Source organism: Pseudophryne corroboree, chromosome 9, assembly GCF_028390025.1.
Source record: "Pseudophryne corroboree isolate aPseCor3 chromosome 9, aPseCor3.hap2, whole genome shotgun sequence".
NCBI classification, from domain to species: domain Eukaryota; kingdom Metazoa; phylum Chordata; class Amphibia; order Anura; family Myobatrachidae; genus Pseudophryne; species Pseudophryne corroboree.
Genome location: NC_086452.1, coordinates 322,727,126 through 322,871,304, shown reverse-complemented (window position 1 = coordinate 322,871,304; position 144,179 = coordinate 322,727,126). Strand labels below are relative to the sequence as shown.

The 144,179-nt window shown below is 47.0% G+C and overlaps 1 protein-coding gene across 1 annotated transcript; it reads left to right on the top strand.

Annotated features, from left to right (window-relative positions):
• The first annotated feature begins 30,777 nt into the window (after positions 1-30,777).
• CBX7 (chromobox 7) lies at positions 30,778-117,473 on the top strand. Its single transcript, XM_063940494.1, has 6 exons — positions 30,778-31,720; positions 32,825-32,868; positions 66,333-66,398; positions 111,247-111,313; positions 111,427-111,769; positions 115,618-117,473. Exons 1-6 carry the CDS (start codon positions 31,652-31,654, stop codon positions 115,770-115,772), a joined length of 744 nt encoding a protein of 247 aa, XP_063796564.1. The 5' UTR covers positions 30,778-31,651; the 3' UTR covers positions 115,773-117,473.
• The last annotated feature ends 26,706 nt before the right edge of the window (positions 117,474-144,179 follow it).

Sequence of the window (144,179 nt, the reverse complement as noted above, 5' to 3'; positions counted from 1 at the left end):
ATTTTTTACATTTACAGGTACCCGTGGATTCTAATAGACAAGGAGACCGAGGGGCTCCGTGGGACACTAGGTAAGTATATGTGAGTGTGTTTGTGTGTATGTATGTGTAATTAGTTGTACTGTGTGCATGTATGTAAAAGTTGTACTTTCACAGTGTGTGTGTGTGTGTGTCTTTATTGTAATACTGTATTTCTTTAACAGGTGGAACTACAAGTACCAGCGGGCCCTTTAATGCCCCGCATGCTGGTACTTGTGGTTCTCAAAGTACCAGCATGTGGGGGAGGCTTGCTGGGACCTGTAGTTCCACAGGTAAAAGATAATATTAAATCTTTTTTCTACACATGGGCTATCAGCCTGCCATTTACAGCCCACGGATGGCAGGGACAGCCCCGGGCTTCATCCCCGGCCCTTGGATGCCTGGAGGGGGGGACCTTTTTTGGGGGGGTCCACAGGTCCACACTCCCCCAGGGAACTATGGACAGGGGTGACTAGTAGAGATGAGCGGGTTCGGTTCCTCGGAATCCGAACCCGCCCGAACTTCAGCTTTTTTTACACGGATCCGAGCGACTCGGATCTTCCCGCCTTGCTCGGTTAACCCGAGCGCGCCCGAACGTCATCATGACGCTGTCGGATTCTCGCGAGGCTCGGATTCTATCGCGAGACTCGGATTCTATATAAGGAGCCGCGCGTCGCCGCCATTTTCACACGTGCATTGAGATTGATAGGGAGAGGACGTGGCTGGCGTCCTCTCCATTTAGATTATAAGAGAGAGAGATTTACTGGAGCTTAGGACTAGGAGGAGTACTGTAGAAGTGTAGAGAGTGCAGAGAGTTTACTAGTGAGTGACCACCAGACAGTGCAGTTTATTTAATATATCCGTTCTCTGCCTGAAAAAAGCGATACACACAGTGACTCAGTCACATACCATATCTGTGTGCACTGCTCAGGCTCAGCCCAGTGTGCTGCATCATCTATATAATATATTATATATCTGTCTGACTGCTCAGCTCACACAGCTTATAATTGTGGGGGAGACTGGGGAGCACTGCAGTGCCAGTTATAGGTTATAGCAGGAGCCAGGAGTACATAATATTATATAGTGAGTGACCACCAGACAGTGCAGTTTATTTAATATATCCGTTCTCTGCCTGAAAAAAGCGATACACACAGTGACTCAGTCACATACCATATCTGTGTGCACTGCTCAGGCTCAGCCCAGTGTGCTGCATCATCTATATATATTATATATCTGTCTGACTGCTCAGCTCACACAGCTTATAATTGTGGGGGAGACTGGGGAGCACTGCAGTGCCAGTTATAGGTTATAGCAGGAGCCAGGAGTACATAATATTATATTAAAATTAAACAGTGCACACTTTTGCTGCAGGAGTGCCACTGCCAGTGTGACTGACCAGTGACCTGACCACACTGACCACCAGTATAGTTAGTAGTATACTTATATTGTGATTGCCTGAAAAAGTTAAACACTCGTCGTGTGACTTCACTTGTGTGTTGTTGTTTTTTTTATTCTATAAAAATAAAACTCATTCTGCTGACAAACAGTGTCCAGCAGGTCCGTCATTATATAATATATAATATATACCTGTCCGGCTGCAGTAGTGATATATATATATTTTTTATATCATTTATCATCCAGTCGCAGCAGACACAGTACGGTAGTTCACGGCTGTGGCTACCTCTGTGTCTGCACTCGGCAGGCAGTCCGTCCATAATTGTATACCACCTAACCGTGGTTTTTTTTTCTTCTTTATACATACATACTACTACGACATCTCTTTATCAACCAGTCTATATTAGCAGCAGACACAGTACAGTACGGTAGTTCACGGCTGTGGCTACCTCTGTGTCTGCACTCGGCAGGCAGTCCGTCCATAATTGTATACCACCTAACCTTTTTCTTTGCATCATGTGCTGATTGGGGAGGGTTTTTTGGAAGGGACATCCTGCGTGACACTGCAGTGCCACTCCTAAATGGGCCCGGTGTTTTTGTCGGCCACTAGGGTCGCTAATCTTACTCACACAGTCAGCTACCTCATTGCGCCTCTTTTTTTCTTTGCGTCATGTGCTGTTTGGGGAGGGTTTTTTGGAAGGGACATCCTGCGTGACACTGCAGTGCCACTCCTAGATGGGCCCGGTGTTTGTGTCGGCCACTAGGGTCGCTAATCTTACTCACACAGCTACCTCATTGCGCCTCTTTTTTTCTTTGCGTCATGTGCTGTTTGGGGAGGGTTTTTTGGAAGGGCCATCCTGCGTGACACTGCAGTGCCACTCCTAGATGGGCCCGGTGTTTGTGTCGGCCACTAGGGTCGCTAATCTTACTCACACAGCTACCTCATTGCGCCTCTTTTTTTCTTTGCGTCATGTGCTGTTTGGGGAGGGTTTTTTGGAAGGGACATCCTGCGTGACACTGCAGTGCCACTCCTAGATGGGCCCGGTGTTTGTGTCGGCCACTAGGGTCGCTAATCTTACTCACACAGCTACCTCATTGCGCCTCTTTTTTTCTTTGCGTCATGTGCTGTTTGGGGAGGGTTTTTTGGAAGGGCCATCCTGCGTGACACTGCAGTGCCACTCCTAGATGGGCCCGGTGTTTGTGTCGGCCACTAGGGTCGCTAATCTTACTCACACAGCTACCTCATTGCGCCTCTTTTTTTCTTTGCGTCATGTGCTGTTTGGGGAGGGTTTTTTGGAAGGGACATCCTGCGTGACACTGCAGTGCCACTCCTAGATGGGCCCGGTGTTTGTGTCGGCCACTAGGGTCGCTTATCTTACTCACACAGCGACCTCGGTGCAAATTTTAGGACTAAAAATAATATTGTGAGGTGTGAGGTATTCAGAATAGACTGAAAATGAGTGTAAATTATGGTTTTTGAGGTTAATAATACTTTGGGATCAAAATGACCCCCAAATTCTATGATTTAAGCTGTTTTTTAGTGTTTTTTGAAAAAAACACCCGAATCCAAAACACACCCGAATCCGACAAAAAAAATTCGGTGAGGTTTTGCCAAAACGCGTTCGAACCCAAAACACGGCCGCGGAACCGAACCCAAAACCAAAACACAAAACCCGAAAAATTTCAGGCGCTCATCTCTAGTGACTAGTTGGGGGGGGGGGGGGTAATGCCATGGACGCAGGGACCAGTATAAATGTGTCCCCTGGCTGTGGCATTATCTCCTTGGTAGTGGAGCCCGGTGCTGGTTTAAAAAATACAGGGGACCCCTACATCTTTTGTCCCCCGTATTTTTGGAACCAGGACCGGTCCAAGAGCCCGGTGCTGGTTGTAAAAATAGTGGGAGAACTTACAAAATCCCCCCCCCCCCCCCCCCCGATATTTTAACAACCAGGACCGGCTCAAGGAGCCAGGGGCTGGATATGCTTAGGAGGGGGACCCTACGCAATTTATTTTAAATTTAACTATTTAAATACTGTACACAAAGAGGCCCTGCTTCCATCTGTAATCGGAAAAAACATGCCACGCCTTAATAAATTTACCCCAGTGACGGTGATAAGGTCACCCAGCAGAATCCTGGTAGTCTAGGAGAGAAACATCCTCACTCCAGACTTGCCAAAATCCTTGGGTGTGGTTACCAATGCAGTGTGTTCTCAGGCATTGCAGAATGACCACTCGCCAATGTTAAACAATGTTAAACATGTGCATGCACGGCACATGCACTTATCTTGATTGGTCAAGGGACCCAGATCAGGCTTACTCACTGTGGTATTGTGTCCTGAATGTGGGTATCCCTTTATCGGAGTGGACTGTCTGAAGAACATCTTGTTTGCTGTGAACTGTCCCACTTTTAACAAAGGGACTTGTATTTTTTAAGAAATTTGATGAATAAACATCCCTTAAGATGCCTGCATCTGCCTGTATCCTGGACTACCAGAAAAGCACCAAACACTATTCCATTCGCCAGTTGTTCTGGATTGAGCCCAGTGTCTCCAATCTAAAGGTGGGTACACACTAATAGACATATCTGCAGATCAATTGATCTGTAGATATATCTATGGACGGATCGGTCAGTGTGTTGAGCATACACACTGCCCGATCCGTCGGGGACTGACGTCATGAACTGGGCGGCTGTGTATGCACGCCCACCCAGTTCATCTGTCAATCACCGGCGGCCGCCGCAGCATGTGTACAGGCGGTCGGCCGACCGCCCCGTACACACACAGCGACGCGCCAATATATCGGTAGATATATTGGCCGTCGGCTGTGCTGCGGGGCCGTCGCGATACGTCTGTGAACGACGGAGTTCACAGACGTATCGGCCGTACACACTGGCCCACGGTCCCGTGATATATCGGCCGTTCAGGAGAACGGGCGATATATCGACCAGTGTGTACGGGCCTTAAAACTCTCAGCAGCTCACCAGTAATGACTGGTCCATAGTTAGGGACCAGTGGGAATTAACCAACGCTATCCAGGAAGTGTTGCAACAGCATGTACAACATATCAAAAAGTAGGCAGTTCCAGGTGCTGGTGGTAGGAGCCTTGGAAAAGTGGTTCCAGGTGTCAGTGTAGGTGCCTGGGTTGAACAAACGGTTCCAAGTGCTGATGTGGGAGATTGGTGGTGGCTGCGAGTAACCCGCCTACTACACAGGGGGAGTCAGTAATAAGTGGTTACTGATGGTGAAAGGGAATCCCTAGAAGATGTGGAGTAAGCCAACCCAGGTTACTCAGGGATGAGTCACCACCCTCTAGTCCAGGCATTCCCAACCGCGGTCCTCAAGGCACACCAACAGTGCAGGTTTTCGTGATATCCAGGCTTGAACACAGGTGACTTAATTAGTACCTCAGTTATTTTGATTTAACCATCTGTGCTGAAGCCTGGATATAACTAAAACCTGCACTGTTGGTGTGCCTTGAGGACCGTGGTTGGGAATGCCTGCTCTAGTCCATCAGTGACAACAATCTGTGATCACCTAGCAGAGTGTGGTCTCAGATCACACCACTCATTTCAGAAACATGTATGGCACATTCCAAATGTAACCCTCTGTGTATCTTCAATCAACACCTAATATGCCAATGCAATTGCCATGTACTCTGCTGTGATTACTGCCTTTTTTTTTCTTCTTTCAATTACAATATACTTCTGCATTTTTCTCCTGCCATTAACAGCTTTTGTTTTGTAAAAGTAATAAATATTTGACTGTATTTTTACTAATTACTGTTACATAATTAATTTAAATATTACAATACAAAACAATACACAGACATAAAAAATGTATGCATGGCTGGACAAGTGAGGCGGACCATACATCACTGATGTCACACCAATAGCATATAAATATAGTACACTTTAATTAGAGGAGCATGCACTGGAAGCCAACGTTAGCTGTACATTTCTTTTATCGCTTTTTTGTCAAAAATGTAAGGTGATGAATTCTTTCCCATTAGTCTTGGAGAAAGAGGGGGTAATTCTGAGTTGATCGCAGCAGGAACTTTGGCCCTCATTCCGAGTTGTTCGCTCGTTCTTTTTCATCGCATCGCAGCGATTTTCCGCAAACTGCGCATGCGCAATGTTCGCACTGCGGCTGCGCCATTAAATTTGCTAAGTAGTTTGGTATTTTACTCACGGCATTACGAGGTTTTTTCTTCGTTCTGGTGATCGTTGTGTGATTGACAGGAAGTGGGTGTTTCTGGGCAGAAACTGGCCGTTTTATGAGAGTGTGTGAAAAAACGCTGCCGTTTCTGGGAAAAACGCGGGAGTGGCTGGAGAAACGGGGTAGTGTCTGGGCGAACGCTGGGTGTGTTTGTGACGTCAAACCAGGAACGACAAGCACTGAACTGATCGCAGATGCCGAGTAAGTCTCGAGTTACTCAGAAACTGCACAGAGATGTCTTATCGCAATATTGCGAATCTTTCGTTCGCAATTTTAAGAAGCTAAGATTCACTCCCAGTAGGCGGCGGCTTAGCGTGTGCAAAGCTGCTAAAAGCAGCTTGCGAGCGAACAACTCGGAATGACCCCCTTGGTTTTGCCCAATTGCTAACAAAAATCTTGCTGCGATCAACTTGCAATTACCCCCAAAGTCCCTGCTGCGATCAACTCAGAATTACCCCCATAGGCTTCTTTTACACTCGCTTCATTACTCTTTGTTCCCAGTTGCAAAGCACAACAGAATATGCTGGCGCTGTATCAATAAATGTTCATAAATAATAAGATTTTAAACCTACCGGTAAATCTATTTCTCCTAGTCCGTAGAGGATGCTGGGGACTCCGTAAGGACCATGGGGTATAGACGGGCTCCGCAGGAGATAGGGCACCTAAAAAGAACTTTGACTATGGGTGTGCACTGGCTCCTTCCTCTATGCCCCTCCTCCAGACCTATGTTAGAGAACTGTGTCCAGAGGAGATGGACAATACAAGGAAGGATTTAGCAATCCAAGGGCAAGATTCATACCAGCCCACACGAATCATACCATGTAACCTGGAACATACATAACCAGTTAACAGTATGAACAAAAACAACAGTAACGGTGCAAGACCAATGTCAACTGTAACATAACCCTTATGTAAGCAACAACTATATACAAGTCTTGCAGAGTTTCCGCACTGGGACGGGCGCCCAGCATCCTCTACGGACTAGGAGAAATAGATTTACCGGTAGGTTTAAAATCTTATTTTCTCTTACGTCCTAGAGGATGCTGGGGACTCCGTAAGGACCATGGGGTTTATACCAAAGCATCCAATCGGACGGGAGAGTGAAAATATTCCGTAGGTGCATTCTTGGTCTCACACCAAGACACATACTTTCGCCAGATACGGTGATAATGTTTTATCGTCACCTCCTTCCTAGCCTTTATTAAAGTAGGGATGACCTCTTCCGGAATCCCCTTTTTTGCTAGGATTCGGCGTTCAACCGCCATGCCGTCAAACGTAAGTCTTGAAATACACCGGGCCCTTGCTGCAACAGGTCTTCCCTCAGAGGAAGAGGCCAGGGGTCTCCTGTCAGCATCTCTTGTAGATCCGAGTACCAGGCCCTTCGAGGCCAGTCTGGGACAACGAGTATCGTCTGTACTCTTCTTCGTCTTATGATCCTCAACACTTTCGTGATGAGAGGAAGTGGAGGAAACACGTAGACCGATTTGAACACCAGTGCGTCTACTGCTACTGCCTGAGGGTCCCAAGACCTGGAGCAATACCTCCGAAGTTTTTTGTTGAGGCGTGACGCCATCATGTCTATTTGAGGAGTTCCTCAAAGACGTGTTACGTCTGCAAAGACTTCTTGATGAAGTCCCCACTCTCCTGGATGGAGATCGTGTCTGCTGAGGAAGTCTGCTTCCCAGTTGTACACTCCCGGAATGAAGACAGCCGACAGAGCGCTTACATGATTTTCCGCCCAGCGAAGGATCCTTGTGGCTTCTTGTCCCGCCTTGGCGGTTCACATGAGCCACTGCTGTGACATTGTCTGATTGAATCAGAACCGGAAGGTTTCGAAGAAAACTCTCCGCTTGTCGAAGGCCGTTGTAAATGGCCCTGAGTTCCAACACATTGATGTGTAGACAGGACTCCTGGTCTGACCAAAGACCGTGAAAAGTCTTTCCCTGTGTGACCGCTCCCCATCCTCGGAGGCTCGCGTCCGTGGTAACCAGGATCCAGTCCTGAATCCCGAACCGGCGACCCTCCAGCAGGTGAGCACTTTGCAACCACCACAGGATGGACACTCTGGTTCCTGGGGACAGAGTTATTTTCCGATGTAAGTGCAGATGGGACCCGGACCACTTGTCCAGAAGGTCCCATTGAAAAGTCCTTGCATGGAACCTTCCGAAGGGAATGGCATCGTAGGCCGCCACCATTTTCCCCAGAACTCGAGTGCATTGGTGAACTGACACCCTTTTCGGTTTTAGCAGGTCTCTAACCATGTTCTGGATGTCTTGGGCTTTCTCTATTGGGAGGAAGACCTTCATTTGTTCCGTATGCAGTATCATACCTAGGAACGGTAGTCGAGTTGTCGGAATCAACTGTGACTTCGGTAGATTTAGAATCCAACCGTGTTGCTGGAGCACTCTCAGAGAGAGCGCCACACTGCTCAGCAATTTCTCCCTTGATCTTGCTTTTATCAGGAGATCGTCCAAGTATGGGATAATTGTGACTCCATGCTTGCGCAGGACCACCATCATTTCCGCCATTATCTTGGTGAAAATCCTAGGGGCCGTGGAAAGTCCAAACGGCAACGTCTGAAATTGGTAATGACAATCATGTACAGTGAATCTCAGGTATTCCTGATGGGGGGGCATATATGGGTACATGAAGGTACGCATCCTTTATGTCCAGAGACACCATAAACTCCCCCTCCTCCATGTTGGCTATTATTGCTCTGAGAGATTCCATTTTGAATTTGAATCTTTTTATGTACAGGTTTAGGGATTTCAGATTCAAAATCGGTCTGACCGTACCGTCCGGTTTCGGGACCACAAATAGGGTTGAATAGTAACCTCTTCCCTGCTGGTGCAGGGGAACCTTGATTATCACTTGCTGTATACACAGCGTTTGAATTGCAGCTAACACTACATCCCTTTCCGATGTGGAAGCTGGTAGGGCCGATTTAAAAAATCGGCTCAGGGGCACATCCTTGAATTCCAATTTGTAACCCTGGGAAACTATTTCCAACACCCAGCCTTGTTGAAGGAGGGGTACCTTGATTATCACCTGTTGGAGTACAGCTTGTGAATTGCCGCCAGTACTGCCTCCCCTCGAGGGCAGCAGGCAAGGCTGATTTGAGGTAACGGCGAAGGGGAGTCGCCTCGAACTCCAGCTTGTATCCCATTGATACTACTTGCAGAACCCAGGGATCCACCTGTGAGCGAGCCCACTGGTCGCTGAAGTTCCCGAGACACGCCCCCACCGCACCTGGCTCCACCTGTGGAGCCCCAGCGTCATGCGGTGGACTCAGAGGAAGCGGGGGAAGATTTTTGATCCTGGGAACTGGCTGTCTGGTGCAGCTTTTTCCCTCTTCCCTTGTCTCTGTGCAGAAAGGAAGCGCCTTTGACCCGCTTGCTTTTCTGAAGCCGAAAGGACTGTACCTGATAATACGGTGCTTTCTTAGGCTGTGAGGAAACCTGAGGTAAAAAATTTTCTTTCCCAGCTGTTGCTGTGGATACGAGGTCCCAGCGACTATCCCCAAACAATTCCTCACCCTTATAAGGCAGAATCTTCATGTGCCTTCTAAAGTCAGCATTGCCTGTCCACTGCCGGGTCCCTAATACCCTCCTGGCAGAATGGACATTGCATTAATTCTGGATGCCAGCCGACAAATATCCCTCTGTGCATCCCTCATATATAAGACGACGTCTTTAATATGCTCTATGGTTAGCAAAATAGTATCCCTGTCCTGACAGGGTAATAGACCACGCTGTAGCAGCACTATCCATGCTGAGGCAATTGCAGGTCTCAATATAGTACCTGAGTGTGTATATACAGACTTCAGGATAGCCTCCTGCTTTTTATCAGCAGGCTCCTTCAAAGTGGCCGTATCCTAAGACGGCAGTGCCACCTTTTTTGACAAACGTGTGAGCACCTTATCCACCCTAGGGGATATCTCCCAACGTGACCTATCCTCTGGCTGGAAAGGGTACGCCATCAGTAACTTTTTAGAAATTACCAGTTTCTTATCGGGGGAACCCACGCTTCTTCACACACTTCATTCACTCATCTGATGTGGGAACAAAACACTGGCTGCTTTTTCTCCCCAAACATAAAACCCCTTTTTTTGTGGTACTTGGGTTAATGTCAGAAATGTGTAACACATTTTTCATTGCCGAGATCATGCAACGGATGTACCTAGTGGATTGTGTATATGTCTCAACCTCGTCAACACTGGAGTCAGACTCCGTGTCGACATATGTGTCTGCCATCTGAGGTAGCGGGCGTTTTTGAGCCCCTGATGGCCTGTGAGATGCCTGGGCAGGCGCGGGCTGAGAAGCCGGCTGTCCCACAGCTGTTACGTCATCGAGCCTTTTATGTAAGGAGTTGACACTGTCGGTTAATACCTTCCACCTATCCATCCACTCAGGTGTCGGCCCCACAGGGTGTGACATCACATTTATCGGCATCTGCTCCGCCTCCAAATAAGCCTCCTCCTCAAACATGTCGACACAGCCGTACCGACACACCGCACACACACAGGGAATGCTCTGACTGAGGACAGGACCCCACAAAGCCCTTTGGGGAGACAGAGAGAGAGTATGCCAGCACACACCAGAGCGCTATATATACACAGGGATTAACACTGTAACTGAGTGATTTTCCCAATAGCTGCTTGTATACACAATATTGCGCCTAAATTTAGTGCCCCCCCTCTTTTTTTACCCTATGTAGTCTGGAAACTGCAGGGGAGAGCCTGGGAGCGATCCTTCCAGCGGAGCTGTGAGGGAAAATGGCGCCAGTGTGCTGAGGGAGATAGCCCGCCCCTTTTTCGGCAGACTTCTCCCGCTTTTTTGTAGGTATATCTGGCAGGGGATTTTACACATATATAGTCTCTATGACTATATTATGTGTAGTTTTGCCAGCCAAGGTACTTAATATTGCAGCCCAGGGCGCCCCCCCCCCCCCCCCCAGCGCCCTGCACCCATCAGTGAGTGTGAGGTGTGCATGGGAAGCAATGGCGCACAGCTGCAGTGCTGTGCGCTACCTTGATGAAGACCGAAGTCTTCTGCCGCCGATTTCCAGGACCGTCTTCTTGCTCCTGGCTCTGTAAGGGGGACGGCGGCGCGGCTCCGGGACCGGACGATCGAGGTCGGGCCCTGTGTTCGATCCCTCTGGAGCTAATGGTGTCCAGTAGCCTAAGAAGCCCAAGCTAGCTGCAAGCAGGTAGGTTCGCTTCTTCTCCCCTTAGTCCCTCGTAGCAGTGAGTCTGTTGCCAGCAGATCTCACTGAAAATAAAAAACCTAAATTAAACTTTCTTTTTCTAGGAGCTCAGGAGAGCCCCTAGTGTGCATCCAGCTCAGCCGGGCACAAGATTCTAACTGAGGTCTGGAGGAGGGTCATAGAGGGAGGAGCCAGTGCACACCAGGTAGTCCTAAAGCTTTCTTTAGTTGTGCCCAGTCTCCTGCGGAGCCGCTATTCCCCATGGTCCTTACGGAGTCCCAGCATCCACTTAAGACGTCAGAGAAATTTGATTTACCTGCTGTAGCTGTGGAAACCAGGTCCGTCAGCCCATCCCCAAATAATACATCACCCTTATAGGGTAGTACTTCCATATGTTTTTTGGAATCCGCATCACCCGTCCATTGGCGAGTCCATAAGGATCTTCTCGCTGAGATAGACATGGCATTGGCCCTAGAAGCTAGCAATCCAATGTCCCTTTGAGCATCCCTCATAAATAAGACTGCGTCTTTTATATGGGCTAGAGTTAGGAATATAGTATCCTTATCCATTAGTATCAAATTGATCTGTCAGCTCATCTGTTCAAGCTGCAATTGCGCTACACACCCATGCCGATGCAATCGTCGGTCTTAACACAGCACCCGTATGAGAATAAATACCCTTTAAGGTAGTTTCTTGCCTGCGATCTGCAGGGTCCTTAAGGGCCGCTGTGTCAGGAGACGGTAGCGCCACTTTCTTGGACAAGCGCGTCAGGGCCTTGTCCACAGTGGGGGGTGATTCCCAAATCTCCCTGTCCTGCTTAGGGAAAGGGTATGCCATAAAAATTCTTTTGGGGATCTGCGGTCTCTTATCCGGAGTCTCCCAAGCTTTTCCAAAGAACTCATTTAATTCATGAGATGTGGGGAAATTAATAATCTGTTTATTTTCCTTAAACATGTGTACCCTTGTGTCGGGGACCGAGGGTTCATCCACAATATGCAACACATCCCTTATTGCCACAATCATACACTGAATGGTTTTAGTCACCCTAGGGTGCAATTTTACTTCGTCATAGTCGACACTGGAATCAGAATCCGTGTCGGTAGTAGGGTCTTGTGTTAAGGGACGCTTTTGAGACCCCGACGGGCCCTGTGAGTCGGTCCAATCTGAGGATTGACCGCCAGATGTCCCCCCTAAACCAGCCTTATCAAGCCTTTTATGTAAAGATGCCACACTTGCATGCAACGTATGCCACATGTCCATCCAATCTGGAGTCGGCACAACCGACGGGGACACACCACTCATTTGCTCCACCTCCTCCTTGGAGAAGCCTTCCGCCTCAGACATGTCGACACACACGTACCGACACCCCACACACACAGGGATTAACCTATAAGGAGACAAAACCCCAACCAGGTCCTAAGGAGAGACAGAGAAAGAGTATGCCAGCACACACCAGCGCTTAACAACACTGGAAAAAAAAAAAAGATTTTACTCACCGGTAAATCTATTTCTCGTAGTCCGTAGTGGATGCTGGGAACTCCGAAAGGACCATGGGGAATAGCGGCTCCGCAGGAGACTGGGCACAACTAAAGAAAGCTTTTAGGTCACCTGGTGTGCACTGGCTCCTCCCACTATGACCCTCCTCCAAGCCTCAGTTAGGACACTGTGCCCGGACGAGCTGACATAATAAGGAAGGATTTTGAATCCCGGGTAAGACTCTTACCAGCCACACCAATCACACCGTATAACTCGTGATACTATACCCAGTTTAACAGTATGAAAAAACAACTGAGCCTCTCAACAGATGGCTCAACAATAGCCCTTTAGTTAACAATAACTATGTACAAGTATTGCAGACAATCCGCACTTGGGACGGGCGCCCAGCATCCACTACGGACTACGAGAAATAGATTTACCGGTGAGTAAAATCTTATTTTCTCTGACGTCCTAGTGGATGCTGGGAACTCCGAAAGGACCATGGGGATTATACCAAAGCTCCCAAACGGGCGGGAGAGTGCGGATGACTCTGCAGCACCGAATGAGAGAACTCAAGGTCCTCCTCAGCCAGGGTATCAAATTTGTAGAATTTTGCAAACGTGTTTGCCCCTGACCAAGTAGCAGCTCGGCAAAGTTGTAAAGCCGAGACCCCTCGGGCAGCCGCCCAAGATGAGCCCACCTTCCTTGTGGAATGGGCTTTTACTGATTTAGGATGCGGCAGTCCAGCCGCAGAATGCGCCAGCTGAATTGTGCTACAAATCCAGCGAGCAATAGTCTGCTTAGAAGCAGGAGCACCCAGCTTGTTGGGTGCATACAGGATAAACAGCGAGTCAGTTTTCCTGACTCCAGCCATCCTGGAAACATACATTTTCAAGGCCCTGACTACGTCCAGCAACTTGGAATCCTCCAAGTCCCTAGTAGCCGCAGGCACCACAATAGGTTGGTTCAAGTGAAAAGCTGATACCACCTTAGGGAGAAACTGGGGACGAGTCCTCAATTCCGCCCTATCCATATGGAAAATCAGATAAGGGCTTTTACATGACAAAGCTGCCAATTCTGACACACGCCTGGCTGAAGCCAAGGCCAATAACATGACCACTTTCCACGTGAGATATTTCTCTAACGTCCTAAGTGGATGCTGGGGACTCCGTAAGGACCATGGAGAATAGCGGCTCCGCAGGAGACTGGGCACAAAAGTAAAAGCTTAAGGACTACCTGGTGTGCACTGGCTCCTCCCCCTATGACCCTCCTCCAAGCCCCAGTTAGATTTCTGTGCCCGAACGAGAAGGGTGCACACTAGGTGGCTCTCCTGAGCTGCTTAGTGAAAAGTTTAGTTTTAGGTTTTTTATTTTCAGTGAGACCTGCTGGCAACAGGCTCACTGCACCGAGGGACTAAGGGGAGAAGAAGCGAACTCACCTGCGTGCAGAGTGGATTGGGCTTCTTAGGCTACTGAACATTAGCTCCAGAGGGACGATCACAGGCCCAGCCATGGATGGGTCCCAGAGCCGCGCCGCCGGCCCCCTTACAGAGCCAGAAGACAGAAGAGGTCCGGGAAATCGGCGGCAGAAGACGTCCTGTCTTCAATAAGGTAGCGCACAGCACCGCAGCTGTGCGCCATTGCTCTCAGCACACTTCACACTCCGGTCACTGAGGGTGCAGGGCGCTGGGGGGGGGCGCCCTGAGACGCAATAAAAACACCTTAGATGGCTAAAAATACATCACATATAGCTCCTGGGCTATATGGATGCATTTAACCCCTGCCAGTTTTTCCTTAAAAAAGCGGGAGAAAGGCAGCCGAGAAGGGGGCGGAGCCTATCTCCTCAGCACACAAGCGCCATTTTCCCTCACAGCTCCGTTGGAGGGAAGCTCCCTGACTCTCCCCTGCAGTCCTGCACTACAGAAACAGGGTAAAACAAGAGAGGGGGGGGCACTAAATTTGGCAGATTAATAATACAGCAGCTATATAAGGGAAAAACACTTATATAAGGTTATCCCTGTATATATATAGCGCTCTGGTGTGTGCTGGCAAACTTTCCCTCTGTCTCCCCAAAGGGCTAGTGGGGTCCTGTCCTCTATCAGAGCATTCCCTGTGTGTGTGCTGTGTGTCGGTACGTTGTGTCGACATGTATGAGGAGGAAAATGGTATGGAGGCAGAGCAATTGCCTGTAATAGTGATGTCACCCCCTAGGGAGTCGACACCTGACTGGATGGTCGTATGGAAGGAATTACGTGATAGCGTCAGCACTTTACAAAAGACTGTTGACGACATGAGACAGCCGGAAAAACAGTTAATACCTGTCCAGGCGTCTCAAACACCGTCAGGGGCTCTAAAGCGCCCGTTACCTCAGATGGTCGACACAGACCCAGACACGGACACTGACTCCAGTGTCGACGGTGAGGAAACAAACGTATTTTCCAGTAGGGCCACACGTTACATGATCACGGCAATGAAGGAGGTTTTGAACATTTCTGATACTACAAGTACCACAAAAAAGGGTATTATGTGGGGTGTGAAAAAACTACCCGTAGTTTTTCCTGAATCAGATGAATTAAATGAGGTGTGTGATGAAGCGTGGGTTTCCCCCGATAAAAAACTGCTAATTTCTAAAAAATTATTGGCATTATACCCTTTCCCGCCAGAGGTTAGGGCGCGTTGGGAAACACCCCCTAGGGTAGATAAGGCGCTCACACGCTTATCAAAACAAGTGGCGTTACCGTCTCCGGATACGGCCGCCCTCAAGGAGCCAGCTGATAGAAAGCTGGAAAATATCCTAAAAAGTATATACACACATACTGGTGTTATACTGAGACCAGCAATCGCCTCAGCCTGGATGTGCAGTGCTGGGGTGGCTTGGTCGGATTCCCTGACTGAAAATATTGATACCCTGGACAGGGACAGTATATTATTGACTATAGAGCATTTAAAGGATGCATTTCTATATATGCGAGATGCACAGAGGGATATTTGCACTCTGGCATCAAGAGTAAGTGCGCTGTCCATTTCTGCCAGAAGAGGGTTATGGACGCGACAGTGGTCAGGTGATGCGGACTCCAAACGGCATATGGAAGTATTGCCGTATAAAGGGGAGGAGTTATTTGGGGTCGGTCTATCGGACCTGGTGGCCACGGCAACGGCTGGGAAATCCACCTTTTTACCCCAGGTCACCTCTCAGCAGAAAAAGACACCGTCTTTTCAGGCTCAATCCTTTCGTCCCCATAAGGGCAAGCGGGCAAAAGGCCACTCATATCTGCCCCGGGGCAGAGGAAGGGGAAAAAGACTGCAGCAGGCAGCCTCTTCCCAGGAACAGAAGCCCTCCCCCGCTTCTGCCAAGTCCTCAGCATGACGCTGGGGCCTTACAAGCGGACTCAGGTACGGTGGGGGGTCGTCTCAAGAATTTCAGCGCGCAGTGGGCTCACTCGCAAGTGGACCCCTGGATCCTGCAGGTAGTATCTCAGGGGTACAAATTGGAATTCGAGACGTCTCCCCCTCGCCGGTTCCTGAAGTCTGCTTTACCAACGTCTCCCTCCGACAGGGAGGCGGTATTGGAAGCCATTCACAAGCTGTATTCCCAGCAGGTGATAATCAAGGTACCCCTCCTACAACAGGGAAAGGGGTATTATTCCACGCTGTTTGTGGTACCGAAGCCGGACGGCTCGGTGAGACCTATTTTAAATCTGAAATCCTTGAACACTTACATACAAAGGTTCAAATTCAAGATGGAGTCACTCAGAGCAGTGATAGCGAACCTGGAAGAAGGGGACTATATGGTGTCTCTGGACATCAAGGATGCTTACCTCCATGTCCCAATTTGCCCTTCTCACCAAGGGTACCTCAGGTTTGTGGTACAGAACTGTCACTATCAGTTTCAGACGCTGCCGTTTGGATTGTCCACGGCACCCCGGGTCTTTACCAAGGTAATGGCCGAAATGATGATTCTTCTTCGAAGAAAAGGCGTCTTAATTATCCCTTACTTGGACGATCTCCTGATAAGGGCAAGGTCCAGGGAACAGTTAGAGGTCGGAGTAGCACTATCTCAAGTAGTGCTACGTCAGCACGGGTGGATTCTAAATATTCCAAAATCGCAGCTGATTCCGACGACGCGTCTGCTGTTCCTAGGGATGATTCTGGACACAGTCCAGAAAAAGGTGTTTCTCCCGGAGGAGAAAGCCAGGGAGTTATCCGAGCTAGTCAGGAACCTCCTAAAACCAGGCCAAGTGTCAGTGCATCAATGCACAAGGGTCCTGGGAAAAATGGTGGCTTCTTACGAAGCGATTCCATTCGGCAGATTCCACGCAAGAACTTTTCAGTGGGATCTGCTGGACAAATGGTCCGGATCGCATCTTCAGATGCATCAGCGGATAACCCTGTCTCCAAGGACAAGGGTGTCTCTCCTGTGGTGGTTGCAGAGTGCTCATCTTCTAGAGGGACGCAGATTCGGCATTCAGGACTGGGTCCTGGTTACCACGGATGCCAGCCTGAGAGGCTGGGGAGCAGTCACACAGGAAAGAAATTTCCAGGGCTTGTGGTCAAGCCTGGAGACATCACTTCACATAAATATCCTGGAGCTAAGAGCCATCTACAATGCTCTGAGCCTAGCAAGACCTCTGCTTCAAGGTCAGCCGGACAACATCACGGCAGTCGCCCACGTAAACAGACAGGGCGGCACAAGAAGCAGGAGGGCAATGACAGAAGTTGCAAGGATTCTTCGCTGGGCAGAAAATCATGTGATAGCACTGTCAGCAGTGTTCATTCCGGGTGTGGACAACTGGGAAGCAGACTTCCTCAGCAGACACGACCTCCACCCGGGGGAGTGGGGACTTCACCCAGAAGTCTTCCACATGATTGTGAACCGTTGGGAAAAACCAAAGGTGGACATGATGGCGTCCCGCCTCAACAAAAAAACTAGACAGATATTGCGCCAGGTCAAGGGACCCTCAGGCAATAGCTGTGGACGCTCTGGTAACACCATGGGTGTACCAGTCAGTGTATGTGTTCCCTCCTCTGCCTCTCATACCCAAGGTACTGAGGATCATAAGAAGGAGAGGAGTAAGGACTATACTCGTGGCTCCGGATTGGCCAAGAAGGACTTGGTACCCGGAACTTCAAGAGATGCTCACAGAGGACCCGTGGCCTCTACCTCTAAGAAAGGACCTGCTCCAGCAGGGACCCTGTCTCTTCCAAGACTTACCGCGGCTGCGTTTGACGGCATGGCGGTTGAACGCCGGATCCTGAAGGAAAAAGGCATTCCGGATGAAGTCATCCCTACCCTGATCAAAGCCAGGAAGGATGTAACCGTACAACATTATCACCGTATTTGGCGTAAATATGTTGCGTGGTGCGAGGCCAGGAAGGCCCCTACAGAGGAATTTCAACTGGGTCGTTTCCTGCATTTCCTACAAACAGGACTGTCTATGGGCCTAAAATTAGGGTCCATTAAGGTTCAGATTTCGGCCCTGTCGATTTTCTTCCAAAAAGAACTGGCTTCAGTTCCTGAAGTACAGACGTTTGTCAAGGGGGTACTGCATATACAACCTCCTTTTGTGCCTCCAGTGGCACCTTGGGATCTAAATGTAGTTTTGGGATTCCTAAAATCACATTGGTTTGAACCACTTTCCACTGTGGACTTAAAATATCTCACATGGAAGGTGGTAATGCTGTTAGCCCTGGCTTCAGCCAGGCGTGTCTCAGAATTGGCGGCTTTATCCTATAAAAGCCCTTACCTAATTTTTCATACGGACAGGGCAGAATTGAGGACTCGTCCTCAATTTCTCCCTAAGGTGGTTTTCAGCATTTCACTTGAACCAGCCTATTGTGGTGCCTGCGGCTACTAGGGACTTGGAGGACTCCAAGTTGCTGGACGTAGTTAGGGCCCTGAAAATATATGTTTCCAGGACGGCTGGAGTCAGAAAATCTGACTCGCTATTTATCCTGTATGCACCCAACAAGCTGGGTGCTCCTGCTTCTAAGCAGACTATTGCTCGCTGGATTTGTAAAAAGTACAATTCAGCTTGCACATTCTGTGGCAGGCCTGCCACAGCCAAAATCTGTAAATGCCCATTCCACAAGGAAGGTGGGCTCATCTTGGGCGGCTGCCCGAGGGGTCTCGGCTTTACAACTTTGCCGAGCAGCTACTTGGTCAGGGGCAAACACGTTTGCTAAATTCTACAAATTTGATACCCTGGCTGAGGAGGACCTGGAGTTCTCTCATTCGGTGCTGCAGAGTCATCCGCACTCTCCCGCCCGTTTGGGAGCTTTGGTATAATCCCCATGGTCCTTACGGAGTCCCCAGCATCCACTTAGGACGTTAGAGAAAATAAGAATTTACTTACCGATAATTCTATTTCTCATAGTCCGTAGTGGATGCTGGGCGCCCATCCCAAGTGCGGATTGTCTGCAATACTTGTACATAGTTATTGTTACAAAAATCGGGTTATTATTGTTGTGAGCCATCTTTTCAGAGGCTCCTCTGTTATCATGCTGTTAACTGGGTTCAGATCACAGGTTGTACGGTGTGATTGGTGTGGCTGGTATGAGTCTTACCCGGGATTCAATATCCTTCCTTATTGTGTACGCTCGTCCGGGCACAGTATCCTAACTGAGGCTTGGAGGAGGGTCATAGGGGGAGGAGCCAGTGCACACCAGGTAGTCCTAAAGCTTTTACTTTTGTGCCCAGTCTCCTGCGGAGCCGCTATTCCCCATGGTCCTTACGGAGTCCCCAGCATCCACTACGGACTATGAGAAATAGAATTATCGGTAAGTAAATTCTTATTTTTAGATCCATGGTTTTAAGTGGCTCAAACCAATGTGATTTTAAGAAACTCAACACCACGTTGAGATCCCAAGGTGCCACTGGAGGCACAAACGGGGGCTGAATATGCAGCACTCCTTTCACAAATGTCTGAACTTCAGGTAGTGAAGCTAGTTCTTTCAGGAAGAAAATCGACAGAGCCGAGATCTGTACCTTAATGGAGCCTAATTTCATGCCCATAGTCACCTCTGCTTGTAGGAAATGCAGAAATCGACTTAGTTGAAATTGCTCTGTTGGGGCCTTTTTGGCCTCACACCAAGCAACATATTTCCGCCATATGCGGTGATAATGCTTTGCAGTTACATCTTTCCTGGCTTTAATCAGCGTAGGAATGACCTCCTCCGGAATGCCCTTTTCCTTCGGGATCCGGCGTTCAACCGCCATGCCGTCAAACGCAGCCGCGGTAAGTCTTGGAACAGACAGGGCCCCTGCTGCAGCAGGTCCTGTCTGAGCGGCAGAGGCCATGGGTCCTCTGAGATCATCTCTTGAAGTTCCGGGTACCACGCTCGTCTTGGCCAATCCGGAACCACGAGTATTGTTCTTACTCCTCGTTTTCTTATTATTCTCAGTACCCTTGGTATGAGAGGCAGAGGAGGGAACACATAAACTGACTGGTACACCCACGGTGTCACTAGAGCGTCCACAGCTATCGCCTGAGGGTCCCTTGACCTGGTGCAATATCTCTCTAGTTTTTTGCTGAGGCGGGACGCCATCATGTCCACCTGTGGATGTTCCCATCGATTTACAATCAGCGTGAAGACTTCTGGATGAAGTCCCCACTTTCCCGGGTGGAGGTCGTGCCTGCTGAGAAAGTCTGCTTCCCAGTTGTCCACTCCCGGAATGAACACTGCTGACAGTGCTAGTACGTGATTTTCCGCCCATCGGAGAATCCTTGTGGCTTCTGCCATTGCCATCCTGCTTCTTGTGCCGCCCTGTCGATTTACATGGGCGACTGCCGTGATGTTGTCTGACTGGATCAGTACCGGCTGGTGTAGAAGCAGGGATTTTGCCTGACTTAGGGCATTGTAAATGGCCCTTAGTTCCAGAATATTTATGTGTAGGGAAGTCTCCTGACTCGACCATATTCCTTGGAAGTTTCTTCCCTGTGTGACTGCCCCCCAGCCTCGAAGGCTGGCATCCGTGGTCACCAGGACCCAGTCCTGTATGCCGAATCTGCGGCCCTCTAGAAGATGAGCACTCTGCAGCCACCACAGCAGAGACACCCTGGTTCTTGGAGACAGGGTTATTAGGCGATGCATCTGAAGATGCGATCCGGACCATTGGTCCAACAGGTCCCACTGAAAGATTCTGGCATGGAACCTGCCGAAAGGAATTGCTTCGTAAGAAGCCACCATCTTTCCCAGGACCCGCGTGCAGTGATGCACCGATACCTGTTTCGGTTTCAGAAGGTCTCTGACTAGAGATGACAGCTCCTTGGCTTTCTCCTCCGGGAGAAACACTTTTTTCTGGACTGTATCCAGAATCATACCCAGGAACAGTAGACGTGTCGTCGGAACCAGCTGTGATTTTGGAATATTCAGAATCCAACCGTGCTGGTGTAGCACCTCCTGAGATAGTGCTACTCCCACCAACAACTGCTCCTTGGACCTCGCCTTTATTAGGAGATCGTCCAAGTACGGGATAATTAAAACTCCCTTTCTTCGAAGGAGTATCATAATTTCCGCCATTACTTTGGTAAACACCCTCGGTGCCGTGGAGAGTCCAAACGGCAGCGTCTGGAATTGGTAATGGCAATCCTGTACCACAAATCTGGGTTACTCCTGGTGAGGATAGTAAATGGGGACATGCAGGTAAGCATCCTTGATGTCCAGGGATACCATGTAATCCCCCTCGTCCAGGCTTGCAATAACCGCCCTGAGCGATTCCATCTTGAACTTGAATTTTTTTATGTATGTGTTCAAGGATTTCAAATCTAAAATGGGTCTCACCGAACCGTCCGGTTTCGGTACCACAAACAGTGTGGAATAGTAACCCCGTCCTTGTTGAAGTAGGGGCACCTTGACTATCACCTGCTGGGAATACAGCTTGTGAATTGCCTCTAGCACAGCCTCCCTGCCTGAGGGAGTTGTCGGCAAGGCAGATTTTAGGAACCGGTGGGGTGGAGACGCCTCGAATTCCAGTTTGTACCCTTGAGATACTATTTGCAGGATCCAGGGATCCACCTGTGAGCGAGCCCACTGATCGCTGAAATTTTTGAGGCGGCCCCCCACCGTACCTGGCTCCGCCTGTGGAGCCCCACCGTCATGCGGCGGACTTGGAAGAAGCGGGGGAGGACTTTTGCTCCTGGGAACCTGCTGTTTGTTGCAGCCTTTTTCCCCTACCTCTGCCTCTGGACAGAAAGGACCCGCCTTTTCCACGCCTGTTTTTCTGAGTCCGAAAGGACTGTACCTGATAAAACGGCGCCTTTTTAGGCTGTGAGGGAACATGGGGTAAAAATGCTGACTTCCCAGCAGTTGCTGTGGAAACTAGGTCCGAGAGACCATCCCCGAATAACTCCTCACCCTTATAAGGCAAAACTTCCATGTGCCTTTTTGAATCTGCATCCCCTGTCCACTGGCGAGTCCATAAGCCTCTCCTAGCAGAAATGGACAGTGCACTTATTTTAGATGCCAGCCGGCAGATCTCCCTCTGTGCATCTCTCATGTATAAGACTGAGTCTTTTATATGCTCTATGGTTAGCAGAATAGTGTCCCTGTCTAGGGTGTCAATATTTTCTGACAGGGAATCTGACCACGCAGCGGCAGCACTGCACATCCATGCTGACGCAATAGCTGGTCTAAGTATAATGCCTGAGTGTGTATATACAGACTTCAGGATCGCCTCCTGCTTTCTATCAGCAGGTTCCTTGAGGGCGGCCGTATCCGGAGACGGTAGTGCCACCTTTTTAGACAAACGTGTGAGCGCTTTATCCACCCTAGGTGGTGTCTCCCAACGTGACCTATCCTCTGGCGGGAAAGGGAACGCCATTAGTAACTTCTTAGAGATTACCAATCTTTTATCAGGGAAAGCCCACGCTTCTTCACACACTTCATTTAATTCTTCTGATGGGGGAAAAACTACGGGTAGTTTTTTCTCCCCAAACATAATACCCTTTTTAGTGGTACCTGGGTTTATATCAGAAATTTGTAACACCTCTTTCATTGCTTCAATCATGCAACGAATGGCCTTAGTGGACATTAGACTAGACTCATCGTTGTCGATACTGGTGTCAGTATCCGTGTCGACATCCGCGTCTGCCATCTGAGGTAGCGGGCGTTTTAGAGCCCCCGATGGCCTTTGAGACGCCTGGACAGGCACGAGCTGAGAAGCCGGCTGTCCCGCATTTGGCATGTCGTCAAATTTGTTGTGTAAGGAGTCGACACGTGCACGCAATTCCTTCCATAAGTCCATCCACTCAGGTGTCTGCCCCGCAGGGGGTGACATCCCTTCTATAGGCATCTGCTCCGCCTCCACATCATTATCCTCATCAAACATGTCGACACAGCCGTACCGACACACCGCACACACACAGGGAAAGCTCTAACAGAGGACAGGACCCACAAAAGCCCTTTGGGGAGACAGAGTGAGAGTATGCCCGCACACACCAGAGCGCTATATAATGCAGGGACTAACTGAATTATGTCCCCTATAGCTGCTGTTATATATACTGCGCCTAAATTTAGTGCCCCCCCTCTCTTTTTTACCCTTTTCTGTAGTGTAGACTGCAGGGGAGAGCCAGGGAGCTTCCTTCCAGCGGAGCTGTGAGGGAGGAATGGCGCCAGTGTGCTGAAGGAGATAGCTCCGCCCCTTTTTCGCAGACTATTCTCCCGCTTTTTTATGGATTCTGGCAGGGGTAATTATCACATATATAGCCTCTGGGGCTATATATTGTGGTATTTTTGCCAGCCAAGGTCTTTTTATTGCTGCTCAGGGCGCCCCCCCCTAGCGCCCTGCACCCTCAGTGACCGGAGTGTGAAGTGTGTATGAGGAGCAATGGCGCACAGCTGCAGTGCTGTGCGCTACCTTGGTGAAGACTGATGTCTTCTGCCGCCGATTTTCCGGACCTCTTCTTACTTCTGGCTCTGTAAGGGGGACGGCGGCGCGGCTCCGGGACCGAACACCAAGGCCAGTTCCATGCGGTCGATCCCTCTGGAGCTAATGGTGTCCAGTAGCCTAAGAAGCCCAAGCTAGCTGCAAGCAGGTAGGTTCTCTTCTTCTCCCCTTAGTCCCTCGCTGCAGTGAGCCTGTTGCCAGCAGGTCTCACTGTAAAATAAAAAACCTAATTATATACTTTCTTTCTAGAAGCTCAGGAGAGCCCCTAGTGTGCATCCAACCTCGGCCGGGCACAAAATCTAACTGAGGCTTGGAGGAGGGTCATAGTGGGAGGAGCCAGTGCACACCAGGTGACCTAAAAGCTTTCTTTAGTTGTGCCCAGTCTCCTGCGGAGCCGCTATTCCCCATGGTCCTTTCGGAGTTCCCAGCATCCACTAGGATGTCAGAGAAATATATATATCCAGATAGCGCTTTTTTATATAAATTATGTCAATTCCCACTCACTGCGTCGCCAATGTGCCCCCCTCCTCTTTTTTCCAGCCTGTGTTCAGCAGGGGAGAGACCAGGGAGCCAGCGTTTTCTTTTTCATGCAGCTTCTGTGGAGAAAATGGCGCTGGTTAGTGCCGAGGATCAAGCCCCGCCCACCCGACGGCGGGCTTCGGTCCCAGTGATTTTTCAATAAAATGGCGGGGGATCAGCGATTTACTGCCTCCGCAGTCTAATCACACTGTATTTTTGCCAAAATGTGAGGTTTATTGCTGTTCAGGGCACCCCCCCCTGCGCCCTGCACCCTTCAGTGCTGCTCTGTGTGTGTGTGTGTGTGACTGGGAGCAATGGCGCGCAGCTTACCGCTGCGCGCCTTACCTCATGAAGATCTGATGTCTTCTGCCGCCTAAGATGTCTTCTGTCTTCTCAATCCGCTTCTACCTTCGGCATCTGTGAGGAGGACGGCGGCGCGGCTCCGGGACGAACCCCAGGTGAGACCTGTGTTCCGACTCCCTCTGGAGCTAATGGTGTCCAGTAGCCTTAGAAGCAGTGCCCAACTTGACAAGCCAGCTCTGCTTCTCTCTCCTCGATCCCACGATGCAGGGAGCCTGTTGCCAACAGGACTCCCTGAAAATAAAAAACCTAACAAAATTATTTTTCCACAGAAAACTCTGGGGAGCTCTCTGCAGTGCACCCATTATCCTCTGGGGACAAGATCTAACTGAGGTCTGGAGGAGGGGCATAGAGGGAGGAGCCAGTGCACACCCATAGTCAATGTTCTTTTTAGGTGCCCTATCTCCTGCGGAGCCCGTCTATACCCCATGGTCCTTACGGAGTCCCCAGCATCCTCTAGGACGTAAGAGAAACTTGTTTTATAATTCTTTTGTTCACAATTGTAAAACTCAACGGTATATGCTGGTGCTATATATAAAGGTTAATAGATACGTTCTTTGTTATATATTAACCTTTATAAAGCGCCAGCATATTCTGTAGAGCTTTACAATTTGGAACCAAAAAATATATAAAATGAGTATTAACATTTATTTATATAGTGCCAGCATATTCCGTTGCGCTTTACAACTGTGAACAAAAAAATGTATAAAGTTTTATTTTGGATCAATTTTTTTTTTTACATTTGTTGCTAAAAATAAGAATTTACTTACCGATAATTCTATTTCTCGGAGTCCGTAGTGGATGCTGGGGTTCCTGAAAGGACCATGGGGAATAGCGGCTCCGCAGGAGACAGGGCACAAAAAGTAAAGCTTTCCGATCAGGTGGTGTGCACTGGCTCCTCCCCCTATGACCCTCCTCCAGACTCCAGTTAGGTACTGTGCCCGGACGAGCGTACACAATAAGGGAGGAATTTTGAATCCCGGGTAAGACTCATACCAGCCACACCAATCACACTGTACAACCTGTGATCTGAACCCAGTTAACAGTATGATAACAGCGGAGCCTCTGAAAAGATGGCTCACAACAACAATAACCCGATTTAGTTAGCAATAACTATGTACAAGTATTGCAGATAATCCGCACTTGGGATGGGCGCCCAGCATCCACTACGGACTCCGAGAAATAGAATTATCGGTAAGTAAATTCTTATTTTCTCTATCGTCCTTGTGGATGCTGGGGTTCCTGAAAGGACCATGGGGATTATACCAAAGCTCCCAAACGGGCGGGAGAGTGCGGATGACTCTGCAGCACCGAATGAGAGAACTCCAGGTCCTCTTTTGCCAGGGTATCAAATTTGTAGAATTTTACAAACGTGTTCTCCCCCGACCACGTAGCTGCTCGGCAAAGTTGTAATGCCGAGACCCCTCGGGCAGCCGCCCAAGATGAGCCCACCTTCCTTGTGGAATGGGCCTTAACAGATTTAGACTGTGGCAGGCCTGCCACAGAATGTGCAAGTTGAATTGTGCTACCAATCCCACGAGCAATCGACTGCTTAGAAGCAGAAGCACCCAGCATTGTTGGGTGCATACAGGATAAACAGCAAGTCAGATTTCCTGACTCCAGCCAACCTGGAAACTATATTTTCAGGGCCCTGATAACATCCAGCAACTTGGAGTCCTCCAAGTCCCTAGTAGCCGCAGGTACCACAATAAGCTGGTTCAGGTGAAACGCTGACACCACCTTAAGGAGAAACTGGGGGCGAGTCCGCAGCTTTGCTCTGTCCGAATGGACAATCAGATATGGCTTTGTGAGATAAAGCCGCCAATTCTGACACTCGCCTGGCCGAGGCCAGGACCAACAGCATGGTCATTTTCCATGTGAGATATATCAAATCCACAGATTTGAGTTGTTTAAATCAATGTGATTTTTTAGGAATCCCAAAACTACGTTGAGATCGCCCAGTGCCACTGGAGACATCAAAGGGGCTGTATATGCAGTACTCCCTTAACAACTTCTGGACTTCAGGAACTGAAGCCAATTTCTTTCTGGAAGAAAATCAACAGGCCAAAATTTGAACCTTAATGGACCCAATTTGAGACCCATAGACACTCCTGTTTGCAGGAAATGTAGAAATTAACCTAGTTGAAATTCTTCCGTGGAGCCTTCCTGGACTCACACCCTGGCACATATTTTCACCTAAGTGGTGATAATGTTGTGCGGTCACCTCCTTCCTGGCTCTGACCAGGGTAGGGATGACCTCTTCCGGAATGCCTCTTTCCCTTAGGATCCGGCGTTCACCCGCCTTGGCGTCAACGCAGTTGCGGTAAGTCCCGGAACAGACACGGTTCTTGCCGAATCAAGACCCTTCTTAGTATCTCTTGAAGTTCCGGGAACCAAGTCCTTCTTGGCCAAACCGGAGCCACGAGTATAGTTCTTACTCCTCTCCTTCCTATCATTTTCAATACATTGGGTATGAAAAGCAGAGGATGGAACACATACACCGACTGGTACACCGACGGTGTTACCAGAGCGTCCCAGCTATTGCCTGAGTGTCTCTTGACCTGGCGCTTCAGGTGGGACGCCATCATAACCACCTTTGGTCTTTCCCAACGGTTTACAATCATGTGGAAACTTCCAGATTAAGTTTCCACTTTTCCGGGTGGAATTCATTTATGCTGAGGAAATCTTCCCAGTTGCCCACTCCCGGAATGAACACTGCTGACCATGTTATCACATGATTTTCCGCCCAGCGAAGAATCTGTCATTGCCCTCCTGCTTCTTGTGTCGCCCCGTCTGATAACGTGGGCGACCGCCATGATGATGTCCTACTGGATCAGCACCGGTTGACTTTGAAGCAGGAGTCTTCCTAGGCTCAGAGCATTGTAAATTGCCCTTAGCTCCAGTATATTCATGTGGAGAGAAGTCTCCAGACTTGACCACACTTCCTTGGAAATTTTTTCCCTGTGTGACTACTCCCCAGCCTCTCAGGCTGGTATCCGTGGTCCCCAGAACACAGTCCTGAATGCTGAGTGTGCTGCCCTCTAAAAGATGAGCACTCTGCAGCCCCCACAGAAGAGACACCCTTGTCCTTGGAGACAGGATTATCCGCTGATGCATCTGAAAATGCGATCCGGACCATTCGTCCAGCAAATCCCCTGAGATCTGCCGAATGGAATCGCTTCGTAAGAAGCCACCATTTTTCCCAGGACTCCTGTGCATTGATGCACTGATACTTGGCCTGGTTTTAGGAGGTTTCTGACTAGGTCGAATAACTCCTTGGCTTTTTCCTCCCGGAGGAACACCTTTTTCTGGACTATGCCCAGAATCATTCCTAGGAACAGCAGACGTATCGTCGGAAAACAGCTGCGATTCTTGGAATATTTAGAATCCAGTCGTGCTGTCGTAGAACTACTTTAGATAGTGCTCTTCCGACCTCCAACTGTTCTCTGGAACTTGCCCTTTTCAGGATATCGTCCAAGTAAGGGATAATTTAGATGCCTTTTTTCTTTGAAGAAACATCTTTTCGGCCATTACCTTGGTAAAAGGCCCGGGGTGCCGTGGATAATTCAAACGGCATCGTCTGAAACTGATATTGACAGTTCTGTACCACGAACCAGAGGTACCCTTGTTGAGAAGGGCAAATTTGGACATGGAGGTAATCCTTGATGTCCAGGGACACCATATAGTCCCCTTTTTTCCGGTTCGCTATCACTGCTCTGAGTGACTCCATCTCGATTTGAACCTTTTATGTAAGTGTTCAAAGATTTCAGTTTAGACTATGTCTCACCAAGCCGTCTGGCGTCAGTACCACAATATAGTGTGGAAAAATAATACCCTTTTCCTTGTTGTAGGAGGGGTACTTTGATTATCACCTGCTGGATATACAGCTTGTGAATTGTTTCCAATGCTGCCTCCCTGTCGGAGGGAGCCGTTGGTAAAGCAGACTTCAGAAACCTGCGAGGAGAAGATGTCTCGACTCTCCAATCTGTACCCCTGGGATAATACTTGTACTATCTAGGGGTCAACCTGCGAGTGATCCCACTGCGCGCTGAGACTCTTGAGACTACCCCCCCACCTTGAGTCCGCTTGCATGGCCCCAGCGTCATGCTGAGGACTTGGCAGACGCGGTGGAGGGCTTCTTTTCCTGGGAAGGGGCTGCCTGCTGCAGTCTACTTCCCTTACCTCTATGTCTGGGCAGATATGACTGGCCTTTTGCCTGCATGCCCTCATGGGAAAGGAAGGATTGAGGCTGAAAAGACGGTGTCTTTTTCAGCTGAGATGTAACTTGGGGTAAAAAGGTTGGATTTCCCAGCTGTTGCCGTGGTCCCCAGGTCCGATGGACCGACCCCAACTAACTCCTTCCCTTTATACGGCAATACTTCCATGTGCCGTATGGGATCTGTATCACCTGACCACTGTCGTGTCCATGACATCTTCTGGGTGATATGGACAACGTACTTATCTTGATGCCAGAGAGCAAATATCCCTCTGTGCATCTCACGTACATATATATAGAATGCATCCTATTAAATGCCCTATATGAATAAAATATTTTCAGTCAGGGAATCCGACCAAGCCAACCCAGCACTGCATCTCCAGGCTGATGGCGATCGCTGGTCGCAGTATAACCACCGTATGTGTGTATATACTTTTTAGGATATCTTTCCAGCTTCCTATCAGCTGGCTCCTTGAGGGCGGCCGTATCTGGAGACGGTAACGCCACTTGATAAGCGTGTGAGCGCCTTATCACCCTAAGGGGTGTTTCCCAACGCGCCCTAATTTCTGGCGGGAAAGGGTATAACGCCAATATTTGCTATCGGGGTAACCCCACGCATCATCACACACTTCATTTTATTTTATCTGATTCAGGAAAAACTACAGGTAGTTTTTTCACTCCCACATAATACCCTTTTTTGTGGTACTTGTAGTATTAGAAATATGCAACACCTCCTTCATTGCCCTTAACGTGTGGCCCTAATGAGAAATACGTTTGTTTATTCACCGTCGACACTGGATTCAGTGTCCGTGTCTGTGTCTGTGTCGACCGACTGAGGTAAATGGGCGTTTTTAACGCCCCTGACGGTGTTTCTGAGACGCCTGGACCGGTACTAATAGTTTGTCGGCCGTCTCACGTCGTCAACCGACCTTGCAGCGTGTTGACATTCTCACGTAATTCCCTAAATAAGCCATCCATTCCGGTGTCGACTCCCTAGAGAGTGACATCACCATTACAGGCAATTTCTCCGCCTCCTCACCAACCTCGTCCTCAACATGTCGACACACACGTACCGACACACAGCACACACACCGGGAATGCTCTGACAGAGGACAGGACCCACACTAGCCCTTTGGGGAGACAGAGGGAGAGTTTGCCAGCACACACCAAAACGCTATAATTATATAGGGACAACCTTATATAAGTGTTTTCCCTTATAGCATCTTTATATATCTCAATATCGCCAAAATCAGTGCCCCCCCTCTCTGTTTTAACCCTGTTTCTGTAGTGCAGTGCAGGGGAGAGCCTGGGAGCCTTCTCTCCAGGCTTTCTGTGAGAGAAAATGGCGCTGTGTGCTGAGGAGATAGGCCCCGCCCCTTTTTCGGCGGGCTCGTCTCCCGCTATTTAGTGAATCTTGGCAGGGGTTAAATATCTCCATATAGCCTCTGGGGGCTATATGTGAGGTATTTTTCGCCAAAAAAGGTTTTCATTTGCCTCCCAGGGCGCCCCCCTCCCAGCGCCCTGCACCCTCAGTGACTGCCGTGTGAAGTGTGCTGAGAGGAAAATGGCGCACAGCTGCAGTGCTGTGCGCTACCTTTAGAAGACTGCAGGAGTCTTCAGCCGCCGATTCTGGACCTCTTCTTACTTCAGCATCTGCAAGGGGGCCGGCGGCGCGGCTCCGGTGACCATCCAGGCTGTACCTGTGATCGTCCCTCTGGAGCTGATGTCCAGTAGCCAAGAAGCCAATCCATCCTGCACGCAGGTGAGTTCACTCCTTCTCCCCTAAGTCCCTCGTTGCAGTGATCCTGTTGCCAGCAGGACTCACTGTAAAATAAAAAACCTAAGCTAAACTTTCTCTAAGCAGCTCTTTAGGAGAGCCACCTAGATTGCACCCTTCTCGGCCGGGCACAAAAATCTAACTGGAGTCTGGAGGAGGGTCATAGGGGGAGGAGCCAGTGCACACCACCTGATCGGAAAGCTTTACTTTTTGTGCCCTGTCTCCTGCGGAGCCGCTATTCCCCATGGTCCTTTCAGGAACCCCAGCATCCACAAGGACGATAGAGAAAAATAAGATTTTCATTCATAATATCCTTATTTTCATATTGTGTGAGAAGAGTTTTTATGCTAAAAGTGACTCAACCCACGGTACAGAATGTACTTTCATGACCATGCTGGGACTTAAAGTTCCCCAGCACTGCAGTGGCAGTACCACAGGCTGCCTAACGTAAGGCTGCTTTACACCTGTTCCTTGTCGCACAGAGTAGACATGAGACACAGACATGAGACACAGGGGGGAGCATGCTTATTGTCCACACACACACTGGTGGCACCACTGGCTTTCCAGAATGTATTGTGCTCTCTGGCCATCACCATCTCCTTCTTCGTTCCCTCACCACAGCTATCATTTCACTCACACTAGGCCCCTCCCGCTGAGTGCGGTCACATGCTCAAGTGATGTCATCAAAGGTTTCTTCTCCCACTAGAAACTACTAGTAACTGTCGTTCCCGAGATGATGCTGCTGCTGCTGCTGCTGCGCGCTCCCTGAAAATGTTGCGCAGGTTGTAATGCAAAGAAGGACAGAGAGAGGAAGGAGCAGCAGTGCCAGTGCAGAGAGCTGACCAGTTTAGTCGTCCACTATCTCCGTGCCTCACCCTATGGATCCCAGTCTATAATAACGCCCAGCTAGCACTGCATACAGCACCTACGGCTTTTTTTGGGAAAATTGTGGGAGGGAGGTGTCACATCTGGAGGAGCCTGCAGCAGCAATTTGGCGAGGAGGAGAGAGAAGAGAGGCAGCGCTGGAGGAAGCGGGCATCATTGGCAACATTTACACACTAGCTCTAAACTTTCAATTGCCATTGCAATTTAGCGGGAAGCTAAGTGAAGGAGGCAGGGGTAAGGACGTGTTACCCTAATAGGGCAGATCATTGTAGGGCACCACAGCTCCGCAGACTGCGGGTGGTGACTGATAGCAGGGTAGGAGCTGCACCTTTACCAAAACACACTGGTAGATCTCCAAAATAGAAGGGGGCGTAGGCATCCCATACCTAGAATATCACAAGCAAGATCAGCAAGGACGGGGGCATAGTAGTGGCTGCTTGGTTTGTGGGTATTTGCAAGTAAGAGTAGTGAAGAATTATTTATTCTTAAGAATCAGCTTATTGCAAGAAGTGGCATATTTGCAACCACCTAGACAGCTGTAGTGTGGCACAGCACCATTGGCATCCGTGCATTGCAGAGGGGGGTGTGTCACCGTGCATCGCTCACTCTGCAACATAGGAAAAAGCGTCCTCTGCATTAACAAGAGGGTGTCTACCAGTGGACTGGAGACTACTTGGCACAGGGAAACAACCCCGGAGATTGGCATGGAGCTGTCTGCCATTGGTGAACAAGTGTTTGCCGTAGAGAGCATTCGCAAGAAGAGAATAAGAAAGGTAAGATCTCAGAGGCTGGGGGCACTTTCCTGCAGGGTTTGACATTGCATGGCATACAGTACATATGTTTAATGTCTCAGCTTGGTGGTTTAAATCTGGCAGTTGTTGAGCTGGGTGGGGGTTGTAGTGTATGCAGTAACAGTGATACCCAGGTTAGCTGTGCCCCTGAGATTGACCACAAAAAGTTAGCCATACATTAAGGATGTACAGGTGGCCGAATGGATACACATTCACCAATTCGCTATTGGTTTTATACATACAGCCTATTGGCAGTGATCAGCGTAGTTGGTTACAACTTTGATTGTTGCTGCAATGGGTTCCCCATATTACAAATTAAATACTTTTTGATGTCACATTTTATGTACAGTATGACCATACAGTCTATAGAAGGTCTCCTATACATGCTTATTTTAGTTACCATTGAATGTCTTTTTAATATACTCAAATCATTTGTATGAATCATGCATGACCTACTTATGCAACAGAATAATACAGAACTTAATTTTGCCTGTTGACCTGACCAACCATTAATACTGCAGTTGTACCTTTTTCCAGTTATTTTATATATTGCACAGAAAATCAGAACCGCTGGACGCTGAGACAAGCATCTCTTACGCTAAAAGTGACTCACATAGTAAGCTAATCTTTGTATAGGTGACTAACCAAGCTGTGACTCATACAGATGACTCTCACATTACAAATGTTTGTTTTATGCAGTAGTAATATTCTCAGGTGCCCAGTACTGCATAGGTGAACAAAAGTGTTTTACATGATTTCAACAAATAGCCGGTCATTTCAATTTAAAAAAGGAGTATGTGACTAATATATACAATGCTTTCAATCTGTGCCCTGTATGCTGGTGTGTGCTATCATACATTAAATGTACATATACAAGAAATAACCAGTTTCCACATATTTTATTAAGGTTCTATTGCTAATAAATTCTGACTTGGGTGCCCCCAGAATGCGTTACTCTGCCAACTGTTTTAGCATATCTATTTTACCACTGCCATCTGTTTGCTATTACAGTATATGTAACTTATTTAATAGAATGTGGTTTTTCCATTGTGAAGAGAACAATGTTTATTATTTTTGTCTTTCCAGGGTAATGTGGAATATCTTGTGAAGTGGAAAGGCTGGCCCCCAAAGTGAGTACAATAATTAAAAATGAGCCTTAAGAGATTACTGATAGGCAGTGAGATGGACTATTATATTGCCACATTGGCATCTGCAGTAACTCACCCACACACATACAGTCCCAGTGTTACACTATCGCACATGTAAGCTCACGTTCCCCATAACCACAGCGCACTTGATTCTACTTGGCAAAAAGCATCTTTGAATTTTCCCGCCTTCTGGTCCTGTGTGTGGTTAGAGGGAGGTGATTTTCCTCTCTGTAATAAGTGTGCGCTCCTCCTCTAGCCCCTCTGTAGTATTTGCAGCCCACACTTCACCATTTATTATGTGTGTAAATATTATTCCGTTTATCAGGAAAAGTACTTATTATGAGATAATATGCAGCATTTAGTTGTATAATTAACATGAAGAATGACTTTACAGTCAAAGTATCCATTTTGCAGTGATTATCATGTGTAGAGCACCAAACACTAATGAAACTGAGGGGTGATAAATAAAATGTAGGACTATATTCGGAATATTATTATTAACATTATTAATTACTTGTATAGCACCAGCATATTCCATTGTGCTTTATAATTGGGATATAAGCATGTATGTTATGCAAATAAACAATTGTGTATTGGTTGTTATTTTTATATTATTTATGTTACTCTTATATTAGAAAGTAAAGCTATGACCAGGACAATAAATATTTTGTTCTAGTAATGTTTGGAATGTGTTTTGGTCCATTAAGAAAACTTATGTGCTGCAGTAACAGGTTGATTGTATGATTGATGCTAAGCTTTTGAGTACACCCTCCAGTTTGTTTTTGGGCGATGAAGATCTATTTTCTGGTGTTAAGAGTGTCATTGGATGCTATATCAGATTCTCAGACCTGGGTTTTGCAACAGTCCTGATAGCTTTACCTTTAGATGCAGATACAGGAGATTGCTATTGGATAAGTATATATTTAACATTATACAGGTCTGTATTATGGGTCATTTCTGATTAGGACTATCTGAGAGCCAGCATCACTGTGAGCTGCCTGTGTGTGTGTGCGGGCTCTTGGCATGGCACTGACTGCTTCTAGATAAGCACTGCCTATTGAATACGTCTTGTTTATCACCTCTAATCTGACCGGGGGAGTGAGAACTCAGAGGAGGGGGAGCTGAGAGTGACGCATGAGTCATATGCTCACTTGTTTACTTCAGTCCTTGCTGCAGTGTGTGCAGGAACAGCAGAGGAAAGGTGTGCTCTGTGTAACCCGTTCTTTTCTGGGCTGTTACATTTCTCTTTATTAAAGATGGTCATTGTTGCAAACCAACATTACAGCAAAACTATTGACCCTTTCATATTTCTGCAGATAAAGATTAGACCATTTAAATAAGAAACCCAACAAGGTAACTGTCACTATGTTTCCAGTGTGGGTTTGTTTTTGCAGATGTTTGTGACATCCCTATATTGATACTATTGTACAATAAGATGTAATCCTTTTCAAGACACACTGTATTTATATACCTCCTTTCTAATTTATCCTGGAACAGTCTGCTCCTGATTTTACAAATGTTGTGTATCTTCTAATTGCAGTAGCTTGGCATGAATTAAAATGTATTGTTTATAAAGAGAATTATTTAGTTCATATGTGGCTGATATGATAAGAAACTGAATGGGAAAAGCACGAGCAGAACATTGTGTACGTAACATGTGTATTAGATGGTGTTGGAAGATATGTTACATCATAGTTTCTCAAACTTTTCTTTGAAGCTGCACTACCACCATCTAGTAAAAGTTACTCTCCCACTAGCTGAAATCCTGTTTTTTTGCAGGGCTTCTCTGTTCCTCTTACAGCCCAGGTTGAAGGGCATGAGGACCAATCACAAGTCCCATCAAAGATATTGTGCCTTGTGATTGGACCTCCACCATACCCCAACCTGCACTGCCGTATTAACATGACAAGCTGAATTGATTACTTGCGCTGTATTGCCAAAATAGCAGAACCCCAGGTTACAAAGCTGATTAATTTAGAAGTCCCTCTGACTCTTGCTAGGTGAAGGGGCCCCTTCGATATGTAACCTAAACTGGCAAATTTCTGAGAGTTTACTTTAGTATTCAACAGAATAGATTTTTGTGGATTTGATTTTTTCTCCTGTAAGAACACAGGGAGATCTTAAAAACATAGCCAGTTAAAGAAACTCCACATCATTTTTTTTTTTTTTTTTTTTAGCTTAAATGTAGGTTTGAAACAATATCTAAAAAGAAATTCGCACAGTGGAGATATAATGGAAATCATTGGTGAAGCATAGACATAGATCTCTGCTATCGTGTCTTGGGTTCCACTTGCAAATGTCAAGTGGTTTCGCTTGTGAAACTTACTTCAGCATACTATCATGAGTGAAATAACCATGGTCTTTTAAATGGTGAATTTCAGCTGCTCACTTGCATTACTATACAGCTACTGCACTGTATAATGTGTGTGTGTGTGTGTGTGTGTGTGTGTGTGTGTGTGTGTGTGTATGTGTGTATATATATATATATATATATATATATATATATATATATATAATTTTTTTTTTTTTATTAGAGAGAGATTTAAATACAGTGTAAAGAGAATTTTTTTTTATTACCAATATCGGTATGAGCATTTAATGACACTGGAGAAGACTATAGTAAACACAGTGGTTGATGTATCAAGCAGTGAAAAGAGTGGAGAAGTTGCCCATAGCAACCAATCAGCAGCTATCTGTTATTTTATAGACTGCACATGAAAAATGCTACCTCAAAGCTGATTGGTTGCTATGGGCAATTTCTCCACTGGTACACTAATTCACTCTTTTCACTGCTTGATACATCAGACCCACAGTTCTCTTCTGCCAAAGACCACCTAGTCCATTTCTCTTAGGTAAGTTAGGTAACTTCGATTAGGGTCTGTATACAGCTAAGTTCATAGTCAAACAGAACCTTTATAAAAACACTGGAGAAAATGATACACCAATACACACCAATATGAAACAGATGCATGCAATTTTCCTTTTTTTTTTTTCTTTTGTTAATTGCTTTAAGGGTTTCGCTAACATTGTTAAAATATGAATCTGGACAGATCTAGGTATATTTGAATATGAGTATGGCTGTGTATGATGGACTTTATAGCCTGAGATGTGATCAGTTCTGTATCTCTGGTATCTGTCAGATAATAGGGCCCATTTAGAGCAGGGCAGGTATATGCGTTCACAACATATTGTACGTTGCCTTATTTCTGTAGCTCGATGTTAGAGTGTATATTGTACAATATGCATTTGCACCAAAATAGTTTACAGAAAGCATAGAGAGCGCATAAAGATGTGGCATGCCTGTACTGGTAAAAATAAGAATTTACTTACCGATAATTCTATTTCTCATAGTCCGTAGTGGATGCTGGGGACTCCGAAAGGACCATGGGGAATAGCGGCTCCGCAGGAGACTGGGCACAAAAGTAAAAGCTTTAGGACTACCTGGTGTGCACTGGCTCCTCCCCCTATGACCCTCCTCCAAGCCTCAGTTAGGATACTGTGCCCGGACGAGCGTACACAATAAGGAAGGATTTTGAATCCCGGGTAAGACTCATACCAGCCACACCAATCACACCGTACAACTTGTGATCTGAACCCAGTTAACAGCATGATAACAGAGGAGCCTCTGAAAAGATGGCTCACAACAATAATAACCCGATTTTTGTAACAATAACTATGTACAAGTATTGCAGACAATCCGCACTTGGGATGGGCGCCCAGCATCCACTACGGACTATGAGAAATAGAATTATCGGTAAGTAAATTCTTATTTTCTCTAACGTCCTAGTGGATGCTGGGGACTCCGAAAGGACCATGGGGATTATACCAAAGCTCCCAAACGGGCGGGAGAGTGCGGATGACTCTGCAGCACCGAATGAGAGAACTCCAGGTCCTCCTCAGCCAGGGTATCAAATTTGTAGAATTTTGCAAACGTATTTGCCCCTGACCAAGTAGCTGCTCGGCAAAGTTGTAAAGCCGAGACCCCTCGGGCAGCCGCCCAAGATGAGCCCACTTTCCGTGTGGAATGGGCTTTTACAGATTTTGGCTGTGGCAGGCCTGCCACATAATGTGCAAGCTGAATTGTACTACAAATCCAACGAGCAATCGTCTGCTTAGATGGAGGAGCACCCAGCTTGTTGGGTGCATACAGGATAAACAGCGAGTCAGATTTTCTGACTCCAGCCGTCCTGGAAACATATATTTTCAGGGCCCTGACTACGTCCAGCAACTTGGAATCCTCCAAGTCCCTAGTAGCCGCAGGCACCACAATAGGCTGGTTTAAGTGAAATGCTGAAACCACCTTCGGGAGAAATTGAGGACGAGTCCTCAATTCTGCCCTGTCCGTATGAAAAATTAGGTAAGGGCTTTTATAGGATAAAGCCGCCAATTCTGATACACGCCTGGCTGAAGCCAGGGCTAACAGCATTACCACTTTCCATGTGAGATATTTTAAGTCCACAGTGGTGAGTGGTTCAAACCAATGTGATTTTAGGAATCCCAAAACTACATTGAGATCCCAAGGTGCCACTGGAGGCACAAAAGGAGGCTGTATATGCAGTACTCCCTTGACAAACGTCTGAACTTCAGGAACTGAAGCTAGTTCTTTTTGGAAGAATATTGACAGGGCCGAAATTTGAACCTTAATGGACCCTAATTTGAGGCCCATAGACAGTCCTGTTTGCAGGAAATGCAGGAATCGACCCAGTTGAAATTCCTCTGTAGGGGCCTTCCTGGCCTCACACCACGCAACATATTTACGCCAAATACGGTGATAATGTTGCACAGTTACATCCTTCCTGGCTTTGATCAGGGTAGGGATGACTTCATCTGGAATGCCTTTTTCCTTCAGAATCCGGCGTTCAACCGCCATGCCGTCAAACGCAGCCGCGGTAAGTCTTGGAACAGACATGATCCCTGCTGGAGCAGGTCCTTTCTTAGAGGTAGAGGCCACGGGTCTTCCGTGAGCATCTCTTGAATTTCCGGGTACCAAGTCCTTCTTGGCCAATCCGGAGCCACGAGTATAGTCTTTACACCTCTCCTTCTTATAATTCTCAGTACCTTGGGTATGAGAGGCAGAGGAGGGAACACATATACTGACTGGTACACCCACGGTGTTACAAGAGCGTCCACAGCTATTGCCTGAGGGTCCCTTGACCTGGCGCAATATCTGCCCAGTTTTTTGTTGAGGCGGGACGCCATCATGTCCACCTTTGGTTTTTCCCAACGGTTCACAATCATGTGGAAGACTTCTGGGTGAAGACCCCACTCCCCCGGGTGAAGATCGTGTCTGCTGAGGAAGTCTGCTTCCCAGTTGTCCACTCCCGGAATGAACACTGCTGACAGTGCTATCACATGATTTTCCGCCCAGCGAAGAATCCTTGCAACTTCCGTCATTGCCCTCCTGCTTCTTGTGCCGCCCTGTCTGTTTACGTGGGCGACTGCCGTGATGTTGTCCGACTGGATCAACACCGGCTGACCCTGAAGCAGAGGCCTTGCCTGACTTAGGGCATTGTAAATGGCCCTTAGTCCCAGGATATTTATGTGAAGTGACGTTTCCATGCTTGACCACAAGCCCTGGAATTTTTTTCCCTGTGTGACTGCTCCCCAGCCTCTCAGGCTGGCATCCGTGGTCACCAGGACCCAATCCTGAATGCCGAATCTGCGGCCCTCTAGGAGATGAGCACTCTGTAACCACCACAGGAGAGACACCCTTGTCCTTGGAGACAGGGTTATCCGCTGATGCATTTGAAGATGCGATCCGGACCATTTGTCCAGCAGATCCCACTGAAAGGTTCTTGCGTGGAATCTGCCGAATGGAATCGCTTCGTAAGAAGCCACCATCTTTCCCAGGACCCTTGTGCATTGATGCACTGACACTTGGCCTGGTCTTAGGAGGTTCCTGACTAGGTCGGATAACTCCCTGGCTTTCTCCTCCGGGAGAAACACCTTTTTCTGTACTGTGTCCAGAATCATCCCTAGGAACAGCAGACGTGTCGTCGGAATCAGCTGCGATTTTGGAATATTTAGAATCCATCCGTGCTGTCGTAGTACTACTTGAGATAGTGCTACTCCGACCTCTAACTGTTCCCTGGACCTTGCCCTTATCAGGAGATCGTCCAAGTAAGGGATAATTAAGACGCCTTTTCTTCGAAGAAGAATCATCATTTCGGCCATTACCTTGGTAAAGACCCGGGGTGCCGTGGACAATCCAAACGGCAGCGTCTGAAACTGATAGTGACAGTTCTGTACCACAAACCTGAGGTACCCTTGGTGAGAAGGGCAAATTGGGACATGGAGGTAAGCATCCTTGATGTCCAGAGACACCATATAGTCCCCTTCTTCCAGGTTCGCTATCACTGCTCTGAGTGACTCCATCTTGAACTTGAACCTTTTTATGTAAGTGTTCAAGGATTTCAGATTTAAAATTGGTCTCACCGAGCCGTCCGGCTTCGGTACCACAAACAGCGTGGAATAATACCCCTTTCCCTGTTGTAGGAGGGGTACCTTGATTATCACCTGCTGGGAATACAGCTTGTGAATGGCTTCCAATACCGCCTCCCTATCGGGGGGAGACGTTGGTAAAGCAGACTTCAGGAACCGGCGAGGGGGAGACGTCTCGAATTCCAATTTGTACCCCTGAGATACTACCTGCAGGATCCAGGGGTCCACTTGCGAGTGAGCCCACTGCGCGCTGAAATTCTTGAGACGGGCCCCCACCGTGCCTGAGTCCGCTTGTAAGGCCCCAGCGTCATGCTGAGGACTTGGCAGAAGCGGGGGAGGGCTTCTGTTCGTGGGAAGAGGCTGTCTGCTGCAGTCTTTTTCCCCTTCCTCTGCCCCGGGGCAGATATGAGTGGCCTTTTGCCCGCTTGCCCTTATGGGGACGAAAGGACTGAGCCTGAAAAGACGGTATCTTTTTCTGCTGAGAGGTGACCTGGGGTAAAAAGGTGGATTTCCCAGCCGTTGCCGTGGCCACCAGGTCCGATAGACCGACCCCAAATAACTCCTCCCCTTTATACGGCAATACTTCCATATGCCGTTTGGAATCCGCATCACCTGACCACTGTCGCGTCCATAACCCTCTTCTGGCAGAAATGGACATCGCACTTACTCTTGATGCCAGAGTGCAAATATCCCTCTGTGCATCTCGCATATATAGAAATGCATCCTTTAAATGCTCTATAGTCAATAATATATTGTCCCTGTCCAGGGTATCAATATTTTCAGTCAGGGAATCCGACCAAGCCACCCCAGCACTGCACATCCAGGCTGAGGCGATTGCTGGTCGCAGTATAATACCAGTATGTGTGTATATACTTTTTAGGACATTTTCCAGCTTCCTATCAGCTGGTTCCTTGAGGGCGGCCGTATCAGGAGACGGTAACGCCACTTGTTTTGATAAGCGTGTGAGCGCCTTATCTACCCTAGGGGGTGTTTCCCAACGTGCCCTAACCTCTGGCGGGAAAGGGTATAATGCCAATAATTTTTTAGAAATTAGCAGTTTTTTATCGGGGGAAACCCACGCTTCATCACACACCTCATTTCATTCATCTGATTCAGGAAAAACTACGGGTAGTTTTTTCACACCCCACATAATACCCTTTTTTGTGGTACTTGTAGTATCAGAAATGTTCAAAACCTCCTTCATTGCCGTGATCATGTAACGTGTGGCCCTACTGGAAAATACGTTTGTTTCCTCACCGTCGACACTGGAGTCAGTGTCCGTGTCAGTGTCTGTATCGACCTGAGGTAACGGGCGTTTTATAGCCCCTGACGGTGTTTGAGACACCTGTACAGGTATTAACTGATTTGCCGGCTGTCTCGTGTCGTCAACAGTCTTTTGTAAAGTGCTGACACTATCACGTAATTCTTTCCATAAGACCATCCAGTCAGGTGTCGACTCCCTAGGGGGTGACATCACTAACACAGGCAATTGCTCCGCCTCCACACCATTTTCCTCCTCATACATGTCGACACAACGTACCGACACACAGCACACACACAGGGAATGCTCTGATAGAGGACAGGACCCCACTAGCCCTTTGGGGAGACAGAGGGAGAGTTTGCCAGCACACACCAGAGCGCTATATATATATAGGGATAACCTTATATAAGTGTTTTTCCCTGATATAGCTGCTGTATATATTTATCTGCCAAATTAGTGCCCCCCCTCTCTTGTTTTACCCTGTTTCTGTAGTGCAGGACTGCAGGGGAGAGTCAGGGATCCTTCCTCCAACGGAGCTGTGAGGAAAAAATGGCGCCAGTGTGCTGAGGAGATAGGCTCCGCCCCCTTCTCGGCGGCCTTTCTCCCGCTTTTTTATGGAAAAATTGGCAGGGGTTAAATGCATCCATATAGCCCAGGAGCTATATGTGATGTATTTTTTGCCAAAAAAGGTATTTTTATTGCGTCTCAGGGCGCCCCCCCCCCCAGCGCCCTGCACCCTCAGTGACCGGAGTGTGAAGTGTGCTGAGAGCAATGGCGCACAGCTGCGGTGCTGTGCGCTACCTTATTGAAGACAGGACGTCTTCTGCCGCCGATTTTCCGGACCTCTTCAGTCTTCTGGCTCTGTAAGGGGGCCGGCGGCGCGGCTCTGGGACCCATCCATGGCTGGGCCTGTGATCGTCCCTCTGGAGCTAATGTCCAGTAGCCTAAGAAGCCCAATCCACTCTGCACGCAGGTGAGTTCGCTTCTTCTCCCCTTAGTCCCTCGGTGCAGTGAGCCTGTTGCCAGCAGGTCTCACTGAAAATAAAAAACCTACTTTAAACTTTTACTCTAAGCAGCTCAGGAGAGCCCCTTAGTATGCACCCTTCTCGTTCGGGCACAAAAATCTAACTGAGGCTTGGAGGAGGGTCATAGGGGGAGGAGCCAGTGCACACCAGGTAGTCCTAAAGCTTTTACTTTTGTGCCCAGTCTCCTGCGGAGCCGCTATTCCCCATGGTCCTTTCGGAGTCCCCAGCATCCACTAGGACGTTAGAGAAACAAAAAATATAAAGCCCTATTACTGCATAGTAAATTAAATTAAATGCAATTTAAATATACACATCAGTTTATTTCACTTTCTAAAACAAATGCTAATCTTTTTTTCCTGATGTAGTTGTGCACACAATACAAGCATTAAGAAGTTGATTGAATTAGAGTGCATCCGGAAAGTATTCACATTGCTTCACTTTTTCCATATTTTGTTATGTTTCAGCCTTATTCCAAAATGGAATAAATTTATTTTTTCCCCTCAAAATTCTACACACAATACCCCATAATGACAATGAAAAAAGTTTTTTTGTGATTTTTGCAAGTTTATTAAAAATAAAGAACTAAGAAATCACATGTACATAAGTATTCACAGCCTTTGCCATGAAGCTCAAAAATTGAGCTCAGGTGCATCCTGTTTCCACTGATCATCCTTGAGATGTTCCTACAGCTTAATTGGAGTCCACATGTGGTAAATTCAGTTGATTGCACATGATTTGGAAAGGCACACACCTGTCAATATATGGTCCCACACTTGACAGTGCATGTCTGAGCACAAACCAAGGATGAAGTCAAAGGAATTGTCTATAGACCTCCGAGACAGGATTGTCTCGAGGCACAAATCTGAGGAAGGGTACAGAAAAATATCTGCTGCTTTGAAGGTACCAATGAGCACAGTGGCCTCCATCATCCGTAAATGGAAGAAGTTCGGAACCACCAGGACTCTTCCTAGAGCTGGCTGTCCGTCCAAACTGAGCGATCGGGGGAGAAGGACCCTAGTCAAAGAGGTGACCAAGAACCCTTGATGGTTGCTCTGTCAGAGCTACAGCATTCCTATGTGGAGAGAGGAGAACCTTCCAGAAGGACAACCATCTCCGCAGCAATCCACCAATCAGGCCTGTATGATAGAGTGGCCAGACGGAAGCCACTCCTTAGTAAAAAGCACATGATAGCCCGCCTGGAGTTTGCCAAAATGCTCCTGAAGGACTCTTCGACCATGAGAAACAAAATACTCTGGTCTGATGATACAAAGATTGAACTCTGACGTGAATGCCAGGTGTCATGTTTGGAAGAAACCAGGCATCGCTCATCAGCAGGCCAATACCATCCCTACAGTGAAGCATGGTGGTGGCAGCATCATGCTGTGGGATGTTTTTCAGCAGCAGGAACTGTCAGACTAGTCAGGATAGAGGGAGAGATGAATGCAGCAATGTACAGAGACATCCTGGATGAAAACCTGCTCCAGAGCGCTCTTGACCTCAGACTGGGGCGACGGTTCATTTTTCAGCAGGACAACAACCCTAAGCACACAGCCAAGATATCAAAGTAGTGGCTTCAGGACAACTCTGTGAATGTCCTTGAGTTACCCGGCCAGAGCTCAGACTTGAATCCGATTGAACATCTCTGGGGAGATCTGAAAATGGCTGTGCACCGACGCTTCCCATCCAACCTGATGGAGTTTGAGAGGTGCTGTAAAGAGGAATGAGCGAAACTGCCCAAAGATAGGTGTGCCAAGCTTGTGGCATCAAAAAGACTTGAGGCTGTAATAGCTGCCAAAGGTGCATCAACAAAGTATTGAGCAAAGGCTGTGAATACTTACGTACATGTGATTTGTTAGTTGTTTTTTTTTTTATACATTTGCAAAAATCTAAAAAAAAAACTTTTCATGTTGTCATTATGGGGTATTGTGTGTAGAATTTTGAGCGAAGAAATTAATTTATTCCAGTTTGGAATAAGGCTGTAACATAACAAAATGAGGAAAAGGTGAATCGCTGTGAATACTTTCCGGATGTACCGTAGGAGTAATACAAAAGTACTTTTTTGTTTTACACATGTTGCTATAAGAATAAAGTGCTAAGAAAACTGGAAAGTGCATCTAATTCATTAAAATATAAAAAAAAAAGTAAAGACTTGAAGTGTATAGTATAACAATTACATATCTTGTGTCATTAGAAAGAAAATATTTAGATCTAAATTAAATTAGAGTATGGGGAAAATTCAATTAGCTGTAGTAATGTTTTCACAAAAACATTTTGTCCAATGTTTTATTCAATTAATGCATGTTTTTAGAGGAAAAATGTACCTGTTTTTTGTGCGAAAAACACAGGAGCTTGGCAGCGGAAACAAAATCCCCGATAATGCCGGCTATCTGCATCAATTAAATTATCGCCCAGGGATCTATTATTTGTGGTCCTTTACCGCGGCTAATTGAATTCCCCCCAATATACTGAAGTCATAGCATATGTTACATAGCTTCAATACAGTATAAATGTTTAATGACTGTGCATCCTAATCCAATAAGAGGATATGTATGATCTGGATAATGTAAATATTTATACGCTCAACTAATAAGACATTCAATTTCATTAACTATCCCCTTAATGAATATGAAATAAGTTTGCTTATTTGAAGAAAATGAAGCTGGAATGGACGGTTTTCTCCTGTCAATTGTGAGTGGTCTGACATACCTCTCACAATATATTCCACTCACCCAGGCTTCTAATGCTGGGCAAATGAAAGCCAACTCTGTTCTATAAAATAAGCTGTTGATTTTAGTATAATATTGATTTGCTTCCAGGATTTCAATATACTCATATACTGTATCAACTGTAAATCCAAAATATCTGAACACAACCCACAAGGATGAAGTTTCCCGTCCTCAGATCTTTGAGAAAGAACAGCTCCCACTCCAGCGGTAGATGCGTTGACTTCCAAATTAAACTGTTGAGTACTGTCCGGCTGCTTGAGAACCAGTGCTGACGTGAAGGCTTGTTTAAGCTGCTGGAATGTAGCGTCCGCCTCCTCAGACCAGAGCGTAGGATTGGCTACCTTGCGAGTAAGAGCTGTGATGGGACCAGCTATGGTAGAGAAGCCTCTGATGAACTTGCTGTAATAGGTAGCGAAACCGAGGAATCGCTGTATCACTTTAAGTGAAGTTGGTTTCGTCCAAGAGTGGATGGCTTGTAGCTTCTCTGGTTCCATGCAAATCTCAGTCCCTGAAGTGATATATCTTAGAAAGGGAATAGATTCCTCGAACACACACTTCTTGATCTTTGCATATAAATTAATCAGTTGAAGCCGAAGAAGAACCTCTTTAACTTGTAAGCGATGATCATGAAGGTTGGAAGAAAAGATAAGTATATTGTCCAGGTACACGATCACACTTTTATAGAGCAGGTCTCAAAAATAAGAATTTACTTACCGATAATTCTATTTCTCGTAGTCCGTAGTGGATGCTGGGGATTCCGTAAGGACCATGGGGAATAGCGGCTCCGTAGGAGACTGGGCACAAAAGTAAAGCTTTAGAACTACCTGGTGTGCACTGGCTCCTCCCCCTATGACCCTCCTCCAAGCCTCAGTTAGGATACTGTGCCCGGACGAGCGTACACAATAAGGAAGGATTTTGAATCCCGGGTAAGACTCATACCAGCCACACCAATCACACCGTACAACTCGTGATCTAAACCCAGTTAACAGCATGATAACAGAGGAGCCTCTAGAAAAGATGGCTCACTACAGCAATAACCCGATTTTTTGGTAACAATAACTATGTACCAGTATTGCAGACAATCCGCACTTGGGATGGGCGCCCAGCATCCACTACGGACTACGAGAAATAGAATTATCGGTAAGTAAATTCTTATTTTCTCTTACGTCCTAAGTGGATGCTGGGGATTCCGTAAGGACCATGGGGATTATACCAAAGCTCCCAAACGGGCGGGAGCGTGTGCGGATGACTCTGCAGCACCAAATGAGAGAACTCCAGGTCCTCCTCAGCCAGGGTATCAATTTTGTAGAATTTTACAAACGTATTTGCTCCTGACCAAGTAGCTGCTCGGCAAAGTTGTAAAGCCGAGACCCCTCGGGCAGCCGCCCAAGATGAGCCCATCTTCCTTGTGGAGTGGGCATTTACAGATTTTTGGCTGTGGCAGGCCTGCCACAGAATGTGCAAGCTGAATTGTACTACAAATCCAACGAGCAATAGTCTGCTTAGAAGCAGGAGCACCCAGTTTGTTGGGTGCATACAGGATAAACAGCGAGTCAGATTTTCTGACTCCAGCCGTCCTGGAAATATATATTTTCAGGGCCCTGACAACGTCTAGCAACTTGGAGTCCTCCAAGTCCCTAGTAGCCGCAGGCACCACAATAGGTTGGTTCAGGTGAAACGCTGAAACCACCTTAGGGAGAAACTGAGGACGAGTCCTCAATTCCGCCCTGTCCGAATGGAAAATCAGATAAGGGCTTTTACAGGATAAAGCCGCCAATTCTGACACGCGCCTGGCCCAGGCCAGGGCCAACAGCATGACCACTTTCCATGTGAGATATTTTAACTCCACAGATTTAAGTGGTTCAAAACAATGTGACTTTTTGGAACCCAAAAACTACATTGAGATCCCAAGGTGCCACTGGAGGCACAAAAGGAGGCTGTATATGCAGTACCCCTTTTACAACGTCTGAAACTTCAGGGACTGAAGCTAGTTCTTTTTGGAAGAAAATTGACAGGGCCGAAATTTTGAACCTTAATGGACCCCAATTTCAGGCCCATAGACACTCCTGTTTGCAGGAAATGTAGGAATCGACCCAGTTGAATTTCCTCCGTCGGGCCTTACTGGCCTCGCACCACGCAACATATTTTCGCCAAATGCGGTGATAATGTTTTGCGGTTACATCCTTCCTGGCTTTGATCAGGATAGGGATGACTTCATCCGGAATGCCTTTTTTCCTTCAGGATCCGGCGTTCAACCGCCATGCCGTCAAACGCAGCCGCGGTAAGTCTTGGAACAGACAGGGTCCTTGCTGGAGCAGGTCCCTTCTTAGAGGTAGAGGCCACGGATCCTCCGTGAGCATCTCTTGAAGTTCCGGTTACCAAGTCCTTCTTGGCCAATCCGGAGCCACGAATATAGTGCTTACTCCTCTCCATCTTATCAATCTCAGTACCTTGGGTATGAGAGGCAGATGAGGGAACACATACACTGACTGGTACACCCACGGTGTTACCAGAGCGTCTACAGCTATTGCCTGAGGGTCCCTTGACCTGGCGCAATACCTGTCGAGTTTTTCCCAACGGTTTATAATCATGTGGAAGACTTCTGGGTGAAGTCCCCACTCTCCCGGGTGGAGGTCGTGCCTAAAACTAAACTTTTCACTAAGCAGCTCAGGAGAGCCACCTAGTGTGCACCCTTCTCGTTCGGGCACAAAATCTTAACTGAGGCTTGGAGGAGGGTCATAGGGGGAGGAGCCAGTGCACACCAGGTAGTTCTAAAGCTTTACTTTTGTGCCCAGTCTCCTGCGGAGCCGCTATTCCCCATGGTCCTTACGGAATCCCCAGCATCCACTTAGGACGTTAGAGAAATATCTCATTGATGAAGTGTTGGAAAACGACAGGGGCATTACAAAGACCAAAGGGCATTACCAAATACCCATAATGCCCATCCCGAGTATTGAAGGCGGTTTTGCATTCGTCACCCTCTTGGATTCTGATGAGATAGTAAGCCCCCCTGAGGTCTAACTTGGTGAAAATAGTAGCACCTCGCACCCTGTCAACAATTTGGTGATGAGGGGTAGAGGGTATTGGTTCTTGATGGGGATATCATTGAGGGCGCGATAATCAATGCAAGGACGTAATCCATCCTTTTTCTTGATGAAGAAGAATACTGCACCCGCTGGGGATGATGAAGGCCGGATGAAACCTTTTTGAAGGTTTTCCTTGATATAATCGGACATCCCCTAAGTCTCGGGGAGCAATAATGGATAGGCCCAATTTCGAGACAACGTCTTCCCTGGCACCAGGTCAATGGTGCAATCCCATGCTCGATGTGGGGGTAAGGTATCCGTGGCTTGTTTACAGAAGACATCAGAAAATTCAGAGTAATCTGGTGGCAGCCTGACCACTGCTGCTGAAGAAGAGCGAAGGGGCAATACCAGCTGTAGACAACCATTGAAGCAAGAAGTACTCCAAGATAGGACTTGTATTGTAGATCAGTCCAACTGAGGATTGTGGAGCTGGAGCCAGGGTAGGCCTTAAACAATTGTATGAGAGGATTTGGATATCACCAAGAATAAGAGAACTCCTACATGCAATTTCAGAGGCAACAGGTAATGGTAGCAGCGGGGTTGCGACTCCCGTCCAAAGCTGTGAGTGCCACCGATCGGGGTAACGTCACTGTTGGTAACTGAGGTATTCGTAAGAAATGAAGTTTTCAGTGGCATCGGAGTCTAGTAAGGCATGGAGCACTGTAGATGTCCCTTGGAACTTCAAAGTTACAGGAAGGATGGCTTCCGCCCTCTTGGTGGATACGGAATTTTCTCCTAACTTGAGCTCTCCCGCAAAAGTTAGGAGTGGAGATTGTATTTACGGCGTCTGAGTCATTCCTCGGGTGATAACCACGACCAATTAATTTGCATTGGCTACTCAGCAGTTGAAGTTAGGGATGGAGGACGAGGCAACGGATGAGACCTGGCTCGAGTTAGCTTGTTTCTCTCCAGCTGACGCTCTCGACAGCTCAGTTCAACCTTGTTGCAGAGTGAAATTAGTTGATCCAAAGTTTCAGGTGTATCTCGAGTTACTAATTCATCCTTGATCTTATCAGCAAGGCCGTTCCAGAAAGCAGACTTCTTCAGCGCATCTTCGTTCCAGTTTAATTCGGCAGCCAGGGTCTTAGACTGAATTACGTGGCCCACTGTCCTCTCTCCTTGATGACTGCATAGGATATCAATCGAAGCTGAAGTGGTTCTCCCAGGCTCATCAAGTTTTTCAAAAAGCAGAAACAAAATCATAATTTGATAGAAGAGGGTCACACTTCTCCCACAATGGAGATGCTCACTCAAGCGCCGTACCTGACAGCAGAGAGATGACATAAGCAATTTAAGACTGGGCTGTGGAAAAGTGGGCTGGCTGGAGTTCGAAGTGAATTTTGCATTGGTTCAGAAAACCATGGCAAAGTTTGGGGTTCCTATCAAACTTAGTAGGGAGAGACAGCCAGATTGGGGTGGCAGCGGAGGAAACAGAAGCCGTAGCTTGTACTGGCAAAGCGGGAGTAGCAGTGGTTACGGCCGGAGCCCGGGACACTATGTTCTGGATAGCATCCAACCGGGACGAGAGACCTTTAATGAACTGCATCAGATGCTGTTGAGATTTCTCCTGCCGATCCAGACGATCAAGCACATTCGGTGTAATTTTGAGACCAGGACTCCGAATGTCTTTGGACCGGTGTCGGAGATGCTGGTCTGGGTATTGTTGTACTGGAAGATTTTGTGGTTGTGTGGATTCGATATGGCACTACCGTTAAGCAGTGCGGGTGAAAAGAGAAGGATGAAAGCTAGTATACTTAGCTTTTGATACATATATCTGAATGCGTTACCGATGGTGTTCTGTTTACGATGGTTTGATTGGACACTCTGATATATGTGAAAAGATAGGAGATAAAATACACAATGTGTAGTAATGTTATGACATCAGAGAGTGAATGAATGCATACAGTTGTGCTCATAAGTTTACATACCCTAGCAGAATTTGATTTTCTGGACATTTGTCAGAGAATTTGAATGATAATTCACAAACTTCTTTCACTCATGGTTAGTGGTTGGGTGAAGCCATTTATTGTCAAACAACTGTGTTTACTCTTTTTAAATCATAATGACAACAGAAGCTACCCAAATGACCCTGATCAAAAGTTTATATACCCTGGAGATTTTGGCCTGATAACATGCACACAAGTTGACACAAACGGGTTTGAATGGCTACTAAAGGTAACCATCCTCACCTGTGATCTGTTTGCTTGTAATCAGTGTGTGTGTATAAAAGGTCAGTGAGTTTCTGGACTCCTGAAAGACCCTTGCATCTTTCATCCAGTGCTGTACTGACGTTTCTGGATTCTGAGTCATGGGGAAAGCAAAAGAATTGTCAAAGGATCTGCGGGAAAAGGTAATTGAACTGTATAAAACAGGAAAGGGATATAAAAAGATATCCAAGCAATTGAGAATGCCAATTAGCAGTGTTCACACTCTAATTAAGAAGTGGAAAATGAGGGATTCTGTGGAAACCAAATCACGGTCAGGTAGACCAACAAAAATTTCAGCCACAACTGCCAGGAAAATTGTTCGGGAGGCAAAGAAAAATCCACAAATAACTTCAGCTGAAATACAGGACTCTCTGAAAAAAAGTGGTGTTGTTATTTCAAGATGCACAATAAAAAGGCATTTGAAGAAAAATGGGCTGCATGGTCGAGTCGCCAGAAGAAAGCCATTACTACGCAAATGCCACAAAGCATCCCGCTTACAATACTTCAAACAGCACAGAGACAAGCCTCAAAACTTCTGGAACAAAGTCATTTGGAGTGATGAGAACAAAATTGAACTTTTTGGCCACAACCATAGACATTACATTTGGAGAGGAGTCAACAAGGCCTATGATGAAAGGTACACCATTCCTACTGCGAAACACGGAGGTGGATCACTGATGCTTTGGGGATGTGTGAGCTACAAAGGCTCTGGAAACTTGGTCAAAATTGATGGCAAGATGAATGCAGCATGTTATCAGAAAATACTGGAAGAAAATTTGCACTCATCAGCCCGGAAGCGGCGCATGGGACGTACTTGGACGTTACAACATGACAATGATCCAAAACACAAGGCCAAGTTGACCTGTCATTGGCTACAGCAGAATAAAGTGAAGGTTCTGGAGTGGCCATCTCAGTCTCCTGACCTCAATATCATTGAGCCACTCTGGGGGGATCTCAAACGTGCAGTTCATGAATTTACAGGAACTGGAGGCTTTTTGCCAAGAAGAATGGGCAGCTTTACCATCTGAGAAAATAAAGAGCCTCATCCACAACTACCACAAAAGACTTCACGCTGTCATTGATGTTAAAGGGGGCAATACACGGTATTAAGAACTGGGGTATGTAAACTTTTGATCAGGGTCATTTTGGGTAGTTTCTGTTGTCATTATGATTTAAAAAGAGTAAACAGTTATTTGACAATAAATGGCTTCACTCAACCACTAACCATGACTGAAAGAAAAGTTTGTGAGTTATCATTCATATTCTCTGACAAATGGCCAGAAAATCACACATTCTGCTAGGGTATGTAAACTTATGAGCACAACTGTGTATCTCCACTAGTCATCTTTTACTGCTGGCATACCTCACTTACAATGTGAGTTGTCAGCTTAAAACATATAGAGGTATCTTTAAAATTTGGTGCCAAAGAGATTTTCTTTTCATAGACACGCCTAACTTACACAAACAAAGGTGTGTAAATGCTCATAGAGGTATCTTTTAGGTCACTACTGGACTAGATAGACAGATGGTGCAAGTTCTTCAAGGCCAGGAAGGAAGATAACAAATTAACAGGATGTTTTGGTAGGCAATCGCGTACCTAACACTCACAGTGAGAGCTGTTTTGATCCTCATGTAGCGGTTTCTTTCAACACCAATCAAGCCGCATCAATTTATTCAAATGATTTGATTGTTTTAATTGGACACTCCCAACATGACCCTTTCCAGGAGGGACATGACCCTATCCAGGATTTTCTGTAGAAACCGCTACATGCGGATCAAACAGCTCTCACTGTGAGTGTTAGGTACGCGATTGCCTATCAAAACATCCTGTTAATTTGTTGTTTTCCTTCCTGGCCTTGAAGTACTTGCACCATCTGTCTATCTAGTCCAGTAGTGACCTAAAAAGATACCTTTATGAGCATTCGCACACCTTTGTTTGTGTAAGTTAGGAGGGATGCGGTCAAGATCCTGCCGGACGGAATCCCGGCGGTCGAAATACCGACACCGGTATCCCGACTGGCACAATCCCGACATATTCTCCTTCCGTGGGTGTCCACGACACCCATAGAGGGAGAATAAAATAGCGTGCCGAGCGTAGCGAGGCACCGTGCACGCAGCGAGCCCGCAAGGGGCTGCGTTCCGCTCGCCACCCCTGTCGGGATTCTGCTGGTCGGGATACCGGGTGTCAGTATTTCGACCGCCGGGATCCCGTCCAGCGGGATTTCGTACTGTTCCCAGTTAGGCGTGTCTATGAAAAGAAAATCTCTTTGGCACCATATTTTAAAGATCCCTCTATGTGTTTTAAGCTGACAACTCACATTGTAAGTGAGGTATGCCAGCAGTAAAATATGACTCGTGGAGATATATGCATTTATCATATGATGTCATAACATTACTACACATTGTAGATTTTATGTCCTATCTTTTCACATATATCCGAGTGTCCAATCAAACCATCGGAAACAGAACACCATCGGACACGCATTGATAAATGTATCAAAAGCTAAGTATACTAGCTTTCATCCTTCTCTTTTCACCCTCACTGCTTAATGGTAGCGCCATCTACTCCACACAACCACAAAATCTTTCTCTTGAACTCTTTGACCGTTTTGGGATAGGTTCACCAGTGAACTTAGAAGGCAGCAACCCTCAGTCGAGAAGTGCCACGAAGGACTTCCCTACAACTTTTACCGAGTGTTGTGCTGGGAGGCCGGAGATGATGCTTTCGTGTAGAATGAATTAGCCCTTGGTGTTTATGGAATATGGGCAAAACTAGTACCAGGAGGTTGACAAGACCCTGAACAGGGGCGTGGATGCTTACTCCACTGGATGCCCCGCAAGGAACTTTGGGCTTCGCTGCATCCAGTGAGACAGTTGCGGCTCCCTGCCTGGTTTACCTGGTCTAGATGTTCGGGAAAGGTTTGGCTTTAGGCTGGTCTAACTAGCTGGAACCGGACTGGAACGCTGACTGAGCTGGTATCGGAATGATGACACTGGATCTGGACTGGAGTGTTAACAGACTGGAACCGGGCTGGAGTGCAACCGGACTGGAGCTGGACTTGAGTTTTGGAGTAAAGCTTGCATTGCAGTGTTTCTGTAGTGGAACTCCGAAACGAGGATAGAGTCTCACTAAGGGAGCACAGCTACAATGCTCACGCTGCTTTGTGACTATGGAACTGGCACCAGAGTCCTGTGAAGCAGGAAGCTTTATACCCTCAAGTCAATTGGCTGCAGGAATCAGCTGACTCACAACCTGATTGGGATTGGACAGCTCCCGATCAGGTGACCTGAAGCAAGATGGTGCCGTCCACAGCAGATGTCCCAACAAACCAGAGCCATGGGGAATGCCGCAGCAGCAAGAAACAGTTTGCCCTGTGCCCTGCCACCAACCACCTCTGGGTACAGAGCCTGCGCAGTCAGCCAGACAGGTAAATGCCGAGGCCTAGGCCGGGACTCAATGGTAGCTGTGACACACACATCACCAAGTCCAATGCCAAACGTCTGATGGAGTGGTGTAAAGCACACAGACACTGAACTGTGGCGCAGTGGAAACATATTCTATGGTGTAACCAATCACGTTTCTCTGTTTGGCAGTCAGATGGGCGAGTCTGGGTTTGGTGGATGCCGGGAGAACGTTACCTGCTAGACTGCATTATGCCAACTGTGAAGTTTGCTGGAGGAGAGATAATGATGTGGGACTGTTTTCAGGGTTTGGACTAGACCCCTTATTTCCAGTGAAGGACAGTCTTAATGCTTCAGCATACCAAGACATTTTGGACAGTGCTATGCTTCCATCTTTGTGGCAGCAGTGTGGGGAAGGCCCTTTTTAATTCCAACATGACTGTGCCCCAGCGTGCAAAGCAAGGACTCTAAAGACTAGGGGCCACATGTATTAGAGTGAGAGTTTCAGAAAGTGAGAGATTTGGTAAGGTTTCGCAGTTTTTTTTAAAAGTGGCAATCATGTACACAGCAAGATCAACCTGATTTTGCAGCGTAAATGATTACCACTTAAAAAAAACAACTGAAAAACCTTACCAAATCTCTCAATTTCTGAAACTCTCACTCTATTACATTTGGCCCATGGTTTGATGAGTTTGGTGTGGAAGAACTTGACTGTCCCGCACAGAGCCATTGCCTCAACCCTATCAAGCACCTTTGGGATGAACTGGAACAGAGATTGCAAGCCAGGCCTGCTCATCCAACATTAGTGCCTGACCTCATAAATGCTCTACAGCAGGCATGTCCAAACTGCGGCCCTCCAGCTGTTGTGAAACTACATATCCCAGCATGCCCTGACTGGGTTTTGCTGTCAGAGAATGCTAAAGGTGTGTCAGGGCATGCCGGGATGTGTAGTTTCTCAACAGTTGGAGGGCCGCAGTTTGGACATGCCTGCTCTACAGAATGAATGGGCACAAATTCCCACAGAAATCCCCCACAGATTTTCCACAGAAATCCCCACTCCAAAATATTGTGGAAAGCCTTCCAAGAAGAAAGGAAGTTGTAATAGCTGCAAAAGGGGGACCCTGTTGGTGTAATGGTCAGGTGTCCAAATACTTTTGTCCATATAGTCAGTGGCGAATCCAGGGGGGGGATACGTGGGCCCGTGCCCCCCCTGTCATGTCTGCAGTATCCGCCGCTGAGATCCTGGCTGCTGCTGCTGATGATGAGTGGAGGAGGGTCTCCGGCGGTAAGGGCGAGGGGGAGGAGGGCAGCGGCGGGGACGTATGAGTAGTATATACTACATATACAGTGTGTATGAGTAGTATATACTACGGGAAAGAAGTGCATGCGCTACGCATGGTGCTCTGTCTCCCAGCCAGCTCCCTGTGTATGTGGTATTACGGAGACTGATCGCGTCCTCTCCTCTCTCATCCTCAGTATCTACTTCTGATGCGGTTGGGAGCGGGAGGGGGGCGCCTGCGTGGTCTTAGAACCCTGCAGCTGCATGCTTACACTGACTGTGTGTGACTCCTCCAGACAGTGTCATGGTGCCAGCCTGTCATTGCACGCAGAGATGGCACATACATGTACGTTCCTGTGGCTTTTCTCAGGCATTCTACACTATTCCCCAGAATACGTTTCCTTTCTATCTCCCCAGTTCTATGTTCTGTTCTCTTCCCACAGTAGGACACCCTGTCCTCACCCCAGAGCAGATGACCCTGTCCTCACCCCAGGGCAGATGACCCTGTCCTCACCCCAGGGCAGATGACCCTGTCCTCACCCCAGGGCAGATGACCCTGTCCTCAGCCCAGGGCAGATGACCCTGTCCTCAGCCCACGGCAGATGACCCTGTCCTCAGCCCACGGCAGATGACCCTGTCCTCAGCCCACGGCAGATGACCCTGTCCTCAGCCCACGGCAGATGAACCTTTCCTCAGCCCACGGCAGATGAACCTTTCCTCAGCCCACGGCAGATGAACCTGTCCTCGCCCCGGAGCAGAAGTCCCTGTCCTCGCCCCGGAGCAGAAGTCCCTGTCCTCACCCCACATGTCTCTATAAACCTCAATACAAATGTCTCACTACTCCCTCCTACTCCTACAGAGACCTTAGGTACCCACTGCCTCTCCCTGTCCCCCTCTCCTTGTTACCCACTGCCACCTCTCCCCCTGGCATCTCCCACTTTTTCCTTGTCACCCTTTCCCCGGTGTTACCCACACTGCCTCTCACTGTCACCCTCTCTTTGTCACCCACTGCCTCTCTGTTTCCCACTATGTCTCCTTCACCCACTGCCTCACCCTCTTCCTCTCCCCTGCGTCACTATAAATCCATCACCCTCTCTCTCCTGTTACCCTCTGCCTCTCCAAAGTGTCACCCTCTTCCCGTCTTACGAATATGACATTCCCTTTGAGCCAATGACCCTTGTTACTAGGTCATGCCCTTGTTGTGAGGCCACGCGCACCTTCATGGGACCGCACGCCGAAGGTGTGCACAAGGTGCCCCCCCCTGTCATTTTTTCCTGGATCCGCCCTGCATATATTGTATGTCATATAAGGTGCCTCTCTCACTAAAAGTTGGTTGATATGGTGGGGTATATATTATGGGCAAGAAAAGCAGTTTGGTAAGTGTACTATCCATTGGCTCATATACAAACAGGGCACCATCTGGGTAGAATTTGTATGTTCTCTCTGTGTTTGTATGAGTTACCCCCGGAGGCACCAACCGCACTACACAGTTCAAGTGCACTGGTAGGTTACCTGGGGTCTGACAAAATAGACTATTTCTGTTGCGGAGTACACTGGGCTCCACAAGGATTAACATCTGGGTGTAGAGTAGGATCTTGATCCGAGGCACCAAGAGGCTCAAAGCTTTGACCTTCTTCCCAAGATGCATAGCGCCGCCTCCTATATCACCCCGCCTCCGTACACAGGAGCTCAGTTTGTAAGTTGGTGCCATGCAGTAAGCAGGCAGTCAACAGGGGGGGCTGTTCCTGCAGCCCTAAGAAAAAGCTATTTTTCAGAAGAAAGAATACTTAAAGACTTTAAGGGCTGCAGCAGTGTTAGATGTCAGTCAGACATCCCCTGCTGCAGCTCCATCACTCCCCCAGCGGCGCTGTATACTCCCGCGCCCTGGTTGCCGGGTCACTACAGCGGAGGCTCCGGTGTTCTTCTCTACGTTAGTCACACACTCGCCGCTGTCTCCTGGATCGCGTGGCCGCATTCAAAGGGGAGGTAAGGGGTCTCTTTAACCCGCTGTAATCGTGATCCAGCGCGGCCGTGGGAGGCGGGCCGCGCGCGCGCGCTGGCGTGGACACTGTAAGGGGCAGCCGCTCCACTAGCTCCGGGACACAGGGCACAGGTGCGGTTTTGGCTCTGTAAAACCCGTTTCATTACAGCCCGCAGCGCCCGGTGGGGAAGCCAGCAGGAGGATATGGCATGACCTGTAGCCTCTCCCCCAGCCCCAGGGCGCCATTTGGGTAAATGTTCCCACCCTGGAGCTGCATGTATATCTCCCTCACTCCCTTTCAGCCGCCATTACACGGAGCTGCGCTGTTCCTGGGACTGCTGGTGCAAATCCTCCTCTGTAAAGCCGCCTGCTCGTCAGCGCTGTGCATTTTACAGGACACTTAAGTATCCTACCTGTCAGTGGACAGTGTTAGTTAAGAAAGAGTGCATACAGTTAGGGTTGTGTGGTACAAACACCCTGTGATATACATCCAGTATTTACTGTGTTTTGTTATATCTACTGTTTATATATATATATATATATATATATATATATATATATATATATATAAATAATCTATACTGAGTATTACTTTGTATTGATAGTCCAGTGCAGTTTTATTGATTGGTATAACTTTTGCATTGTACATTTGTGACTATATGTGTGTGTGTGTGTGCATGTAGCTGCTGCGTGGCTTCCATCTCGTGTATTTCACTCAGCTTGCTACTCCTATATTCTGTAACCTGAGGGGGCTGAGTACGTCAGGTTTATTAACTGATATAGGTGTTTCCCAGGATATACTTACTGTGTATTTTTCTCTGTGATTTATTGTCACCATATATCACTTGGATTCCCGGTTTGTGCTGACACACTACACTGGGAGTTCTTGCTAGGTATATTGCTGCTAATATTGTACTAGGTTGCCTGTTATTGAACTTATCATTATGTCAGCTACCCGGGGCAACAGAACTGGGGCTTCTCCCACATTGCGTGGAGGTGATGCTGCAGACACTTTTGACGAAAACATGGCAACAGAGGCTGGGGGTTCCTTACCTCCCAGTGGGTCTGTAGCACCGGGATCCAATAATGACCCACCTTGGGCTACCTTCTCCACGTTATTAAATACGCTGGTAACAAAACTTACGCCCCCTGTGGAACCTCCTATGCCAGTGCAGCAGTTTATGGTCCCTGCAGTCAATCCGCCATGGGCGGATCAAATCTCACAGTTACAGCACTTGAACCGATCACTGACTAAAATTAAGTCTCACTCTCGCCCACCTAAGACGTCTTCTAAATGGGCCGCTACTTCCTCACTATCCACCGCTGTTCCGGACATATCCTCTGAGGAGGATGGTGCATATACTGACCCCACAGACACTGACTCTGATGCTTCTGATGGGGAAGGAAAGTCACTGGTGGATGTCCCTGATTTGAGTGAGGCTATCAGGCTCATTCTTCAAGTTTCTGATGAACCTGAACCTGCGGCTGTCTCTAAAAATCCGGACAGATTTAAACGTAAGAAGGTGGTTAAACAAGTTTTACCTCATTCTCAACACCTGGCTGACATACATCAGGAATCCTGGGAAAATCCAGGAACAAGATTCACACCGCATAAGAGACTGTTGGCTCGCTATCCTCTCTCTGCAGAGCTAAGTAAAAATGGGAAACTCCTCCGCCTGTAGATTCTCATGTGGCAAGACTGGCAGTTATTGTCGTCTACACTTGCAGGTCATGATCACATCTTAACCACTGTTGTGCCCCCATTACCCACGCGCACACACACTTTGTTTTTGTATAAATGGACCCCCAGTAATTATCTCACATATTCAGACAATAAACCAGTAGCTATTTCTAAATTGGAGGGGGTTGGCACAGAGGGCTTGTGGCTGGTGGGGACAAAAGAAGCAAGAGGGGATACCAGGGGGTATGTGGCTGGACTGGAGGGACAGAGTGGAGCTGGAATGACCATTTTTACTAGCTCACACTGATATGTATTATAGAGGAGAGGGGACTGCACAGTGATATGCTGTATGAGGGGGAATAACACAGCTCCCAGCTCACACTGATATGTATTATACAGGAGAGGGGACAGCACAGAGATACTGTATATGAGGGGGAATAACACCGCTCCCAGCTCACACTTAAAAGTTGTTTATTTCCCGATACTTGACATCTCTTTGATTGTCCTTTTCTTGTTGGTGTTTCTAATAAACCTTTGAAAATTGCATATAAGACTTTCTTTGTCTTGTGGCCCACACTAGACTTAGGGGGTAATTCAGACCTGATTGCTGCTGTGCGTTTTCGCACAGCGGGTGATCAGGCACAAACTGCGCATGCGTATGCACCACAATACACAGGCGTGTCGCACAGATACAAAGCGGATCACCGCTCAGCAATGGGTTTGTGCGACGGATCCGTTCGCACGGGCAATCGCAAGGAGATTGACAGGAAGAAGGCGTTTGTGGGTGTCAACTGACCATTTTCAGGGCGTGTCTGGAAAAAAGCAGGCGTGTCCATGCGTTAGCAGGGAGGGTTCCTGGCGTCAATTCCGGTCCCAGACAGGCTGATGTGATCGCAGCGGCTGAGTAAGTCCTGGGCTGCGTAGAGACTGCACAATATCTGTTTGTACAGCTCTGCTACACATGCGTTCGCACACTTGTACAGCTAAAATACCCTCCCCCTGTAGGTTACTATCTGATCGCAGCAGTGCAAAAATCGATTGCTAGCGATCAGGTCTGAATTAGGCCCTTAGAGCTTGGTTATTCGGCCCAGTTGGGATTTTGACTTTGACATGCCTGGTGTAGATGCTAGTTTATCATTTGCTGTATAATAAAACTAATTTGATATACTTATATTCTATTTCTATATTTCATATAAGAAAAAATTGCATCATGACTTACATATGATGGTAGCTTTTTCTGTGCATTCTTGAATGGCTTTGCGAGGTGTCTAAATATTCACCATGGTGGTTTGTTAATGGATTGACTGTGTAGGGATGATTGGCTGGTGTGTATATGTTTTGAATAAATTCACATGTTTAATCAAAGCTGCTTGCAATGCGATCTCGGCACAATTAGTCCCCAAGATCGTATTGTAGAATGTAATCACATCAGCGCCATGAATTATTTCTCTGACGTCCTAGTGGATGCTGGGTACTCCGTAAGGACCATGGGGAATAGACGGGCTCCGCAGGAGACTGGGCACTCTAAAGAAAAGATTAGGTACTACATCTGGTGTGCACTGGCTCCTCCTTCTATGCCCCTCCTCCAGACCTCAGTTAGAATCTGTGCCCGGCCAGAGCTGGATGCACTCTAGGGGTTCTCCTGAGCTTCCTAGAAAGAAAAGTATTTCTTAGGTTTTTTATTTTCAGTGAGATCTGCTGGCAACAGACTCACTGCTACGTGGGACTTAGGGGAGAGAAGCAAACCTACCTGCTTGCAGCTAGCTTGTGCTTCTAGGCTACTGGACACCATTAGCTCCAGAGGGATCGAACACAGGGCCCGACCTCGATCGTCCGTTCCCGGAGCCGCGCCGCCGTTCCCCTTGCAGAGCCAGAAGACAGAAGAAACCGGAGAAAATCGGCGGCTGAAGACTTCGGTCTTCATTAAGGTAGCGCACAGCACTGCAGCTGTGCGCCATTGCTCCCTATGCACACCACACACTCCGGTCACTGATGGGTGCAGGGTGCTGGGGGGGGGGGGGGGGGCGCCCTGGGCAGCAATTAGAGTACCTTACATGGCAAATTGACATATAATACAGCTTTTAAGCTGTATATGTGCATAATCCCCCACCATTATACAGATAAAAAAGCGGGAGAAGCCCGCCGGGAAGGGGGCGGGGCTATCTTCCTCAGCACACCGGCGCCATTTTCTCTTCACAGCTCCGCTGGAAGACAGCTCCCCAGGCTCTCCCCTGCAGTTTCCAGACATCAAGGGTAAAAAAGAGAGGGGGCACTAAATTTAGGCGCAAAACTATATATAAAGGCAGCTATAGGGAAAATCGCTTTTGTTAGTGTAAATCCCTGATTATATAGCGCTGTGGTGTGTGCTGGCATACTCTCTCTCTGTCTCCCCAAAGGACTTTGTGGGGTCCTGTCCTCAGTCAGAGCATTCCCTGTGTGTGCGGTGTGTCGGTACGGCTGTGTCGACATGTTTGATGAGGACGCTTACGTGGAGGCGGAGCAGGTGCCGATAAGTGTGATGTCGCCCCCTGCGGGGCCGACACCTGAGTGGATGGATATGTGGAAGGTATTAACCGACATTGTCAACTCCTTACATAAAAGGTTCGATGACGCAGCTTTGGGACAGCCGGCATCTCAGCCCGCGCCTGCCCAGGCATCTCAGAGGCAGTCAGGGGCTCAAAAACGCCCGCTACCTCAGATGGCTGACACAGATGTCGACACGGAGTCTGACTCCAGTGTCGACGAGGATGAGACAAATATACAATCCACTAGGGCCATCCGATGTATGATTACGGCAATGAAAAATGTGTTGCACATTTCTGACATTAACCCGGTTACCACAAAAAAGGGTATTATGTTTGGGGAGAAAAAGCAGCCAGTGACTTTTCCCCCATCTGATGAGTTAAACGAATTGTGTGAAGAAGAGTGGGGTTCCCCAGATAAGAAACTAGTAATTTCTAAGCGGTTACTAATGGCGTACCCTTTCCCGCCAACGGATAGGTTACGCTGGGAGACATCCCCTAAGGTGGACAAAGCGCTCACACGCTTATCAAAAAAGGTGGCACTGCCGTCTCAGGATACGGCCGCCTTAAAGGAGCCTGCAGATAGAAAGCAGGAGGCTATCCTGAAGTCTGTGTATACACACTCGGGTACTATACTGAGACCTGTTATTGCTTCAGCATGGATGTGCAGTGCTGCAGCAGCGTGGTCTGATTCCCTGTCTGATAACATTGATTCCCTTGACAGGGACACTATATTGCTAACCATAGAGCATATTAAAGACGTAGTCTTATATATGAGAGATGCACAGAGGGACATTTGCCGGCTGGCATCTAGAATTAATGCGATGTCCATTTCTGCCAGGAGAGTATTATGGACTCTGCAGTGGACGGGTGATGCTGATTCTAAAAGGCACATGGAAATTTTGCCTTATAAGGGTGAGGAATTGTTTGGGGACGGTCTTTCGGACCTCGTATCCACATCAACAGCTGGGAAGTCGACTTTTTTACCTCAGGTTCCCTCACAGCCTAAGAAAGCACCGTATTATCAAGTACAGTCCTTTCGGCCTCAGAAAGGCAAGCGGGTTAGAGGCGCGTCCTTTCTGCCCAGAGGCAGGGGTAGAGGGAAAAAGCTGCACCTACAGCCAGTTCCCAAGAACAAAAATCCTCCCCTGCTTCCACTAAGTCCACCGCATGACGCTGGGGCTCCACATGTGGAGCCAGGTGCGGTGGGGGCCCGTCTCCGGAACTTCAGCGACCAGTGGGTTCGCTCACAGGTGGATCTCTGGGTTCTACAAGTGGTATCTCAGGGATACAAGCTGGAATTCGAGACGTCTCCCCCTCGCCGTTACCTCAAATCAGCCTTGCCAGCTACTCCCCAGGACAGGGAGGTAGTACTGGCGTCAATTCACAAGCTGTACCTCCAGCAGGTGATAATAAAAGTTCCCCTCCTTCAACAGGGACGGGGTTACTATTCCACAATGTTTGTGGTACCGAAACCAGACGGTTCGGTGAGACCCATTCTAAATTTGAAATCCTTGAACACTTATATAAGGAAGTTCAAGTTCAAAATGGAATCGCTCAGGGCGGTTATTGCAAGCCTGGAAGAGGGGGATTACATGGTATCACTGGACATCAAGGATGCTTACCTACATGTCCCCATTTACCCACCTCACCAGGTGTACCTCCGTTTTGTGGTACAGGACTGCCGTTACCAATTCCAGACGTTTCCGTTTGGTCTGTCCACGGCACCGAGGGTATTTACCAAAGTAATGGCCGAAATGATGATACTCCTTCGAAAGAAGGGAGTTATAATTATCCCGTACTTGGACGATCTCCTTATAAAGGCGAGGTCCGGGAGCAGTTGTTGGTCGGAGTAGCACTATCTCAGGAAGTGCTACAACAGCACGGCTGGATTCTGAATATCCCGAAGTCGCAGCTGGTTCCTACGACGCGTCTGCTGTTCCTGGGTATGATTCTGGACACAGAACAGAAGAAGGTGTTTCTCCCGGAGGAGAAGGCCAAGGAGTTGTCATCTCTGGTCAGAGACCTCCTAAAACCAAAACAGGTGTCGGTGCATCACTGCACGCGAGTCCTGGGAAAGATGGTAGCTTCTTACGAGGCAATTCCATTCGGCAGGTTCCATGCACGGATCTTTCAGTGGGATCTGTTAGACAAGTGGTCCGGATCGCATCTTCAGATGCATCGGCTGATCACCCTGTCCCCGAGGGCCAGGGTGTCTCTGCTGTGGTGGCTGCAGAGTGCTCATCTTCTCGAGGGCCGCAGATTCGGCATACAGGACTGGATCCTGGTGACCACGGATGCAAGCCTCCGAGGTTGGGGGGCAGTCACTCAGGGAAGAAACTTCCAAGGACAATGGTCGAGTCAGGAAGCTTCCCTACACATAAATATTCTGGAACTAAGGGCCATTTACAATGCCCTAAGTCAGGCAAGACCCCTGCTTCAAAACCAGCCGGTGCTGATTCAGTCAGACAACATCACGGCGGTCGCCCATGTAAACCGATAGGGCGGCGCAAGAAGCAGGATGGCGATGGCAGAAGCCACAAGGATTCTCCGATGGGCGGAAAATCACGTGATAGCACTGTCAGCAGTGTTCATTCCGGGAGTGGACAACTGGGAAGCAGACTTCCTCAGCAGGCACGACCTCCACCCGGGAGAGTGGGGACTTCATCCAGAAGTCTTCCAGCTGATTGTAAATCGTTGGGAAAGGCCACAGGTGGACATGATGGCGTCCCGCCTCAACAAAAAGCTAAAAAGATATTGCGCCAGGTCAAGGGACCCTCAGGCGATAGCTGTGGACGCTCTAGTGACACCGTGGGTGTACCAGTCGGTTTATGTGTTCCCTCCTCTTCCTCTCATACCAAAGGTACTGAGGATAATAAGAAAGAGGGGAGTAAGAACTATACTCATCGTTCCGGATTGGCCAAGAAGGACTTGGTACCCGGAACTACAAGAAATGATCTCAGAGGACCCTTGGCCTCTGCCTCTCAGACAGGACCTGCTACAGCAGGGGCCCTGTCTGTTCCAAGACTTACCGCGGCTGCGTTTGACGGCATGGCGGTTGAACGCCGGATCCTGATGGAAAAGGGCATTCCGGTTGAAGTCATTCCTACGCTGATAAAAGCTAGGAAGGATGTGACAGCAAAACATTATCACCGCATATGGCGAAAATATGTTGCTTGGTGTGAGGCTATTAAGGCCCCAACAGAAGAATTTCAGCTGGGTCGATTTCTGCACTTCCTACAGTCAGGAGTGTAGTGTTGGATTTCCTAAAATCACATTGGTTTGAGCCACTTCAGACCGTGGAGTTGAAATATCTCACGTGGAAAGTGGTCATGCTTTTGGCCTTGGCTTCGGCTAGGCGTGTGTCAGAATTGGCGGCTTTGTCATGTAAAAGCCCCTATCTGATCTTCCATATGGACAGGGCAGAATTGAGGACTCGTCCCCAATTTCTCCCTAAGGTGGTATCAGCGTTTCATTTGAACCAACCTATTGTGGTGCCTGCGGCTACTCGGGACTTGGAGGCTTCCAAGTTGCTGGACGTAGTCCGGGCCCTGAAAATCTATGTTTCCAGGACGGCTAGAGTCAGAAAAACTGACTCGCTGTTTATCCTGCATGCACCCAACAAGCTGGGTGCTCCTGCTTCTAAGCAGACTATTGCTCGCTGGATCTATTGCACGATTCAACTTGCACATTCTGCGGCTGGACTGCCGCATCCTAAATCAGTCAAAGCCCATTCCACGAGGAAGGTGGGCTCTTCTTGGGCGGCTGCCCGAGGGGTCTCAGCTTTACAACTTTGCCGAGCTGCTACCTGGTCGGGATCAAACACGTTTGCAAAATTCTACAAGTTTGATACCCTGGCTGAGGAGGACCTTGAGTTTGCTCATTCGATGCTGCAGAGTCATTCGCACTCTCCCGCCCGTTTGGGAGCTTTGGTATAATCCCCATGGTCCTTACGGAGTACCCAGCATCCACTAGGACGTCAGAGAAAATAAGATTTTACTCACCGGTAAATCTATTTCTAGTAGTCCGTAGTGGATGCTGGGAGCCCGTCCGAAGTGCGGAATTCTGCAATACTTGTATATAGTTATTGCTTAACTATAGGGTTTTTTGTTCTGAGTCATCAGTTTAATGAGGCTCAGTTGTTGTTCATACTGTTAACTGGGTATAATTATCACAAGTTGTACGGTGTGATTGGTGTGGCTGGTATGAGTCTTACCCGGGATTCCAAATCCTTTCCTAGTAATGTCAGCTCTTCCGGGCACAGTTTCCCTAACTGAGGTCTGGAGGAGGGGCATAGAGGGAGGAGCCAGTGCACACCAGATGTAGTACCTAATCTTTTCTTTAGAGTGCCCAGTCTCCTGCGGAGCCCGTCTATTCCCCGTGGTCCTTACGGAGTACCCAGCATCCACTACGGACTACGAGAAATAGATTTACCGGTGAGTAAAATCTTATTTTTCCACCTGTAGGGACAGGGGAGCCTGCTCCGTTCCTGGGCCTCCATTCCCTCCCTGGCATGACAGAAGATGATAGACCACACCCATTACCCGGGAGACTGCATACACTACCTGCTGCCATAGGTTGCCCAAATGCACGTTTGCTATTAGACCAAGTTCCAGCTTGGACAGCAGTAATACTGGGAACTCCCTGTCAGTGGTTATCTTTAGTGTTACATACATACTCCCATGCAGCTGCTGGAGTGGGGGAGAAGATTCCCTCTTTGTGATAGTGATTGGGGCCCCTAGGCTGCAGCCTACTCAGCCTGCCCTTAAAACTGGCCCTGTTCGGCACAATGTCTGTTTGGGTATGCTTCAAAGTGCAGAATGGGGACTTGAACCAGAAGACTTAGGAGTTTATTTACTAAGCGTCTGTTTCTAAAACCAGGAGCTTCTGATTTCAATTTCTGACTAAATTTTAAAGTAAGGCAAGTAGAACCATTGTCTTTTTAAATTTTGGCTATAAACTTGACAGGAAGAGTGGAGTTTTAGAAACGGGATGCAGTCAATTTACCTACGGTCAAAATCCCGGCGGTCAAAATCCCGACAACCATTGGCCGATAGTCAAAATACCGACATGGTCAAAATACTGACATTTAAAAAACCGACAAGGTCAAATTAGCGACATTTAAAATGTCAACAGGTCAAAGTCAACATGAGTTATTCATGATTTTTTTCTTTGAAATCAATTTGTTCATATTTTACCATCCCAGTGGAACTGGAGGGGGAATACAAGGTACCATGCCTGAAGCTGCAAGGGGACACGGTACACTTATACAGTGTACATGTCGACCTATGTTGACATACACAAAAACAATGAAAAACTTGTGTTGACTTTTTGACCTGTCGACATTTTAAATGTCTGTATTTTGACCTTGTCAGTATTTTAAATGTTGGTATTTTGACCTTGTCAGTATTTTGAGCATCGGTCAAATTGTTGTCAGGATTTTGACTGTCGGGATTTTGATTGTCGGTATTTCATAAACCCTTAGAAACAGTTGCTTAGTACAAAAACTCCTTGGGGGTGATTAAAATGTTTTTGGGCGCCCTGCATCCAATTCATTTGTTCCAATTGGGTGCACATGCCACAGTTGTCCTTTCATGAAACTGGTAAGATTTGGCCATACATGTAAGAAATAGGGCATAATTAGCACTGTCGTACAAGGTCCGTTGTCTGCATCATGTAACCGTATCTACCATTCATCATCGTTAGTTATGTAAATAATCTGTACCAATAGTATCAGCAAATATACTGGCATTGCAGCATTGTGCTATTTATAGTAATTTGCTTATACATCCATGTAATCTGATTGAATTGTTTTAATCAATATTTTTCTTGTAGGTACAGTACCTGGGAACCAGAAGAACACATTCTGGATCCACGACTTGTCTTGGCATACGAAGAAAAGTAAGTGTTTCTTTTCAACTTGTTTGTGCTTTTATGCTGGGTTTTAACATCAAATTTTAGATGTGTTTAAAAACATACAATCTTTTTCCAAATGGCTTCTGTTATTTTCTGACAGTATTGTTCTATTCTCCTATACATCATGTCTCTTCTGCACTGTAATTTACATGTCTATGTGAATATGGAATAACTGAATCCTACATGTAAATCTGGCCATGTAGAGGAAAATTGTGGCATTGAGAAATTCATACCGATTCATATGATTGAAAGATCCCAGAAGGATACTGCTCCTGCAGAGTAACCAACTCTTATTTACAGGGGCCTACAACCAAATAACCTGTTCTGCTTGAGTGATTGTTGGTGTCTGTGTGCATGCACTTTGCCACACAAGTCATATAGCACTAGAGTGAGGACATGAGGATGTCACCATGCTTATAATGGCCTCCCAAATTTCTATTTAATCAGTTACTTTTTATTACACACTGTCCAATTATAATATCACTAGTTAAAAGCCTGTCAAAATGATGGACAACAGAACCGGATTATATTAGGAGGGCAGTCACTACTCATACAGGAGCTGCCAGGTTTATGGAAGTCCTGCTGCTGGGAGGTGAGGCTTTGTCATGCTGAGAATGTGAGTATGTGTGTCAGGGACATGTGGTGAGGGGGTGTAGTACGGCTGACCGGCGGTCTCCTGACCGCCGGTCAGCATACCGACGCCGGGATCCCGGCGGGGAGGGGCGAGTGCAGCAAGCCCCTTGCGGGCTCGGTGGCGACCTGCGGTTGCCACGGGTTCTACTCCCACTCTATGGGTGTCGTGGACACCCACGAGTGGAAATAGTCCCTGTTGGTCGGCATGCCGACCATCGGGATAGTGAGCGCTCTGCATGGTGGAGGAGGTCATGTGACTGTCGGTCACCCGACCGCCGGTCACATGAATACCACCCGTGGTGAGGTAAATGGCTCAGGAGGCATTGGCTAGTGCCAGAGCCAGATTTATACGCAATATATGAGCCCACGGGTGCATGTGGGCATTATACACAGGTGCAGCAGTATATACTGCTGGAAATTTGTTGAGTTTTGATCAGAGATGTGCAGAAAAGATAGGCCCCCCACCTATCAGACTTTTGACTCCAGAGATTTGACTATAAAAAGGATTAGAATACTAAGAAGATATTTCTAATATATTCTTTGTATTTTACATTTACTTTATACAATCAAAACTCTGGCGTATACGTTAGTATGACAGGAAAGGCTCTGCCTCACCTCACCGTATGTCACTGGTGTGTGTAGCGTTATATAAATATAGATTCTGTATATCTGTAATGGGCAGGCTATAATGATACTGGACTATATACACCAGCACTGGCACGTGTAAACTCACCAATCCCCCCACAGCTCCCGACCAGTCTGAGGGTTAGAGGACACCAGTAGCCACCAGAAGCTGTGTGGAGGGGTCTGGGCATAACCTGCTAGGCGTGTTGGTGGGGCGAGCACATGACCCCGCCCCTTCATTGACGCGCAGGACATATAAAGCAGCTGAGCCGGTTATCCGTCTCCTCACCTGCATGATCAGCAGCTCCAGTACCGACACCTCTTCCTCCTGGTCACCGCTCTGCTCACCTGACACAAGGTCTCACCTCTTCCTGCCAGACTGATTCATCTTCCAACCTTCCCCCCCCCCCCCTGCCTGTAAGTGGCCGCACGTGTCCCCGATGCCTCCATTCTGAGCACTGCGGGACCGTCTGGTGATTCCTGCATCTCTCCTCTGGTTACTGCTGCTACATTTTGCTGCGTCCCGGGATGGCAAATAACCTTGGTTGCAGCATAGTATATGGAGGAGGGGGTGCAGAGTATACGGTATATGGCGGGAGCAAGGGAGCCTGAATGGTTATCCTCTATCAAATCTATGATTTCTCAGATTTCTACTAGGGTTGCACAGAATGAATCTGCAACTCCGGTTTCTCATACGTTCTAGAGGATGCTGGGGTCACTTCAAGAACCATGGGGTATAGACGGGATCCACAGGAGACATGGGCACTTTAAGACTTTCAGAGGGGTGTGAACTAGCTCCTCCCTCTATGCCCCTCCTCCAGACTCCAGTTTATAATCTGTGCCCAGGCAGACTGGATGCACACTGAGGAGCTCTGAGTTTCTCTGAAAATACTTTGTTAGGTTTCTCTAACGTCCTAGAGGATGCTGGGGACTCCGTAAGGACCATGGGGATAGACGGGCTCCGCAGGAGACATGGGCACTTTAAGAAAGAATTTAGTTCCTGGTGTGCACTGGCTCCTCCCTCTATGCCCCTCCTCCAGACCTCAGTTTGATACTGTGCCCAGACGAGCTGGGTGCTTTTCAGTGAGCTCTCCTGAGTTTACTGATTTTGGTTTTTTATTTTCAGGGAGCTCTGCTGGCAACAGACTCCCTGCATCGTGGGACTGAGGGGAGAGAAGCAGCCCTACTCTCTGAAGCTAGGTCCTGCTTCTTAGGCTACTGGACACCATTAGCTTCAGAGGGATTGGTACGCAGGATCTCACCCTCGCCGTCCGTCCCGGAGCCGCGCCGCCGTCCCCCTCGCAGAGCCGTAAGATAGAAGCCGGGTGAGTATGAGAAGAAAAGAAGACTTCAGAGGTGGCAGAAGACTTCATGATCTTCACTGAGGTAACGCACAGCACTGCAGCTGTGCGCCATTGCTCCCACACACCTCACATACTCCGGTCACTGTAAGGGTGCAGGGGGGGGGGGGGGGGGGCTTCTCCCTCAGCACTCACCAGCGCCATGTTTTTCTCCACAGCACCGCTGAGAGGAAGCTCCCCGGACTCTCCCCTGCTTATACCACAGTAGAAGAGAGGGTTTTAAAGAAGAGGGGGGGGGGCACATAATTCGGCGCAGATAACAGCGCTACTGGGTAAACATTAAATTGCTGTGTTTTTTCCTGGGTCATATAGCGCTGGGGTGTGTGCTGGCATACTCTCTCTCTGTCTCTCCAAAGGGCCTTGTGGGGGAATTATCTTCAGATGAGCATTCCCTGAGTGTGTGGTGTGTCGGTACGTGTGTGTCGACATGTCTGAGGTAAAAGGCTCTCCTAAAGAGGAGATGGAGCAAATGTGTGTGTGAGTGGTGTCTCTGTCGACAACGCCGACACCTGATTTGATATGTGAAATAAAGTGCTGAGGTAAATTTATTGCACAAAAGATTAGAGAACAGACAGTGAATCTACACAGGTCTGTCCCTATGTGGCAGAGACCTTCAGAGTCTCACAATGCTCACTATCCAAAATAATAGACACTGATATCGACACGGATCCTGACTCCAGTGTCGACTACGATAATGCAAAGTTACAGCCAAAACTGGCAGAAAAGTATTCAATATGATTATTGTAATAAAAGATGTTTTGCATATCACTGATGACTCATCTGTCCCTGACACGAGGGTACACATGTTTAAGGGGAAGAAAGCTGAGGTAAATTTCCCTCCTCTCATGAAGAAAAAGAGCGGGAATCTCCAGACAAGAAGCTGCAGCTTCCCAAAAAGAATTCTCAGGGAGTATCCTTTCCCTACTAGGGCCAGGATATGATGGGAATCTTCCCCTAGGGTGGACAAAGCTTTGTCACGTTTACCCAAAAAGTAGCGCTGACTTAACAGCTATCCTCAGGGATCCTGCAGATAGCTTGCAGTAAAAGTACTTTGAAGTCCATTTACACACCACCTGGTACACTACTCAGACCGGCGATTGTGTCGGCATGGGTTTATAGGGCTGTAGCAGCGTGGACAGATACCTTATCAGTGGAGATTGAAACCCTAGATAAGGATACCATGGTATTGACCCTAGTATATATGTGTGTGTGTGTGTGTGTGTGTGTGTGTGTGTGTGTGTGTGTGTGTATATGTATGTATATATATATATAAAACATGCCCAAAGAGACATTAGTCTACTGGGTTCTAGAGTCAACGCTATGTCGATTTCTGCTAGAAGTGTCCTGTGGAACATGCAATGACTAAAAGAGGCACAAAGAGGTTTACCTTACAAGGCTGAGGAACAACATTATCAAATGCAGTCCTTTCGGTCGCAGAATAACAAGAAAGTACGAGGAGCGTCCTTTTCTTACCAGAGGTAAGGGTACAGGGCACAGCTAGTTCCCAGGAACAGAAGTCCTCCCCGGCCTCTACTACATCCAACGCATGACGCTGGAGCTCCGCTAAGGGAGTCCGCCCCAGTGGCAGCACGTCTTCGACTCTTCAGCCACATCTAAGTTCACTCGCAGGTGGTTCCCGGGGCAATAAAAAATTGTTTCTCAGGGTTACAAGCTGGAATTCGAAAGGTGCCTCCTTGCCGGTTTTTCCTTATCGGACCTACCGGCTTCTCCCCCAGGAAGGGAGGTAATATTAAATACAATTCACACATTGTATCTCCAACAGGTGGTGCTCAAGGTTCCCCTCCTGCAACAAGGAAGGCGATATGACTCAACCTTGGCTGTAGTCCCGAAACCGTACGGTTCGGTCAGACCTATTTTTAAAATTAAAATCTCTGAACCTATACGGGAAAAGGTTCAGATTTAAAGTGGAATCGCCCAGAGCGATCATCGCCAGCCTAGAAGGGGGGGATTTGATGGTGTATCTAAACATAAAGGCTGCATACCTTCATGTTCCCATTTATCCACCCCATCAGGCGTACCTGGCAATTGCGGTACAGGATTGTCATTACCAATTTCAGGGTAATTGACGGAAATAATGGTGCTCCTACGCAAGCAAGGAGTCACAGTTGTCCCATACTTGGACGATCTCCTAATAAGGGCGAGATCAAGCAGTTGTTGAACAGCGTGTCACTTTCGCTGAAGGGGTCACAGCAACACGGCTGGATTCTCAATTTCCCGAGGTCACAGTTGGTTCCTATGACTCGTCTGCCCTTCTTGGGTATGATTCTGGATACAAACCAGAAATGGGTTTACCTTCAGATAGAGAAGGCCCAGGAACTCATGACTCTAGTCAGGGACCTATTGAAACCAAGACAGGTGTCAGTGCATCACTGCACTCGAGTCCTGGGAAAAACATTCCCTTCAGCAGGTTCCATGCGAGGACTTTCCAATGGGACCTACTGGACAAGTGGTCCGGGTCACATCTACAGATTCATCAGTTGATCACCCTATCCCCCAGGGCCAGGGTATCTCTCCTGTGGTGGCTGCAGAGTGCTCACCTTCTAGAGGGCCGCAGATTCGGCATTCAGGACTAGATCCTGGTGACCACGGACGCGAGCCTCCGGGGCTGGGGAGCAGTCACACAGGGAAGAAATTTCCAAGGTCTTTGGTCAAGTCAAGAAACTTGTCTTCACATCAACATATTGGAACTAAGGGCCATATACAACGCCCTACGTCAAGCGGAGACCTTTCTTTCGCGACCAACCGGTTCTGATCCAGTCAGACAACGTCACCGCAGTAGCTCATGTAAACCACCAAGGCGGCACAAGGAGCATAGTGGCGATGGCGAAAGCCACCAGAATTCTTCGCTGGGCGGAGAATCATGTAAGAGCACTGTCAACAGTGTTCATTCCGGAAGTGAACAACTGGGAAGCAGACTTCCTCACCAGACATACGTCTTGGAGATTGGAGACTTCATCAGGAAGTCTTCGCGCAGATTGCAGTTCGGTGGGGACTGCCACAGATAGACAGGATGGCGTCCCGCCTCAACAAAAAGCTGCAGAGTTATTGCGCCTGGTCAAGAGACCCTCAGGCAGTAGCGGTAGACGCCCTAGTGACACCGTGGGTGTTCCAGTCAGTCTATGTATTTCCTCCTCTTCCTCTCATACCCAAGGGTTGAGAATAATAAGAAAAAGGAGGCGTGAGAACAATCCTCATTGTTCCAGATTGGCCACGAAGGATCTGGTATCCGGATCTGCAGGAAATGCTTACAGAAAATCCGTGGCCTCTTCCTCTAAGGCAGGACCTGTTGCAACAGGGCCCATGTCTGTTCCAAGACTTACCGCAGCTGCGTTTGACAGCATGGCGGTTGAACGCCGGATCCTAGCGGAAAAAGGCATTCCAGATGAGGTCATTCCTACGCTGATAAAGGCTAGGAAGGACGTGACATCTTAACATTATCACCGTATTGTCACAACTGAGGGTTTTAGCTGACAGGAGGAAGCCTCAGTTGTAGGGGCTGAGAGGAACTTAAACCGGGGAGGTTTAATCAGACCCCTGGACATGTAAGTGTTAAAAGGAAACCCGAAAGTGTGACCATGACAACCAGGTAAAAGTAAATTAAAAGTTTATTGACAAACTCTGTGTAACAACAGACAGCAAATAATAAAAATGGCAATGATAAATAATATGATTCCTGGAGCACTCTGACCATGAAATGGTTTCACAGGACACTGGTAGGTTAAGAACAGTTGTTAAAGTCCTTAGATGGAATAACCTTACCAGGCCTGGCTGTAGTAGTGAAGATATCCAAGGAACATGCCAGTAGATGGAACAGATGAAGCTGGTAACTTGAATCAGCTGTTGTAATTGCTGGATAGAACCAGCCAGGTGGTAAGACACGGAGTGGATGCGGAATGGAATCAGCCAGATGATAAAGTCACTGAATGAATGCTGGGTGGAACCAGCCAGGTGATGAAACACGGAGTGAATATAATAAGATGCTAGGGAGCGTGGAAACAGAGGAGTTGAAGGATGATTACCGGTGGTAGTGGATACTGCTGGAAGCAGATGAAATAGCTGGAACCTGGAAACTGGATCAGCCACGGAGGACTGCAGAGTCAGGCTGCACCGCAGGATGGTAGGCAGGTGCGGGTCTCTTTAGTGGATGCTGGAGACAGGAGCTGGAACCTGGAAACACAACCACAGGAGAGAGACTGGAACAAGGTATGACAAACAAAGCACTGACCATTTCCTGGCCCAGGCACAGGATACTTATACCTGCAGCAATGCAGGTATTGGCTGGGCAATTATGCAGATTTCCAGAGGCAGTGGATTGGAGGAACTGAAGCATGTGATTGAATCCAACATGGCTGCGCCCATGTTAGAACTTGGAGGGAAAACTGGTTTAGGAAACCATGTGGAAACATAACTGCAATGGCGGCGCCGTCCGCAGAGGACAGGAGACGCCAGACTGAGATATGTATGCTGATACTGGTGGATGACAACGGAGGCCGCGGCAGGCATGGAACACCACACTGACAACCTGCACCTATAACACAGGAGCGGCGGCGGAGAACGGGAGACGCCATGCAGGATTCAAACATGGCGCCGCTGTGACAGCATCTCAGCGTGACAGGAGGGATGTGCAGTATGTGGACACAGATGGGATCCGGCCTTGGAACGCTGAGCGAGCCTCAGGAGACATCTGAAAGGCAGGTAATGGCGTCCAGATACCCGGATCGTGACACGTATATGGCGAAAATATGTTTCTTGGTGTGATGCCAGGAATGCTCCTACGGAAGAATTCCATCTGGGCCGTTTCCTTCACTTCCTACAAACTGGAGTGAATTTGGGCCTAAAACTTAGGCTACATTAAGGTTCAGATTTCGGCCCTATCCATTTTCTTTCAAAAAAAAGTTGGCTTCTCTACCAGAAGTTCAGACGTTTGTAAAAGGAATGCTGCGTATTCGGCCTCCTTTTGTGCCTCCGGTGGCACCTTGGGATCTTAACGTGGTGTTAAGTTTCCTAAAGTCACACTGGTTTGAACCACTTAAAACGGCGGAGTTAAAATATCTCACGTGGAAGGTGGTCATGTTATTAGCCTTGGCTTCGGCTAGACGTGTGTCAGAATTAGCGGCTTTGTCACATAAAAGACCCTATCTGGTTTTCCATATGGATAGAGCAGAATTGCGGACCCGTTCGCAATTTCTGCCAAAAGTGGTATAATCTTTTCATATGAACCAACCTATTGTGGTGCCTGTGGCTACACGTGACTTGGAGGATTCCGAGTTACTTGATGTGGTCAGGGCTTTGAAAATTTACGTGGCCAGAACGGCTAGAGTCAGGAAAACTGAAGCTCTGTTTGTCCTGTATGCATCCAACAAGATTGGTGCCCCTGCTTCAAAGCAAACTATTGCTCGCTGGATTTGTAACACGATTCAGCAAGCGCATTCTACGGCTGGATTGCCGTTGCCAAAATCGGTCAAGGCCCATTCCACTAGGAAGGTGGGCTCTTCTTGGGCGGCTGCCCGGGGGGTCTCGGCACTACAGCTGTGTCGAGCTGCTACTTGGCGGGTTCAAACACTTTTGCAAAATTCTATAGGTTTGATACCCTGGCTGAGGAGGACCTCATGTTTGCTCAATCGGTGCTGCAGAGTCATCCGCGCACTCCCGCCCGTTTGGGAGCTTTGGTATAATCCCCATGGTCCTTACGGAGTCCCCAGCATCCTCTAGGACGTTAGAGAAAATAAGATTTTACTTACCGGTAAATCTATTTCTCGTAGTCTGTAGAGGATGCTGGGCGCCCGTCCCAAGTGCGGACTTCTTCTGCAATACTTGTATATAGTTATTGCTTCAATAGGGGTTACGTTATAGTTGCATCGGTCTTGCACTGATATGTTGTTTTCATACTGTTAACTGGGTAGTTATCACAAGTTATACGGTATGATTGGTGTGGCTGTTATGAATCTTGCCCTTGGATTAACAAAATCCTTTCCTTGTACTGTCCATCTCCTCTGGGCACAGTTTTTCTCTAGAAAGGGAGGAACCAGTGCACACCAGGAACTAAATTCTTTCTTAAAGTGCCCATGTCTCCTGCGGAGCCCGTCTATCCCCATGGTCCTTACGGAGTCCCCAGCATCCTCTACGGACTGCGAGAAATAGATTTACCGATAAGTAAAATCTTATTTTTTTATTTTCAGGGAGCACTGCTGGCAAGTCTCCCTGCTTCGTGGGACTTAGGGGAGAGAAGTCAGACCTACTTCTGAGAGTTTAAAGGCTCTGCTTCTTTGGCTACAGGACACAATTAGCTCCTGAGGGTCTGATCGCTAGGTACGCCTAGATGCTCGTTCCCAGAGCCCGCCGTCACCCCCCTTGCAGAGCCAGAAGTCAGAAGACAGGTGAGTAGAAGAAGATCAGAAGACTACAGTGACGGCTTTGAGGTACCGCACAGCGGCCGCGCTGCGCGCCATGCTCCCACTCTCGGAGGCACTACAGGGCGCGGAGGGGGGGGGGGGGGGGCGCCCTGGGCAGCATTTTAACCTCAAATCACTACCTGGCAAGAGCAGACTAAGTGCCAGGGCACTGTCCGGACCCCCGCCAGTATAAAAAAGTTTTAAAAAAAGAGTGTGTCTGAAGCGCCCCATTACGGGGCACACAGCCTGGCGCCATTTTCTCTCCACAAGGCTGCAGAGATGTACAAGTAACAGGGTGAAAAACGGGGGGGGGGGGGGGGCACACTGATTTTGGTTTTATATATATATATATATATATATATATATATATAATATATAATCTCGTAGTGTACTGCCCGGCACTCCTGGTCCTATATGTTCAATGGCCTGGGTGCCCTCCGTTCTGGTATGGTTATAGCGAACAAATACAGCGTCACTCCAGGGCTTGTTCAGTGCAAAATAGCAAAGTGTCTTAGGCAATTCACACCTTGATAAAGGGGCTGCGGGCCCTGAAACGTTGGAATTGTGATTTGCCTAATCCACTTTGCTATTTTGCACTGAACAAGCCCTGGAGTGACGCTGTAGTTGTTCGATATAGATATAGATAGATAGATTATATATATATATATATATATATATATATATATATATATATATATATATATATATATATATATATAGCGCTGCAGGTCTGGGACATTTTCTGTAGTGTTTTCAGACCGGGTTTGGGCGCTGGGGTGTGAGCTGGCAATATCTTCCTCTGTGTCTCTCTGACAGGCTTTACTGTGGGTCTGTCCCCCTATAGGCCCAGTGTATCTGCGTGTGGTGGGTGCACGTGTGTCGGCATGTCTGAGGCGGAGTGCTCTTCCCAGGAGGAGACTATGTTAGGGACACAAACGGCTGTGGGAGTGACCCTGTCGGCACCGCCGACACCTGATTGGGTGAATGTTTTGAGTGCTTTGAATGCACATGTGGCTCTGATATATAAAAGATTGGATAAATCTGAGTCTCAGATCCAGGCTTGGAAGAAATCCGTAGAGGATGTTTTGTTTCAAGTCCAGACCCCCTCTGGGTCACAAAAACGTTCATTTGCCCAGCTGGCAGACATGGATACCGACACTGACTCAAGTGTCGACTATAGTGATGCCAGATTAGATCCAAAACTGGCAAAGAGCATTCAGTACATGATTGTGGCTATAAAAGATGTATTACATATCACTGAGGACCCTACTGTTCCTGATACTAGGGTCTGTATGTATAAAGGGAAGAAACCTGAGGAAACATTTCCTCCCTCTCATGAACTGAACACGCTTTGTGAAAAGGTTTGGGAAAGTCCTGACAAGAAGTTTCAGATTTCCAAAAGGATTGTAGTGGCGTATCCGTTTCCCTCTGGCGATAAGGAAAAATGGGAGTCAACCCCATTGTGGACAAAGCTCTATCACGGCTGTCCAAAAAGGTGGCTCTCCCGTCCCCTGACATGGCAGCCCTAAAGGATCCTGGAGATCGTAGACAGGAAAGTACATTAAAATCCATTTATGTCACCACGGGTACGCTATTCAGACCAGCCATTGCGTCTGCGTGGGTGAGTAGTGCTATCGAAAAATGGGCAGATAACTTGTCATCTGAAATGGATACCCTGGATAGGGATAGCATTCTTTTGACTCTAGGTCATATCAGGGATGCTGCAGTATACCTAAAGGAAGCTGCGAGAGATATTGGCCTCTTGGGATCACGGGCCAATGCCATGGCAGTCTCAGCTAGGAGAGCATTGTGGATTCATCAATGGAATGCTGATGCTGACTCTAAGAAAGCTATGGAGTCTCTACCGTATAAAGGTGGGGTGTTGTTTTGTGACAGCCTCGCTGATTTGGTATCTACGGCTACCGCGGGTAAGTCATCATTTTTACCTTATGTGCCTGCACCACAAAAGAAAGCACACCACTATCAGATGCAGTCCTTTCGGCCCAATAAATACAGAAAGGGCCGAGGGTCCTCCTTCCTTGCTACTAGAGGAAAGGGAAAAGCTAAGCGATCACCGGCCGTGGCCGGTTCCCAGGAGCAGAAGTCCTCCCCGGCTTCTGCCAAGTCCACCGCGTGATGCTGGGGCTCAACTGCCGGAGTCCGCACCGGTGGGGGCACGTCTCAGGCTCTTCAGTCAGTTCTGGGCTTGTTCGGCGCTGGACCCATGGGTTTTAGAAATAGTGTCCCAAGGGTACAAACTGGAGTTTCAAGACGTCCCTCCTCACCGATTTTTCAAATCAGCCTTACCAGCTTCACTTCCAGACAGGGTTGGTGGTATGTGCTGCAATACAAAAATTGTGTCACAATCAAGTCATTGTCAGGGTTCCCCCGTCACAACAGGGAGAAGGCTTTTTTTCGAGCCTGTTCGTGGTCCTGATGCCAGACGGCTCAATCAGACCAATCCTGAACCTCAAATCCCTCAATTTCTATCTAAAAAAATTCAAATTCAAGATGGAATCTCTCCGGGCAGTGATCTCCAGTCTGGAGGAGGGGGATTTTATGGTGTCGGTAGACATACAGGATGCTTATTTGCATGTTCCAATTTATCCCCCACATCAGGCTTATCTGAGGTTTGCAGTTCGGGATTGCCATTACCAATTTCTCTGACGTCCTAGTGGATGCTGGGGACTCCGTAAGGACCATGGGGAATAGCGGCTCCGCAGGAGACTGGGCACAAAAGTAAAGCTTTAGGACTACCTGGTGTGCACTGGCTCCTCCCCCTATGACCCTCCTCCAAGCCTCAGTTAGATTATTGTGCCCGAACGAGAAGGGTGCACACTAGGTGGCTCTCCTGAGCTGCTTAGTGAAAAGTTTAGTTTTAGGTTTTTTATTTTCAGTGAGACCTGCTGGCAACAGGCTCACTGCATCGAGGGACTAAGGGGAGAAGAAGCGAACTCACCTGCGTGCAGAGTGGATTGGGCTTCTTAGGCTACTGGACACCATTAGCTCCAGAGGGATCGAACACAGGCCCAGCCATGGAGTCCGGTCCCAGAGCCGCGCCGCCGGCCCCCTTACAGAGCCAGAAGCAAGAAGAGGTCCGGAAAATCGGCGGCAGAAGACATCCTGTCTTCACCAAGGTAGCGCACAGCACTGCAGCTGTGCGCCATTGCTCCTCAGCACACTTCACACTTCGGTCACTGAGGGTGCAGGGCGCTAGGGGGGGGCGCCCTGAGCAGCAATAAAAACACCTTGGCTGGCGAAAATACATCACATATAGCCCCCAGGGCTATATGGATGAATTTTAACCCCTGCCAGAATCCATAAAAAAGCAGGAGAAAAGTCCGCGAAAAAGGGGCGGAGCCTATCTCAGCACACTGGCGCCATTTTCTCTCACAGCTCCGTTGGAGGGAAGCTCCCTGGCTCTCCCCTGCAGTCACTACACTACAGAAAGGGTTAAAAAAGAGAGGGGGGCACTAATTAGGCGCAGTATTAACAATACAGCAGCTATAAGGGGAAAAACACTTATATAAGGTTATCCCTGTGTATATATATAGCGCTCTGGTATGTGCTGGCAAACTCTCCCTCTGTCTCCCCAAAGGGCTAGTGGGGTCCTGTCCTCTATCAGAGCATTCCCTGTGTGTGTGCTGTGTGTCGGTACGTTTGTGTCGACATGTATGAGGAGGAAAATGATGTGGAGGCAGAGCAAATTGCCTGCAATAGGGATGTCACCCCCTAGGGGGTCGACACCTTAGTGGGTGAACTGTTGGAAGGAATTAACAGTGTCAGCTCTTTACAAAAGATAGTGGTTGACATGAGACAGCCGGCTACTCAGCTTGTGCCTGTCCAGACGTCTCATAGGCCGTCAGGGGCTCTAAAGCGCCCGTTACCTCAGATGGCAGATACAGACGCCGACACGGATACTGACTCCAGTGTCGACGGTGAAGAGACAAATGTGACTTCCAGTAGGGCCACACGTTACATGATTGAGGCAATGAAAAATGTTTTACACATTTCTGATAATACGAGTACCACCAAAAGGGGTATTATGTTCGGTGAGGAAAAACTACCTGTAGTTTTCCTGAATCTGAGAAATTAAATGAGGTGTGTGATGAAGCGTGGGTTTCCCCCGATAAGAACTGATAATTTCTAAAAAGTTATTGGCATTATATCCTTTCCCGCCAGAGGTTAGGGTGCGTTGGGAAACACCCCCTAGGGTGGATAAAGCGCTCACACGCTTGTAAAAACAAGGGCTCTACCCTCTCCTGAGATGGCCGCCCTTAAGGATCCTGCTGATAGAAAGCAGGAGGGTATCCTAAAATGTATTTAAACACATACTGGTGTTATACTGCGACCAGCAATCGCCTCAGCCTGGATGTGCAGTGCTGGGTTGGCGTGGTCGGATTCCCTGACTGAGAATATTGATACCTTAGATAGGGACAGTATATTATTGCCTATAGAGCATTTAAAAGATGCATTTCTATATATGCGTGATGCACAGTGGAATATTTGCCGACTGGCATCAAGAGTAAGTGCGTTGTCCATTTCTGCCAGAAGAGGGTTATGGACACGACAGTGGTCAGGTGATGCGGATTCCAAACGGCATATGGAAGTATTGCCTTATAAAGGGGAGGAGTTATTTGGGGTCGGTCTTTCAGACCTGGTGGCCACGGCAACAGCTGGGAAATCCACGTTTTTACCCCAGGTCGCCTCTCAACATAAGAAGACGCCGTATTATCAGGTGCAGTCCTTTCGTTCCCATAAGGGCAAGCGGGCAAAAGGTTCCTCATTTCTGCCCCGTGACAGAGGAAGAGGAAAAAGGCTGCAGAAATCAGCCAGTTCCCAGGAACAGAAGCCCTCTCCTGCCTCTGCCAAGCCCTCAGCATGACGCTGGGGCTTTACAAGCGGACTCAGGCACGGTGGGGGCCCGTCTCAAGAATTTCAGCGCGCAGTGGGCTCACTCGCAAGTAGACACCTGGATCCTTCAGGTGGTATCTCAGGGGTACAAATTGGAATTCGAGACGTCTCCCCCTCGCCGTTTCCTAAAGTCGGCTTTACCGACGTCTCCCTCCGACAGGGAGGCAGTTTTGGAAGCCATTCACAAGCTGTATTCCCAGCAGGTGATAATCAAGGTACCCCTCCTGCAACAGGAAAAGGGGTATTATTCCACACTGTTGTGGTACCGAAGCCGGACTGCTCGGTGAGACCGATTTTAAATCTAAAATCTTTGAACACTTACATACAGAAGTTCAAATTCAAGATGGAGTCACTCAGAGCAGTGATTGCGAACCTGGAAGAAGGGGACTACATGGTGTCTCTGGACATCAAGGATGCTTACCTTCATGTCCCAATTTACCCTTCTCACCAAGGGTACCTCAGGTTTGTGGTACAGAATTGTCACTATCAGTTTCAGACGCTGCCGTTTGGATGGTCCACGGCACCCCGGGTCTTTACCAAGGTAATGGCCGAAATGATGATACTCCTTCGAAGGAAGGGAGCTTTAGTTATCCCTTACTTGGACGATCTCCTGATAAGGGTAAGATCCAGAGAACAGTTGGAGGTCGGTGTAGCACTATCTCAGGTAGTGTTGCGGCAGCACGGTTGGATTCTAAATATTCCAAAATCGCAGCTGGTTCCGACGACTCGTCTTCTGTTCCTAGGGATGATCCTGGACACAGTCCAGAAAAAGGTGTTTCTCCCGGAGGAGAAAGCCAGGGAGTTATCCGAGCTAGTCAGGAACCTCCTAAAACCGAGCCAAGTCTCAGTGCATCAATGCACAAGGGTTCTGTGAAAAATGGTGGCTTCCTACGAAGCAATCCCATTCGGCAGATTCCACGCAAGAACTTTCCAGTGGGACCTGCTGGACAAATGGTCCGGGTCGCATCTTCAGATGCATCAGCGGATAACCCTGTCACCAAGGACAAGGGTGTCCCTCCTGTGGTGGTTGCAGAGTGCTCATCTTCTAGAGGGCCGCAGATTCGGTATTCAGGACTGGGTCCTGGTGACCACGGATGCCAGCCTGCGAGGCTGGGGAGCAGTCACACAGGGAAGGAATTTCCAGGGCTTATGGTCAAGCCTGGAGACATCACTTCACATAAATATCCTGAAGCTAAGGGTCATTTACAATGCTCTAAGCTTAGCAAGACCTCTGCTTCAAGGTCAGCCGGTGTTGATCCAGTCGAACAACATCACGGCAGTCACCCACGTAAACAGACAGGGTGGCACAAGAAGCAGGAGGGCAATGGCAGAAGCTGCAAGGATTCTTCGCTGGGCGGAAAATCATGTGATAGCACTGTCAGCAGTATTCATTCCGGGAGTGGACAACTGGGAAGCAGACTTCCTCAGCAGACACAACCTCCACCCGGGAGAGTGGGGACTTCACCCAGAAGTCTTCCACATGATTATAACCCGTTGGGAAAAACTCGACAGGTATTGCGCCAGGTCAAGGGACCCTCAGGCAATAGCTGTAGACGCTCTGGTAACACTGTGGGTGTACCGGTCAGTGTATGTGTTCCATCCTCTGCCTCTCATACCCAAGGTACTGAGAATTATAAGATGGAGAGGAGTAAGCACTATATTCGTGGCTCCGGATTGGCCAAGAAGGACTTGGTAACCGGAACTTCAAGAGATACTCACGGAGGATCCGTGGCCTCTACCTCTAAGAAGGGACCTGCTCCAGCAAGGACCCTGTCTGTTCCAAGACTTACCGCGGCTGCGTTTGACGGCATGGCGGTTGAACGCCGGATCCTGAAGGAAAAAGGCATTCCGGATGAAGTCATCCCTATCCTGATCAAAGCCAGGAAGGATGTAACCGCAAAACATTATCACCGCATTTGGCGAAAATATGTTGCGTGGTGCGAGGCCAGTAAGGCCCGACGGAGGAATTTCAACTGGGTCGATTCCTACATTTCCTGCAAACAGGAGTGTCTATGGGCCTGAAATTGGGGTCCATTAAGGTTTAAATTTCGGCCCTGTCAATTTTCTTCCAAAAAGAACTGGCTTCAGTCCCTGAAGTTCAGACGTTTGTAAAAAGGGTACTGTATATACAGCCTCCTTTTGTGCCTCCAGTGGCACCTTGGGATCTCAATGTAGTTTTTGGGTTCCAAAAGTCACATTGGTTTGAACCACTTAAATCTGTGGAGTTAAAATATCTCACATGGAAAGTGGTCATGCTGTTGGCCCTGGCCTGGGCCAGGCGCGTGTCAGAATTGGCGGCTTTATCCTGTAAAAGCCCTTATCTGATTTTCCATTCAGACAGGGCGGAATTGAGGACTCGTCCTCCGTTTCTCCCTAAGGTGGTTTCAGCGTTTCACCTGAACCAACCTATTGTGGTGCCTGCGGCTACTAGGGACTTGGAGGACTCCAAGCTGCTAGACGTTGTCAGGGCCCTGAAAATATATGTTTCCAGGACGGCTGGAGTCAGAAAATCTGACTCGCTGTTTATCCTGTATGCACCCAACAAGCTGGGTGCTCCTGCTTCTAAGCAGACTATTGCTCGTTGGATTTGTAGTACAATTCAGCTTGCACATTCTGTGGCAGGCCTGCCACAGCCAAAATCTGTAAATGCCCACTCCACAAGGAAGGTGGGCTCATCTTGGGCGGCTGCCCGAGGGGTCTCGGCTTTACAACTTTGCCGAGCAGCTACTTGGTCAGGGGCAAACACGTTTGAGAAAATAAGAATTTACTTACCGATAATTCTATTTCTCGTAGTCCGTAGTGGATGCTGGGCGCCCATCCCAAGTGCGGATTGTCTGCAATACTGGTACATAGTTATTGTTACCAAAAATCGGGTTATTGCTGTAGTGAGCCATCTTTTCTAGAGGCTCCTCTGTTATCATGCTGTTAACTGGGTTTAGATCACAAGTTATACGGTGTGATTGGTGTGGCTGGTATGAGTCTTACCCGGGATTCAAAATCCTTCCTTATTGTGTACGCTCGTCCGGGCACAGTATCCTAACTGAGGCTTGGAGGAGGGTCATAGGGGGAGGAGCCAGTGCACACCAGGTAGTTCTAAAGCTTTACTTTTGTGCCCAGTCTCCTGCGGAGCCGCTATTCCCCATGGTCCTTACGGAGTCCCCAGCATCCACTACGGACTACGAGAAATAGAATTATCGGTAAGTAAATTCTTATTTTCAGACGTTGCCATTTGGTCTGTCCATGGCTCCGAGGGTTTTCACCAAAGTAATGGCCGAAATGATGGTTCTCCTACGCAAGCAAGGAGTCACGATTATCCTTTACTTGGACGATCTCCTGATAAAGACGAGATCCAGGGACCAATTAATGCAGAACATTACTCTCCCTGACAATTCTGCAGCAACATGGTTGGCTCCTAAACTTGCCAAAATCACAGTTGGTTCCGACGAGACGGCTGTCGTTTTTGGGAATGATTCTGGACACAGAATTACAGAGAGTCTTCCAGTGGAAAAGGCTCTGGAAATTCAGAAACTGGTCAAACAACTGCTGAAACAAACAAGAGTATCGATCCATCAATGCACTCTGTTGCTGGGGAAGATGGTGGCAGCCTACGAGGCCATTCAGTTTGGCAGATTCCATGCCAGAGTGTTCCAGTGGGACCTGTTGGACAAGTGGTCCGGGTCCCATCTGCACATGCACCGAAGGATAACCTTGTCTCCCAAGACCAGAATCTCACTCCTGTGGTGGCTGCACAGCTCTCACCTCCTAGAGGGATGCAGGTTCGGGATCCAGGACTGGATCTTAGTGACCACGGATGCGAGTCTCCGAGGCTGGGGAGCAGTCACGCAGGGGGAAAGCTTCCAGGGAAGATGGTCAAGCCAGAAAATGTGTTTACACACAAACATTCTGGAGTTAAGGGCCTTTCACAACGGCCTTCTGCAAGCGGAACATCTTCTTCGCACTCAGCCCGTCTTGATTCAGTCGTACAACATAACAGCAGTAGCGTACATAAACCGCCAGGGCGGAACAAAGAGCAGAGCGGCAATGGCAGATGCCACAAAGGTGCTCCATTGGGTGGAAAGGCATACAAGCGCTCTGTCAGCGATCTTCATTCCAGGAGTGGACAACTGGGAAGCAGACTTCCTCAGCAGACACGATCTCCATCCAGGAGAGTGGGGTCCTCATCAAGAGGTCTTTGCAGAAGTGACAAGTCTTTGGGGAATTCCTCAAATAGACATGATGGCGTCTTGCCTCAACAAGAAACTTTGGAGATATTGTTCCAGGTCGAGAGACCCTCAAGCAACAGCAGTGGAAGCCCTGGTGACACCGTGGGTGTTTCAGTCGGTGTACGTGTTTCCTACGCTTCCACTCATTCCAAAAGTGATAAAGATCATAAGAAGAACAAAGGTTCAAGCGATCCTCATTGTTCCAGACTGGCCAAGAAGGGCTTGGCATCCAGATCTGCGGGAATTACTCATAGGAGATCCCTGGCCTCTTCCTCTGAGAGAGGATCTGTTACGGCAGGGGCCGTGCGTGTTCCAAGACTTACCGCGACTTCGTTTGACGGCTTGGAGGTTGAACGCCGGATCCTAGGGTATTCCCAAGAAAGTCATCCCCACTCTTATTCAGGCCAGGAAAGGAGTAACGTCTAAACATTACCACCGTATTTGGAGAAAATACGTGTCTTAGTGTGAGTCCAAGAAGGCTCCTACAGAAGAATTTCAGTTAGGACGTTTTCACCATTTTCTACAAGCCGGTGTGGATGCGGGCCTAAAGTTGGACTCAATTAAGGTTCAAATTTCAGCTTTATCAGTTTTCTTCCAAAAACAATTGGCCTCCCTTCCAGAAGTTCAGACCTTTGTGAAAGGCGTGTTGCACATCCAACCTCCTTTTGTGCCCCCTGTGGCACCATGGGATCTTAACGTGGTGTTGCAATTCCTTCGATCTCATTGGTTTGAACCTTTACAGAAGGTAGAGTTGAAGTTCCTTACTTGAAAAGTAGTCATGCTGTTGGCCTTGGCATCCGCAAGGCGGGTGTCTGAATTGGCGGCCTTGTCTCACAAGAGCCCTTATTTGATCTGCAATGAAGATAGAGCAGAGTTGAGGACTCGTCAGCAGTTTCTGCCGAAAGTGGTTTCATCGTTCCACTTGAACCAACCAATTGTGGTGCCAGTGGCTACTGACGCCTTGCTGGAATCGAAGTTTCTCGATGTAGTAAGAGCTTTGAAAATTTATGTCGCCAGAATGGCTCAGTTTAAGAAAACAGAGGCTCTGTTTGTCCTGTATGCTCACAATAAAATTGGGGCTCCTGCTTCCAAGCAGACTATTGCGCGCTGGATCTGTCATACGATTCAGCAGGCTCATTCTACCGCTGGATTGCCGTTACCGAAATCGGTGAAGGCCCATTCTACCAGAAAGGTGTTCTCGTCCTGGGCGGCTGCCCGGGGGGTCTCGGCATTACAACTTTGCCATGCAGCTACTTGGTCGGGTTCAAACACCTTTGCGAAGTTCTACAAGTTTGATACCATGGCTAATGAGGACCTCAAGTTTGGTCAATCTGTGCTGCAGAGTCATCCGCACTCTCCCGCCTGTTCTAGAGCTTTGGTATAAACCCCATGGTTCTTGAAGTGACCCCAGCATCCTCTAGGACGTATGAGAAAATAGGATTTTAATACCTACCGGTAAATCCTTTTCGCTTAGTCCGTAGAGGATGTTGGGCGCCCGTCCCAGTGCGTACTGTATCTGCAGTTTTAGTTGTGGTTACACACATGTTGTGTTACGTTTATAGTCAGCCTGTTGCTGATGATGTTCATGCCGTTGACTTGTGTTTGTGTTAAATGCCATGTTGTACGGCGTGCTTGAGGTGTGAGCTGGTATGGATCTCACCTTAGTTTAACAATAAATCCTTTTCCTCGAAATGTCCGTCTCCCTGGGCACAGTTCCTATAACTGGAGTCTGGAGGAGGGGCATAGAGGGAGGAGCCAGTTCACACCCCTTTGAAAGTCTTAAAGTGCCCATGTCTCCTGTGGATCCCATCTATACCCCATGGTTCTTGAAGTGACCCCAGCATCCTCTAGAACGGACTAAGAGAAAAGGATTTACCGGTAGGTATTAAAATCCTATTTTTACAGAACTCTATGGCAGTTTGGTCCGGTTCTGTTACCTCAGGGCCCCCCACTGTAGGTTCCCACAAACGTGCTCTTGCCCAGATTATGCTAGATGACACGGATACCTATTCAGAAGGAGGCTTACCTCACTGACCATAAGAAAGCCTCACTAACCTTCCCTGCATCCAAAGAATTAAATGCTATATTTGAGAACGCATGGGAAAACCCGGAGAAAAAAATCCAGATCCCTAGAAGGGTTCTGGTTGCTTTCCCCTTCCCTGAGGAGGATAGGAAAAAATGGGAAAACTCACCCATAGTGGACGTTTCTATATCCAGACTCTCAAAAAAGGTGGTTTTACCTGTTCCAGGATCTACCGCCTTAAAAGAGCCTGTGCATGAATTTCCAAAGTAAAGTGGTCAGGCACGTTACTTGAGGATTTGGATACAATGGATAAAAGTGACGTTGAATTGTTTTTACGTAACATTAAGGATTCTGCAGGATTTATGGTGGAATCCATGAAAGACCTGGGTTCCATGGCTGCAGGGATATCTTCCTTGTGTGTCTCAGCTCGTATGGGACTTTGGCTGCTCCAGTGGTCTGCCGACGCGGAATCCAGGAGAGGTGTGGAGACCCTACCCTACCCTACACAGATCAGGCTCTCTTTGGGGAAGCGTTTGATGCGTGGATTTCCACGGCTACAGCGGGTAAGTCTCCTTTTCTTCCCTCAGCTCCACCTGCTATGAAGAAACCCTTTTCTTCAGCTACATCACAGCCCTTTCGGACTTCCAAAGCAAGAAAGACTAAGCCGTCCAACACGTTCTTTCGAGGAGGTCGGCCAAAATCCAAGAAACCTGCTGCTGCTGCTGGTTCCCAGGAACAGAAACCTACTTCAAGTACGCCAAAGTCCTCAGCATGGCGGTGGACAGCGCGGCCTGGAGGTGGGGATGGTGGGGGCGAGACTCAGGCATTTCAGTCACGTCTGGGTGTCGTCCGGCCTGGATCCCTGGGTGCAAGATATTGTGTCCCAGGGGTACAAGCTGGAATTTCAAGATCTTCCTCCTCACTGATTCTCCAAGTCAGGCTTGCCAGCTTTTCTGGCAGACAGGGCTATCCTACAGGAAGCCATCCAAAAGTTGGTGGAGGCATAGGTTATTGTACCAGGTCCACCCGACATGCAAAACAAAGGTTACTATTCGAATCTTTTCATGGTACCAAAACCGGATGGTTCGGTCAGGACCCATTCTGAACTTAAAATCGCTAAAACCCTTCCTGAGGGAGTTCAAGTTCAAAATGGAGTCTCTAAGGGCGGTGATATCAGGTCTGGAGGAGGGGGAATTCCCTGTATCCCTGGATATCAAGGATGCGTACCTCCACATTACGATTTGGCCGCCGCATCAAGCTTATCTTCTATTCGCACTGTTGGACTGTCATTTTCAATTCCAGTCCCGGCCATTCTGCCTCTCCACAGCACCGAGGGTGTTCACCAAGGTGATGGCGGAAATGATGATTCTCCTCTGCAGATGGGGTGAACATAATTCCATATCTGGACGAACTGTTGATAAAGGCATCATCCAAGGAGAAGCTGTTACAGTCCATTGTTCTCACGACCCATCTACTCAGGGAACGCGGTTGGATCCTGAATCTTCCAAAATCACATTTGGAACCAACCAGGAGGTTGTCCTTTCTGGGAATGATCCTCGACACGGAGGTGCAGAGGGTATTTCTTCCAGAGGAAAAGCGATGGTGATGCAAACAATGGTCCGGGATGTCCTGAAGCCAGCCTGGGTGTCGGTTCATCAGTGCATTCGCCTTCTGGGGAACATGGTGGCCTCTTACGAGGCTCTGCAGTACGGGATGTTTCATGCTCTGTCCTTCCAGCTGGATCTCCTGGACAGGTGGTCGGGATCTCATCTGCACATGCACCAGAGAATACGTCTGTCGCCAAAGGCCAGGATTTCACTCCTCTGGTGGCTACAATTACCTCACCTTCTGGAGGGCCGCTGGTTCGGTGTTCAGGACTGGATCCTTCTAACCACGGATGCAAGTCTCCGGGGCTGGGGCGTAGTCACTCAATGGAAAACCTTCCAAGGAAGGTGGTCAAGTCTGGAAGCCGGCCTACCGATAAACATTCTTGTACTAAGGTCCGTCTACAATGGTCTTCTCCAAGCGGCCCATCTTCTGAGAAATCGGGCCATTCAAGTGCAGTCGGACAATGTAACGACAGTGGCTTACATAAACCGACAGGGTGGAATGAAGAGCAGAGCTGCAATGTCAGAGGTAACAAGAATCATCCTCTGGGCAGAAAAACGTGCGTTCGTGCTGTCAGCAATCTTCATTCCGGGAGTAGACAACTGGGAAGCGGACTTCCTCAGCAGACACGATCTCCATCCAGGGGAGTGGGGTCTCCATCCGCAGGTGTTCAAGGAGGTAACAGATCTTTGGGAGATACCCCAAATAGACATGATGGCCTCTCGTCTCAACAAGAAGCTTCGGCGATATTGTTCCAGGTCGAGGGACCCTCAAGCAGTGGCGGTGGACGCCCTAGTGACTCCGTGGGTATTCCAGTCGGTGTACGTGTTTCCACCACTCCCACTCATTCCAAGAGTGCTAAAGCTCGTAAGGAGAACAAGGGTTCAAGCGATCCTCATTGCTCCAGACTGGCCAAGAAGGTCTTGGTACGCGGATCTTCTGGATCTACTGCTAGAAGAGCCAAGGCCTCTTCGGGAGGACCTGCTGCAGCCACGGCTACGTTTGATGGCATGGAGGTTGAACGCCAGATACTAGCTTGGAGGGGCATTCCGAATAAGGTTATTCCTACCCTGATACAGGCTAGGAAAGGAGTAATGTCTAAACATTACCATCGTATTAGGAAGAAATATGTATCTTGGTGTGAGTCCAAGAAGTTTCCTACGGTGGAGGTTCCACTGGGACGGTTTCTCCTCTTCCTGCAAGCAGGCGTGGTTATGGGTCTGAGGTTAGGATCCGTAAAGGTCCAGATTTCGGACCTATCCATTTTCTTCCAGAAACAATTGTCTGCTCTTCCTGAGGTTCAGACTTCTTTGAAGGGAGTTCTGCACATCCAAACTCCCTTTGTATCGCCTACGGCGCCCTGGGATCTTAACGTGGGGTAGCAGTTCCTCCAGTCGGACTGGTTTGAGCCTCTACAGGAGGTTGAGGTCAAGTTTCTCACGTGGAAGGCTGTCACTTTGTTGGCCATAGCTTCTGCTAGACGTGTGTCGGAGTTGGGGGCTTTGTCCTGTAAAAGCCCATACTTGATCTTCCATGAAGATAGAGCTGAGCTCTGGACACGTCAGCAGTTTCTTCCGAAGGTTGTGTCGGCATTTCATATCAACCAACCTATTGTGGTACCAGTTGCGACTGACTCCTCAATCTCATCAAAGTCCTTAGATGTTGTAAGGGCTCTAAAAATCTATGTGAGGAGGACTGCTAGTCACAGAAAATCAGTCTCTGTTTGTCCTGTATGATCCCAAGAAAACTGGGTGTCCTGCTTTTAAGCAGACGATTTCTCGCTGGATCAGGTTTACTATTCAGCCTGCGTATTCTACGGCAGGCTTGCTGTGTCCTACGTCTGTTAAGGCCCACTCTACACGTAAGGTGGGTTCTTCCTGGGTGGCTGCCCAGGGTGTCTCGGCTTTACAACTCTGCCGAGCAGCTACTTGGTCGGGGTCGAACACGTTTGCAAAGTTCTACAAGTTCGATACTTTGGCCTCTGAGGACCTTAAGTTTGGTCAATCAGTTCTGCAGGAGCCTCCGCACACTCCCTCCAGTTCTGGGAGCTTTGGTACATCCCCATGGTACTAATGTGGACCCCAGCATCCTCTAGGACGTAAGAGAAAATAGGATTTGAATTACCTACCGGTAAATCCTTTTCTCGTAGTCCGTAGAGGATGCTGAGCGCCCGCCCAGCGCTTCGTTTTCCTGCAGTGGTTATCTGGTTCAGTACTACTTTGGTTTTTAGTTACGTACTGCATTGTTATTTGGTAAGTAATGTTTCAGTGGTTGCTGAGTTTCAAGCTGGTTAGCTTGTTTTGCCTTGTGTGTATGTGAGCTGGTGTGAATCTCGCCACTATCTGTGTTAAATCCTTCTCTCGAAGATGTCAGTCTCCTCGGGCAGTTTCTAGACTGAGTCTGGTAGGAGGGGCATAGAGGGAGGAGCCAGCCCACACTCTCAAACTCTTAAAGTGCCAATGGCTCCTGGTGGACCCGTCTATACCCCATGGTAATGTGGACCCCAGCATCCTCTACGGACTACGAGAAAAGTATTTACCGGTAGGTAATTAAAATCCTATTTTTGTCTGCACTTGCATGTGACCAAAGTAAAATTACATTTTTAAAGACATACCGTAAATGAAAGAGGCTTTCATTGCAACTTATTAAACAACTTATTATTTAATACTCCATAAAAATACAAAACCAAACAAAACATTTTGGCATATTTGTTAATGTTGGTAATGTTATAAGCATTGCTCTCATATTGGAACAATTTTTGTTTCTCTGACGTCCTAGTGGATGCTGGGTACTCCGTAAGGACCATGGGGAATAGACGGGCTCCGCAGGAGACTGGGCACTCTTAAAAGAAAGATTAGGTACTATATCTGGTGTGCACTGGCTCCTCCCTCTATGCCCCTCCTCCAGACCTCGGTTAGAATCTGTGCTCGGCCAGAGCTGGATGCACCTAGTGGGCTCTCCTGAGCTTACTAGAAAAGAAAGTATTTGTTAGGTTTTTTATTTTCAGTGAGATCTGCTGGCAACAGACTCACTGCTACGAGGGACTGAGGGGAGAGAAGCAAACCTACCTGCTTGCAGCTAGCTTGTGCTTCTAAGGCCACTGGACACCATTAGCTCCAGAGGGATCGAACACAGGGCCCAACCTCGATCGTCCGTTCCCGGAGCCGCGCCGCCGTCCCCCTTGCAGAGCCAGAAGACGGAAGAACCAGGAGAAAATCGGCGGCTGAAGACTCCGGTCTTTAATAAGGTAGCGCACAGCACTGCAGCTGTGCGCCATTGCTCCCACAGCACACCACACGCTCCGGTCACTGGTGGGTGCAGGGCGCTGGGGGGGGGGGACGGGGGGGCGCACTGGGCTGCAATATGTATACCTTTTTGGCAAATGTGCACATAATACAGTTATAAACTGTATATGTGCCTAATCCCCCGCCATAAATATTATTAAAAAAGCGGGAGAAGCCCGCCGCGGAGGGGGCGGGGCTATCTCCCTCAGCACACCGGCGCCATTTTCTCTTCACAGCTCCGCTGGAAGGACGCTCCCCAGGCTCTCCCCTGCAGTATACACTACGAGAAGGGTAAAAAAGAGAGGGGGGGCACATAAATTTAGGCGCAAAAGGTGATATAAGCAGCTATTGGGGGAAAATTCACTTTGTGTTAGTGTAAATCCCTCTGTTATATAGCGCTCTGGTGTGTGCTGCATACTCTCTCTCTATCTCCCCAAAGGACTTTGTGGGGTCCTGTCCTCAGTCAGAGCATTCCCTGTGTGTGTGTGCGGTGTGTCAGTACGGCTGTGTCGACATGTTTGATGAGGACGCTTACGTGGAGGCGGAGCAGGAGCCGATAAGTGTGATGTCGCCCCCTGCGGGGCAGACACCAGAGTGGATGGATATGTGGAAGGTATTAACCGACAGTGTCAACTCCTTGCATAAAAGGTTCGATGACGTAACAGCTTTGGGACAGCCGGCATCTCAGCCCGCGCCTGCCCAGGCATCTCAGAGGTCATCAGGGGCTCAAAAACGCCCGCTACCTCAGATGGCAGACACAGATGTCGACACGGAGTCTGACTCCAGTGTAGACGAGGATGAGACAAATGTACAGTCCACAAGGGCCATCCGATGCATGATTACGGCAATGAAAAATGTGTTGCACATTTCTGACATTAACCCGGTTACCACTAAAAAGGGTATTATGTTTGGGGAGAAAAAGCAGCCAGTGACTTTTCCCCCATCTGATGAGTTAAATGAATTGTGTGAATAAGCGTGGTGTTCCCCAGATAAAAAATTAGTGATTTCTAAGAGGTTACTAATGGCGTACCCTTTCCCGCCAACGGACAGGTTGCGTTGGGAAACATCCCCTAGGGTGGACAAGGCGCTCATACGCTTATCAAAAAAGGTGGCACTGCCGTCTCAGGATACGGCCGCCTTAAAGGAGCCTGCAGATAGAAAGCAGGAGGCTATCCTGAAGTCTGTGTATACACACTCGGGTACTATACTGAGACCTGCAATTGCTTCAGCATGGATGTGGAGTGCTGCAGCTGCTTGGTCTGATACCCTGTCAGATAACATTGATTCCCTTGACAGGGATACTATTTTGCTAACCATAGAGCATATTAAAGACGTAGTCTTATATATGAGGGATGCACAGAGGGACATTTGCCGGCTGGCATCTAGAATTAATGCAATGTCCATTTCTGCCAGGAGAGTATTATGGACTCGGCAGTGGACAGGTGATGCTGATTCTAAAAGGCACATGGAGGTTTTGCCTTATAAAGGTGAGGAATTGTTTGGGGACGGTCTCTCGGACCTCGTGTCCACAGCAACAGCTGGGAAGTCGTCTTTTTTTACCTCAGGTTCCCTCACAGCCTAAGAAAGCACCGTATTATCAAGTACAGTCCTTACGGCCTCAGAAAGGCAAGCGGGTCAGAGGCGCGTCCTTTCTGCCCAGAGGCAGGGGTAGAGGGAAAAAGCTGCACCAGACAGCCAGTTCCCAGGAACAAAAATCCTCCCCTGCTTCCACTAAGTCCACCGCATGACGCTGGGGCTCCACAGGTGGAGCCAGGTACGGTGGGGGCGCGTCTCCGGAACTTCAGCGACCAGTGGGTTCGCTCACAGGTGGATCTCTGGGTTCTACAAGTGGTATCTCAGGGATACAAGCTGGAGTTCGAGGCGTCTCCCCCTCGCCGTTACCTCAAATCAGCCTTGCCAGCTGCTCCCAGGGAAAGGGAGGTAGTACTGGCGGCAATTCACAAGCTGGTCCTTCAGCAGGTGATAATCAAGGTTCCCCTCCTTCAACAGGGATGGGGTTACTATTCCACAATGTTTGTGGTACTGAAACCAGACGGTTCGGTGAGACCCATTCTAAATTTGAAATCCTTGAACACTTATATAAGGAAGTTCAAGTTCAAAATGGAATCGCTCAGGGCGGTTATTGCAAGCCTGGAAGAGGGGGATTTTATGGTGTCACTGGACATCAAGGATGCTTACCTACATGTCCCCATTTACCCACCTCACCAGGAGTACCTCAGGTTTGTGGTACAGGACTGTCATTACCAATTCCAGACGTTGCCGTTTGGTCTGTCCACGGCACCGAGGGTATTTACCGAGGTAATGGCCGAAATGATGATACTCCTTCGAAAGAAGGGAGTTATAATCATCCCGTACTTGGACGATCTCCTTATAAAGGCAAGGTCCAAGGAGCAGTTGTTAGTCGGAGTAGCACTATCTCGGGAAGTGCTACAACAGCACGGCTGGATTCTGAATTTCCCAAAGTCGCGGCTGATTCCTACGACGCGTCTGCTGTTCTTGGGCATGATTCTGGACACAGAACAGAAGAAGGTGTTTCTCCCGGAGGAGAATGCCCAGGAATTGTCATCTCTGGTCAGAGACCTCCTGAAACCAAAACAGGTGTCGGTGCATCACTGCACGCGAGTCCTGGGAAAGATGGTAGCTTCTTACGAAGCAATTCCCTTCGGCAGGTTCCATGCAAGGATCCTGGTGACCACGGATGCAAGCCTCCGAGGTTGGGGGGCAGTCACTCAGGGAAGAAACTTCCAAGGACAGTGGTCGAGTCAGGAGACTTCCCTACACATAAATATTCTGGAACTAAGGGCCATTTACAATGCCCTAAGTCAAGCAGAACCCCTGCTTCAAGACCAACCGGTGCTGATTCAGTCAGACAACATCACGGCGGTCGCCCATGTAAACCGACAGGGCGGCACAAGAAGCAGGATGGCGATGGCAGAAGCCACAAGGATTCTCCGATGGGCGGAGAATCACGTGCTAGCACTGTCAGCGGTGTTCATTCCGGGAGTGGACAACTGGGAAGCAGACTTCCTCAGCAGGCACGACCTCCACCTGGGAGAGTGGGGACTTCATCCAGAAGTCTTCACGCAGATTGTAAACCGTTGGGAACGGCCACAGGTGGACATGATGGCGTCCCGCCTCAACAAAAAGCTAAAAAAATATTGCGCCAGGTCAAGAGACCCTCAGGCGATAGCTGTGGACGCACTAGTTACATCGTGGGTGTACCAGTCGGTTTATGTGTTCCTTCCTCTCATACCCAAGGTACTGAGGATAGTAAGAAAGAGAGGAGTAAGAACTATACTCATCGTTCCGGATTGGCCAAGAAGAACTTGGTACCCAGAACTACAAGAAATGATCTCAGAGGAACCATGGCCTCTGCCTCTCAGACAGGACCTGTTACAGCAGGGGCCCTGTCTGTTCCAAGACTTACCGCGGCTGCGTTTGACGGCATGGCGGTTGAACGCTGGATCCTAACGGAAAAGGGCATTCCAGATGAAGTGATTCCTACGCTGATAAAGGCTAGGAAAGACGTGACAGCACAACATTATCACCGTATATGGCGAAAATATGTTGCTTGGTGTGAGGCCAGGAAGGGCCCAACAGAGGAATTTCAGCTGGGTCGATTTCTGCACTTCCTACAGTCAGGAGTGACTATGGGCCTAAAATTGGGATCCATTAAAGTCCAGATTTCGGCCCTGTCTATTTTCTTTCAAAAAGAACTGGCTTCACTGCCTGAAGTTCGGACGTTTGTTAAGGGAGTGCTGCATATTCAGCCCCCTTTTGTGCCTCCAGTGGCACCTTGGGATCTCAACGTAGTGTTGGATTTCCTAAAATCACATTGGTTTGAGCCACTTAAGACCGTGGAGTTGAAGTATCTCACGTGGAAGGTAGTCATGCTGTTGGCCTTGGCCTCAGCTAGGCGTGTGTCAGAATTGGCGGCTTTGTCCTGTAAAATATTGTAAATATACAACCGCCCCCACACTCAAGTTGTATGGACAGGTGTATATACTCTCCGGCACCAGTGCCTACCGGACTGAAGGAGATTGAATAATAGTGCGGACTGCTGCTCCTAATTATTGGGATAATTGCATTCCCTATATTGAACAAAAAAACACAAACTACCTACAAGGGTGTAACCCCCTGTAGAAAATCAGGGGCGCTGTCCGCACTGATTAAAGGAGACAATTAAAAATATTCACAATAACAAAATAATGTTGAATAAAATATATATTATAATTTATTAACATACAATGCTGCAGCATAAATGACATATATTAAATACATAATATGTATGTTATGAGCCCTGGTACAAGTACTCCACATACACTAATAAAATTATTTATAACTCACTATAATTCAGAGGCTTGGACTTTGATATTAATGGGTTTCACAACGTCCACTGATTTAGTGATGAACTGGCTGAATTTAGCTTTTCAGACACTCATTGTATTCATGTGTCTTCAATTCATTAGTGTCCCGAAAGAACATGTGTGCACACATACATTGATTTAAAGTAGGTAATTACCATGGCCCTCATTCCGAGTTGATCGGTCGCAAGGCGATTTTAGCAGAGTTGCTCACGCTAAGCCTACGCCTACTGGGAGTGTATCTTAGCTTCTTAAAATTGCGACCGATGTATTCGCAATATTGCGATTACAAACTACTTAGCAGTTTCAGAGTAGCTTCAGACTTACTCGGCATCTGCGATCAGTTCAGTGCTTGTCGTTCCTGTTTTGACGTCACAAACACACCCAGCGTTCGCCCAGACACTCCCCCGTTTCCCCGGCCACTCCTGCGTTTTTTCCGGAAACGGTAGCGTTTTTTCCCGCACGCCCATAAAACGGCCTGTTTCCGCCCAGTAACACCCATTTCCTGTCAATCACATTACGTTCGCCTGAGCGATTAAAAAGCTGTGAGTAAAAATACTATCTCCATTGTAAAATTACTTGGCGCTGTCGCAGTGCGATTATTGCGCATGCGTACTAAGCGGAATTTCACTGCGATGCGATGAAAAATACCGAGCGAACGACTCGGAATGAGGGCCCATGTACAGTTAGCCTTTGTGTCACCTCCAAAATCAATTTGTTTGGGACAATCCCGGTTTTAAAACTCCCTCTGCTGGTGCTCATCCGTTTATTGCAGAATATCTGGAGAAAGTATCCACGGGAATTCATCCACAGCACTCAGGCTCCCTCTGCTGGTGACTAACCGTAATTCCAGGTATACTGGCTGCTGATCGTAGCCATAAGCCGGTGATCACGTCAAAATGAATGGGAGGTGATCGTCACTGATGATGGTGGTCACTTCGAAAACGCGTTTCTCCGCCTTCCAAACACACTCAGCGGCTTCCTCAGTTGAATACAATGAGTGTCTGAAAAGCTAAATTCAGCCAGTTCATCACTAAATCAGTGGACATTGTGAAACCCATTAATATCAAAGTCCAAGCCTCTGAATTATAGTGAGTTATAAATAATTTTATTAGTGTATGTGGAGTACTTGTACCAGGGCTCATAACATACATATTATTTATTTAATATATGTAATTTATGCTGCAGCATTGTATGTTAATAAATTATAATATATATTTTATTCAACATTATTGTGAATATTTTTAATTGTCTCCTTTAATCAGTGCGGACAGCGCCCCTGATTTTCTACAGGGGGTTACACCCTTGTAGGTAGTTTGTCCTGTAAAAGCCCATATCTGATTTTCCATATGGACAGGGCAGAATTGAGGACTCGTCCCCAATTTCTCCCAAAGGTGGTATCAGCGTTTCATTTGAACCAACCTATTGTGGTGCCTGCGGCTACTCGGGACTTGGAGGATTACAAGTTGCTGGACGTAGTCCGGGCCCTGAAAATCTATGTTTCCAGGACGGCTAGAGTCAGAAAAACTGACTCGCTGTTTATCCTGCATGCACCCAACAAGCTGGGTGCTCCTGCTTCAAAGCAGACTATTGCTCGCTGGATCTGTAGCACGATTCAACTTGCACATTCTGCGGCTGGACTGCCGCATCCTAAATCGGTAAAAGCCCATTCCACGAGGAAGGTGGGCTCTTCTTGGGCGGCTGCCCGAGGGGTCTCGGCTTTACAACTTTGCCGAGCTGCTACTTGGTCGGGATCAAACACTTTTGCAAAATTCTACAAGTTTGATACCCTGGCTGAGGAGGACCTTGAGTTTGCTCATTCGGTGCTGCAGAGTCATCCGCACTCTCCCGCCCGTTTGGGAGCTTTGGTATAATCCCCATGGTCCTTACGGAGTACCCAGCATCCACTAGGACGTCAGAGAAAATAAGAATTTACTCACCGGTAATTCTATTTCTCGTAGTCCGTAGTGGATGCTGGGAGCCCGTCCCAAGTGCGGACTTTCTGCAATACATGTATATAGTTATTGCTTAACTATAGGGTTATTGTTATGAGCCATATGTTGAATGAGGCTCAGTTGTTGTTCATACTGTTAACTGGGTATAGTTATCACAAGTTGTACGGTGTGATTGGTGTGGCTGGTATGAGTCTTACCCTGGATTCCAAATCCTTTCCTAGTAATGTCAGCTCTTCCGGGCACAGTTTCCCTAACTGAGGTCTGGAGGAGGGGCATAGAGGGAGGAGCCAGTGCACACCAGATATAGTACCTAATCTTTCTTTTAAGAGTGCCCAGTCTCCTGCGGAGCCCGTCTATTCCCCGTGGTCCTTACGGAGTACCCAGCATCCACTACGGACTACGAGAAATAGAATTACCGGTGAGTAAATTCTTATTTTTTTACCTGTAGTTTGGTTATCATTGTAGAAAAATTTAGCTGGTTGAAATCTAGGCACACGCACACTCAGCAGGTCCAAAGCAGATTTTTTGATGCAGAAAATCTGTTTAGGGTTTTGCACTCTAAGCGGTATATTCAATTGACGTTGAAAGCTGCCGTCTGTCGATAAGACGGCAATTTTTGACTTTTTTTTTTTTTAGGTCAGAAGGGGTTCCAACCTATTCAATATTTTCGACAAGTTGAGAAATTCGACTTGTCGAAAAGCACGTGGATCGGCGGTATAGCTGCCGATCCACGTGCTTGTGTCGAAAATGGCCCCCTTTTCGTCCATCTCAGTCCGACATCAAAAGTTGTTGGACTGAGATGCGGACCCAGAGGAAGAGAGGGGGGGAGAGCCGCAGGGAGACGGGGGACTGCCGCGGGCAGCCAGAGGAGATCAGCGCTGCAGCAGGATGTCACACAGCCGCGCCGCTCACGGCAGCGTCCACCCGGCTCCAGCAAGCTTGCTGGAGCCGGGTGGACACTGCCGTAAGGTTGGGCGGCTGTGTGACATCCTTCTGCAGCGCTACTGTAGCGCTGATCTCTTCTGGCTGCCGGGGGCTGTCCCCCTCTGGTCTCCCCGCGGCTCCCCCCCCTCTTCTCTTCTGGGTTCCTCATCTCAAATCGACTTGAAAAAGTTGAATTGAGATGGGATAGAATAGGGGTTGTCTGATCCATTCCTGACAAATGCATGTCGGAATGGATCTGACGCCAATTGAATATACCCCTAAGGCTGATATGGTTAAATTAAAATATAGTATTACTGTTTGCTACCATGGCCCTAACTGTGAAGAGTTTGTACATTCTCCCTGTGCTTGCTCCAGGTACTCCAGTTTCCTCCCACAATCCAAAAATATACTGGTAGGTTAATTAGCTCCAGACAAACTATTAACCCTAATGTGTAAGTGTGTACATGTGTTTAGGGCAGACTACATGGTCCAAGTGGTTCTTACCTGCCGTCAAATCCTCTGTTTTCAAATTGTGGTCACTGTGGTAACAGTTGCTTTTGCAACTGTATAAACTTACAATGATTTTGTCAACAGTTTTATATAGCTGTCGCCCTGCACCTAATCTGGATGTCATCGAAAATGTTGACATTGTGCATGTCCATGTGTTTATAATGTTGACATTGTGCATGTCCATGTGTTTATAATGTTGACATTGTGCATGTCCATGTGTTTATAATGTTGACATTGTGCATGTCCATGTGTTTATAATGTTGACATTGTGCACATGGACATTGTTGGCCTGACAACATAAAGTTTCTGTAATGTCCTAGTGGATACTGGAGAAAGGTACATAGTACTGTGGGGTATAGATCGGGTCCATAGTGTGTGCTGGCTCCTCGCCTCTATGCCCCTCTCTGGACTCAGTTTAGAAAAATGTGCCCTAGGAGCCGGGTGCACTCTAACAAGCTCTCCAGAGAGTTTTCTTCAGAAATTTATTTTAGTTAGTTTTTTTCAGTTACACTGGTTGGCAACCAGTCTGCCTGCTTCATGGGACTTTAGGTGGGGGTGGGGGGACCAAACCATGGTTCGTTTCCCCTCTGACGGGATACGGAGCTCCTGAGGTGCTGATCTCATACCCCCTGGGTGTGAGCCCACGGCGGCAGCATGCCGCCACCCCTGAACAGATGCCAAAGACAATGGTGTGGTGAGTACAGACACCGGTACCCATACTAGCGATTAACAAAGAAAAGGGGCTTACAGGCTCTTTTAATGCATTTTCCATGAAGCCAGTACATAATTTAAGCGGGGCTTCCCGGAGAGCAGGACCAGAGACGCACGGTGCCATTTCCTACTGCTGCTGCTGTGAGAAAGGTTGCTACAGAGACTGCTCCTCAAAAGAACCACTAAACCACCTATAGTACTGGTACAGGGAGTTTTTAGTGAAGGGGGAGCATATAAACAGCAGTTCACTGCTGTGAGGTACATTATATTTATACTCCTATACCCAGCGGAGCGCGGCTCTTTCTGAGGTGGTGTGCTGGTCCCTATTCCTCTCTGTCTCCCCATTCGAGGTCTGGGTCACTGTTACATGGGGACGCTGTGTATTACTATTATTATTTTTCTGGTGTATTTGCACAAATATGTCTGAAAACAAATCTGTGTGTACTTCATGTAAGGTTACTTTCTCTTATGTCATAGAGGATGCTGGGGTCCATATTAGTACCATGGGGTATAGACGGGTCCACCAGGAGCCATTGGTACTTTAAGAGTTTAACAGTGTGGGCTGGCTCCTCCCTCTATGCCCCTCCTACCAGACTCCGTTTAGAAAATGTGGCCGGAGGAGCCGGTCACAGCTAGTGGAGCTCTACAGATCTTTCTTAGTAAAAGTTTTTCTTAGAGTTTTTATTTTATAGGGAGACTGCTGGCAACAGCCTCCCTGTATCGAGGGACTGAGGGGGGAGCAGTATCCGCCCTGCGGGGTCTGAGCCACTGTCTCCGCTGACTGGACACTGAGCTCCAGAGGGGATAGATCGCTCCCCGCCACAGGGGAACGCTCACCTCAGCAGCATGCCGCCACCCCCTTGCAGAGCTGAAGTGTGGCGAGTGAGTCACCGTCCCCCCTAGCAAGCGGGGGGTCGGTGTGAAGATGGCGGCTACAGGGTAGGAGCGCAGTATTCACTGCGCTCCCGGACGGCTCAGCGGTACCTAGGTGCAGTGCTGTGAGGGGTGCCCTGAGCCAGCGCCTGCCCCTACACTGACCATTCCAGCCTGTCGGGGTCTGCTGATCTCAGCCAGCACACACAACCTCAGGCCAGTATAATCTATGAAGAGCGAGAAGACAGCGCCATTAAGGGGGCGGAGCTTCTCAGAGCGGACCCAGCAGCGTTTCAGCGCCATTTTCCTGCCTGCAGTCGGATGCAAGTGGAAGATCAGTCCCTCCAGTGTAACTCCAGCTATCTGTACGGTACCATGGGTTCGTAGAAGGGAGGGGAGGCTGTGTATAGACTGTCACCTATTAAGGGACACAGTCAGCGCTGGTTTAGGGTCTCCCTATACTATATAGGGTCTCCCTATAATAGCGCTGTGTGTGGGTTGGCTCAAATCTCTGTGTCTCTCTGCCATTCTTGGGGGAGGGGGGAAACTCTGTCTGCCCTGTACCCTGTGTGTATGTGGGGTGAGTGGTGTGTATCAGCAAACATGTATAGAGACTCTGTTTCATGTGCTGCAGAGGATTTATCTTCTCAGGAAGATCCCATCCCATGTAATCAGGATTGCACTGTTGTAGCGCAGATCCCAGCTAGAGAACTGGAGTGGTTAGCCTCTCTTATGGGGATTGTTTCTCAGATTTCTGAGAGGGTTGCAAGAACTGAGCATGCAACTCAGGTATTGCATTCCTCTATGGTTGTATGGTCTGATACTGCTTCCTCGGGGTCCCCTGCGGTTCATTCTCACAAACGTGCACTTGCCAAGATAATGCAGGAAGACACGGACACCGATTCTAACACTGCAGACGGTGACGGTGATGTGTCGAAGGGGACGGCATCACTTGCTAAGAAAGTGCAGTTGATTGAGGCCGTACGGGATGTGTTGCTTATTTCTGACACACCTCCTGAGCAAGTAGAGGAGGCCTTTTTCACGGACCGTAAGAAGGCCCCTCTCACCTTCCCAGCATCTAAGGAATTAAATGCTATATTTGAAAAGGCCTGGGAAAATCCGGAGAAAAAAATCCAGATCCCTAAGAGGGTCTTGGTTGCTTTTCCATTCCCAGAGGATGATAGAAAATAATGGGAGTCTCCGCCTATAGTTGACGCTTCTGTATCCAGGCTGTCAAAACAAGTGGTTTTACCGGTCCCGGGATCTACCGCATTGAAGGACCCGGCTGATCGCAAAGTGGATGCTACGCTCAAATCCATATACACTGCTTCAGGGGCTATACTGCGGCCTACTATTCCCTGTACATGAATTTCTAAAGCTATAGCCACGTGGTCAATCGCTCTGCAGGAGTACTTGACTACGATGGATAAAGGTGACGTTGATTTATTTTTACATAACATTCAGGATTCTGCAGGGTTCCTGGTAGATTCCATGAAGGACCTGGGTTCCATGGCTACGGGGATCTCCTCCATGTCCGTCTCGGCTCGCAGGGGTCTCTGGCTGCGCCAATGGTCTGCAGATGCGGAATCCAGAAAAAGCGTGGAGGGCCTACCCTACACAGGTCAGGCTTTGTTTGGGGAGGCGCTGGACGCGTGGATTGCCACGGCTACCGCAGGTAAGTCTCCTTTTCTCCCCTCAGCTGCATCGGCTACGAAGAAGCCTTTTTCACCAGCCACGTCACAGTCCTTTCGGCCTGCGAGGCCTAGAAAGAACAAGCCTTCTCACACCTTCTTCAGAGGTGGTCGTGCTAAAGGGAAAAAGCCTGCTCCCGCAGGTTCCCAAAACCAGAAGCCTGCTTCTGGTACCTCCAAGTCCTCCGCATAACGGTGGACAGCACAGCCTGGAGGAAGGTCAGGTGGGAACAAGACTCCGGCATTTCAGCCACGTCTGGGTGTCGTCTGGCCTGGACCCTTGGATACAGGATATAGTGTCCAGGGGGTACAGCCTAGAGTTTCAAACTCTCCCACCTCCCCGTTTCTTCAAATCAGGCTTGCCGGCAGACAGAGAGCAATTCTTCTGGAAGCTATCCGAAAATTGGTAGTGCCTGAGGTGCCAGGTTCGCCTCAGCAGTGGAACAAAGGTTACTATTCAAACCTTTTCGTGGTACCGAAGCCGGATGGTTCGGTACGGCCAAATCTGGACTTAAAGTCTTTGAACCCTTATCTCAGGGAGTTTAAGTTCAAGATGGAGTCTCTGAGGGCTGTCATCTCAGGACTGACGGAGGGAGAGTTCCTGGTGTCCCTTGACATCAAGGATGCGTACCTTGACATTCCCATTTGGTCGCCGCATCAGTCATATCTCAGGTTTGCACTGTTAGACGATCACTATCAGTTTCAGGCACTGCCGTTCGGTCTCTCCACGGCACCGAGGGTCTTCACCAAGGTGATGGCAGAGATGATGGTTCTCCTCTGCAAGCAGGGGGTGATCCATATCTGGACGATCTCCTGATCAAGGCATCGTCCAGGGAGAAGTTGTTAAGATCCATTGCTCTCACAGCACATCTGCTCAAGGAGCACGGTTGGATCCTGAACCTTCCAAAGTCTCATCTGGAGCCGACAAGGAGGCTGTCTTTCCTGGGGATGATCCTAGACACGGAGGTGCAGACGGTGTTTCTACCGGTGGAGAAAGCATTGGTGATTCAAACAATGGTCGGGATGTCTTGAAGCCTTCCCGGGTATCGGTTCATCAGTGCATCCGCCTTCTGGGGAATATGGTTGCCTCCTACGAGGCTCTGCAGTACGGAAGGTTTCATGCTCGATCCTTTCAGCTGGATCTCTTGGACCAGTGGTCGGGATCTCACCTACATATGCATCAGAGGATACGTCTATCACCAAAAGCCAGGATTTCGCTACTCTGGTGGCTACAACTACCACACCTTCTGGAAGGCCGAAGGTTCGGTGTTCAGGACTGGATCCTTCTAACCACGTATGCAAGTCTAAGGGGTTGGGGAGCAGTCGCTCAGGGGGAAACCTTCCAAGGAAGGTGGTCATATCAAGAGTCCCTTCTCCCAATAAACATCCTGGAGCTAAGGGCCGTGTACAACGGCCTTCTTCAAGCAGCACACCTTCTACAGGATCGAGCTGTTCAGGTGCAGTCGGACAACGTGACCTCAGTAGCCTACATAAACTGACAAGGCGGAACGAAGAGCAGAGCTGCTATGTCAGAGGTGTCAAGAATACTCCTCTGGGCAGAAAGGCATGCAGTGGCGATGTCAGCAATCTTCATTCCGGGAGTAGACAACTGGGAAGCAGACTTCCTCAGCAGACACTATCTCCACCCAGGAGAGTGGGGCCTCCATCCGGAGGTGTTTGAGGAGGTAACCAGTTGGTGGGGGGTTCCTCACATAGACATGATGGCCTCCTGCCTCAACAAGAAGCTGCAGAGGTACTGTTCCAGGTCGAGAGACCCACAGGCAGTGGCGGTGGACACACTGGTAACACCGTGGGTGTTCATGTCGGTTTATGTGTTCCCTCCATTTCCTCTGATTCCAAAAGTTCTTCAACTTGTATAAAGAACAAAGGTTCTGGCAATCCTCATTGCTCCGGACTGGCCAAGGAGGGCTTGGTACGCGAATCTGCTGGATCTTCTGCTGGAAGATCCATGGCCCTTACCTCTTCGGGAGGATATGCTGCTGCAGGGGCCGTTCCCTTATCAAGACTTACCACGGCTATGTTTGACGGCATGGCGGTTGAACGCCAGATCTTAGCTCGGAAGGGTATCCCGAGCAAGGTGATTCCTACCCTGATACAGGCTAGGAAGGGGGTAACGTCTAAACATTTTCGCATTTGGAAAAAATGTGTCTTGGTGTGAATCCAGGAAATTTCCTGCGGTGGAGTTTCAACTTGGACTCCAACCTCCCTGAGGTTCAGACCTTTTTGAAAGGGGTTCTGCACATCCAGCCTCCCTTTGTGGCACCAACGGCACCCTGGGATCTTGATGTGGTATTACAGTTCCTGCAATCGGATTGGTTTGAGCCTCTACCAGAGGCTGAACTCAAGTTTCTCACGTGGAAGGCGGTCACTTTGTTGGCCTTGGCTTCTGCTCGAGCGTCGGAATTGGGGGCTTTGTCCTGTAAAAGTCCCTATCGGATCTTCCATGAAGATAGGGCGGAACTCAGGACTCCTGCCTAAGGTTGTTTCAGCCTTTCATATCAACCAACCTATTGTGGTGCCAGTGGCTACTGACTCCTCAATTGCTTCAAAGGCCTTGGATGTTGTGAGGGCTTTGAAGATTTATGTGAAGAGGACGGCTCGTCATAGAAAATCTTACTCTCTGTTTGTCCTCTATGATCCCAAGAAAATTGGGTGTCCTGCTTCGAAGCAGTCGATTTCACGCTGGATCAGGTTCACCATCCAGCATGCATATTCTATGGCAGGCTTGCCATATCCAATATCTGTAAAGGCCCACTCTACTCGTAAGGCGGGCTCTTCCTGTGCGGCTGCCCGGGGTGTCTCGGCTATACAGCTTTGCCGAGCAGCTACTTGGTCTGGGTCGAACACGTTTGCTAAGTTTTACAAATTCGATACTTTGGCCTCTGATGACCTCAAGTTTGGTCAAGCAGTTTTGCAGGAGCCTCCACGCTCTCCCTCCCGTTCTGGGAGCTTTGGTACATCCCCATGGTACTAATATGGACCCCAGCATCCTCTAGGACGTAAGAGAAAATAGGATTTTAATTACCTACCGGTAAATCCTTTTCTCGTAGTCAGTAGAGGATGCTGGGCGCCCGCCCAGCGCTTAATTTTCCTGCTTTGGTTTTAATAGTTCAGTACTGCCTGGTTCCTAGGTCAGTTCTGCATTATTTACTGTTTCAGTACTGTTTCAGCTGTTGCTGAGTTTCCGGCCTGTTGTGTGAGCTGGTATGAATCTCGCCACTATCTGTGTAATTCCTTCTCTCGAAGTATGTCATCGCCTCAGGCAAAGTTTCTAGACTGAGTCTGGTAGGAGGGGCATAGAGAGAGGAGCCAGCCCACACTGTTAAACTCTTAAAGTGCCAATGGCTCCTGGTGGACCCGTCTATACCCCATGGTACTAATATGGACCCCAGCATCCTCTACGGACTACGAGAAAAGGATTTACCGGTAGGTTATTAAAATCCTATTTTTACACCTTCACAAGATTCTCTAAGGTGTACCCAATGCTCTCTACCTTCACAAGGTAGCAATGCAGAACCTGACTGGGTGGAGTCTTTTTTTAAAGCGTTAATTGGAATACAACTTCTGAGTTAGCCACTGCTAAACAGGAAAGACCGATATTGAGACAGTTTTATAGACACTTTCATGTTTGCTTCAAAGGCTGACCACAGACAGGCTTCTCAGCCCCATCTGGTGGTCTCTCAGAAACGCACTCTCTCTCAGGTGTTACAGTCTGACTCTGAATCTAAGACTCCAGAGTGGGACGAGGGGGAGTTAGACGTGGAGGAGGAAGGTTCCTTGCCACCGGGAGTAGAGGCCCTCATTTATGCTATTAGGGAGGGAGATTCCAGATAAAGAATCAGATCCTGTGGAAGAATTACATTTTAACGTGAAACCAAAATCCCCTGCCACGTTTCCTGTTTCGAAGGAGTTAAATTCCCTTGCTAAGGAAGCATGGGTAAACCCTGACAAGAAGTTTGTTATCCCTAAGTGGGTACTAAATTTCTTTCCTGTCCCTGCGGAGGATAGGAAGGTTTGGGAAAATCTGACGATGGGGGATACTTCTGTGTCCAGCCTGTCCCGTAAACTGGTACTACCTGTACCTGGGGCTATTTCCCTAAAAGAGCCAACTGACCGCAAAATTTAAACTACTCTCAGGTCAATCTATATGGCAGCGGGTGTAGCTCAACGTCCTAACGTAGTCTGTGGGTGGATTTCTAGGGCCATAGTAAAATGGTCTGATACAGGAATTGATACGCTCCCACAAGAGGATATCGTTATGCTTATGCATCTTATCCAGGATGCAACAAATTTTATGAGTGAGGCTGTTAAGGAATTGGGTATCATTTACGGTCGTACCACGGCTATGGCGGTCTCTGCTCGCAAATCTCTGTGGTTGCGTCAATGGTCAGCGGATGCTGATTCCAAGAATGGAGTAGGGAGCCTTCCATTTACAGGAGAGGCCTTGTTCGGGGAGGAACTGAACAAGTGGATATCTCAGGCGACGGCAGATAAGTCCACATATCTGCCGTCCGCGGCACCTCCTGCTAGACGTCCCTATCCGGGACCCTCTCTACAGTCCTTTCGTAGAGCCAGAGGGGCCTCCAATGCTGCTAGAGTAACTCGTGGTAAGTCCAGTAGACCAGCAGCTGTTGGAAACTCGGACCAGGCTTCCGGATCTGCTTCTTCGAAACCCACGCATGACGGTTGGCCGAAGCAGAAGGGCAATTTCCAGGTGGGGTCTCGCCTGCAACACTTCGCCCATATATGGGCGGAGTCCTGCCGGGATCCTTGGGTGAGGGATCTCATATCCCAGGGGTACCGGCTGGAATTTCAGGAGTTACCACCTCACAGATTCTTCAGGTCAGGCTTACCTGTAGCAAAAGTTACATTGCAAGAGGCCATTCAAAACTTCTTTCAATGGGAGTTATTGTTCCAGCGTCTCCTCCGCTATACACAAAGGGATTTTACTCAAGTCTCTTTGTAGAACCAAAACCGGACGATTCGGTTCGACTGATATTGAACTTCAAGTCTTTGAACCCTTATCTGCGAGTGTTCAAATTCAAGATGCGGTGATATCAGGACTGGAAGAGGAGGAGTTTCGATTCTCCCTGGATATCACGGATGCATAGCAGCATATCCCGATGTAGCCTCCTCATCGAGCGTACCTGCGCTTTGCGGTACTGGATCAGCGTTATCAGTTTCAGGCCTTACCCTTTGGCCTTTCCACGGCTCCAAGGGTGTTTACGAAAGTCATGGCAGAGATGATGCTACTATTGCGCATGATGGGAGTCAACATAGTTCCATATCTGGACGATCTCCTGATAAAGGCGGTGTCCAGGGAACAGCTGTTGCACAGCATCGATTTAAAGACTCATCTGCTTACGGATCACGGTTGGATCCTTCATTTACAGAAATCTCACCTTGAGCCGTCTCAGAGAATTCAGTTTCTGGGACTGATACTGGATATGGTGTCGCAGATGGTATACCTTCCGATGGAAAAAGCCTTAACTATTCAGACTATGGTCCGCTCGGTGCTAAAACGACGCAAAGTGTTGATTCATCTATGCATTAGATTGCTGTGCAAGATGGTGGCCTCATACGAGGCAATTCAGTACGGCAGGTTTCATGCAAGGCCGTTCCAGCTGGATCTGTTGGACAAGTGTTCAGGTTCTCATCTACACATTCACCAGTGTATAACACTATCGCCGAGAGCAAGGATTTCCCTGCTATGGTGGCTACAGATCTCCCATCTGGTGGAGGATCGGAGTTTCAATACACAGTCTTGGACTCTTCTGACTATGGATGCCAGCCTTCGGGGGTTGGGGGGCTGTGACCCAAGGGGCCCAGTTCCAGGGGCAGTGTTCGAGCCAGGAAGTTACACTTCCAATCAAAATCCTAGAACTCATGACAATTTACAATGCTCTTCTCCAGGTCTCCCCTCTCTTGCAGAATCAGGCCATCCAGGTATAGTTGGACAACGCCACGGCGGTGGCGTACATAAACCGACAAGTAGGAACAAGAAGCAGGGCCACAATGACAGAGTTGTCAAGGATATTTCTCTGGGCAGAAGCCAACGCAAAAGCCATCTCGGCCATATTCATTCCAGGGGTGGACTATTGGGAAGCGGACTTCCTCAGCAAGCACGACCTCCATCCGGGAGAATGGGGCCTTCGCCCTCAGGTGTTTCGACAACTGGTTCACCGGTGGGGTTGTCCACCGATAGACCTGATGGCGTCTCGTCTCAACAGTAAACAAAATCATTACTGTTCCAGAATGAGGGACCCACTGGCGACGGCGGTGGACGCCCTGACAGCTCATTGGTCTTACCAGTTCTTGTATCTGTTCCCTCCAATTTCTCTTATTCCAAGAGTTCTAAAAAGACTTTTAAAGGAAAGAGTTCAGGCAATTCTAATTGCCCCAAATTGGCCTCAAAGGGCCTGGTATGTGGAGCTCCTGGCAATGTCTCTGGAGGATACATGGGCGCTACCGTTGATCGAGGATCTGCTTCGGCTGCTTCAGTTCGTCTATCCAAACTTACAACGGCTACGTTTGATGGTGTGGAGGTTGAGAGGGAGATTTTGATTAGAAAGGGTCTCCCTCCCACGGTTGTATCCACCATGATTCAGGCTCGTAAGGGGGTCACGTCTACACATTACTACCGTATCTGGAAGAAATATGTTTTGTGGTGTGAAGGTAGAAGTTATCCTCCTATGGATTTTCGCCTTGGCTGGTTTCTGCTCTTCTTGCAAGCAGGAGTGAATTTGGGCCTACGTTTGGGCTCCATCAAGGTTCAGATTTCGGCTCTCTCAATTTTCTTCCAGAAGCAATTGACAGGCCTGCCGGAAGTACAGACCTTCTTGAAGGGAGTTCTCTACATACAGCCGCCATTTGTCCCTCCCACAGCTCCATGGGAACTCAACGTGGTTTTGGCTTTTCTCCAGTCGGACTGGTTTGAACCCTTGAATAAGGTGGACTTGAAATATCTGACGTGGAAGACTGTCATGTTGCTGGCATTAGCATCTGCCAGACGTGTATGAGAATTGGGGGCCTTATCATGTAAGAGCCCATATTTGATTTTTGATGAGGACAGGGCAGTGCTTAGATCTCGCCCGCAGTTTCTGCCAAAGGTAGTGTCGGCTTTCCATGTGAATCAACCAATAGTGGTTCCAGTTTTGACAGACCCTTCTGTTGCTCCAGAGTTCCTGGATGTGGTGAGGGCTTTGAGAATTTACGTCAAGAATACTGCTCGTCATAGGAAATCTGACTGACTCACTTTTTGTCCTTTATGATGAAACCAAGATTGGTCAGCCTGCTTCTAAGCAGTCCCTTGCTCGTTGGTTCAGGTTGACTATCCAGCAAGCCTATACTTCGGCAGCACTGCCACTGCCGACTTCTATTCAAACCCACTCCACAAGTTCGGTCGGCTCTTCCTGGGCGACTGCTCGGGGTGTCTCGGCCTTACAGTTGTGTCGAGCGGCTACTTTGGTCTGGTTCAAACACATTTGTGAAATTTTCTCGGTTCAATACCTTGGCCAGGGATGACCTAATGTTTGGCCAGGCAGTTTTGCAGGGGTCTCAGCACTCTCCCACGTGTTCTGGGAGCTTTGGGACTTCCCCACAGTATTAAGTATCTTTGCCCAGTATCCGCTAGGACGTTAGAGAAAATAGGAATTTGGTACCTACCGGTAATTCCTTTTCTCGTAGTTTGTAGTGGATACTGGGGGCTTGCCTCAGTGCTTCGTTCCTGCTTACTGGTTATAAGTGTTTGGATTGGAACTGCTGTTGCTGTCGCTGTACCACGTTTGGTTAGCGTTGCTATCATTGTTGTAATAGCGTTGCTTTCCTCTGTTGTGGTTAGCTCTGCGGTTTCTCTTATTGTGTGTTGGTTCGTTACCTCACCGCTTATTGTATATATCCTTCTCTCAAAGTATATCCGTCTCCTAGGACACAGCTTTTCCTAGACCAAGTCTGGGGAGGGGCATAGAGGAGAGTAGCCAGCACACACTATTCATTTCTTAAAGTGTCATGACTCCAATGGACCCGATCTATACCCCACGGTACGAAGTACCTTTCCCCAGTATCCACTACGGACTATGAGAAAACGAATTACCGGTAGGTACCAAATTCCTATTTTTTCTACAGTTAGAGCCTCAACCCTAACCTAACCCTAAACATAGCCCAACCCTAGACCTAAACCTGTAATGTTGACATTGTGATAGTTGACATCCACATTGTAAAAATTGTGAGTATCGTCATGCACCCTGTCGACATAATGACTACATATTCCTAGTCTGTATATAAAACCAAGAGAATTGAATGCGCTAAGTACAACATGGAGAAAATGTCATTATTTGCCATCCACTACTATGATAAAGATTTTTCTCAAGATTCAGGCAAAAACTTTTTATTTCCTTGTTTATTTTTTATTTTGGCTAAATGAATCCAAATCCTGATTTTAGTACTGTCGATACAGGGATATTGTTTTCAGGAGCTAAAAGTACAGAATATGTTTATGCTCCTTATATTTCAGTTGCAAATTATGTTTTTTTCCAATTACTTTGTAAAAGACTGCCATTCTGTAGAATCCTAGAGTATAGATATAATGCAGCCATACTAGTTAATGACAGAGTACTGGGTGATCTGACATCAGCATGTGTCACTGCATATAACATGCGGTCTATATTTGTTGTTCTTATAGGGAAGAGAAAGAAAAAGCGTCTGGGTGCAGGAAACGAGGTCCAAAACCTAAACGCCTTCTATTACAGGTACATCATGGCGCTTTTTATCGCAGAATGTGGGTTGTCCCCTTTAAGCATAGGGTAAGTTTTTAGGTAATAGCAATCCAACATTTTATTTTATATATTCCTTTTGTCTGCAGAGGCTATATGGTATGGACCTGCGCAGCGCACACAAGTCTAAAGAGAGAAAACTGTGCTTTTCGCTATCTCGGAGATTCACAGCAGCAACCTCTTCCGTGCCAGAGAAAGCAAAGTCACTGCAGTTCCCACTCAGCAAGCAGCGCAAAGGGCGAAAGTTTCTGTGCCTCTCCCGCAAGAAGTTTCTGCGGGTGCCAACCTACGAGCCACTGAGCCTGAGGTCAGAGTTCTTTGCCAAGGAGGATGGAAAGGAGGAAGCACAACCCATCCCTGAATGGCAAGAGGAAAAACCTGCTGAAGAAGAGAAGTATGAAAGCAAAGACACTGATGCAGTTGACATTGAAGGTGGGATATTTCAGCTATCTCTTGTAGTGCTATATTCTAACTATAATATGGATGGAAGTGCATCACTTTTAAGCTGTTTAATTCATACTTCACTAAACCTCTTAATTTCTCGATACACCCCATTTATTTATGATATTTTAGTATTTATTTTTTTAAACAAGTTTTAACTGTAATAATTTTAACACATTTTATTGAATTGTAACTGGTTAATAACAACTGGGATAGCATGTAACACATCATGTAATATTTTTTAAACATCATATCTCACGTATCTGAAATACAACAGATTGAGGTTTAAAAGTGTAATTCTTCCTACCATAACTGTCCATGACTACCAGTGGGTACAGAAAAAGGACACTGCCCCCTTTACTAATATACTGTAACCACACAAGTGGACAGGTCACTGCCTCAAGATACTGCACATCTCATTTCCTGCTTATGTAAATATTTTGATGATTTAAATGGCTAATAAACTTGTTGCACACAGATGAGCAGACCCTAAGCAATACCAAAATAAACTGTTCACATTTAAGTCTTCAATCTCACCCTAATAAAAATAGGGAATACCTGCTTGAGTGTCTGTAGGATTGCAGAGTCCCCCCTCGTGGTTTTAAAAAGAAAAAAACATGTTTATTTCTCAATATATAACTCAGACCCCCCCCCCCCCCCCCCCAAAAAAAAAACAAAACAAAAAAAAACAAACATGTAATTGCTTTCACATGTCGGAGAAATTAGTGAGATTCTAATAAAGTGTATTTATTCGTCATTATTTAGTTTTTTTTCCCCTGGCTAATGATCATAAAATAAAAAATTCAATGCTCCTTATAAAACTGGAACATATGTTTTTATAGCTTAAGAAATATAATGTTAATCCATGGAACATCATGAAACTATAGAAATAGGTCTAGAAAGAAAAGTGCAAATCACCAACAGATGGGTTATATATTCTAAATGAGGAAGAGATTCTTAAATTGTTCAAAGGAAAACAAAAACAAAGAAGTGATAAGGAAGATCGTATCTGCAACATCTGCTGACTTGCAGTGCAGAATATTCTAAACTTCTCCCCCTTGCTTTTTCTTGGCCTCATTCAGTGGGCCGCCTGTCAGACTCTTGACCTTGTCTTCTCCCACTGCTGTGACATCTCTGATTTCACCAACGTCCTTCAAGCTCTCCACTACCTTGAACTCCTGAACACTGCCCTATAATGGCTGTACTCCTACAATTCTAACCATTCCTTCTTGGTCTCTGTCTCCAAATCTATCTCCGCCACTCCTTTCTACTTGTTGGTCTTCCACAAGACTCTGTACGTGGACACTTCTCTCTATACACCTTTCCCTTAGGTTGTCTCATCAACTCTGTCCACCTCCACGCTCTCTCACACTTCCATGTGTCTCTCTGATATATCTTCTTGACGTCTCTCAGATTTCTTAAGCTTAACATGTCTAAGAATTAATTTATTTTCTTCTCCCCACCTCACTCTTTCTGTTGCTAGTACTATCCTCTCTCCACTCCCTCAAAACCTAGGTGTCATCCTTAAATACTAACTCTCCTTCACTCCCACATTCATGATATATCCTAACACTGCAACTTTCACCTCCGCAGCATCTCTGGGTAAGACCCTTCTAAATTTTAAATCTTGAACTTGAAAGCAACCAAATGTATTTTTCATGCCCTCCAACCTAGACTATTGCAACCTATTACTATGTGATCTTATTTTATGCCGTTTTACCTCTCAAATTAGTGCTGCTACTTGTCTCATATTACTATCTTGCTGCTCTGACTCAACCTTTTCTCTTTTACAACTCCTTCACTGGCTCCCCTTTCCCTACAAAATTCAGTTTATGCTTTACACTTTCAAAGCAATCAGTCACACTTTCCACTTCTACAGCTCCCATTACCACATCCAGACATTTCCTGCTCTGCTCCCCTTCTATGGAACTTGCTTTCCCCACCCTATATGACAGGGCTTCAAACATGCCCTGAAAAAGCATCTATTTATAAAAACCTCTATGACTTCATTCCTCCTTTTCCAGTTCACCTCCCAGTTTATTCCCACGTCTTTAGACTTCAAGTTCTCATGGGCAGGACCCTCCATCCTCTTGGTTCTCATCCCGAACTGTCCTTGTTTCCAGTGTGCCTCCACTTTTATCCTTTTCTGTCTGCCTTAACTGGGAACTGGGTCTTTGCCAGTGTTATTATATGTCACTCAGTTTTATAGAAATCTTATTGCTAGAAACCTCATTGCTTGCGCCCCTCCCTTTCCCTGTACTGTCTGTTTGAATATAATGTGTTTTTTCGTGTGTCTTATTGAATTTTCCTTACATGACATTACAGATGCTTTGTGGCCCCATATTAATATAATAATAATACATTTGATTTAGGACCAGATCTTAATAGTCTAATGCCAGGCATACAGCATGCGATTATTGGCCCTATCTGCTGCTTATCGGCAGATCAAGCTGATAATCGCATAGTGTGTAGGGCGACTGATCAGTGATGATGGAACGGTTGGACATGCTGAAGTCTTCCTACATGGTCAACTGATCTGATCATTGGTTGGCCACATCTGGCAGTGTATGTGCTGCCGTGGTGGACTGACATTTCTTCTGTTCCTTTGCAGGAGAGGAATGAGTAAATGTTTCCTCCCCAGGGGATGAACCCAGGTATCGTGGCCATACACTGTGAACTATATCAGTGTATAGCAACGATATATGATGGATTTCAGGCTGTCAGATAAAATGTCTAACTGACTGTCTGGCAGACATTTTATCTGACTGTGTATACCCAGCATAACCCACTGGTGGGTGCGACTTATACATGTCCAAGGCTGCATACATATATTCTACTATGATTAGCGCTAATTATTAATGTTGTGATTTGTTCAAAATATCCAAATCATGCAAATAAAGTTCACCACGCCCCCAAAGCAAAGTGTTAATCTATTTTTAATAGATTTATATTCATTTAGAAAGTTTAGTTTTATGCGGTTGATAGTATACAAGTATAAAACTTTATTACTTATTTTCTTTGTTTTATATAGTGCCTACATTTTGAGCAGTGTTTTTCACAACAGCCCCTGCTGCATTGCACCTTGCAATCTGTATTCTCTAGCACATGGTTACACACTAGGGTTGATGTTGTTAGAAGGAATGTAATCCACAGTACACTAGGAGAAAACCCACCCAAACATGGCTGAAATAGAATCCATGATTGGGCTGGTCACAAGAAACCGAAATCCATGAGTGTTGTACTGGGGTTTGAAAGGCCCACCAGGGGAATACAATGATAGGGGCCCATACTTATGGGTAGGATCAGACTCCAGAAGGGATGTGGCCATCCTCCACAGAGGCTTGGCTAACCATTAGTGTGTATGGTCTGGGCCCCATTATAAATATACAGTGCATATATAGTAAATACAGCTAGTCCATGCATGATAATATACCAGATTAATAACCGCTATGCACTACAGAAAATTCAACAAAGTCATGTGCAGCATAATGCAGTGGGGCCCACGAGGGATTTCCCCTGTACCCATGTAGGTCAGTCCGTCCCTGGAATCCATGAATACATTTTTAAGCTTTTAATCAAGGGTGGGATAAAAAAAATCTCCCTACCTGCTGCTTGCTCTGTAGGGACTGTTCTATGCAGTCATTTTTCCCAGTGCTGTGTGACACTGCAGAGTTGAATGTAGCTACATAGACCAATACAAAACTTCAATCAGGGAAAGCAAGCAGACATCAAGTGGAGTGTAGCTTTAGCTATTCATTACAAAATGTGTTTATTCTATCCTTTATCATGTCATATTCACCATGACCTCATAACTACGGTTTTATCTTGTTTTGCTACAGATGACACAAAGTCAGCGGCTCCACCTCCATGGCTTCCTGTCCTCCCCAGGCCCAGCGAGATCACCGTTACAGATATCACCTCAAATTCTATCACGGTGACTTTCCGCGAGGCTCTGTCAGCTGAAGGCTTTTTCCGGGACCGCAGTGGCGACTGATAGTTTCATTCTTCCTTTTCTACTGTATCATTCTTGTATTCCTCTCCCATTCTCCCTCTATATTGAAATTTGAAGACTGCAAGTAACTGTAACCAGAAAGTATTCCCTCTCTAACAGGCCTGTGTACACATGCAGAACATTGATCCTGTTTTAGAAAGGGCGTGATCTTTCTTTGAGTATTTTTTGCTGGCTCCACAAAAAATGGCACTGACATTGTCAAAATGAATCTCTATGAAGTTGTCTCAACTAGTTCTCTATGACAATCGTATATCCAAATATTGTGTTGAGAGTACATTATATAGATGCTACTTCATACCTGTTGACACATGGTAAATGTGAAAGATTGTTGCAGAGGCAATAGGTAGGTTGAATTTGTTCCACAGCAAACATGGAGTATACATAAACTCTCTTCCTTTCCAGATAGACAAGACGGTGTCTTTTACAAATGTTGGATTTGATAAAGTTCTAGTTATGATCTTGCCACCCATGTGGTTATTTAGAATAAGTTCTTGTAATTGCTATGACAGTTAACAGAAAATAACACCAAGCTTCACATATTCCCCTATGCTATGTATTTAATACATAAATAGACAGGGGAAGCAAAATGATTGAATGTCATACAATGGCATAGCATATTCTCTTTTAATGATAGGCGTTTTCGCTACAACGACACATCTTGTTGTTATCTGATATGGGACTCCTGTGTTCATACAGCACCCTGTACAGACAGTCATTTAACTGCACTTATACAGCATCTTGTACTAATTCGACTAATGTATTTGCACTTACAGCATACTGTAATACTTGCAGATGCTTAAACAATGTTTGGTCAGTATAGTGTATAAAATCCTGAGTTTTACAGTTTATACACATTGTACAATTTATATTTGTAATGGTATTAGCACGGTCACCTATACTATCTGCTTCTGTTCTTGTGAGCTTTACCTGGATATTAGTGATGGACCACTTGCACAGCATAGTACAGCATACTAATCCATTATACTTCTGAATGTCACTTGCTCTCCTGTAGTAACGTGATATATTATTCATTACAGTCTGCAGTGCAAATACAAAATGTACACGTGTATTTATAACAAGATCCGTGTTTCAGATTTCCATAAATCTACCAGTGCAGTTATAGAAAATTAGCGTTTACCAAAATATGCAAAAGGTGGATACAGGGTAAAGCTTATATGATGGAGGATCTGAGGTTGTTTGAGATAAGCACTTTATACTGCACTTCGTAAAATAACTATTTGTGAAGGTTAAAAACACACTGGTATTTTAGGGTGTTCATTGTAGGCCTCAAAGCAAAATGATGTACCACTCCAGGGTGATAAAATACTAATTTTGATAGAGGGAGGCAGCTAACCACTAACTGCAGAAACTATAGCAGCTGCACCTTGTGCCACTATGGTAGTTCCGTCCTTAGGGTAAATTTACTAAGGTGGGAGTTTTTTTAGAACTGGTGACGTTACCCATAGAAACCAATCAGATTCTATCTGTTATCGCCTAGAAGCAGCTGAATAAATGTTCAGTAGAATCTGATTGGTTGCTATGAGCAACATCACCAGTTCTAAAAAGAAAACCTCCCATCTTTAGTAAATGTACCCCTTATGTATGTATGAATGTTGTACTCATTATTACTAATGTGTGTTAGGGTCTGATTACTAATTAAAGCATTTGCTTTTTTGAACTGTTGATGAACAGCTCAGTTTAATATGTTCCTATGCACTGTTTTGAGGGAAATACATTTATATAGTGGGAAAATTATATTTTCTGGGGATGAACAATGAAGTAAGTTGGGAAACATATTTTGTGCCCAACTTCATTGTTTTAAGCTTGTGGATTTATGGTCCTTTTCTTACTTACCTTAAATAAGATGTGAAAGCATATCCCTTATTGAAACTGATCATAATATAGCACTTAAGTACTCATTAAATGATCACTTCCTCTGAAACTAGTTGTAACTAACTTGGTTAGACATTAAAGATGTTTCATAATAAAGTACAAACCTGCATTAACCCATAGCAACCAGTAATTGCTTAAACTGCAGTAACTTTCAATCACAACTAATTGCTGATTGTTGGCTGTGGGTTACTAAATGCTTGCACTTTGTTAGCAACTAACACCTGGGGCCAAATGTAATAGAGTGAGAGTTGCAGAAAGTGAGAGATTTGGTAAGGTTTTGCAGGTTTTTTTTTTAAAGTGGCAATCATTTACACTTCAAAACCATGTTGATCTTGCTGTGTAAATGATTGCCACTTTGAAAAAAAAACTGCAAAACCTTACCAAATCTCTCACTTTCTGAAACTCTCACTCTATTACATTTGGCCCCTTATGTTGCAATGGTAAACTTATAGGTATGTTTATTTTGTTAAATAGTATCCATAAAAGATTATCCAACTTACAGAAATTAGTAATGTTTTTGTTCATACAGTAGATAATAATTTTTAATTGTGATAGTCTGTTTTGCCTGCCTGGAGGAGAACACTAATTGTATTCCTTTTCTATTTAAAAAAAAAATACTGTTGCTTTTTTTGTAACATTTGATTACAGTAAGTTATAACTACCGACTGCATTCTCTCAATAGCATTCTTCTTCCTTTATTCATCTTTCAGCCATCTGGACACTTGAAAGGTTTTAAATAGTGAGTTGATAGCATAGGAAAGTAGATGTCATGTTTATTCATGTAGCTGGTTATAGGATATATTTTTCTGATATGTTTGTATATACTGGAAGAAGGTATGTAGATAGCATAATTAACAGAGTTTGCTGTGTGTATAATGATTACTACTAAGAGGCTTTCCAAATTAAATATTTTAGTAGCTCGGCTGCAGATATTGGGCCTAATTCATGTTTGTACGCAAATGCAATTGTGATTTTCTAGGCTACAGAATGTTAGCAAGTGAAGCTGCCACCCTGAACTGAAAAGACCACTGGAGCCATCGGTATCTGGTTGATAGATAGTATCTAGTAAAGGGGGGTACTCACGGAGCGATATTCTAAGCAATCTGACTAGATTGCTTAGAATATCGGCAGGATCGCTCCGTGTGTAGCCCCCTCGGCGATAGCGATGCGCGGCCCCGCACATCGCTATCGCCGCTGCTAGATTGGCCTGCATGCAGGCCAATCTAGCGGGTCGCTCACTTCACCCGCTGGGTGAAGTGAGCGGCCCCCCCGTCTCCCCCCGCACGCTCAGCACAGATCGCGCTGTGCTGAGCGGCAGGAGAGATGTGTGCTGAGCGGTTCGCTCAGCACGCATCTCTCCTTGATCGGCCCGTGAGTACTGGGCTTTAGACAGTTAATTGATAGAAACCATATATGTTAGACAGACATTAGGTCGACATGAAAAAGGTTGACGGGGTCAAAAGGTCTACATGAAAATGGTCGACATAAAAAAGATAGACAAATGTTGTTGTTTTTTTTAAATTAGCATGTTTTTGGACTATTTCATACCTTCGCTATCCCTGTCGGCATAGAGTTGGTTATAAACTTTGTGGCGAGCGCAGCCTCTCTACAATTGGGAGTCCCAGATTACAAAACTATCCACACAAACCACAAAAATGCAAAAAACATGGTGTCTACCTTTTTCATGTCGACCATTTGATCCTGTCTACCTAATGTCTGTCTAACATATTGTGTTTATTGACTGTCTAACTAGACACTATCTATCAACCCACACCCGGAGCCATCACATACTCATTATACCTGCGTACACATTTGCGACCTATGTGCAAATATGAGGACCATCGGAGATGAGGGGCAGAATGTAATGAAGTCCGAGTTCAGTGGCTGCGCTGGATGCCGGCCACACTCGGTTTTTTTAAAAGTGCAATCATTTACAAGGCTAAACCATGCCTTGTAAATGATTGCCCTTTAAAGAACAGGACTTTACCCGGGCTTCACCCACTCTGTGGAATGCACTCCCACGCACAATAAGACTCTTATTTAGTCTCCAAACCTTTAAACGTTCTCTGAAAACTCATCTCTTCAGACAAGCCTACCAAATTTCAGACCCACACACATAACCTTAACAGCTTCCCTATCAAGTTACATCCCCTCTGTACAGTCCACATAAACTCACATTTTGTCTTCCAACATTGCTGGGTGATCATATCATATACAACCCATTAAGAACCTAGCAACCTGGGGAACCATTATGTAACAGGTAGCATCTATCCTTGTGTATCAATGCCTATTTCCCTATAGATTGTAAGATTGCGAGCAGGGCCTTCCTACCTCTGTCTGTCTGTCTTTGCCCAGTTTTGTTCTATAATTGTTGTTCTAATTGTAAAGCGCAACGGAATATGCTGCGCTATATAAGAAACTGCTAATAAATAAATAAAGAAACATCCGAGTTCAGCCGGCATCCCGCATGGCCACTGTACTCTGAATTCATTACATTCCACCAAAGGGTTTGTCTGTGGCCATGTTTTCGTACATACGAGCTTGCAGCTAACAGAAGCACACATCGAAAACAGCCACGCCTGTGTTTTCCCATCACTCCCTGTAAACTCCTGATTAACCCCTCCAAACGGTCACTACCTGTCAATCACTTTACCATGAATTCCTCAATTGCGAGCGTGATTGCAACGGCACCTTCGCGCATGCGCATTACAATCGCAGCACATGTACAGTCTGCTGATAATCACCCCGTTGCGTTATAATTGGTAACTGTGTACAAACATGAATTAGACCCATTGAACTGAGCCCATTCCACAATTCTCTTAAATTTAAAGGAGTCTGCTGACTTCTAATGAGATGTAGAGGAAACATGGTTGTATCATTATGTATATATTGCTATAAATACAAATGATATATTATAATAATAATGTTGTTGTTAGCGCGTAGGACCAAAAAGCTTAAACTACAAATGAATATGTTCTTTTACCTATACTAAGTATAATTTGTATCTGCATTGTATCTTTGAATGATATTCTGCATAATTAAGTACAAGGTTAATCTGTATAAAGAAAAAAAGTTTGAATAATTATGAGTAATCATAAGTGTCCTAATCTGTACTGTACTGTGTATGGTGTAAGATTTTGCGTCATAGTTGTTTAAACCTTTTTAGGCTAGTCTTGGCATCTTCTCTGAGTAATTCCTATTTCTCTATCGTCCTAAGTGGATGCTGGGGTTCCTGAAAGGACCATGGGGAATAGCGGCTCCGCAGGAGACAGGGCACAAAAAAAGTAAAGCTTTTACCAGATCAGGTGGTGTGCACTGGCTCCTCCCCCTATGACCCTCCTCCAGACTCCAGTTAGATTTTGTGCCCGAACGAGAAGGGTGCAATCTAGGTGGCTCTCCTAAAGAGCTGCTTAGAGAAAGTTTAGCTTAGGTTTTTTACTTTACAGTGAGTCCTGCTGGCAACAGGATCACTGCAACGAGGGACTTAGGGGAGAAGTAGTGAACTCACCTGCGTGCAGAGTGGATTTGCTGCTTGGCTACTGGACACTAGCTCCAGAGGGACGATCACAGGTACAGCCTGGATGGTCACCGGAGCCGCGCCGCCGGCCCCCTTGCAGACGCTGAAGAGAGAAGAGGTCCAAAATCGGCGGCTGAAGACTCCTGAGTCTTCATAAAGGTAGCGCACAGCACTGCAGCTGTGCGCCATTTTCCTCTCAGCACACTTCACACAACAGTCACTGAGGGTGCAGAGCGCTGGGGGGGGCGCTCTGAGAGGCAAATAAAAACCTTATTAGAGGCAAAAAATACCTCACATATAGCCCACAGAGGCTATATGGAGATATTTAACCCCTGCCTAACTTCAAAAATAGCGGGAGACGAGCCCGCCGTAAAAGGGGCGGGGCCTATCTCCTCAGCACACAGCGCCATTTTCTCTCACAGAAAAGCTGGAGAGAAGGCTCCCAGGCTCTCCCCTGCACTGCACTACAGATACAGGGTTAAAACAGAGAGGGGGGGCACTGATTTTGGCGATATTGTATATATATAAAAGATGCTATAAGGGAGAAACACTTATATAAGGTTGTCCCTATATAATTATAGCGTTTTTGGTGTGTGCTGGCAGACTCTCCCTCTGTCTCCCCAAAGGGCTAGTGGGTCCTGTCCTCTGTCAGAGCATTCCCGGTGTGTGTGCTGTGTGTCGGTACGTGTGTGTCGACATGTATGAGGACGATGTTGGTGAGGAGGCGGAGAAATTGCCTGTAATGGTGATGTCACTCTCTAGGGAGTCGACACCGGAATGGATGGCTTATTTAGAGAATTACGTGAGAATGTCAACACGCTGCAAGGTCGGTTGACGACATGAGACGGCCGACAATCTATTAGGACCGGTCCAGGCGTCTCAGAAACACCGTCAGGGGTTTTAAAAACGCCCATTTACCTCAGTCGGTCGACACAGACACAGACACGGACACTGAATACAGTGTCGACGGTGAATAAACAAACGTATTTCTCATTAGGGCCACACGTTAAGGGCAATGAAGGAGGTGTTACGTGTTTCTGATACTACAAGTACCACAAGAAAGGGTATTATGTGGGAGTGAAAAAACTACCTGTAGTTTTTCCTGAATCAGATAAAATAAAATGAAGTGTGTGATGATGCGTAGGGTTACCCCGATAGCAAATATTGGCGTTATACCCTTTCCCGCCAGAAATTAGGGTACGTTGGGAAACACCCCTTAGGGTGATAAGGCGCTCACACGCTTATCAAGTGGCGTTACCGTCTCCAGATACGGCCGCCCTCAAGGAGCCAGCTGATAGGAAGCTGGAAAAATATCCTAAAAAGTATATACACACATACGGTGGTTATACTGCGACCAGCGATCGCCATCAGCCTGGAGATGCAGTGCTGGGTTGGCTTGGTCGGTTTCCCTGACTGAAAATATTTTATTCATGTAGAGCATTTAATAGGATGCATTCTATATATATGTATGTGAGATGCACAGAGGGATATTTGCTCTCTGGCATCAAGATAAGTGCGTTGTCCATATCTCCCAGAAGATGTCAGGGACACGACAGTGGTCAGGTGATACAGATCCCATACGGCAGATGGAAGTATTGCTGTATAAAGGGAAGGAGTTATTTGGGGGTCGGTCCATCGGACCTGGGGACCACAGCAACAGCTGGGAAATCCAACCTTTTTTTACCCCAAGTTACATCTCAGCTAAAAAAGACACCGTCTTTTCAGCCTCAATCTTTCCTTTCCCATGAGGGCATGCAGGCAAAAGGCCAGTCATATCTGCCCAGACATAGAGGTAAGGGAAGTAGACTGCAGCAGGCAGCCCTTTCCCAGGAAAAGAAGCCCTCCACCGCGTCTGCCAAGTCCTCAGCATGACGCTGGGGCCGTGCAAGCGGACTCAAGGTGGGGGGGTAGTCTCAAGAGTCTCAGGGCGCAGTGGGATCACTCGCAAGTTGACCCCTAGATCGTACGAGTATTATCCCAGGGGTAAAGATTGGAGAGTCGAGACATCTTCTCCTCGCAGGTTCCTGAAGTCTGCTTTACCAACGGCTCCCTCCGACAGGGAGGCAGCATTGGAAACAATTCACAAGCTGTATATCCAGCAGGTGATAATCAAAGTACCCCTCCTACGACAAGGAAAAGGGTATTATTTTTCCACACTATATTGTGGTACTGAAGCCAGACGGCTTGGTGACACATAGTCTAAATCTAATATGTTTTGAACACTTACATAAAAGGTTCAAATCGAGATAAAGTCACTCAGAGCAGTGATAGCGAACCGGAAAAAAGGGGACTATATGGTGTCCCTGGACATCAAGGATTACCTCCATGTCCAAATTTTGTCCTTCTCATCAAGGGTACCTCTGGTTCGTGGTACAGAACTGTCAATATCAGTTTCAGACGATGCCGTTTGAATTATCCACGGCACCCCGGGCCTTTTTACCAAGGTAATGGCCGAAAAGATGTTTCTTCAAAGAAAAAAGGCATCTAAATTATCCCTTACTTGCACGACCTAAAAAGGGCAAGTTCCAGAGAACAGTTGGAGGTCGGAAGAGCACTATCTAAAGTAGTTCTTCGACGGCACGACTGGATTCTAAATATTCCAAGAATCGCAGCTGTTTTCCGACGATACGTCTGCTGTTCCTAGGGATGATTCTGGACACGGTTCAGAAAAAGGTTTTTCTTCCCGAGAAAAAAGCCAAGGAGTTATCCGACCTGTCAGGAACCTCCTAAAACCAGGAAAGGTGTCTGTACATCAATGCACAAGAGTCCTGGGAAAAATGGTGGCTTTTTACGAAGCAATTCCATTCGGCAGATTCCATGCAACAATTTTCCAAAGGGATCTGTTGGACAAATGGTCAGGGTCGCATCCTCAGATGCACCTGCGAATAACCCTGTCGCCAAGGACAAGGGTATATCTTCTGTGGTGGTTGCAAAAGGCTCATCTATTGGAGGGCCGCAGATTCGGCATACAGGATTTGATCCTGGTGACCACGGACGCCAGCCTGAGAGGTTGGGGAGCAGTCACACAAGGAAGAAACTTCCAGGGGGTATGGACGAACCTGGAAAAGTCTCTTCACATAAACATTCTGGTACTAAGAGCAATCTAAAATGCTCTAAGCCAGGCGGAACCACTCCTGCAAGGAAAACCGGTGTTGATTCAGTCGGACAACATCACGGCGGTCGCCCATGTAAACAGACAGGGCGGCACAAGAAGCAGGAGTGCAATGGCAGAAGCTGCCAAGATTCTTCGCTGGGCGGAGAATCACGTAATAGCACTGTCAGCAGTGTTCTTCCCGGGCGTGGACAACTGGGAAGCAGACTTCCTCAGCAGACACGATATTCACCCGGGAGAGGGGGGTCTTCATCCAGAAGTCTTCCACATGCTAATAAACTGTTGGGAAAGACCAATGGTAGACATGATGGCGTCTCGCCTCAACAAGAAACTGGACAAGTATTGCGCCAGGTCAAGAGATCCACAGGCAATAGCTGTGGACGCACTGGTAACACCTTGGGTGTACAAATCAGTATATGTGTTTCCTCCTCTGCCTCTCATACCAAAGGTATTGAAGATTATACGGTGAAGAGGAGTAAGAACAATACTAGTGGCTCCGGATTGGCCAAGAAGGACTTGGTACCCGGAACTTCAAGAGTTGGTCACGGACGACCCGTGCCCTCTACTTCTGAGAAGGGACCTGCTACAACAGGGTCCCTGTCTCTTTCAAGACTTACCGCGGCTGCGTTTGACGGCATGGCGGTTGAACGCCAGATCCTAAAAGGGAAAGGCATTCCAGAAGAAGTCATTCCTACCTTGATTAAGGCAAGGAAGGAAGTCACCGCGAAACATTATCACCGCATTTGGCGAAAATATGTCGCGTGGTGCGAGGATCGGAGTGTTCCGACGGAGGAATTTCAACTGGGTCGTTTCCTACATTTCCTACAATCAGGATTGTCTATGGGTCTCAAATTGAGATCTATTAAGGTTCAAATTTCGGCCCTGTCAATATTCTTCCAAAAAGAATTGGCCTCAGTTCCTGAGGTACAGACTTTTGTTAAAGGAGTACTGCATATACAGCCTCCTGTGGTGCCTCCGGTGGCACCGTGGGATCTAAATGTAGTTTTAGATTTCCTCAAATCCCATTGGTTTGAACCATTGAAAAAGGTGGATTTTAAATATCTCACATGGAAAGTGACTATGTTACTGGCCCTGGCTTCCGCCAGGAAAGTATCTGAATTGGCGGCTTTATCTTATAAAAGCCCTTATCTAATCTTCCATTCGGATAGGGCAGAACTGAGGACTCGTCCGCATTTTCTCCCTAAGGTGGTATCAGCGTTTCACCTGAACCAACCTATTGTGGTGCCTGCGGCCACTGGCGACTTGGAGGACTCCAAGTTGTTGGACGTTGTCAGAGCCTTAAAAATATACATTTCAAGGACGGCTGAAGTCAGAAAATCTGACTCGCTGTTGATACTATATGCACACAACAAGTTGGGTGCCCCTGCTTCTAAGCAGACGATTGCTCGTTGGATTTGTAACACAATTCAACTTGCTCATTCTGTGGCAGGCCTGCCACAGCCTAAATCTGTTAAGGCCCATTCCACAAGGAAGGTGGGCTCATCTTGGGCGGCTGCCCGAGGGGTCTCGGCATTACAATTCTGCCGAGCAGCTACGTGGTCGGGGGAAAACACGTTTGTAAAATTCTACAAATTTGATACCCTGGCAAAAGAGGACTTGGAATTCTCTCATTCGGTGCTGCAGAGTCATCCGCACTCTCCCGCCCGTTTGGGAGCTTTGGTATAATCCCCATGGTCCTTTCAGGAACCCCAGCATCCACTTAGGACGATAGAGAAAATAAGAATTTACTTACCGATAATTCTATTTCTCGGAGTCCGTAGTGGATGCTGGGCGCCCATCCCAAGTGCGGATTATCTGCAATACTGTACATAGTTATTGTTAACAAATTCGGGTTATATTGTTAAGGAGCCATCTTTAAGAGGCTCTTTCTGTTATCATACTGTTAACTGGGTTTAGATCACAAGTTGTACGGTGTGATTGGTGTGGCTGGTATGAGTCTTACCCGGGATTCAAATTGCCTCCCTTATTGTGTACGCTCGTCCGGGCACAGTACCTAACTGGAGTCTGGAGGAGGGTCATAGGGGGAGGAGCCAGTGCACACCACCTGATCTGGTAAAAGCTTTACTTTTTTTGTGCCCTGTCTCCTGCGGAGCCGCTATTCCCCATGGTCCTTTCAGGAACCCCAGCATCCACTACGGACTCCGAGAAATAGAATTATCGGTAAGTAAATTCTTATTTTCTCTAACGTCCTAAGTGGATGCTGGGGACTCCGTCAGGACCATGGGGTTTAGCGGCTCCGCAGGAGACAGGGCACAATAATAAAAGCTTTAGGATCAGGTGGTGTGCACTGGCTCCTCCCCCTATGACCCTCCTCCAAGCCTCAGTTAGATCTTTGTGCCCGGCCGAGAAGGGTGCAATCTAGGTGGCTCTCCTGAGCTGCTTAGAATAAAAGTTTAAGTTAGGTTTTTTATTTTCAGTGAGTCCTGCTGGCAACAGGCTCACTGCTACGAGGGACTTAGGGGAGAGAAGTAAACTCACCTGCGTGCAGGATGGATTTGCTTCTTAGGCTACTGGACACCATTAGCTCCAGAGGGAGTCGGAACACAGGTCTCACCCTGGGGTTCGTCCCGGAGCCGTGCCGCCGACCCCCCTTGCAGATGCCGAAGTTGAAGAGGTCCAGAAACAGGCGGCAGAAGACTTTCAGTCTTCATAAGGTAGCGCACAGCACTGCAGCTGTGCGCCATTGTTGTCAGCACACTTCATACCAGCGGTCACTGAGGGTGCAGGGCGCTGGGGGGGGCGCCCTGGGCAGCAATGTATTATACCTTTTTTATGGCTAAAATACACATATAGCCCTTGAGGCTATATGGATGTATTTAACCCCTGCCAGATCTCACAAACTCCGGGAGAAGAGCCCGCCGTTTTAGGGGGCGGGGCCTATTCTCCTCAGCACACGGCGCCATTTTCCTGCTCAGCTCTGCTGTGAGGAAGGCTCCCAGGCTCTCCCCTGCACTGCACTACAGAAACAGGGTTAAAACAGAGAGGGGGGGCACTTATTTGGCGATATGATTACATATGTGAAAATGCTATAAGGGAAAACACTTGTATAAGGGGTTGTCCCTGTATAAATTATAGCGTTTTTGGTGTGTGCTGGCAAACTCTCCCTCTGTCTCCCCAAAGGGCTAGTGGGGTCCTGTCCTCTATCAGAGCATTCCCTGTGTGTGTGCTGTGTGTCGGTACGTGTGTGTCGACATGTAGGAGGACGATGTTGGTGAGGAGGCGGAGCAAATTGCCTGTATTGGTGATGTCACTCTCTAGGGAGTCGACACCGGAATGGATGGCTTATTTAGGAATTACGTGATAATGTCAACACGATGCAAGGTCGGTTGACGACATGAGACGGCCGGCAAACAAATTAGTACCTGTCCAGGCGTCTCAGACACCGTCAGGGGCTTGTAAAAACGCCCATTTACCTCAGTTGGTCGACACAGACACTGACTTCAGTGTCGACGGTGAAGAAACAAACGTATTTTCCTTTAGGGCCACACGTTACATGTTAAGGGCAATGAAGGAGGTGTTACATATTTCTGATACTACAAGTACCACAAATAAGGGTATTATGTAGGGTGGGAATAATCTACTTGTAGTTTTTCCTGAATCAGATAAATTAAAGTGTGTGATGATACGTGGGTTTCCTCCGATAGAAAATTATTGGAGGTATACCCTTTCCCGCCAGAAGTGAGGGCGAGTTGGGAAACACACCTTAGAGTGGATAAGGCGCTCACACGCTTATAAAAACAAGTGGCGTTACCGTCTCCAGATACGGCCGCCCTCAAAGAGCCAGCTGATAGGAAGCTGAAAAATATCCTAAAAAGTATATACACACATACTGGTGTTATACTACGACCAGCAATCGCCTCAGCCTGGATGTGCAGCGCTGGGGGGGCTTGTTCGGATTTCCTGACTGAAAATATTGATACCCTTGACAGGAACAATATTTTATTGACTATAGAGCATTTTAAGGATGCATTTCTATATATGCGAGATGCGCATTCTGGCATCAAGAGTAGATGTGATGTCCATATCTGCCAGACGATGTTTATAGACATGACAGTGGTCAGGTGATGCAGATTCCAGACGGCACATGGAAGTATTGCCGTATAAAGGGGCGGTCCATCGGACCTGGTGGCCATGGCAACAGCTGGAAAATCCACTTTTGTTACCCCAAGTCACATCTCAGCAAAAAAGGACACAGTCTTTTCAGTCTCAGTCCTTTCGTACCCATAAAGGCAGGCGGGCAAAAGGCCAGTCATATCTGCCCAGGGTTAAAGGAAAGGGAAGAAGACTGCAGCAGGCAGCCCATTCCCAGGAACAGAAGTCCTCCACAGCTTCTGCCAAGTCCGCAGCATGACGCTGGGGCCATACAAGCGGACTCAGGTGCGGTGGGGGGTCATCTCAAGAGTTTCAGCACGCAGTGGGCTCACTCGCAAGTGGACTCCTGGATCCTACACGTAGTATCCCAGGTGTACATTGGAAATTCGAGACGTCTTCCCCTCACAAGTTCCTGAAGTCTGCTTTACCAACGTCTCCCTCCGACAGGGAGGCAGTATTGGGAAAAAAATTCACAGGCTGTATTCCCAGCAGGTGATAATCAAAGTACCCCTCCTACAACAAGGGAAGGGGTATTATTCCACACTATATTGTGGTACTGAAGCCTAACGGCTCGGTGAGATCTAAAAGATTTGAACAATTACATACAAGGGTTCAAATCAAGATGGAGTCACTCAGAGCAGTGATAGCGAACCAGGACGATATGGTGTCACTGGATATCAGGGACGCTTACCTACATGTCCAAATTTTGCCCTTCTCACCAAGGGTATCTCAGGTTCGTGGTACAGAACTGTCACTATCAGTTCAGACGCTGCCGTTTGGATTGTCCACGGCACCCCGGGTCTTTACCATGGTAATGGCCGAAATGATGATTCTTCCTAAAAGAAATATGGACGCTTTCCTGATAAGGGCAAGGTCCAGAGAACAGTTGGCGGTCGGAGTAGCACTATCTCAAGTAGTTCTACGACAGCACGAGTGGATTCTAAATATTCCAAAATCGCTGCTTTTTCCGACGACACGTCTAATGTTCCTAGGAATGATTCTGGACACAGTCCAGAAAAGGATGTTTTCTCCCGGAGAAGAAGGCCAGGGAGTTATCCGAGCTAGTCAGGAACCTCCTAAAACCAGGAAAAGTATCAGTGCATCATTGCACAAGGGTCCTGTGAAAAATGGTGGTTTCGTAAAAGCGATCCCATTCGGTAGATTTCACGCAAGAACTTTTCAGTGGAATCTGCTGGGAAAATGGTCCGGATCGCATCTTCAGATGCATCAGCGGATAACCCTGTCTCCAAGGACAAGGGTGTTTTCTTCTGCGGTGGCTGCAGAGTGCTCATCTATGAAAGGGCCGCAGATGCGACATTCAGGACTGGGTCCTGGTGACCACGGATGCCAGCCTGAGTGGCTGGGGAGCAGTCACACAAGGAAAAAATTTCCAGGGAGTGTGATCAAGTCTGGAGACTTCTCTCCACATAAATATACTGGAGCTAAGGGCAATTTACAAGGCTCTAAGCTTAGCAAGACCTCTGCTTCAAGGTCAGCCGGTATTGATCCAGTGGGACAACATCACGGCAGTCGCCCACGTAAACAGACAGGGCGGCACATGAAGCAGGAGGGAAATGACAGAAACTGCAAGGATTCTTCGCTGGGCGAAAAATCATGTGATAACACTCTCAGCAGTGTTAATTCCGGGAGTGGAAAACTGGGAAGCAGATTTCCTCAGCAGGCATAACTCCACCCGGGAGAGTGGGGACTTCAGCGGGAAGTCTTCCACATGATTGTAAACCGTTGGGAAAAACCAAAGGTGGACATGTTGGCGTCCCGCCTGAACAAAAAACTAGACAAATATTGCGCCAGGTCAAGGGACCCTCAGGCAATAGTGGTGGACGCTCTGGTAACACTGTGGGTGTACCAGTCAGGGTATGTGTTCCCTCCTATGCATCTCATACCAAAAGTACTGAGAATCATAAGAAGGAGATGAGTAAGAACGATACTCGTGGTTCCGGATGGGTCAAGAAGGACTTGGTACCCGGAACTTCAAGAGATGCTCACGGAAGAACCGTGGCCTCTACCTTTAAGAAAGGACCTGCTCCAGCAGGGGCCTTGTCTGTTCCAAGACTTACCGCGGCTGCGTTTGACGGCATGGCAGTTGAACGCCGGATCCTGAAAGGGCATTCCAGATGAAGTCATCCCTACCCTGGTCGAAGCCAGAAAGGATGTAACCGCAAAACATTTTCACCGCATTTGGCGAAAATATGTTGCGTGGTGTGAGGCCAAGAAGGTCCCTACAGAGGAATTCCAACTGGGTCGTTCCTACATTTCCTGAAAACAGGACTATCTATGGGCCTAAAATTAGGGTCCATTAAGGTTCAAATTTCGACCCTGTCGAATTTCTTCCAGAAAGAACTGGCTTCAGTGCCTGAAGTTCAGACGTTTGTAAAAGGGGTACTGCATATACAGCCTCCTTTTGTGCCCCCAGTGGCACCTTGGGATCTCAATGTTGTTTTGAGTTTCCTAAAGTCACATTGGTTTGATCCACTCACCACTGTGGAATTAAAATATTTCACATGGAAGGTGAAGATTCTATTAGCCCTGGCTTCAGCCAGGCGTGTGTCAGAATGGGCGGCTTTATCATATAAAAGCCCTTACTTAATTTTTCATTCTGACAGGGCAGAATTGAGGACTCGTCCTCAATTTCTCCTTAAGGTGTTTTCTGTTTTTCACATGAACCAACCTATTGTGGTACCTGCGGCTACTAGGGACTTGGAGGACTCCAAGTTACTTGACGTTGTCAGGGCCCTGAAAATATATGTTTCCAGGACGACTGGAGTCAGAAAATCTGACTCGCTGTTTAGCCTGTATGCACCCAACAAGATGGGTGTTCCTGCTTCTAAGCAGACGATTGCTCGCTGGATTTGTAGTACAATTCAGCTTGCACATTCTGTGGCAGGCTTGCCACAGCCAAAATCAGTAAAAGCCCATTCCACAAGGAAGTGGGCTCATCTTGGGCGGCTGCCCGAGGGGTCTCGGCTTTACAACTTTGCCGAGCTGCTACTTGGTCAGGGGCACACCCTGACTGAGGAGGACCTGGAGTTCTCTCATTCGGTGCTGCAGAGTCATCCGCACTCTCCCGCCCGTTTGGGAGCTTTGGTATAATCCCCATGGTCCTGACGGAGTCCCCAGCATCCACTTAGGACGTTAGAGAAAATAAGAATTTACTTACCGATAATTCTATTTCTCGTAGTCCGTAGTGGATGCTGGGCGCCCATCCCAAGTGCGGATTGTCTGCAATACTTGTACATAGTTATTGTTACAAAAATCGGGTTATTCTTGTTGTGAGCCATCTTTTCAGAGGCTCCTTCGTTGTTATCATACTGTTAACTGGGTTCAGATCACAGGTTGTACGGTGTGATTGGTGTGGCTGGTATGAGTCTTACCCGGGATTCAATATCCTTCCTTATTATGCACGCTCGTCCGGGCACAGTATCCTAACAGAGGCTTGGAGGAGGGTCATAGGGGGAGGAGCCAGTGCACACCACCTGATCCTAAAGCTTTTATTATTGTGCCCTGTCTCCTGCGGAGCCGCTAAACCCCATGGTCCTGACGGAGTCCCCAGCATCCACTACGGACTACGAGAAATAGAATTATCGGTAAGTAAATTCTTATTTTCTTTTCATAGGTCATTTTTCAGTCTATTTTCCTGTTGACCTTCAGTTTTCTATCTCACACACTTGTTTTCTCTTTTTAGCAAATGTATTTTCTTTTTCCTGCCACCACCATTCACATGATGATTTACTCAAGTGCTCAAGCTACACATTTTTGTTGTCTTTAAAAGGTCCTTTTTTATGTTATACTAGAAGTACATACAGTATTGCTTGTCATGATTTAATACAGGTTGAGTATCCCATATCCAAATATTCAGAAATACGGATTTTTTTGAGTGACACTGAGATAGTGAAACCTTTGTTTTCTGACGACTTAATGTACACAAACTTTGTTTAATAGGCAAAGTTATTAAAAATATTGTATTAAATGACCTTTAGGCTGTGTGTATAAGGTGTATATGAAACATGAACTGTGTGTATATATACAAACTTTATTTAATGCACAAAGTTATTCAAAATAGTGACTAAAATGACCTTCAGGCTGTGTGTATAAGGTGTATATGAAACCTACATGCATTCTGTGCTTAGACTTGGATCCCATCTCCATGATATCCAAAATACGGAAAAATCCGATATCCAAAATACTGCTGTTCCCAAGCATTTGGTTAAGGGATACTCAACCTGTACAAGAAAGTCATGCTATAGAATAAAATGCATTGAGATCATTAGTAGATACATAGGTTTGTTGGATACTTTGTGACTGGTACGTTACTAGATAGGCTTGATCTACTCATTTCCATAAATCATATAAACTTATTCTATAAAAGTCATCCAGGGTTTTAAATTTTGCAGTGCTTACTTTATTAGGTACACCAAAGGGTACACAGTACCCAAGGGTACCTAAATATGATTTTAAATGATAACTTGGTTTCTCTTGCTTGCAGAATGTATTCGATCCAGCTTCACTGCTTTCAATGCTTGTTTCACAACTGTTTCGGTGGATAAAATCACAGTGGTTTCATTGGCTGCTATATTAATGAGGAAATAGACTCAAGGCTTGCTAAACCTAAAACTAGAGCTGATTAGTATGGCATATTGTAGCATTCACCAATATTGCATAAGTGTGTGTGTGTATTAAAAGCCGTATGGTAACCGAGACCGGTTGCCTTCCCAAGAGTAATTAGTAAAAACAAGGCTATCCAACAGAATAGAAAGAAATGCAGCACACAGGGACTTAGAAATGCGCAAATTATTGTATCAAAGTCACAAGGGCACTTAATCACTCTTTCACACATCAGACCTGGGAAATTGGCAGGTCTAAAAGTCAGCAAATTCCTGTGTCTCAGTCCCTAGTAAAGAGCAGGGTCGTGGACCTAGAACTTAGTCCCGGGTAGTTTGCATTCACACATGCAGAAATCCTGGGTTGATGCAAGTCCACATGCCATAACCCTGGATTTAGCAGCATGTGTGAAAGGGGTTTTACAGAGAGTGTGGGTTCCCACATGGCTAAAAGTATGGCTGGCACTCACTAGCAATCCATCCTGAACTTCTCATGGTTTCCTCAGTTTCAACTTCTGAAGCATATACATGAAGCAGTGGGTAGTGGCACTTAAGAAAAAAAAAAAAAACCCAGTTGAGGAATCAGACATTTCTGAACTATATTTTTCATTCAGGTATCCATGAGGAAAGAAAACGTTCTAAAACGTTCTAAAATTCAACGTTTTAGTTCTAAAACGTTGAATTTCTGTCAGCTGTTTCAGCCTTTTTTTACATTTTCAGAAGCTTAATACAGTATCTTAAATATTCGTAATTTATGCTGACTACTCACGCCAATTCTTTAGTTTGGCCCAAACATTGAACAATCGGATCTGTGACTTACTAGGCCCCAAAGCTATCTCATTAACTAGGCACAAGGCCATGTGTTACAATCACAGGAGAAATATACCCTATGAAGTCACCTTTCTCACTAGCAGTATACAGAATATTTTATACCCTTTCCTTTGGAAAATGCAGATCATCGTAAAACCTACTTTTTCATTTTGCTAGATAAAATCTGTTTAATTTGATTGTTCAGAGTGGGACAATGCACTATATCAGGGGTCAGGGAACTTTTTTACCTTTTACCCCAAAATATATTCAGATACACCGACGTTACCCCCTTGATTTGAAAGGAAGGAAATCATATATTATTGTGCATATATACTGGTCGTCACTGTTTATATTTCATTTCTGATATACTGTGTGTGTGTGTATATGTATGTATGTATGTATAATAATTTTTTTACATTTTTATTTATTATTTTCGCCAATTATTTTTGTCAGTGAATGGGTTAATTAACACTTTCTCCCCCAAAACACCAGAATGAATGTAAGAAAGATGGATAAGGGGGAAGGTGGGGGGACACGACATTTAGGAGACAGATGGTCACATCCTCACCTCAGTAATGTCAGTGGGAATTTCCCACTGTTATGTGGGCCACTGTCTTATCCTGCGGAACTCCGTCGGTGGTCAGCCACAGAACACTTCAAGTTCTGCATGAGGGTTGGCGTGCCGCGGGCAGGAGTACAGGACAGTGAAGGGCGGGCGTGAGGGAGCGCGGTGTGACATCAGCACATTACATCGCGAGACGGCTGGTGCTGGACGGGGCTGTGTCTCAGCAGCGCGACCGTCCAGGAATTTCATTTTTACCCCATTTGGGGTGATTTACCCCTGTTCCCTGACCACTGCACTATATAATGGCAATTTGGCTTCATAATAATAATAATAAAAAGATCAAATTAGCAATTCTGTATGTGAGTAGCCAGCCTTTAACATAGGAAATCTGGTTTACTTAAGAAAAAAAAATATAACCCCACAATCACAAATGTATCTGAATATTTTTTTCTTATTGTAACAGATATGTGTTACCATAAGAGGAAACAATATGACTAATCTAGTATAGGTTGCCAAACTTGTTCTGAGGCCTCATGAGTTGCATGTAATTGTGAATCTCTTCTCAAGGGTACAGTGACAAGTACTGTACCAATTTATTTCTGGTGATACGCGAGTATTACAGCCTATGAAACTACTAGAGTGCTATATTGTATGACATAGGGGACATTCTATGGGTTAGCATTTTAACATACCTTTAGTAAAACAGAGTCATACTGTAGTGCAAATTATTTTTTTTCTATTGTTATTATTTTATGATCAAGATTTTTAGTGTTTGATCAAGCTATAAGTTTACAGTGATAGTCTCATTCTATGCATTTGAAGTGTATAGATGAGCATAGTGTCTGAATGTTTTTTATAATGGCCCTACTATAACAAATTGTTCTTATACAGTGTGTGTGTATATATATATATATATATATATATATATATATAGCTTTTCACCATTCACTATTCTTAAGTTTCTTCCTATTTCACTTTTTGTATACTTACGAATTATGTATTAAGATAGGCACAAATGTGCAGTCATCCATAACTATCTTAACCTGCACTAGACTGTTTGATGCTAATTGATGATTGGTTGCTAAGAGTTTATGCAAATTTGCACCAAGATTAGTAGTAACACCTTACAGTATATCTCATTTATTTTGGCTTACACCATTCAGACTCTGTTCTATTGCATGAGTTCCTGTTTGTGTTTTCTGTTGATTGAAAATAGTCTTTAAGACCCCGTCTTCCATATATTGTGTGTGTGTGTGTGTGTGTGTGTGTGTGTGTGTGTATACACACCCACACACCCCTGTACTGAACATCAACCAAACTGAAAGCAGGAAATGAGCACAGAACAGGATAAGCAGTGGTTTTACGTACAACAATGTACCCAAAGCTGCTTGTTTGTTATCTTATTACATTGTGCTCGTATACATTTTCCTCAGCAGCACCAACCAATACTAGTAACAGTGGTTTTCAATTTCTTATTCACATTTTTTGTGCTTTTTTTTATTTTGAAAGATTATTGCACTTTATGTACAAATTTTGCTGTAAGTATTGGTTTTAAATATTTTTGCAATTCTATAAATTATTATAAATCTAGCACTTCAGTTGTTGGACAATACAACATTTAAATAATAGCTGTGGTACATGTAGAGATACTCAAATGTTTGTTATGCAACAAAATCAATATTATTGCTTCCCACGACAATATTCTTTACTGGTGGTAATTTGATAACATTTAACTTATAACATAAAACTGTAGTTTATTGTTGCCAAAAAGTAAAGCAGAAATAGCATGCGTTCTGAAGAGCTTGTAAAGCCTTTGTTAGGTATTATATCTATGTCAAAGGGTTTCTATTACTAAACTGAATAATATATATGAAATAACTGGAGTGTTGATTCCTAACAATATAATTCAGCCATGCTCTGTATCCGTCTTCTGCAGCAGGTTGTCATGTGTGGGGTAAACACTGTTTGGATTGACTTGATTGAATAATACACAGGAGCAGGGTCGGTAATTTGACAGTAACTCAAATGACGGCATTCTCTGCTTTTTGACCTCTTATCGGATCCCACCATGACACTGCCCTAAAGGGGTAACAGTAACAGCTTGTATTAGAGCACAGAGCTAATGCTTTACTTTTCTAACAAAGCTACAGGGGAATATCCAATTAATACAGATCAATGCATTTCACTTTTTTTAAATTATAATATAAATTTTACATTTTTGGGTTCATGACCTTTTAATATTTTACTGAGGACTTTTTTTATAATTAGAAATTGTATATGGTTAGTGCAGTTTACTTATGCACATTTTTAAATGTAAAAATTGTCACAACCTATGTTATATTATTCATTTCTGTTCCACAGTTATTTAGAATGACTTCTATTGTAATATATTCAGCACATATGTATATCTGGTTTACAGAATAAGCATAACATTCTCTGTGTTTGTCCTAATACGTGGAACTTTGAGTCAAGCTTTGTTGTAAATTGTTTTTCTTATGCTGGGCATACACTGTACAATCATCTGGGCAATCCACCGATATCGATTGGTCATACATGCCAAATCGTCCGGCATGTCTGTCCGAATCAATATTTGAAGTGGCAAGTTGGCCGGTTTGGGCTGCTGTCGACCAACGGACATTTCCCCTGGGAAAATGTCTCCTCCCCTGGGAAGGAACCCAGATAGCTTGTGTCCATACACTGTGCGATATCTCGCAGTGTTTGCCCATGATATCTAATGGGTAAAGATTATCGGCAAGATGTAATGGAGTCTTAGATTGCCAGAGGTGAGGATGTTTTTTAAAGGAGCAGTCACGAATCATCGTTAGTAGGCAGAAAATGTCTGTCAGCCTGACAGGCAATTTATCTGACTGTGTGCGCCCAGCTTTAATTGTATGTTGATTGTTGGTCTTTAGAGGAGGATGGCAATTTATTGCGTGTATGCTTAAAAAATATTCTTTGTATTCCTCCTGGGATCCCTACACGTAAATAAAGTACAAGTTATTAACTACCAAATAGGATTTTATTATGGTTACCTTATTTTAAGACTGTAAATGATTTTTAGTTAGCTACATAAATACATTTGTTTACAAAAATAAATGCATAGTCATTTTGCAAGTGGATTATTCAGGGTGAGCCACATAAATTTATAACTGTTGAGGGGCCTGTGTTTTGGTGTTGTTTTTTTTTAATTATTTAGTTTACAGTTTCAATAGTAGCAGAGTCTGAAAATATAACAATATCCAACTTAATTCATGTAATGTTTAAAAAAAAAAAAAACCCATTAGCAACAGCACTTTATTTTCCAAGTTAGTTTTTCATCTCGCTAGTAGAATAAATTCAGTCTTTTTGGATATTTGGTTCCATCTAAATTAGATTATGCATAGTTTTAATATAACATTATAAAGTCAATGTTTTAAAAGTGAGCAGCTTGCTTTAAATTGTTTGGCTGCTTAAACACAATGCATGGGACGTCTTTTTCCTGTCTGACAGTAAAGGAATTTACCTGAGGTTTATTGTAAAGGAACATGGGAGATTTGTTCTCTTGCGTTAATTGCACAGATAATAATGCATAGCAGTCACAGAGACAAATTGAATGTACTGTTTTTTCAAGCTGGATTAAAAAATATAATTATCTGATTGTTGCATGATTATGCAATCAGATTTTTTTTTTAGTGCATTTATCCATTTTAAATATTCAATTTACAAAGTTTGCTAGTCAGAGATGTCATTATTTGATGTTTACGTGCTTAAGAAATTTGTATAAGTATTCTGAATTTAGATTCACTATACATTAGTAGGGTATTCCAAACATGTTGCCATAATTGAGTCTACACACAAAGTTTATTGCTGTAAATTAGCCAAATATAACTACTCTTATGTAACATTCCAAAGACAAAGAAAACACGATTTGTAGATTTTAGAGAAAAGATCAGACTTATCATAAGGAAGGTATGTAATCTATTAATTCTAAACTTGCATAAAAAAAACCTTTCATATTAACTCAATTATTCTGACAATAATATAAAGGGAAAATGGACTATACTAATAACTCCATGAAACTATAGTATATTTGGGTAAATAAAGGTTTTACAAATCTTACTAGCAGTTTGCCAAAAAGCTGTAGTCATATTTCCATTTAGAATTATTAGGCTTCTACAAATGTGTATGTGCTACTGATTGTGCCATTATGTGCTTCCTCTATATATCAAATCAAAGGTTTGAATGAAGAGCTTTCCCATTGAGGTAACAACAGTTTGCAAACACTTTGTTGCACTAAGTTATGTCCTACTGAAAAACAATGTACACATTAACACATTACAGGCTGAGTATCCCTTATCCAAAATGCTTGGGGCCAGAAGTATTTTGGATATCGTATTTTTCCGTATTTTGGAATAATTGCATACCATAATGAGAGATCATGGCGATGGGACCTAAATCTGAGTGCATTTATGTTTCATATACACCTTATACACACAGCCTGAAGGTAATTTTAGCCAATATTTTTAATAACTGTGCATTAAAGTGTGTGTACATTCACACAATTTATTTGTTTCATATACACCTTATACACACAGGCTGAAGGTCATTTAATACAATATTTTTAATAACATTGTATGTTAAACAAAGCTTGTGTACATTGAGCCATCAAAAAACAAAGGTTTCACTATCTCACTCAAAAATTCCGTATTTCTGAATATTTGGATATGGGATACTCAACCTGTATTTTCTTTAATAAAACATAATTTTAGGGGATGTGAACATGGTAATCCAGCTTGAAAATATGTATGGGATTGGGTGGGAGGGTACTAAGATTTGAACACAGAAGAAAGAAGCAGAGAGTGTATAAAGTATCTTAAACAAATGTCTGCTTTTATTTTTGTATATCTGTCGACCTTTTATTTATGTAGAGGATTTGTTGCAGAATAAAAAACGCTATATATATTAAATAACAACCGACTTCAGTTTGCTGTTTTATTTATTAACAAGTAGAGGTAATTTGGATAGTGTGGGTCATTCTGAGTTGATCGTAACTGTGCTAAATTTAGCACAGCTACGATCGTAAACTCAGACATGCGGGGGGGGGGTGCCCCGCATGTCAGTGCCACTCCCCCCCCCCCCCCCCCCCCCCACAAATACAAAAACATCGCACAGAGGCGATGCCTTTGTATTTGAGGAGTTACTCCCGGCCTGCGCAGCTCCTGCGGCTGGCCGGGAGTTACTCGTCGCTCCCGCTGCCCGCCCGCAGCGGTTGTATGAGACGTCACGCAGCCGCCGCGGCCCGCCCCCTCAACGGTCCGGCCACGCCTGCGTTGGCCGGACCGCTCCCCCTAAATGGTGGCTTAACGCCACCGTTCAGCCCACCCCCCCGCCTAGCTACCGCCTCTGTCTCAGAGGCGATTGCTAGGTAACGAAAGCTGCCATGCGCCGGCGCACTGTGGCGCCGGCGTATGCACAGTTCCGACCTGAACGCTGCGCTGCGACAAACTGCAGTGAGCGATCGGGTCGGAATGACCCCCAATGTGTAGATGAATTGTGTTTTTTGTTTTTTTAACAACAGTTTACAAACACTTTGATGAAAGGCTTTTTAAATCCGAATGGGATTAAAGTCACCACATTTTAACTCTATTCTGTCATTTGTAGCCTGGTTCAGTCTATATAATATATCAATGCGATACATCACATTAGTTAATCTATGACTATGGGCCTTATTCACAGATGAACACAGCGGCCGTGTCTATTGGTTCTGCGCACGGGCACTGGTCATAGTGCATGTGCATGTCCCGTCACCATGTAAGCGCTTCCAAGGAGGACGCAATCGCATAATAATTGATAGCCACGGGTGTTTGGGGGGGGCAATGCAGCGGCGTTTAGAGTCCTGACGTAGAATAAGCATGCTGGATAGTGAACCTGATCCAGCGAGAAATCGTCTGCTTAGAAGCAGGCCACCCAACCTTTTTGGGATCATAAAGAACAAACAGAGCATCCGACTTTATGTGAAGAGAACTTCTCTTCACATAAATCTTCAAAGCCCTCACAACATCCAAAGACTTTGAAGTAATTGAGGAGTCAGTAGCCACTGGCACCACAATAGGTTGGTTGATATGAGTAGCCGACACAACCTTTCGGAAGAAATTACTGACGCGTACTGAGCTCAGCTCTATCTTCATGAAAAATCAAGTAGGGGCTCTTGTAGGACAATGCCCCCAATTCCGACACACGTCAAGCAGATGCCAATGCCAACAGTGTGACAGTCTTCCAAGTTAGAAATTTGACCTCAACCTCCTGCAAAGGCTCGAACCAATCCGATTGCAGAAACTGCAGTACCACGTTAAGGTCCCAAGGTGCCATTGGAGGCACAAAGGAAGGTTGGATGTGCAGCACCTCTTTCCAGAAAGTCTGAACCTCAGGGAGTGCAGCCAATTGTTTCTGGAAGAAAATGGACAAGGCCGAAATCTGAACTTTTATGAAGCCCAGGCGCAGGCCCACATCCACCCCTGATTGTAGGAAGAGGAGAAACCGTCCAAGATAAAACTTCACCATAGGAAACTTCTTGGATTCGCACCAAGACACGTAATTTTTTTCAAATCCGATGGTAATGTTTCGACGTTACTCCCTTTCTAGCCTGTATCAGGGTTGGAATAACTTTGTTCAGAATGCCATTCTGAGCTAAGATCTGGCGTTCAACCTCCATGTCGTCAAATGCAGCCGCGGTAAGTCTTGATAAGCGAACGGCCCCTGTTGCAGAAGGTCCTCTCGAAGAGGAAGAGGCCTCGGATCTTCCAGCAGTAACGCTAGAAGATCCACGTACCAAGCTCTTCTCGGCCAGTATGGAGCAATGAGGATCGCCTGAACTCTTGTTCTCTTTATTAGTTTGAGAATCCTTGGGATGAGTGGAAGTGGAGGGAACACATACACTGACTTGAGCACCCAAAGACTTGTCACCTCTGCGAACACCTCTGGGTTGAGGCCCCACTCTCCCGGTTGGAGATTGTGTCTGCTGAGGAAGTTCGCTTCCGAATTGTCCACTCCCGGAATGAAGATTGCTGACAGCACCACTGCATGGTTTTCCGCCCAGATGATGATTCTTGTTACCTCTGACATTGCAGCCACTGTCGTTACATTATCCAACTGAACTTGAATGGATCTTTTATAAGATGTGCCGCTTGTAGAAGATCGTTGTACACAGCCCTTAGTTCCAGAATGTTTATCGGAAGGATGGATTCCAGACTTTACCTGCAGAGGTTCCCAAACTGTGTGCCGTGGCTACCTGGGGTGCCTCGGGACACTTGCAGGGGTGCCCTGGGTTGGTGGTCCAGGACCAATTCAAATTATTCATGGTCAATATAATAGGCAAAACCAGTGCTGGTGGCTGCCAGTCATAAAATATGTGGCCAAACAGAAGCAAATCTTGTCCCTCACCACACAACTGACCTTAAGGATGACATTTAAATGCTATCTACTTAATGTAATATTTCTTTCTGAATTTCTCAATAAGAAATTTTTGGCCTATGGGTGCCGTGAAAAATATTCTGATTTATTCTAGGGCGCCGTGATTCAAAAAAGTTTGGAAACCACTGCTTTACCCCCTTCCTTGGAAGTTTTCCCCCTGGGTGACTGCTTCCCAACCTCTGAGATTTGCATCCGTAGTTAGGAGGATCCAATTCTGAATCCCGAACCTGCGTTCCTCTAGTAGGTGAAAAGTTTGCAGCCACCAGAGGAGCGATATTCTGGCTTTTGGTGACAGACGTATCCTCTGGTGCATGTGAAGATGAGATCCCGACCATTTGTCCAGGAGATTCTGTTGGAAAGACCGTGCATGGAATCTTCCGTACTGTAGAGCCTCGTAGGAGGAAACCATCTTCCCCAGAAGGTGAATGCACTAATGAACCGATACCTGGGCTGGCTTCAGGACATCCTGAACCATTGTTTGTATCACCAACGCTTTCTCCTCCGGCAGAAACACCCTCTGTACTTCTGTGTCGAGGATCATCCTCAGGAAGGACAGTCTCCTTGTCGGCTCTAAATGCGACTTTGGAAGGTTCAGGATCCATCCATGATCCTGTAGTAGTTGAGTCGTGAGAGCAATGTTCTGTAACAGCTTCTCCCTGGAAGATGCTTTTATCAGTAGGACGTCCAGATAAGGCATTATGTTCACACCCTGTGTGTGGAGTAGTAGCATCTCCACCATCACCTTGGTGCACACTCTTGGTTGCGTGGAGAGGCCAAACGGCAGCGCCTAGAATTGGTAGTGACAGTCCAGTAGCGCAAATCTGAGATAAGCCTGGTGAGGTGGCCAGATCGGGATGTGAAGGTATGCATCCTTGATTTCCAGGGATGCCAGGAATTCCTCTTCCTCCAGACTGCAGATCACCATTCTTAGAGACTCCATCTTGAATTTGAATTCCCTCAAGTAGGGGTACAATGACTTAAGGTTTAATATTGGCCTTACCGAACCATCCGGTTTCAGCACCACAGACAGGTTTGAGTAATAACCCTTGTGGTGTAGGTGAGGTGGAACCGGAACAATGACATTTGACCTCAGCAACTTTTGAATGGCTTCCTGTAGGATAGCACTTTCTGTCAGCAAAGCTGGCAAGCCCGATTTTGAAGAATCTGTGAGGCGGGAGTTCTTGAAATTCCAGTCTGTACCCCTGGGTAACAATTTCCAGTACCCAGGGATACAGACAAGAGGACACCCAGACATGACTGAAATTTCTTAGTCTTGCGCCCACCTGCCCGAACTCCAGGCTGGTGGGTCCACCGTCATGCCGAGGATTTTGAGGAAGCAGAACCAGGTATCTGCTCCTGGGTACCTGCGGGTGTAGGTTTTCGGGATTTTCCCCGGCCACCTCTAAAGAATGTGGATGAGGATTTGGACTTTTTTGCTTTAGCGAAAGGACTGCATCACAGATGTAGAATATGATTTCTTAGTCTGTGGTGTAGCAGAGGGAAGAAAGGTTGACCTAACAGCAGTTGCCGTGGAGATCCACACATCTAACGCTTCCCCAAACAGAGCCGGACCTGTGAAGGGTAGGTTCGCCACACTTTTTTTAGATTCCGTGTCCGCAGACCATTGGCGCAGCCAGAGTCCCCTTCGTGCCGAGACAGCCATGGAAGAAGCTCTTGTGTTCAGATGTCCAAGGTCCTTCATGACTTCCACCATGAAACCTGCAGAATCTTGTATGTGAAGTAAAAATAATTCAGTGTCACTTCTATCCATAGAATCTAAATCCTCTAGTAAACTGCCTGACCACTTTACAATGGCTTTAGAAATCCATGCACAAGCAACAGTAGTGCTGGGTCCGCTCTGAGGAGAAGCTCTGCCCCCTGTAATGGCGTGTTTCCCCGCACTTTTTTGATTTTATACTGGCCTGAGGTAAAGCGTTGCTAGCAGCAGTACAGAGCCCCTGATAGACATAGTGACCAGTGTGAAGGGAATTGTGCTGGCCCAGGGTGCCCCTCACAGCGCTGCACAGTTGTACCTCTGAGCCCTCCGGAGCGCAGCCCTACAACGCTGCGCTCCTACCCTTGTGCCACCATTCTTGCCGATGACCCGCTTATTGGGGCGCCGGCGTCCTACTCACCACCTCGATCTACTGGCTCTGTTAGGGGGTGGCGGCAGTGCTGAGGGAGCGAGCGGTCGCCTCGGGGGCTTGCGATCGACACCCTAAGGAGCTCAGTGTCCTGTCAGTGGAGATAGGGGCCATTAACCTCAGAGGGTTGGATCCTACTCTCCTCTCCTCCCCCCTCCCCCCCTCCC

What these genes read in the sequence shown, in the direction of transcription:
- CBX7 (XM_063940494.1), top strand. Translation starts at nt 31,652, where the DNA reads ATGGAGCTGTCTGCCATTGGTGAACAAGTGTTTGCCGTAGAGAGCATT. An exon ending in TGGAAAGGCTGGCCCCCAAA is followed by an intron (nt 32,869 to 66,332) that starts GTGAGTACAATA and finishes TTTTTCTTGTAG; the next exon opens with GTACAGTACCTGGGAACCAG. An exon ending in CTAAACGCCTTCTATTACAG is followed by an intron (nt 111,314 to 111,426) that starts GTACATCATGGC and finishes TTTTGTCTGCAG; the next exon opens with AGGCTATATGGTATGGACCT.